Source organism: Chelonoidis abingdonii, chromosome 15 (genome assembly GCF_003597395.2).
Source record: "Chelonoidis abingdonii isolate Lonesome George chromosome 15, CheloAbing_2.0, whole genome shotgun sequence".
Classification (NCBI taxonomy): domain Eukaryota; kingdom Metazoa; phylum Chordata; order Testudines; family Testudinidae; genus Chelonoidis; species Chelonoidis abingdonii.
The window spans coordinates 54,785,237-54,896,963 of NC_133783.1; the positions used below are offsets into that span (position 1 = coordinate 54,785,237).

A 111,727-nucleotide genomic window follows, 5' to 3' on the forward strand; every position below is an offset into this window, starting at 1 on the left:
TCCACCCCCAGCCATGGTCCCAGCTCCCAGCCCTGCTCCCGCACCCGGCTGCTGGCCCTGACAATAGCCCCAGCTAGTGACTGTAGTTCTCAGAGGAAGGCAGCGAGTGAGGTGAGTGCAGACAGAGGTAAGGGGCTACAACATAAAAAGTTTGGGGACCACTGCTTTACGCTGGATCCATCTCAAACTCAGTCCAAACCAAGTCTGACAGGGATGGGGAAAGATGCTGTTTTTTAGGGGAGAAGGCTGCATCGGGGCTTGTGGTTACTCGGAGAAGCCACGGGGGTGTGTGTGTGTGGAATTATGGCATTAATATGTGGTATATTCTAATTTAATTTAACCTCTCACTTTTTTGTATACTGCATTCCTTTCCCATGTGTTCTATGTTGTCCGTTGAAATGTCTTTAGGAAAGAGACTTGCCTCATTCCATTTCTGTGAGATGTCTAGCACCTCACTGGTGGAGATGTTACATAAGTTTAATAATTTGAAAGCCGGAGCAAATAATTTTCATTTGACAAATCTCAGTAGATTATAATTCATACCTGTGGAATTTTTTGTAGATTTGAAAGCCATTCCGATGGCTTCAACCTGGAAAATCAAAACAAGCAGAGATTTAGGGCTAGAATCTTTCACCTTGATGCGAGCTGAGCAGTGCCTTTGTTGGCAAGGATCCCCACTGGCAGAATCTAGCACTTAATAAAGAAAACACTTCACAAACTTTCCCGAAAATGATCACAAGTATCTTTTTATATAGACCAACGAGATTCGCCTGCCCAAAGAGCTTAACTTTCTGTCCCTTTCACAAATAAACAGCAACTGTAACCATGAAACAACGTTTATTATGAGTATTTGTTTCCAGCAGCGTCCAGTGTGATTGGCATTGAAAAACAGAATGATTTTCAATGGGAATTAGGAAGATCTGGGCCCATGACACACAACAAAGGTAGATAGATATTTTATAGACGGGTATTTGAAGGAGAACATCTGTTCTCAGTTATCTTGGCATAGATTCAGAGTAACCCCTTTTCACTGGAATTACTCCACATTTTCATTGGTGTAATTGAGACAGCTAAGTGAGCCACCCAATGTTATATAACCAGTGAGTAACAGAAATGGAAAGAGAAGCTGTCTAATAGTAGGGTAGAATTTTGCAGAGGTGCTTTGATGTGTATTTCTAACAGCATTTAAAAAATAAGTTTTTAGTAAGGACCAGACCTACATCAAAATCCTAATGTGGAGCTGAACCTGGAAGAAGTTTGGTGGTAGGAAGTGATTTTAGATGAATACTCCATTTGCTGTATTTTTGTTGTTGCTTTAGGTATCTTACTTTTCAACACTTTTACTGCACTAAGAACTCCGTTTCTGCATCATCACAATCACAGCGTTGTCTTCTTGCTATATTTTGCCTTCCTATTTCTTTGAAGTTTGAGCTGAGAGCAATGAATTTGTGCCAACTGGTTACTTTGTTGTGTGTATGTCACCATCCTCCATGTGCTGGATGCCTTTGCATATGTTACAATTAATCATAGAATCACAGAATATCAGGGATGGAAGGGACCTCAAGAGGTCATCTAGTCCAACCCCCTGCTCAAAGCAGGACCAATCCCCAACTAAATCATCCCAGCCAGGGCTTTGTCAAGCCTGACCTCAAAAACCTCTATGGAAGGAGATTCCACCACCTTCTTAGGTAACCCATTCCAGTGCTTCACCACTCTCTGAGGGAAAAAGTTTTTCCTAATATCCAACCTAAACGTCCCCCACTGCAACTTGAGACCATTACTCCTTGTTCTGTCATCTGGTACCACTGAGAACAATCTAGATCCATCCTCTTTGGAACCCCCTTTCAGGTAGTTGAAAGCAGATATCAAATCCCGCCTCATTCTTCTCTCCTGAAGACTAAACAATCCCAGTTCCCTCAGCCTCTCCTCATAAGTCATTTGCTCCACTCCCCTAATCATTTTTGTTGCCCTCTGCTGGACTCTTTCCAATTTTTCCACTTCCTTCTTGTAGCGTGCGGCCTAAAACTGGACACAGTACTCCAGATGAGGTCTCACCAATGTTGAATAGAGGGGAATGATCACGTCCCTTGATCTGCTGGTAATGCCCCTACTTATACAGCCCATAATGCTGTAAGCCTTCTTGGCAACAAGGGCACACTGTTGACTCATATCCAGCTTCTCATCCACTGTATCCCCTAGGTCTTTTTCTGCAGAATTGCTGCCTAGCCACTCAGTCCCTAGTCTGTAGTACTGCATGGGAGTGCAAGTACTTCCACATTTATTGAAAAATAAATCTGGTCTCTTTCATTTGTTTATCTTTTGTATCTCAGTTAGATACCACTCTATTCTTTCACTTGGGAAGCAGTTATTTGTAAATTCAGATCTGCTTCTTATAACAACCTTGATTTGACATGGCTATCAGTTACAGCACCAATAACTAATTAATCTGCCACATGCAGTTGCAATCCCTCCCCTTGCTAGGAAAATCAGAAAGTGTTGCTATTTCCTCCTCTAATGCTCAGCCAGGTTCCCTTCCAGACTGAGGGATTCGGGTGGCTTCTTTTGCTCCATTTTTATCAGACACTATGTGTGTCAGAGACACGGGTGTTAAGAGATTGTTCTTTCTTTTCTGGCCTCAGTCTCCTGCCATTAACTTTTTGGGCAACCCCAACCATTCCCTTCTCCCAGGATAGAGATTGAAGTAGTTGACTCAGCTGGCTACTGTTTCAGATGGGCAGACAACCCACTGCAAACCTACTGTCAATACAGACCTCGATAGAGAATTTGTACCTTTTTTCTTTTCTTTTTGGAAATGCATGTGTTTTTGCCTTGTGAGAGGGGGCTTAAATACTATGGCAGAATATCTGTTGTCAAATTTACTGAATATGATTTTCATCCATTGCCCTTCAAAACTACAAATACAAATGTTGGAGCATTGGAAGAAAAAAAAAAGAATGTGTAGCCACTTGCGTTCTCTCTCTTAGTTTTAATATTACTCTGACACCCCTTTTGTTTCAATGGATGGCTCAGGAAAGCTCTTTAAAGCCTGATTAACAAAGTCTTCAGAACTCACAAATGTGAAAACATTCACAAAAGCAACATTCCATGAGTTTACAAAGGGAGCAGAAAAAAAAGACTCGTCTAAATTTGAGTAAAGGTCAAGATATGTGGGCAGAAAGACAAAAGAAACTAAATTACAATAGGGCTCTTAGTCATACACATTATCTCAATTGATATTTTGTAAATCACAGTTTAATCATTGAGTTTAATCATTTTCTTTAAATAGATGGGGGAGGGGGAGGACCTTTTGAAACAGAGATCTCATTCAGGATAGACAATGGCAATTTCATGATTCTACTTCCTCAGGCTTTTGTATTAAGAGATTTGATTTCTTTCAGCCTTTAAAAATGCAAATTAAGTCCTGCAAATAAATTAAGATGGAGGTTAATCTTAAACTTCAAACATAACACTGTGAAAGACAAACAAGCTGTATCAGTACTTACAGGCAACAGCTGTCTACTGTCTAGATGATCTTAGAAACGTGCACCTTTATGTTCACAGATCCACTGTATCGGTCTCCCAACCACACTGTTTGGTGCTGATGCCCTGCACTGCTACTACCTACTTATATCAGTCGGCTAAACACAAACAATGTGAAACATGACACACAAGGAAATTCCCAAGCTTCCACCGTATGGCACATTTTACCAGAGCAGGTTAGTTGAATGACAAATTGTTCAAAAAGGGGAAATCCAGGAGATTAATATACACTGATTAATTTAAAAAAAACACGCTTGATTTAGCCATAAATGTCTCCTAGATAGGAGAAAAACATTGACGATCTTGTTTCAGCTTTCCTGTTGGTCCGTATTTTAGCTTGGCACAAGCCTGACATTATGCTTACTCTATCATTCTTGGTACATGAAGCTATTTCACAATCTCGCAAACATTTAGAAGTCTGAAATTATAATTTAGAACTCAATGTACAGCTCTTGAAAGATGAGGCAGCCTTCCCCACACTACCCTGTCAATGCACTTCCAGCCTGGGATGGAGACATTGCCTTAGAGATGTCCCATGCCTGTTCATTGGCTTCCCTGCTGAGATATCCAACAGGGGTGCTAGTTGTAATGAGTTTAGTCACTCTGATACCTGGCCACTTAGAACCAGGTTGTCCAACAACCCATGTTGCATAGGTCACCAAAAAGCCTGTTAAATGGAATATCTCTACCAAAATGCTCTCTGGCTCGTTATGACTCAGCCATCTAGTCAAAGATATTGAGTCAGATTCTTTTCTCCTGATTGGCTACTTTGCACTGTTCAGACAGAGTGAAGGAGCTAAAATGTGAACATAGGTGGTCAGCTTACAATTCCCCTGGTGGGAGACTATTTGTGTTTGTAGAAAACATTCAAAATAGAATATTTGCAAAAATAATTTCAAGTAATACTCCATCTACACACAGAAATTGGTCCTTATACTTGGAACAGTTTTTTTCCTATAAGTCAAGAAGCCTCTCTCTCTTTCTTCAAATTCCTCGATAAAACCCTTTTCTTTTGGATAACTTTCCAAAGTTTACCTCCTCTCTGGCATTATCTGCACACACTATAGGTTTGATCTTGATCTGTATATTGTATTTGCTGGAATTGGACTGAAAGATGATTGGGGCTGAGCCTTTCTTTCTTTCTTGAGCAGCCCATACACTTGCTATGCTTGCTAATGCTACGGAGATGGGAGACACACAAGTACCTGAATATTGCAGAAAGGATAGTAACAAACCTCCCAAACAGTGAAGCATACATGCAGCCCCTGAAATATCACAATAAATATACATGAAGAGGTTTTCAGAGGAGTGTAACACAAATATTTTAATTCAGGAAATTGTCCCATCTCCTGCCCAAATAACTTGTCTCTGGGTTTCCTCTCAAACCTGGATTTCCCCTAGAGGAAGATATCAAGTTCTACAGAAAAATGTCCAGTCCTTCTTTAAAGGGGGTGGGGGAAATAAAGCTATGAATGTGTTTATATTATGGTTTGAAGCAAAGGCATTGACTTCAATGACCTTTGGATCAGGGCCTAAATGAGAAAGGAATTTGGTTACATCATCCTTTTCCAGCTCACACTTGGTTTAGAAGCAAAGTTGTCTCACTAATGTTGAGAGTGCCAGGTTAACAGTTCCCTGGAGAACAGAGGAGTGATTCAACCCCTCTCAGAATGGCACAGTAGGTCTCATAGACTCATAGGTCAGAAGGGACCAATATGATCATCTAGTCTGACCTCCTGCACAAGGCAGGCCACAGAACCCTACCCATCCACTAGTATAACAACCCCTAACCCATGACTGAGTTATTGAAGTCCTCAAAATTGTGGTTTGAAGACCTCAAGCTGCAGAGAATCCACCAGCAAGTGACCCATGCCCCACGCTGCAGAGGAAGGTGAAAAACCTCCAGGGCCTCTGCCAATCCGCCCTGGAGGAAAATTCCTTCCCGACCCCAAAAATTCCTTCCCGACCCCAAATATGGCGATCGTTTTCCTCCTTAGCTGGACAGCTGCCATTTCCTCTACTCACCAGGAATTCCCCAACTGTCCTCACTGGTGTCTAACTTCAGATCACTCTGTTGGCAAAGTATGGCTAGCAGCTTTAGGTACTCTTATATGGAACCAGCTGATGCAGAATCCTCACCCAACCTAACTCCAAACTGGCTTTCCTCACCAGCCCCACATGGGTTGGCTGAAGACCAATTCCACAGCATGTTGGGGATGCACAAAGGGTAGTAAAAACGGCCTTGCACATCCCTCCTCATCACAAGTTAATTTTACCCCTACTAACTAATATAGCTTGAAATAAGTTTGCCACCATTGTTCTCTTATTTAAATATAATTTTCTACCACTCTTAACCAAGAGCACGACTGGAGCAGAAGAGAGAAGAACTGCTGCTCAAAAGGATGTTAAGTAAAATTATTACAATTTAAAAAGCTTTAAATCCTCAAAGCTAGCTGTGTTTCTTGGTGCCTTTTTGTAGTTCTCAAGGGCATATGCAGAAGAATCCTTGTTCAGCAGAGTTGCTTGTAGAGGTTTCACAGCATTTTGTGGCTCTGCACCCATGGTTTATCCAATTCAGGAGCCTTTGAGACAGCAGAACACTTTTAGGTGAACTTCACTCTATAGGCAGGTGAAATCTCAGTAAACCAGCTACTAACAGGCCATGAAGAGCGTGAAAAACTCTGGAAAAATAAATACTGAAAATGTTGAGAGGAGGATGCGTTTCTCTTGATCAAAGAGAGGCAAGTCCCTAGTGTCAGGAAGCTAGGTAATGGGATTTAAATAGAAATGCTTGCCAATTAGTTCCACAAAATGATTAATTCAACTTTTAGCTGGATTAATCATCAGGTCATCAAACTGGTTTGTCTGCTGAGTAAAGGCCAGACCTTCAGTTGGTGTAAAAGAGCATAATTCCATAGAAGTAACTTGAGCTATGCTGTTTTATTCCAACTGAGGATCTGGCCCACGAAATCAAAACCACGGAGAGCAGCCAACTCTTCCAAAATACTTCCATGGCATGGCTGAAAAGGTCAGGTAGGCAAGGGCACAAAGGACTCATCATCTCTTCTAAAGAGAGCTTTTGGATGCATTTAGGCTGCATTCCGCATTACCACCTGAAATGACACTCAAGTAGACGTTTGCAGGAAATTCAAATTCTTTATTGATCCAGTTTTCCATAAAATATTTATTTATGAAATTCACAGACATGTAGATTTGATTTACGAAAAAGTGCCTCATTTTGTCACAACAGTAAGAAAATATATTTAAAACTTACAAATTTGGTAATTTGGCACTAATATGTATATTTTCAGAGGTTTTCAAGGAACCCTTCTGTACATTTTGATTAGGAAAAGAAAAAATACTTCACCCATTACCAGTTAATTGAACAACTGGTTAGCCTCATATTTTTGGGATAGCTACTGAATATTCATAAGAGATCATATTAAAGAGGAACTCAAGCATTTTTGCTAGCTCAGATCCAAAGGAAAAAAAGAAAAACAGCACAGTAGTTAAAGGCTGTTCTGCCACCTGATTAATGTTTACCTTGTTATGCAGCACTTTCAGTGTATGCATAATGGAACAAACAGACAAACGCAACCTAAATAATCACACTTATTACTAAAGAATGTCATTGTTTCTATTCAACAATAAAATTATGTGTCTTAAAATAAAACCTACTAATTGATTCTTTGTTGATTTTTAAAACTATTTTGGAACAAGACACTTTCTAATCTGAATAACTTGCAAGCAAAAATCAGTAATTCCACTGTTTCAGGTTGTTTTACATTTTATATGTAGTTTGCAAAGTAAAAATCTACTTGTGTGATAAGAAAATTAGATGAAAATCTTTGCCACATTAACATTACATTTCTGTTGAGTAAACTCTCTATAGATGTTCTCTTTATTTACCTGCCTTGTTTTTGACTTATAACTAAGTAAATTTTAGAGCACTGTAAACCAAGGATATCTGTCACTATTCTTTATTTTTCTTAGAGAAAGAGGTTTATGTATGAGATCAGAAACCCACCTTAACTATGGGTTAGATTTTTAAGGACACAAACCATAATAAGAAGTGATATATAATGGAGCTGCCCTAGGACGATTTCTGGGAAGGAGCTGTTGCTCCAGGAGAAGTAATTTAAGGGAAGATTCACAGAATTAATTTTCCTAGTATTTAATGTAGAAGTTTTACATACTGCTTTCTGGAATTGTTTAACTTCTCTAGAGTGACAAAACAATTTTTTTGGTATAACTGTTGAGTTACAATGCATCTTTGCTATCCAGTTATTTAGCTCTGAACAGAATGCAAGAAAGGTAACACCAAGTCAAGAGAAATAACTATTACTCAGTAAGAATCTGAATGTTGATACACTGCAGTTTTTCCATCTTGGAAAAAGATATATCTCAAGCACTTCCTAAGTTTTACAAAAACACTTTTTTTTAAAAGGAGGTAGAATTGGAAGATTTGCAAAAAGACACTTTTATATACAATCACAAGATTTCTAATGGAAGCAAGCTAGAAAGGGACACTGCCAACTTATTTAGATCCAACTCAGACTAATTTTGAGCTGCTAGAGGGAACTGTTCTCTGGATTTTAAATATCAATGTCTGTAAATCCACTATTTAATTAATGAGAAATTAAGCAGCAAAAATAAACAATCATCTACAAAATCTGCATTAGTCACACCCCAATGCAAGCTGTACTCTCCCTATGCTGCCTTCTAACTGCTAACTACTGGTTCCTAGAACGATGTATAATTGTACAGCTCTTCTTAAACATGAAGTAGTAAGTAGAAAGGCTTCCATCGTTTTAATGATGCAGTACTAGAAAATGTAAAGTAAAAAATATCAGCAATCAAACGGAAGGAACAAAATTAGACAGAAAAAAAGATTTATTTTCCAAAACTTCTGAGATGGGGGAAAAAAAAAAATCAAACTATAGAAAACAGAAACAAAAAATTGAAAAAAGTTACCAGAGAAGAGTCAACAGCATCCAGTTGAGTGTACAGAGCAAGTAATACGGAGGACAGCTTCCAGTCTTTCTCTGTTGCTAAGTATGGAGGATGAGACCCTCAGCTAGTGTAATCGGTATAGCTATATATATAAAAATGGAGTTGTGGACTTTACATCAGCTGAGGGTCTGGTCCAGAGTTGCTTTTTCATCATATAAAGCCTTGATTAGGGCTCAGCAATCGGATACATCACCTTTTCCAAATATAAGAAGCCAATACAAATCTGTATCTGCTATTACATGAGATATGCACCGAGTGTACAATCAAATCTCCCTGGCGAAAAAAAAGTGTTCCCTAACATCAACCTTTTGAATATGCTTTCAGAAGTAAAGTTCTTTAGTGAGCATGGAGACGACACAGGGTATCTGCTTCTTTTCGCTGTAGCGTGGGTCATCTGATTGTGATTCATAGTTTGTGGCCACCATGTAGTTGACCCTGGTGAGGATCTGCATTATCTCAAGTTGTTTCCCATGATCATTTAGTATGGAGCACAAAGACTGCACAAACCATGAGCCTCTTCCTGGGTTCCTCCAGGAAAAATAACCTACAAGGAGAGAGAGATAAGAAAGCACATGGATTATCTTTCCTCCCTTATTGGCACATAGAGAGGAATGGGACTCTGTATTCAAAAGAGAATTAGATGAGTTCATGGAGGATAGGTCCATCAATGGCTATTAGCCAAGATGATTAGAGATGCAACCTAATGCTCTGGCTGTCCCTAAAGCTCTAACTGGCAGAAGCTGGGACTGGACAGAGGATGGATCACTTGATAAACAGCCACTGTTGGAAGACAGGATACTGGGCTAGATGGACCACTGATCAGACCCACTATGGCCATTTTTATATTCTTATGTTATGACTCACTTTTGAAGCAATTTAGAAAAGAAGCTAATAATTCTTAGCCCTTATACAGCACATTCTGTATCATCAAGGTAGTGTCTATAATCAATTAAGCCTCACAATACCCATATGAGGTATCACTATTATAATTTCACCAATGGGGAAACTGATTTAAGGGGCGAAATTCTGTGCTGTGCATCTGAGGATATGCTGTGTACTGCAGCCTTACCAGCGCATGCCCATTATGCCAGGACTTGCAAAGGGTCCTCAGAACACAGCCTTTCAGCTGTCTTCCAGACTACAAGTGACAGAGAATTTCCTGCTGACTGGATCTGGAGCTTTCAGTGCCCCCTTTATGATACTCTAGTCTTCTGATCCAGTGTAAATGGGGCAGTTTATGACCTGAGGAGTTTATGATTTGCCCAATGTTGCACAGTATGTCATCAACAAAGCTTGGTCTAGAATTCAGGAGTTATTGATTCTGATGCCCATGTTCAGTCCACTATACTTCAGCATGTATTTTAAGGCAACTTATTTCTGTTCCTTTAAAGAAGTTTTCATTGCCAGAACTTCATTTTCAACTTTGTATTCTTTATTCTGTGTACTTTATATTTAACTCCTACCACCACGAAACATCATAGTTTGTATTCCCAGCGCACTATAGATATACAGAATATTTTTTCTTTAATAACACTTTTTGATAAAAAAGAAAAGTAGAACAATAGAGGTAAGTGAAGTACTGAGAGGCAAAGAAAGGTAGTCTGGCACTTCTATTTATTATCCTTTCCACAATAAAATGGATAAAATGTCACTAGTAAAATTACAAGAAAATACACTTAAAACCAGCAAATGATTTTGTCCCAAAATATTCAATTTCTTTTACATTTACTTATTCATACTTAGGGGCTGAATTTCTAAAGTTCAGGTGCAAAAATGCATACCTAATTGCCAGTGCATCCAATTGCATACGTGTGTTAGCCTGTCTTTCCCATTACTTACCTGACACTGTGGAATATGCAAGCAGAAAATCTGCTTCTACTGGAATCTTGTATCTGGGATTGGCATCTGTTACCTCTGTGTCATCTGCAAGTCCAGAATCTGTCTGTATCCCATCATCAAATGTAGTACCTCTACATGCCTGAAAACATGGTAAAGACAAGAAGAGTTTGTCTAAAATGGGAAAATTGGTCATGTTTTAAAAACTGTTGGTTAGGGTGATTTAACTGAAAATTTAAAACAGGACTTTGCACCTAGCATAGACAGGAAAAGTCTTGTTGGAAAATGTGTTAGTTGATCATACTGGACCTTAGGGGGAATTTAAGGTTGATCACAACTAATGATGTATTTTTAAACATGATATATCCTTATCTACACAAAGTACAAAATCCTGTTTAAAACTGGGTTAGTTAAAATGTGTTCACTAACATTTTAAACCATGACCAATTTTGCTAGTCTACTATCTATTAGTTTGAGTGGATGATCAATTATGTCCGTAAGTTACACTGCACAGTAACATTTAAATTTCTTGTAACAATGAAGTACAGAATTAGATGTTCTCCTTAATACCACAGTCATTCACTGCCATATCATTGTAGTTCAAGTACTTTACATGTTTAACATTTATACAATTACATATCCCAAATCCCTTCTTTTTCAATATTGTCCTCCATTCCCCTCCTTCAATCTTCACTTTCCCTCTAGCTATGTAGACAAGCATGTTTCACCTTTTGATGAAAGCTCAACTCTGACTAAAAGCTGTTACTATCTGACGGCTGTTTGGTGGGACTATGTGCGAGCAATTGGTTGTTTGCAATGGGAAACTGTACACATCACAAGTGTCACCCGGACACTCTTGCTGGCAATCTGCAGAGGCACAAGAGTCTGAAATCCTGTACTTCTCACCCTGCACAATACGGTTGAGGGCAGATGGTGGAATAGCATAGGGGAACTTTCACTCCTGCTGCCACTCAAAAATGTACATACTAAACAGATAAATAGGGGGCTTCAGTCCCCTGGGCTGTCAACTGGGCACCTTTCACCAACACAGCTGGTCACTGACAAGTGTCAGTAAAACGTTATTAATTGTATGTATAATGTAATAATACACTATAATAATTGCATGCACAGATTTCTCCTGAGAGAATGCAATAGTCTATAGGGACAGCCTGTGTTCACAGAAATTTGGACAGTAATGTTATCTATATTTGGGTACCATTTACAATGTGCTCAGCTCTGCCTATGCACCCAGAAAGATAATCCTTCCATCTGAAGAGCTTGTATTAGCATCTAGGAAGAGAAGCAACATACAAGAGGTGGGAGGAGAGCGTTACAATGAAAATATGTACGTTTTTACACATTTGTATTATATACATGTGATATATTGTCAAATGCACAACATCTATAGCCAGCTACCCTCCAATTTACGATTTGCTGGTCAAACATCTTTGTAAAATTCAGTAAGTTAACCTAAAGAGCCACTATATAGTAGGAAGCCACTGGTAACATTTTTCCTCCCAGCAGTATCTATTTTGTAAGGTTGTTACCTGGATGAAAAATAATTTGGGTTTGCCTATCAGAGTTCTACACTTGTCTCCTCTGAAGAATGTGGTCAGATCCTTGATTTCCATCATTCCATCCGTGCCATAAATGAAGCCATCTTCCCCATGGCTTAAAAAGATACAGGCAAAGCAAGCTGCATCACTGTGGTTCTCATCTGCAGCTGCAAATCAAATAACATTTTTCAGCACAAAGGAAATCACATTAAACTTAATATAAATGAAAGAACTATAAACAGCACCTCTTTGCAGCACTGGATGTACAGTGGGACTGTGACGGGGTCTGCTTACCCCACACTAGCTCAGACAGGGTTAAGCCCATGGTACTGACAGCAGAAGTCCTGCTTCCCTGGCAAGACTGGGCATGCTCCAAGTGCTCTAATAGTATAATGGGAGGGAGACCAGCTCATTCTGGGCTGGAGGCTGCAGGAGAAGGACCTGCCTGGGAAGCTCCCGTGGAGGGCCAGCCACAGCCTCTGACTGCACTGGGAATCGAAGCCGTCCACGGCCTGCCTGCACCCCGGCTACTGAAGGAACCCCTGGAGATGACTGGCGCTGCCAAACACAGAGGACCTGACATCTCACGGGAAACCCAACACAGACTCTGGTAGGAAGTGACCCACAGAGGGTCACGGAGTGGTACTTCCCCCCAGGGAAACTCAGCATGTTTCAGTAGGACCCCCCTGCTGAGTCAGTGGCAAGCTGCTACGTCACTGTTAGGGCCCTGGGTTGGGGCCTGGTGGAGTTGAGTGGGCCTGGGCCCCGCTACCAGGGCCACCTCCCCCCCCAAAGGGCACCCAAGGGTGGTGCTGTCGACTCCGGCCATTAGGCTGTGCAGCCCGACGTCCAAAGGCGGTGCTGTAGACTCTGGCTGCGAGGTCATGCTGTCCTGCACCTAAGGGCGGTGCTGTAGACTCTGGCCATTAGGCCACGCTGCCCGACACCCAACAGTGGCTCTGTAGACTCTGGCCATTAGGCCGCGCTGCTGTGCACTGAAAGGCTGCTTCATAGACTGTGACGGATAGGCCACGCGGCCCTGACCCTAGGGGCATGGACCGTCACAGGGATTCTTTATGCAACTCCAAAAGGGGAAGCCCAAGATTTGGTGGTGATGGGGGATTTCAACTATCCAGATATATGTTGGGAAAATAACATCGTGGAGCACAGACTATCCAATAAGTTCTTGGACTGCATTGCAGAAAATTTTTATTTCAGAAGGTTGAAAAAGCTACTGGGGGAAAGCTGTTCTAGACTTGATTTTAACAAACAGGGATGAACTTGTGGAGAATTTGAAAGTAGAAGGCAGCTTGGGTGAAAGTGATCATGAAATCATAGAGTTTGCAATTCTAAGGAAGGGTAGAAGGGAGTAGAGCAAAATAGAGACAATGGATTTCAGGAAGGCAGATTTTGGTAAGCTCAGAGAGCTGATAGGTATGGTCCTATGGGAATCAAGACTGAGGGGAAAAACAACAGAGGAGAGTTGGCAGTTTTTCAAAGGGACACTATTAAGGGCCCAAAAGCAAGCTATTCCGATGGGTAGGAAAGATAGAAAATGTGGCAAAAGACCGCCTTGGCTTAACCACGAGATCTTGCATGACCTACAAAATAAAAAGGAGTCATATAAAAAATGGAAACTAGGTCAGATTACAAAGGATGAATATAGGCAAATAACACAGGAATGCAGGGGCAAGATTAGAAAGGCAAAGGCACAAAATGAGCTCAAACTAGCTATGGGAATAAAGGGAAACAAGAAGACTTTTTATCAATACATTAGAAGCAAGAGGAAGACCAAGGACAGGGTAGGCCCACTGCTCAGTGAGGAGGGAGAAACAGTAACAGGAAACTTGGAAATGGCAGAGATGCTTAATGACTTCTTTGTTTCGGTCTTCACTGAGAAGTCTGAAGGAATGTCTAACATAGTGAATGCTTATGGGAAGGGGGTAGGTTTAGAAGATAAAATAAAAAAAGAGCAAGTTAAAAATCACTTAGAAAAGTTAGATGCCTGCAAGTCACCAGGGCCTGATGAAATGCATCCTAGAATACTCAAGGAGTTAATAGAGGAGGTATCTGAGCCTCTAGCTATTATCTTTGGAAAGTCATGGGAGACGGGAGAGATTCCAGAAGACTGGAAAAGGGCAAATATAATGCCCATCTATAAAAAGGGAAATAAAAACAACCCAGGAAACTACAGACCAGTTAGTTTAACTTCTGTGCCAGGGAAGATAATGGAGCAAGTAATTAAAGAAATCATCTGCAAACACTTGGAAGGTGGTAAGGTGATAGGGAATAGCCAGCATGGATTTGTAAAGAACAAATCGTGTCAAACCAATCTGATAGCTTTCTTTGATAGGATAACGAGCCTTGTGGATAAGGGAGAAGCGGTGGATGTGGTATACCTAGACTTTAGTAAGGCATTTGATATGGTCTCGCATGATATTCTTATCGATAAACTAGGCAAATACAATTTAGATGGGGCTACTATAAGGTGGGTGCATAACTGGCTGGATAACCGTACTCAGAGAGTAGTTATTAATGGCTCCCAATCCTGCTGGAAAGGTATAACAAGTGGGGTTCCGCAGGGGTCTGTTTTGGGACCGGCTCTGTTCAATATCTTCATCAACGACTTAGATGTTGGCATAGAAAGTACGCTTATTAAGTTTGCGGACGATACCAAACTGGGAGGGATTGCAACTGCTTTGGAGGACAGGGTCAAAATTCAAAATGATCTGGACAAATTGGAGAAATGGTCTGAGGTAAACCGGATGAAGTTCAATAAAGACAAATGCAAAGTGCTCCACTTAGGAAGGAACAATCAGTTTCACACATACAGAATGGGAAGAGACTGTCTAGGAAGGAGTATGGCAGAAAGAGATCTAGGGGTCATAGTGGACCACAAGCTAAATATGAGTCAACAGTGTGATACTGTTGCAAAAAAAGCAAATGTGATTCTGGGATGCATTAACAGGTGTGTTGTAAACAAGACACGAGAAGTCATTCTTCCGCTCTACTCTGCACTGGTTAGGCCTCAACTGGAGTATTGTGTCCAGTTCTGGGCACCACATTTCAAGAAAGATGTGGAGAAATTGGAGAGGGTCCAGAGAAGAGCAACAAGAATGATTAAAGGTCTTGAGAACATGACCTATGAAGGAAGGCTGAAAGAATTGGGTTTATTTAGTTTGGAAAAGAGAAGACTGAGAGGGGACATGATAGCAGTTTTCAGGTATCTAAAAGGGTGTCATCAGGAGGAGGGAGAAAACTTGTTCACCTTAGCCTCTAATGATAGAACAAGAAGCAATGGGCTTAAACTGCAGCAAGGGAGATTTAGGTTGGACATTAGGAAAAAGTTCCTAACTGTCAGGGTAGTTAAACACTGGAATAAATTGCCTAGGGAGGTTGTGGAATCTCCATCTCTGGAGATATTTAAGAGTAGGTTAGATAAATGTCTATCAGGGATGGTCTAGACAGTATTTGGTCCTGCCATGAGGGCAGGGAACTGGACTCGATGACCTCTTGAGGTCCCTTCCAGTCCTAGAGTCTATGAATCTATAAGGGACGTGGGGATTTTTCAGTGCTACAGATTGCAGATGAGGGAAGACATAAACCACTTTTGGATAATTGGGAGAGTATCCAGGGAGCAAGAACTGAGTTCTACCAGACCCAAGATCCGGGCAGGCAGAGCAATTGGGCACAGGTCACTTTCTCAGTTGAGTAAAACAAGAGAATAAAATAGCTCTGAATTAAGAGGAAAAACATGAAGCTTCAGTCTGTTCTGATACCATGTCTTTTATTATATGGAAAAGTACATCAACACAATGAATGTGAACTGTTACCTTGTTTGAGTAATTTCTTCATATCATCACAGCGTCGATCGTTGTATGTAACAACCTCAAATCCTAAGTTTTTAAAACATTTAAAAAGCTCTCCAGCGTCTTTATCGGTGCCATTGCGTGTACCCATACCTGACAGAAAATGAAGAAGAATACAGCTGGTTACACACAAAGCAAAACAAACAACTTGAATGTTCATAGGTGACTTTCTAGGTTTATAATTTACTGGCTATCTATCTTAGAAAATAATATGGTGATGTGATTTTGAAACAAACACTCACAAAGAACCCCACTACCTTCAGATCAACCTGCAAGATTTTTGGCTTTCATTTAAAATAATGCAAGGGTCAATGATAAGATGGGCCTGGGCCTGCAAAGTGCTTCATATCCTCAGCGTCTTGCAGAGTAGGGCCCTGTAGCCTCATCTATCTCTGTTGTGGCTGGGAAGGACGACTCATGTGTACAGCATTCCAAGATAAGAACAACGAGAGTGTGTTGAGAGTCTTAAAAAAACCCAACCTTGTTATATTTAAACACAAACAAAACCACAAACCAGAAAATGTTATGAAGTCAGAAAAATTGTAGCTAAGGTTTCAACCTTAATTTAGTCCCATGTCCTCAACCTCCCCCCCTTAAAGGCCAGAAATCCCCAACAACTCCCATACAAAGGAAAAGGACATAAGTTATTTGAGGCAGGCACTTCCATTTACTATGTTTGTACAGTGCTTAGGAAAAAGGAGTTCTGATCTGGAGGAGGCTGCTAAGCACTACCACAATACAAATGTTATATAATATCACCTGCCCTCACGTGCATTAATAAGGCAATTTGGTTTTGTTCTGTGAAGATATGACACTCACTCTGTAAGGGGGAGGGGAAATCTCCAGATTGTATTGGGAAGACCTACATACTGCTCAATTTGGATTTTCAGCCTATGACAGCATTGGCCCATATGACAACTTGGGAAAGTTATAATTCAGGCTGGAGGTCATGGAAAAAGTTCAAATTTTACCAACATAGCCTGGAAGCTGGGTGCACAGGATAACTTGGTAAAGCAAGCTGGTAAGTTCTTTGAGACATGAAGCACTTGGCTAGCAAAAGGGGCCTCTTGGCACTGCTGTAGTGGATAAATGTTAAACAGGCAGAGTGAGTAGGCAGAGAAATGTTTATAGCAATTTCCCAAGCAAGAAAAAATATTTACCAAAGTTCCATGTCTTAAAAAAACAAAAAAGCGGGGAGGGGTGGGGGAGGGCTTGTTGATCAACTGATGTTAAAGCCATTCTAAAGAACGTTAATGCAAGGGGTCGGGAACAAATTGAAGTATGAGCCAAACACAAGAAATACCTGTTTGGTGCTCAAAATTTTTGTTGTTTATAATAATACATTTGCCAACTTTTTTGTAGTCCATATTATACTTGAATGTTGTGTTAACAATTCGGCACTGGTTACTGACAGGGGCCTCTGGCTGCTGTTCTGGTCCATTCTTCTTTCTTCTGTGAGAACAAAACCAGAAGGGATGTTGAATGATAGAAATCACATGCTCTGTAGCCCCTTATTTTATTCCAGAATTGCTGCCACACCACCTTTTTTCCATCTTCTTTTACCTACAGAGTCCTCTATATTCTAGCTAGACCCGTAAAGATCATCCCATATTTCTGCATAAAAAATTCTGACCCCTAGCAATTCTGGGACCCTATGCAGCCCCCCTGCGGGGGTGTGTGTGTGGGGCCCCAGGCCTCTGTGGGCAGGGGAGGGGGCGGGGGGGCTGGCCGGCCCCAGGCCTCTGCAGGGGGTGGGGCTGGCTTAGAGGGTAGGGGGGAACCAGCCCCCAGCACTCACCAGTGGTGTGGCTGGGGCCAGGTCGCTGCACTTCCCAAACCTGGTGAGTGCAGTCCTGGCCTGCTGCACTCCTCGGGGGGCGGAAAGAAGCGGGGCTGGGGCAGGAAAGGGGTGGAGCAGGGCAGCGGCCCTGGGGAAGAGCTGGAGTAAGGGCTGGAGCGGCACACAGCTGCGCAGGGCACCAGAAAATTTGGTGCCCCAAATTTCCTGGTGCCCTACGCAGCTGCATACTCTGCGTATGGGTAAGGATGGCCCTACCTACATGTCACAATCACCATCCTTCAGTTTGGAAGTCCAGTCGGAACTACAATCCGGCAGCCTACGGTCCTGATCACAACCTACCAGCCTACTTCACTGCAAACAGTTCCAGGAAGAAATGATTGGGATTTCTTTGGAGCTATCCACTGCTGCTCCCCAAAATCAGCCAGAGGGTTTTGAGCTGACCTCATGACCAGGCAGAAGCCAGTGGACTGACCCAGCAGGCCCCTTTGCTCTACAAGCCCTGGGAGTAAGAACGCAGGCTGAAAATATTCCCACTCCTAAAAGTAACATACGACCTAGTGACATATGTAAACTTTGTCTGCCAATGAAGTAACAAATACCTATTATAGAAAGTGAATGTGACTTCATTTTTTGGTTTAAACACTGTTATCTTTAACCTGAGCTAGTGCACCACACCTGGGAACAGCACTCTTTTTATGATTTGTTTTTATAATACAACAAAATTTTAGAAAGATAAAAATACACTTCTTTCATGTAATTACATACTGTACTTCCTCCTGCGTAATGAGAGACTTCAATTGCATTAGAGTCAAAAGGACCTTTTCTAGAGAGAGATGACAGGAAGATTACTCACAGTTTTTACTGTAAGTGAAGTTTTAAAACAAACAAAACCATGTCAGTAATGTTGTTCCTCTAGCTAACTTTAGGTGAGGGAAGCGTACGGGAAGTTAGTTGCTAGTTCTGTTAGTTAGTTGCTATTTTACTACAGGTAGAGACAATGGGGCCTGATCAGTCTGCTGGCAGGGCCCTGGCAGTAGGCATCTGGTGCTGGCAAGGTCTCCTGCACAGGAACTGCAGCAATGAAAACTACCTATAGCTTCTGCTATGCTTATAAAACAAAACTCAGAAGATAACAGTCCACAAAGAGCCTGATTTTACCCCCTCTGAAGCCAATGGGAGTCTTTCCAGTGACTTCAATGAACTCTGGATCATATGCAACATCTGAGTTGATGGTCAGGGCGGGGTTTATCTCTTGGGTTTATCTAGTCCAGTATCCTGTCTGCAACAGTGTCTGTTCCCGGATGATCCAGAGGAAGGCATATCTCCTGTCCTCAACACAAGTAACAATAGAACCTTACATTACAGGGAGAAATTTCTTTTTAATACAAGTGGATGATGGGCCTATATCCTTGCAATTTTAGCCTAATTAACCTGACTACTATTCACTCACGAAAGCTCATGCTCCAAAACGTCTGTTAGTCTATAAGGTGCCACAGGACTCTTTGCTGCTCTACTATTGCTGTTCTTAATCCTGTATCTAAGCCATTGTAGAAAATTGCTAAGCTATTTGCCTCAACCATATCCTGCTGCAGTGAGAGCTCAAGCTGATTAACTGTCTATAAAAAATGAATTTTCTCCCCCTTCCCCCCAATTTAAAAATTGTTGCCTTTCAGCTTTGAGTACCCTCTTGCTTTACTACTAGGAACACGATAAGCAAGAGACCAGGTTGCTCTTCTCAATGCTATTTGTCATTTTTATAAGCAAAATCTTTTCCATTTTTAAATGGTTGTCTTTTAACTTCAAGTTTCTTCTTGTTCTGCTGAGAAGGGCCAAAGCAAATAGGTGCACGTAGGAGGTGCTCTCTGCACCATTCATTATGGTACTATACTTCCACCAAATTTCCTCTTACTCTTTCCTTAGATTACCAAGGCTCTTGAATAGTCTCTAGTTATGGAGACTCTCAAAAGCATTTAATATTAAACTTTCTGGTAGTCAGCCATTTACCTGCTTGATACTCACTGTTTGTGGGCTTTGGAAGCAATCAGAACACCCAAGGCAATTATTCAACTTTGCCCTAAGTGGAGGTTACAGAAAGAGTTATCCACATTTAGCTCCATAATACAGTACTATTAAATTTGTCTTTCAAGGAGGGCTTCAATTTTTATTTTATTCTGAAATTATCTTTCCCGTCTGTAATCTGATCCTGCAGTAATACATAAGATCTGGCAAAGATGCAAGGAAAGGGAATTTCAAAATAAGAACAGAGCAGTTAAAAATTAATATCCAGGTAAATGCACAGTATACAGCTTCCTCAACCCATAATGGTTTCAGGCTTATGCAGCTTTCGGTTTTGGCAGGAAAACTTTACTTTAACTGGTTTCCTACATAAGCAAGCATTGTTGCTACATGCAATACAACATCCTCAAGTGGCATCAGTACACAATTATTGTTCATTTACAGGATGCACCCATCCCGTGAACATTCCTCAACACACTTTCCCACAGCATCCAGTAACCCATTGTCTTCCCAACTGCATATAAAAACCTGTACTCTTCTGCAAACCCAGCTATATAGTCCCCATCAAATATTTTAGCTGATCCCTATCAGTGTGAGACCTTCTCCAGGCACGCAAGAATCTATTCTATTTCTCTATTGTTCCCGTGTGACATGTAAGGCACAGTTCTGAGAAGAACGCAGGACCTGCAAGTTCTGTTGACTTCAATGGAAACTGCAGGGACGAGACAGCCACTCAGTACTTCTCAGGATCAGACCCACAGTGCACTTACTGGCAGTCAACAAAGTAATTCCAGCAAATTTCTCCTGGTAATGGTCCAAGTCAATGTCTGACAAATCACTAAGGAAGCAAACTTGTGGTGTATGTACATATTGGATCTTCAACCCAGATAGCACGCAATCTGTTATTTGACTCCAACTTTTGGATCACCTTATGTCTCCACACGCCCAAATGGCAAATACAAATTGCCATACTGGACTAGATCAATGGTCTTTCTAGCAGCAGAAGATAAAAATCTACTGTCTGAAAGAGCCCAATACCAGATATATAAGAAAAAGGAGAAGGAAAATGCGCATAATGGACAATTATATAAGAATTTGCCCATAGGGGAAGTTCCTACCTAAAACTAGTAAGTAAGAAGTTGGTTTATGACTGGAAGCATGAAGCCTTATAAATGTGTAAACATTTTTATCCTTTAACTTGTTTCACTGAGGATGTTCTCATTAGCCATATGTCTTTTTTTGTTGTTTGTTTTACCTAACCTTCCTGGTCACAGTAATTTATTGCCTCAGGCATTTGGCAGGTTAATTATCAGTTGTGCAAATATGCATTTCTTTTTACTACTTTTATATAGTTTGCCTGTCAGTTTCAATGGATGTCTCCTCATTTTTCTATTGCAAAAAAAGATTGAATAAGAACACTCAGTTTCAGTTTCTATTTTTCATATTGCATCATTGAAATCCAAAATCTCCAATTTCCTCATTTTTTTTTTTAATTCAACTTGGTCTGGATTAAAAGATCAATGGTATTTTACGGTTGTGGTCTCTCAGCTTTTACATCTAAATTATGCCATAATTCTTCTGTGTTGCGCCACTATTGGTCACCCTCCATTGGTCAGTCAGCCCAGTCCCACACTTAGACAGCAATATTACTGTGACTCTGTCCTCTCAGGCACTGAGCTCCTCCTCCTCCTTTTGGTCAGATCAAGAGTCCAGCAAAATTGAATTCCCCTTTGGCAACATCAGTTTGTCCACAGAATGAAAACCAGAATGTGCACACTAAGTCCCGGCTTAGGCTCGACAGTAATATTGTGTCAGAGTCCTACCTTGCAAAGGCTGGACTTATTCTCTGTCTACCCTGGGATAATGATTACTATTTTTGAAATGAGCGCAACGTTGATAAAAAAAAATTAGTATTTCTGCTTGCCTGTCTCATCCTATTTACCACCCTGTTGCTGAACTTTGTGACGCTAGAGATTCACGGAGAGGACATAAAGTAATTTCCATCTTGCTTCACTGTGAATCAAATTCTTACTCCAGTGAGTAAAGACCTGAGGATCTGAGCCCATGGGTTTAAACCGTTAGAAAACATTTTTACCATTTAATAAACATGTTTAAAGACCGCTTTTAAGGGGAAAAAGCTCTTTTGCTGAGAATGGAGTCTCTCAGCATTACTGTCTTCTCTTCATGTTGGAGGGCTTCTTTCCTTGGGAGCTTACTTCCCCCTTCCCCCACTTTCACTGCACTACATTTACCATTCTCAGAATCCACAAGATGTGCAATAAGCTCAGTGCATGGACTGTTATCCCCCTTGAGTGCTCTAGTCTTTCCTTTTGTAACCTCAGCTCAGGTTCATCATACTGTAGGCTTGATTCAACAAGCCCTCTGTGCAATGAACTCCAGTTGACTTTGTGGGAGCTCCATGCGTGTAAGACATCAGATCAGACTCTGTAACTGTAGCCGTGTATATCTCCACAAAAGATATTGTCGTCTCAACATGATTATCAGACTGGACCCAATGAGTGGTGGACCTTATTAATAAGGATAGACATCCAGCACATTGCAAAAGGGATTTAACTCTGCAGCTTCCAGCAATGTTGAACATTGTGCCTGAGAGGCCAGAGTCTGTAATAGCACTTTGTTCAGGTAAGCAAGGCCACTTCTTGGAAAAGCAACATAAACCAGGAAATTCTGGAGCAAGAAGAAACGATTATTGCAGGAAGAAAATGTGATCTCACCTACACAACCTGTAGTTAAACCAATCCCATTACTGCTGCTGAAAGTTAGCAAGGATTAAAAAAAGTCTGACAATGATCCATTTCCATTTGGGATCTTTTGAAAACCATGCCCTTCTTTCCCTTGTGAGGAATAGACTCAATGGTGATTTATATATAAAGGAAACATCATCTCTGCCTGGAAGAAAATAGTCAGTCTGGCTATACAGAGAAATAGGAGAATAAAGACAAAATTACAAATAGCAAGGTTCTACTCTTGTGTGAAAGGGAATTTTTTTTAAAGAGGAAATTGGATGCCCTTAATCAAAAATGAATTGTAAAGTGACACTATGCAGTAAACTATACTTTGGTTTTGAGAGCAGGGAGGAGGCTTAGAAAGTCCCCTCCCCGCACAAGGTTAGGGGCTTTTGGGGATTTATTGATGGATGGAGAGGGAGGGAAGGAGTGCCACCCAGCTCTGCTCTGTCCCCAGCCCAGCCCCAGCCCAACTCTGCTCTCATTCTCTCTCCACTCCAGGAAAGTTCCTCTAGTCCCAGCTCCTCCCTCATCCCCAGTTCTGCCTCCAGTTCTGCTTTCAGCCACTGCTGAGACAACTGTGCAGTAATGAGGGGGTGGGGGGCGTGGACAGATTCCATTACTGGTAAGGGGGTGGGGGCATGACAGGAAAAGTTGGGCACCACTGCCTTAATATGCTTTGCAAGGACAGTCATTCATTTGTATGACTGATCATAAAATTCTATTGAAGAGAATTTATTGCCTGTTTTAGAAACTGAAGACTTCTATTTACAGAGTATAAACTATCCTATACTTCTGATCATAATTATCTCATGCTCCTAAGTGTCAGAAGCCAGTTCTGCTATGGACCATGCAGTCTTTGCCTTTCTACTAAGAGCCAGCAAGGGATGGATGAATAGTAGTGATGTGATGCTGACACCTATCTACCAACTACTAATCTGTGTTTAAGAATTGTGACGGTGCACTCCATATGATGTTATGAAAATACGCTAATGAGTGTGAAAATAATGTAACTGGAATATGCTTCATGCAAAAGGTCTCTTGTAAGGTATCATTAAAAAGCTTACAATCTACTGAGTGTGTTCATCCTATTTGTATAAATGTACCACTCTTGTATCTGAAATAAGGAATATGAAATATAACTCTGAGGTCCTATTGTAATTATGCAAAGTGTGGGCCATTAATGGTGGTTTGGAATCTTGATGGCTCCCATTAACTAGGACAATTGGTTGTAAATGGCTCTGTCTACTTGTAAGTCTTCCTGTATACCTGTGTGCTGGCAAGTGGGTAATGAAGTCCGACAGGGACATGTGATCATGTCACCTGAACTAGAATCCATTTTTAACCTGGTGCTTTTCCATTTAGAAGAAGGGGTGGGAACCCAGAGAGGGACAAAGGATTCCCACCTTGTGCAAAAGATATATAAGGGGGTGGAACAGAACAAAGGGGGCTGCAGTCCTGAGAAATCCCCTAGCTACCACCTGAGCTGGAACAAGGACTGTACCAGGAGAAAGGATTGGGCCCAGACTAGAAGACAGCTAGTCTGTCAAAGAAGCTTATTGGAACATCTGAGAGTGAAATTTACCTGATTTTAGTTTTCTACTGTATTAGGATTAGACTTGCATGTTTTATTTTATCTCTTTTGGTAATTTACTTTGTTCTGTCTTTTATTACTTGGAACCACTTAAATCTTACTCTGGGTTAATAAATAAGTGATTTTATTAAATACAGAAAGTAAGTATTAATACCGGGGGGGGGGGAAGTAAACAGCTATGCATCTCTCTATCAATGTTACAGAGGGTGAACAATTTATGAGTTTACCCTGTATAAGCTTTATATAGGGTAAAATGGATTTATTTGGCGTTTGGACCCTATTGGGAGCTGAGTATCTGAGTGTTGGAGACAGGAGCACTTCTTAAGCTGTTTTCAGTTAAGGCTGCAGCTTGTGGGGGATATGGTTCAGACTTGGATCTGTGTTTGCAGCAGGCAAAAGTGTCTGGCTCAAACAAGACAAGATACTGAAGCCCCAAGCTGGCAAGGAAAATGGGCTCAGAGGTAGTCCCAGCACATCAAGTGGCAGTCCCAAAGGGGGTTTCTGTCACCCAACCCATCACATCTTAGCCTTTCTACTAAGAGTCAGCAAGGGATGGATGAATAATAGTGATGTGATGCTGACATCTAACTACTAATCTGTGTTTGAGAATATTGCCCATTATGTCACAATATTGTAAGTTGGATGGGTGAGCCGGAAACAGTATTAGTTTAAAATCTCAACAGAATCTTGTAAGGACTTTGGAGCTTTCCTCAGCATGGAAAATGTGTTGCTCTATGCCTCTGAAGTGGTCTGGAGGAAATGTTCATTATCAAAGCACTGCTAAAAATAGCTGTCTCTGGCATCATATTTGTTTTTAAGCATCAACTTAAGTGATACAATTTTCGTGGTCAGTTTCTAGCTATTGTGTTCTTATGACCATGCTTTGGTTTGTTATTATAGGATTTTCATGACATTCCTACATTCTACTCAAGATTCACTCCTAACCGCACTCTTTTACTCCTTCCTCCTCTTCAGACTTCCTAATCTATTGAACACCCCCAGTTACCCTTCTCTCTCCTATTTCTGTACTGGAAGCCTATCTGCAATAAAAGGCACAAGCCACTCGTTTGTACCTGACTGGTACTTTTTAGGTTATAAATTCTTTAAAGAAAAGACTTTGTTCTTTGATACATCTACTTGAGTAAAGTGGCATGTACACTCAGAGCAGCCTACAAATAATAGATAATTATGCTGTCCCCTTTCCCCCTGAACTCTGTATTAGGTGGGCAGAGAAATACCTTTTTTGGGGTGGAAGGAACAAGCCAATGCTTGAATGTCCACATGCCCAGTATTTTATTTGTGCAAAGAATCTTTTGTGTTACTAATCTTTGAACAGAAAGGATATATTAGGTGGGTTAAGGAGTAGGCATGTTCGGTGAGTGCCTGCCCCAACTACACGGGTTGAAACAGACTTGAACACCAAGTTTTAAAATTGGCATTGGGATTGGCAATGAAGTTTATGCATAAAGTATTTAGGGTCAGGCTCTTCATATAAGAAATCAAGACAGTAGCATGTGGAACTGAAATCACTATAACTGCTAGTTATAGAAAGGCAGGATGGTACTGCGGACAAGACATTGGACTGGGAATTGGGAGCTTGGGGTTAATTCCCATCTCTGCTATTGAGTCACTATGTTCTTGACAATTCACCTCAGCTCTCCATTTCTCAGGTTTCTCATCTGTAAAACGGGGCTGAATCTTAACTTCCTCTCAAGTGCTTTGAAGAATGCTATGTAAGCCCTAAGTATTATTACTCTGCTGAAATGTACAACCGTAAACATTTATAAAATCTAATCATTGTTCCACCTTGTTTAACAGAGATCAGTCTTTACCATCATACCACTTTAGAAAATGGTTGAAAGAAAAACTGGCCAGTAGTTTAACCATTCAAATAACCAACCCCTGATGACAAAGAAACAATTAACCTTTAAAAACACAGGGAAGATAAATGGAATTCAAACAAATGTTTTACACTACCAATTTGCCTAGGGGGACCTGCTTATTTGCCTGAATTAACAGAAATTACTATCAGCTTTGAAGGATTTTCACTAACAGCATAATCAACCCTGGAAGACTTCTAAACCATGCTTTAGTAAAATTCTTTGAGAAAGTGAGGGGACTTTCAAATATTACCATAAGAACCTTTTCACCAGAACAGAGAAACCCTTCCTTCAGGAGAGAAAAGAAAGGGGAATGTAGGTCCTGATTGGAGCTGAATGAATAATTATTTGATTGGGTGGCTGAAGTGAAGAATCTGGAAAAAAAAAAAAAACCCAACAAACCCCACCCAAAAACCCCTTTACAGTTGAATCAAAACTGATTTTTTTTGTTTTTCCTCACTGAAATCAACAAAAAACTGTTTTAGGTCAAAGTAAACATTTTGTTCAATCTGAAATACTATTTTCCATTTAGTTTCATTATATCTTTGGGTGGTTTTACACTCTCTACATTTAAAAAAAAACAAATTAGCTTAATTTCTAAAAAATGTTTTGAAGGAAATTAAAAACATTTTGTTTCAAAAATTACAAACTGTTTAGATTTTTTCTTCTTTTTTTTTTTCATGTTTTATTTGGCCTAAATTATTAGCTGAATTAACACAAATTCTCAGATAGTTTAATTCAACCAAAAAATACAATTTTGGGGTGACTATACTAACTGCCAAAAAATCTCTCAGCTCTAGTCCTGACAACACTGTGCATCTGAATTCCTCTCCAAGCATCTGGCAACTATTAAGATTGACACAAACATTGCAAGGGGATGCTTTGTATAAGAGATTCTGAACTCAAGAACAGCAAGTCAGAGCAATACTGTACCACATAAAAGGAGTTCTGAATAAATTATTACTGATGATGAAGTGTATGTGTGTTTAAAAAAAATATTTAATGATGGTGAAAAGTCCCAAACTGATAATATCAGAGTTCAAAATGAACATTTATCAACAAAAAGTAAGGCACAGGCAGTGCCCCACTTCTTTGCAAGCTACTTCACCAGTGTGCCTTAATTTTGAGCGTCAACTTTGGGAAGGGGAGAGAGAAGAGGGCAAGTGTACTTCAGTCTTAAGCCCCAATACGGCAAACACTTACGCATGTGCTTAACTTTACTATTGTGGGGGACCCACTGATATCAAAGGGGCTATCTGTGACCGTAAAGTTAGGCTTGTGCATAAGAGTCTGCAGGATTAGCTATAGTGACCATTCAGTTCGCAGTTTCTTTGCTAAGACTGACAATCAGTTCCAGTGGCATTTTTTAGGAAAACTTTGGAACTATACCGTGACTAACTCACCGCACAAAGGCCACTTAAAAGTTTTCAAAGGAAGTTACTTTCTGCTACCCACCTAGACTGAATTAAAAGAGGGAGTTATGCAACAAAGGGCCTAGATGGCTTAGGCCCTGATCCTGCAAGCTGCTCCACAAAGGCTTCCCCCATATGCAAAGCCACTGAAGTCAATGGCTCTCTGTGGAATGGAAGGGTCTGCCAAGTGCAGCTGTTTCCAGGATCAGAAACTTCGTGTGTAACTTCTGGCACATTTTCCATCTTGTAGATGCACCTAGAGTTTATAAAATCTAAACAAAAAATACCTTATTCTTTTTTGTTTTTATAACTACATATTAGCTTAAGTCAAAAGTATTCAAAATTAATTGTTTTTTGAAGTTTTATTCACTATATAGGAAGCATAGTGGGGCTCATTCAGTTTCATGTTACTACACATGTTGGACATAACAAGCTATATCTGACAAGTATTGTGTAAACATTTAGCAACAGTTAAAAAATAAAAAAAAGTCAGGCAGCAGTCTCCTGTTCTTTTGTACACAGCATGCTGTCTTCTGCAAATCTCTATTCACACTCTTACATGATAGCACTGCAGTGTAATATTCACAATTAAATGGAGCCAATAAAGTGCAAGCTCTATTCTCTAACCCTTGGTTTACATTTCTGCTACTCTGCCCGACACTCTGTTGTGTGGTAACTCATGTATTTTTTGTGTGATATGATATGATTTATATACCACCTAAAAGTCACTAATGGCTTTACAAACAGAAAAGAATACAGATAACTTTTCAGGAGACAGTTCCGTTCTGCAAGTCCTGTATGTATGAACCTCCCATCGGAGTCGTGCAAACTGAGATCCCTCAGAATTGGAGTCAGGCTGCATAATATACACCGATAATTTCTAATTGTGCTATATAACACCACTACCACCAACACAGGTATTAATATAAACTAAAGAGACATTTTATATCAACATCATACTAATAAAAATAATAAAACTAAACTAAGCAAAGCAAAAAGTACACTTTTCCAGAATACCTTTGCATATGAAATGGTAAGAGTACTGTGCCATCAGAGTGACCTTTAGCTGGGGAGAACACTATGTCTGAATTATTTTAGGGAATTCATTCATGACACTTCCACAAAGGCAACAACAGAGGAGGGAGAGATATGACACGGTACAGTACCTTGGCTCATCATCAAATATCACTCCACTCTGCATCTGAAAATAGTTTCACCCTTGTGTCCAAGAGCAAGTTTAATCTTCTTTAGAAATGTTAGGAGCCCATCATGCTCAGGGTTATAATGGACAGTGAAGCAGGATGCTCTGCATTCAGGCCCAAAGGTTCGCCTGTGTCAGCAGTGGGTTACGCTGGACTTTTCTGTAGGGCTATTCAAACCCCCATGGCTATGGCCTCGCAAGCTGCTGAGGTCATGCAGGACTGATCCACCTTTGTTGACAGGCAGAAAACATCTCACCACTATGAGTCTATCAGTGCTCCGGTGCAGGAGCTTAGGAAAGGAAAGTGAGGTGGAATAGCACAACTTTACCTTTTAACAAACTCTTACCCACCACAGCAGGATAGAGAAAATTTCAAAAAACTTTTAACCCAAGTGAAAAGACAGTTAAAAAAGAACAACAAACCAGTAGTACTCTGTATCTTGGAAATAGTTCTCATATATTTACTCTTTATGTATTCTAATGCCTATTAATTTTGTCTGCATTTTTCTATTTCTTTGTTGTTGGCTGCTTATGTAAAAATGGAAAAAATAATAAATGACACATGTGATTTGCTTTCTCCTACACTTTGAATTATTTTTATTATCTTGGCTTCCTTGCAAAGAGACAGGTAAATTATACTATAATTAAAAGCAAACCTGATACTTGATCTGCTGCTAGGGTTGCCACCTATCCAGGTTTTCCTAGGATCGCTTTTTGGAAGTAGCTGTCCTGTAAGATATCTGTAAGGGTGCTCAGTACACATTGCCAAGTGCTCGATTTTATGGATGTCCTGATTGTTTGTTTGTTTGTTTTTTTTATCCTGGATGCCTGGTTTTTTGTACCTCAGAGGTGGAAATCCTAACTACTGCTGTGATTGCTAAAATACAGTTCCAAGATAGTTGAGCATTTACACCATGTACATATGCAAATGTCTCCAGGAGGAACGAACAAGTACTGATTGGGTTTAATGAACTTTATGCCAACACCAGCCTGGCTGCAGGCCTTCTCTAGTGATTGAGTTCTAGATTCTCATAAAAAAAAAAAAAGGAAAAAAAAAGACTAATTAGAAGTGAAAAATTCCTGGTGTATTATATTGGAAAAAATTGTCCAAAGTATACTGTTATTATTCACACCGGAAATGCCATCACCAGCAAAGACCACCTAGTCCAGTAATCCTCTCTCAAACTGATGAAATGCCAAATGCTTCAGACAGAAAGCACATATGATTTTTATCATTGTTACGTACTGTTTGTATTATAATAGCACCTGCAAGCCCCAAACCTGCAAGGCCCTCATCGTGCTTGGTACACTAGAAACACAAAGAAAGACAGCCCCTACCTGAGGGAGCATACAATTAAAATAGACAAGACAGAGAGGGAGAATGGGTGAAAAGGAAGGATCATTATCTTCATTTGACAGCTAGGGTACTAAGACACAGGGATAGTAAGTGACTTGCCAAAGGACAAAAAGGAAGCCTGAAGCAGAACTGGGAATTGAATCCAGATCTCCCAAGTTCCTAGTCCAATGCCATAATCTCAAGACCATCCTTCCTCTCAATACAATGCAGATAAAATATCTTCCTGATCTATCCATCCCAATGCCCACCTACCCACATTGTGTCCATCACCATTGTATCTGGACCCAATGAGTCTATGGTTCCAGATAGTGAGAGAACAATCAGCTATTAACTGTAGCAGGAAGCCTGACAGCCTGGCAATTTTTATCCTGGCTGTTGTGAGGACACAAGAAATACTTTTCATATAAATGTTTAATTTTTTTTTAAACAATCTGTAATATTCAGTGGCAGCAAAGCTCACAGTTTAACTACACATTGCAGTAAAAAAAATGTACAAAGGTGCTGCTGAAACAAATGAGGTGTCATTCAGCTCATTATTAGGATTTCAACATTAGGACAAGGCAGGAGCACTTAGACTTCATGAGTGACTAATTTCACAATTGCTTTGGAAGCAGATGCTGACAACCCTACTTGCTTTTCTGTGAATAAGGCAATGCAGTTCTGTAGTGAGGGGCCTCTTTTCCCAAAGTTCAGCATTTCAAGTGGCTTGCACAATACAGGGTGGGCAACTTATAAAAATGTATGCGGATGTGAGGGGAAACCAAACATGTGCGCACTTTGAGAAACAATTCATCCTGAAATCCTTACCTGTGATGCATCTTGTCAAACAAATAAAAGGAAACTGCTGGTAATCAAAGATGGGTGGAAAATAACTGCCAGGAAGATGAAAGAGAACAACAAAAGAGCGTCTCTTGTCAGCCTTAAATTCTCCATCCCCCTACATCTCCAAAGCTGTCATTGTAACAGGTTATTAATCCATGTACATGTATATTCTTCAAATGATTCAGGTCTCATTGAACAAAGTGCTCTACCAACCTACCATTCTAGTTCCAGCAAGAGAGTCACACAGCAGACTCTAGTTTTGTGCAAATGCATGAAGAAAAACAAATAGCAGCACTACCGCAACAATTCCCAACCCCCGCTTCCAAAAAGAAAAAAAGAAGGAATTTTTGATGACATTTTAATGTAGATCCTTAGCTGGTGTTTACTGGGGTACATTTACTTCAGTAAAGCTATGCAGACTTTACAATAGCTAAAGATTTGGCTCTTTGTTTTGAAAAAATTTGATACACAGAGACATGGGTAGTGAAAGATTACCTGTCAGGGATGTTCTAGATAATACTCAGTCCTGCCATGAGTGCAGGGGACTGGACTAGATGACCTCTTGAGGTCCCTTCCAGTCCTACAATTCTGTCGTTCTATGACTTCAGTCCATGGGTCTCAACCTGATGCTCTACAGTCCCGAGAGAAACAGGAAATATGAAAACGTTCTATACACTTGTAAGTCTTTATCATCTGAATTTCAGTTTGCAAAACAGAAAAAAGCTCATGTAAAATTTGAGTGTATATTCTATTTAACTGAAGATGTCATAGCTGCTGATGAGCTGAAGAGCAAAACACAGATGGATGGTGACTTTCTGGCAAAGCGACTTTCAAATTGATTAAAATAAGTGTTCTCAATTTAATTAAAATGAGAGCTCTCAAATTGTTATAGTTTTGTGCTTTGATTCCTTACTGAAGGCAAAATTAACTACTTTATAGAAATACTGCAGTAATATTACAGAGACCTAATCAGCTCAGCTAACTCCATCTCAAGAAAAACTTATGGTGTAAGTTAGGGACCTTTTATTGTTTTTACCCTTTGCACCTTTGAGGAATGAATAAATAATGCTTTGTTCCAAAGATGCTAATTGTACATCACAGCAAACGTACACTGTCACAGGTCCCCAAAGGGAAAAGCTTACAGGTGCCAAAATTGAATTGTGCATGTGTTGTTAACATGGTTGAGAAACAGGAGGCTGCAGCCTGGAGCTCCTGTCTAAGGCGGCAGAAGCGTGTGACTCCATACAGAGTTAATTGTATGAAGCTAGGCCTGTCACCTCAGGCAGGGGCAGGAAAACTTTTTGGCTTGAGGGCCTGTAGCAGGGTGGACACCTGCTTCTGCCCCGAAGGGGTGAAAACAGCCAGGAAGAGGGCTGTGGCAGGGAAAAGCTAAGCTGATTGGGGAAGTAGCCACAGCTGGGCCATGCCCCAATCAGGCCCAGCTGGTCCCTATACAAGGCTATGAGCCAGAGGCCCAGGGACAGTTTCTCTCTGCATTCAGAGAGAGAAAGGCCTGGCTGCAGGGAGCTATAGACAGAGTACCTGAGTGGAGCAGGGCTGGGGAGCTCCAGCCTGGAAAGCCCCAGGCTGTGGCCTAGCAGAAGGCCCAGGGGTACTAGGGGTTGTACAGGGAAGCCAAGGTGTAGGCCAAGGCAGCAGGTCCAAACCCTCCTTGCCTGTGATGAGTAGGCTGATACTGCAATCTGCCCCAGGGTGTGGGGGCTAGACAATGACTGGCAGTAGCCTTACACTGAGGCTAGGTGGGAACAGTGGGTGGGGGTTCCCCAGGGATGGGAGACCCTAAGACTGAGGGGTTCCTGCCAGGGGGTAGCACCCAGCGAAAAGGGCACTGGGGTCCTGGGAGGGACATGGGGCCAGAGGAAAGGTGGATCACTGGCCTGCAGAGGGTGCTCTGGAGCTGGAATGAGCTAATTCCTGGAAGTCACCAGCAGGAGGCACCGCAGGGGTGAGTCCACTCCTCTACAGGGCCACATCTGGGAATAGAAATTGTATGGCGGGCTACGACTGCTCACAAAGTTGGGGCTGGGGTGTGAAAGGGGGTGAGGGCTCTGCTTGGGGGTGTGGGCTCTAGGGTGGGGCCAAAAAAAGAGGAGTTCAGGGTGTGAGAGGGGGCTCTGGGCTAGGGCAGGGGACTAGGGTGCGGGGTGTGTGTGTATGAGGGCTCTTGCTGGGGGTGGGGGCTGCGGATCAGGAGTTTGGGATGTAGGAGGGTGCTCTGAACTGGGACTGAGGGGTTTGAAAGGTGGGAGAGGGATCAGGGCTGGGGTGTGGGAAGGGGTGCAGGGTCTGGCTAGGGGGGTGGTCTGAGATGGGGCTGGAGATGAGGGGTTGTGGGTGCAGGAAGGTACTCTGGGGTAGGATTGAGAGGTTCAGAGGGGGATCAGGGCTGGGGCAGAGGGCTGGGGTGCGGGGAGAGGCTCAGGAGTGCAGGCTCCAGGTGGCACTTACCTCAAGTGGGTCCCGGAAGCAGCAGCATATCCCTTCTCTGGCTCCTAGGCAGAGGAACAGCCAGGCAGCTCTGCATGCTGTCCTGTCCAAGGCACCACCCCTGCAGCTCCCATTGGCCACGGTTCCTGTGTAGGAGCTGGAGGGGGGCCATGCTACTGCTTCCAGGAGCTGCATGGAGCAGCTCCCAACCCTGCTCTCTGGCTGGAGCACTGGAGTGGGGCAAGCCCCAGACCCTGCTCCTCAGTGGGACCTCGAGGGCCAGATTAAAACAGCTAGTGAGCCGGATCCAGACCACGGGCCATAGTTTGCCCACCCTGACCTAAGGAGTGCACTTGACAGGGTCTAAGCCTGGAAGCTGTTACAGTAACTTAAGAGTTCTTAAACACACATTTCTATACTAGCTAATGCTTTCCAACCGAGGTCGATCTACACTGAAGTGTAAGATGCCTTAAATCGACCTAATTATGTCAGTGTACACACTACAGCTTTGCCCCTGCAAATGTATGTGCCCTGCTACACTGACATAATAACTCCACCACCACTAGAGGCATAGGGTTTATGTTGTAGTTAGGGCAACACAGTGTCCCTGCAGACACTGCCTTACTTACACCTACTGGCTGTTATTCTTGTCAATTTCATGGTTCCCCTGGAGCCAGCTCCAGCCTGGCTGCTGTCTGGTCTCTGCTCCAAGCCAGGCTGCTGCTCAGGCTCCCTGCTGGGCTGGCTCCCAGCTCAGATTTGGGCTGCCACCCCGGCTCTCAGCTCCCCACTGGGCATATGGCAGCTGACCAGACTCTGGATGCTGATGTCCCCACTGGAAGCCTGGCTGACCCATTGCTCTCAGCTTCCCGCTTCCCACCAGGAATGGGGCAGCTGCACTGGGCTTCTTGGCACCCCGCCAGGAACATGGCAGCCAACCAGACACCAGGCATGGATCTCCCCACCCGGAGCCCAGTTGCCATTCTGGGCTCAACTCACCACCAGGACCACGGTAGCCAACTGGATTCTGGGTGTGGATCTCCCTGCCTGGAACCCAGCTGACCCCCAACCCCCTCTGGGCTCTCCTCTCCCCAACAGGTCAACTTAAGTTTATAGTGTAGACATGCCCTGAGAAGGGGAATACTAAGTGTAGAAGAGAGAAAAGAGCAGTGGGCAAAAGGTAAAGTAACCTGAGGGGACACAGTTCTATACAATTCAATAATAGTTGCACTGGTATCCAAATTCTTACAGCTACTGCCAGCGGATGCTTCACTTTAGCCCAGTGCACTAGAAATACAACCATGGATGCTAAGAAAGCAAGCTCTACTCTGCCACACTGTAGGGCATTCAGTTGTTTTTAAGAATACATTGTGGATGAAATCCTAGCCCCATTGAAGTTAATGGTTAAACTCTCGCTTGACTTCAGTGGGGCCAGAATTTTACCTTTATGTTGAATTCTGGCCTCTGGATGGTTAAAAGAAATGATGGCTCCTGTGATTCTCTATATGACAGAGTGATCACTCTGATTTTTTTTTTTAAACCAACAAAATCGATATTAGCCTGCCATCTAGTGGTAATGAAACAAAACAAAAAAAAAGCAGGTGATTTTTAACAAATCAGCTTGCTTCCTAAAATGGTAATAAATCTAGAAAGTTTTTCAAAGAGATGAAACATACAGAATTAAATTTCCCTAACTGGAAGAAAAGAGAAATTGCCATGTTGAAATTCAATAGTTGACCCTGGACCACTTGGTCACATGTTTAAGGCAAAGGCCTATGACTGGATTCACAGCATCACAGATTTGCTGTGGAAAAGCCACAGAATGGAAATTATTTCTGATCAGATTGGCAACAATTTATGCTGTGGTCTGCATCATAAGTTTTAATGCACTGAGAGAAATACACCATACTGGCATAGATTTTCAACTACTTCTTTTCTCTGCTCTAGGGCTGCATGGAACTGAAGCCACAGAGGGGCTAACAGGAGTTGAAAAGTTCTTTTCCCTTCTGCATTGCTCGCAATTCACTTACTATAGCGTATCACAATTCTGTTCCCTTCTGCTTTAGAACAAAGAGGTGCCTTGTTAACAGCACCAAGTTAACTGTTTTCCTTTCATGCCCTTGTATGTACTTTAGCAATAATAAACTGAGTGCATAACAAATATTTCCTTGAAAGCACTGACCACTTGGTAGGAAAAGTTGATGGCAAGGACCACTAAATACAACCAAAATTAGCCACCAGGAAATATCTCATAGTGAGGTGTTACTGGGTTGTAATGTTAGCTTGTAGACTAGAGCATGGTCCTGGCAGACAAGACACTTGGATTCTATGCCCTGCTCTGACTTACTGTATGTAGCCTTTAACTTTGAGACCCTGGCTTTAAGGTACAACAAGTGTCCAGAAGTATTTTAAGAGTGATATAGTTTCAATTTGTAGAGTCAAGGTATTCCCAAAGAATGGATGCCTGGTACAGTAGCCAGTCGGACTGCTCAAATTTCTCAACACACAATGAATGCTCTTCATTAACAAGAGGTAAACTGTAAGCAGTTTAGCATAAGGATGGAAATAGACTATTTTCCCCTTATAACACACAAGCTATTATGCCGTTAAAACAAGTTAAATTAAGTTTAAATGAATAAGCCTTTTTAAAAAAAGTTTTGTCAGGTTCTGGAAGTGAAATGTTATATCTCCATTTTAGATCTGTAGAAAATGTGAGGTTGTGGTTATAATAGTACTAAAAAAATATTTAGGAACTTCATTATAATACTTTGCCTTTCTATTGTGTCTTCCATCAGAGAACCTCAAAGTACTTTATGCTGATTGAGCCTCACAAAACACTCATTTTAGAAATGGAGGCAGAGAAATTAAGGGACTTGTCTAAGATCACAATGTGTCTCGAGCAATAAGAAAACTCAGATCATCTGACTCCTAGGCTTATGCTTTAACCTTTTGATCAGACTCTCTGTTCAAGAAAGAAAGAAAGCCAGGCCACTTGTTTAGATGACTAAATATGGATTTAAAAACAACACTGTAAGCACCCATGTTTGAAAAATAACCATAAAGAATTATTAAAACTCGAAATTAAGCCAACTAGTAACTTTCAAAATTTTCATCTCTGAAATCATGAGAGTACAGTAAAAGTGAAGAACAATCATCATGTATATTGATCGTGCGCCATACAGTCATGCACTGTCTGGACAGACACATACTTTCCATGGACATGGAGTGTATAAATTCATAAGCAGCACTGACTGAATTTAATTTTCCAAATCCTGACTTAAGGTTTTTATGGCATATTTAACATTTTTTCTAACAGTGTTTGTTCACTTTTAGGGCATAGATGGTCTGTGATTCATTGCATTGCATATACACTGAAACAAAAATAAAATATACAATAAAACTAAGCTTACCTTCCAAAGAATGAGTATCTGTCACGTCTGTCTGGCCGTGCATCCACTGTATCACCTTGATCTCCATCTTGGTCTTCATCCTGTGCGGGTACAGGACTGGATTGATCTCCTTCCATCTATGCACACAGAATAAAACAGAACTAGAATATGTGTCCTTCAAGAAGTGCTATATTTTTTTAAACACTTCTGTAACTAAAAAAACCTAAAATCTCCCGGTCATTACACCAAATACATTTGGGGTTAATCATCAGACTGCTATATAATGTGATGTTTCATAGGCTAGGAGTAACCATAGTGTTTTTTGATCCTGCATTAATTTGATACTACATGTATTCAACCACCACTGTCACTTTTTTAACTGTAATTATTAAAAAGTGACTAAAATCTGTCCATAAATTGCAGCTAAGGTCGAAAATAAAAATACACTTCTAGTGAAAGGTCCTAATACCATGCTTTCACGATGTTTTGTAATCCTATCAATGTGGACCAAAACCAGTATATTGGAAAGGCAGCACTAAAAATCTGAAACCAAAATATTTGTTATTCCATTGAAGTTATAATCCAATTTGAAGATATCCTGAAAACTCAAAAATAATACTTTGGATTTTTCTAGAGACAAATTGGGTGAGGTAATATCTTTTATTGGACCGACTTCTGTTTGGTGAGAGAAACAAGCTTTCTAGCTTACATGGAGCTCTTCTTCAGACTTCAAACTAACTAGTTTCCCAGACCTGAAGAAGAGCTTTGTGTAAGCTCAAAAATTTCTCTCACCAAAAGAAGTCAGTCCAATAACAGATATTAACTCACTCACTTTGTCTCTCTAATATTCTGGAACCAACATGGCAACAACATACAATATTGGAAGATTTCAATTTTTCTCACATACATACATATATATCCAATTGTGAATGATGTGACTCATGGATGCAGTCTTAATTTTGAATTTCACTACTTCTCTCTACTTCATGTTATGTGTTTTATATTTTCCTAAGATTAGTGTGTTTTTTTTAAAAAAATGTAAAGAAATTTATGCTCAGAAATTAAAAAGCATATTACTCTTCTAAGATTTCATAGCAGCCCCTTAGGTAAATTATGGCACTTGGGACAAATTCTGCTTTCAATCACTCCAATATAAATTCAGAGTAACTTCACTAAAGTCAGTGGAGTTGTTTCAGAATTACATCAGTGTAACTGAAAGCAATCATTTCCCCTGTATAAGAAAAACCACACTATTTACCAGGTGAAAAGGTTTTTATTAATCACAGTATTCAATGGAGAGCAGAACAGTTGATGCTTGGTCCATTCCTGCAAACAAGTATGGATTAAAGCAGTCCTTACTCATGCATGTCCTACTGAACTCATCAAGTGATAGATCAGAAATATGGACTGTCAGGTTGTGTGGTTGTTGATCTGAATACTGTGCACCAACCCCAGTGCAGGCTGAAAGTAAAAGGGAAAGTTGTTTTCAGCCTCAGCAGATTTAATTTGATTTCATTGGGAATACTCACAATTCATAAAGGATTAGGGCTAAGTCTGATAATTAATATGTTTCTCGGTGATCTGGGAAAGGGCATGAACTTTGAGGTGCTGGAATTTGTAAATTACGCAAGATTATTCAGGGAAGACAAGGAATTTCAAAGGGACCTAATACAGATAGGTGAATGAATGCATGAAAGAAAACGAGTATTAATAAATGCAAAATAATGCACAAATGGAAGGAATAATTTGTACTACCTATGGGAATTGCGGGATTCTTAATGAACTGTTAGCCTCTCATAGGTGTGATTTTTTTTTTTAAACTAAAATAATTACACCAGTGCAATGCCTAGTGTGGTGGCAGTTATACCAGTATAAAGTTATCTTATAGCAATATAGCTTATTCCCTTTCCTGTACAGGAATAGACAGTGGCGTAAAGCACCTTTATATCAATAGAACTGCATCCCCACGGGACGGAAATGGAGTGTTGTTTCACTTTATCTACACCAGTATAGTTCACCTTTCTGGTGTAGACAAGGCCTAAGGCTGGGGGCGGGGGGGAAGGAAGGGAAGAATTTCTAGGGCTAAAAGAGGAAAAGAAAGGGAGAAAATACTGAAGACTGGTGGAAGACTCAGACACTGGAAGTGGAGGGTCAGATGCTAGGAAGAAGTAGGGGGGTTAGAAAGTGTGGCCAGAAAGGGGGGAAGGAGGGTTAAGCTCTGGGGTGCACAGGAAGGAGGACAGGATCAGGCTCTGGGGCCAGGGAGAAAAAGGAGCTTTGAGGGGGTTAGTTGTTAGCAGTCAGTAGGGAAAGAGGAGGACAGGGTCAGATTCCTGGGGACAGGGAAAAGAGACAGAAGATGTTGGAAGGTGGGATCCAGGAATGGGGTGACAGAAGGAGGGTTGGAAGTAGGGTTGCCACCTCTGAAGTACAAGATGATCCTGAGCCCATAAGACAGGACATCTGGCAGTGTGTACAGAGTCCCCTTACAGATCTGCCAGGAAAATATGTGGCAATCACAGTTACACGGTGGGGTTAAGTGCTGGGAAGAGAGGGGGTGGGGGTGGAAGGAGGTGTAGAGACTTAAAGGGTCAGGCATGGGGTGGAAAAAGTGAGGTTTGGGGTTAGAGCTGAGGTCTGAAGTCTGATATGGGAAGGAAGAGGAGAGAACTGGAGAGGAGGTTAGAGGGATTTGACAGATGGGAGAACATGGGGTTAAGTCAGTAGGTGCGATACTGGGGCAGGAGGGAACAGAATCAGGGAGGGGTGGGAGGACAGGGTTAGAGAGTATCAGGCATTGACTAGGGAGGGGGGTAGAGGATAGAGAGGAGGCCAGGAAGCGGGTAGACCAGCGGTTCTCAAACTATTGTACTGGTGACCCCTTTCACATGGCAAGCCTTTGAGTGAAAGCCCCTCCCCCTATAAATTAATAACACTTGTTTATATATTTAACACCATTACAAATGCTGGAGGCAAAGCGGGGTTTGGGGTGTAGGCTGACAGCTAGTGACCCCCTGAGGAGTCCCCACCCCCAGTTTGAGAACCCCTGGGGTAGACAGAATGGGTTGGCAGGTCAGGTGGGGGGAATTGGGGGTTGGAGCTGGGATCAGGTACTGGAGAGAGCATCAGGCCTGGGAACAGGGATGGCAGGAGGTTTTGGGGAGGGTGAGGTAAGGGGTGGAAAGAGGGGACGGGGGACAAGGGGGATGGAGCTGGGGTCAGGCCTGGGAACAGGGGTGGCAGGAGGTTTGCGGGGAGGGACCTGAGGTCAGTTACTGGGGAGCGGGTCAGGCCTGAGAACAGGGGTGGCAGCAGGTTTGGGGGAAGGGGGAGATAAGGGGGGGAAGGAAGGGAGGGAGAGGGGACAAGGGGGATGGAGCTGGGGTCAGGTACTGGGAACAGGGGTGGCAGGAGGTTTGCGGGGAGGGACCTGAGGTCAGTTACTGGGGAGCGGGTCAGGCCTGAGAACAGGGGTGGCAGCAGGTTTGGGGGAAGGGGGAGATAAGGGAGGGAAGGAAGGGAGGGAGAGGGGACAAGGGGGATGGAGCTGGGGTCAGGTACTGAGAACGGGGGTGGCAGGAGGTTTGCGGGGAGGGACCTGAGGTCAGTTACTGGGGAGCGGGTCAGGCCTGAGAACAGGGGTGGCAGCAGGTTTGGGGGAAGGGGGAGATAAGGGAGGGAAGGAAGGGAGGGAGAGGGGACAAGGGGGATGGAGCTGGGGTCAGGTACTGAGAACGGGGGTGGCAGGAGGTTTGCGGGGAGGGACCTGAGGTCAGTTACTGGGGAGCGGGTCAGGCCTGAGAACAGGGGTGGCAGCAGGTTTGGGGGAAGGGGGAGATAAGGGAGGGAAGGAAGGGAGGGAGAGGGGACAAGGGGGATGGAGCTGGGGTCAGGTACTGAGAACGGGGGTGGCAGGAGGTTTGCGGGGAGGGACCTGAGGTCAGTTACTGGGGAGCGGGTCAGGCCTGAGAACAGGGGTGGCAGCAGGTTTGGGGGAAGGGGGAGATAAGGGAGGGAAGGAAGGGAGGGAGAGGGGACAAGGGGGATGGAGCTGGGGTCAGGTACTGAGAACGGGGGTGGCAGGAGGTTTGCGGGGAGGGACCTGAGGTCAGTTACTGGGGAGCGGGTCAGGCCTGAGAACAGGGGTGGCAGCAGGTTTGGGGGAAGGGGGAGATAAGGGAGGGAAGGAAGGGAGGGAGAGGGGACAAGGGGGATGGAGCTGGGGTCAGGTACTGAGAACGGGGGAGGGGGTGGAAGGAAGGAAGGGAGGGGAAGAAGGGGGATGGAGCTGGGGGCAGGTACTGGGAACAGGGGTGGCAGCAGGTTTGGGGGCAGGGGGAGATAAGGAGTGTTAGGAAGGGAGGGAGAGGGGACAAGGGGGTGGATCTGGGGTCAGGTCCGGGGCAGAGGAGCGGCCCGGCTGGGAGCAGGGATCGGAGGGCCGGACACGGCCCCGAGGAGGAGGGTCAGCCGGGGATAGTTGGGAGGGGGGCGCTCGCCTAGCCAGGGCACTCACCTTGCGCCGGCCGCCCCCCGTGTGCAGCGGGCCCGATCCCCTCAGCGCTGTGCTCGGACCGTGCGGGGCAAACCGAAAGGAAAAGAGGCGGGACCCGGGGCCGCCCTCGGCCGCCCTGTCGGGGCGGGCAGCTCCAGCGGCTCTTCCGGCTCAGGGGCAGATACGAGCCCCATCTCCTGGCGGGAGGGGCAGCCCTGCTGCCTCACAGGCTGCTGCCCCCTCTTCCGCCCCTGAGGGGTGCGGGGGGCGCAAGCTCCCGATGGCCGCCGTGGAGCAAGAGGGGGCGAGGCGAAGCTCCCCAAACCTGCCCCCCATCACCCCTATGGGGAACCCTGGGCCCCACAGCCACTCTGGCCGGGGCCGCACCACGCCCTGGGCCGCAGCTTTGAGGGGAGGGTGAGGTGAGGGGTGAAAGAAGGAAGGGGACAAGGGAGATGGAGTTGGGGTCAGGTACTGGGTAGAGAGGGTGAGGCCTTGCAGGAGAGGCAGCTGCCCCCTATCCTGCCCCAAGGGGCACTGGGTGGGGGCCAAGCTACAGACAGCCCCCCCAGTGGAAGAGGGGGCGAGGCGAAGCTCCCCAAACCTGCCCCCCATCACCCTTATGGGGAGCCCTGCCCCCACAAACACCCCTCAGTGCCAAAATATGGTGCGGAAATTTGCCACTTTCTTGCTATTTTGCAGCAGTGGAGTCCTGAAAAGGGACTCTTCTACAAATCTCTTTCCCCTTTTGCCAACCCCCAGCCTTCAAAATCTGGTGTCCAGCCACCCAAAATCCTGAGTTGGGTTAACGATCATGGCGGGGTTGGGATTTGAAAAAAACAAACCCATAATCCCTTGGAGTTTCTTTTTCATTTTTCATTCTGGTTTCTTAACAATTAGGGGGTAAAAACAGTATTGCCAAGTCCAAATGTTCAGCATTCAGGAGTCTGCCCCTAAAAGTCCTGAGAGTGGCTTACAAATAATGAGGTGTCTTTCAAATAATAAGGGGGGGGGAGGGGTGTTATTCTCTTCTAGCTTTTGAATCTTTGAGCTGTGTTTGCTTCATATGTTCAAGTGTTTCTCTATATCATGAGGGTTAGAAACCTATTTCTTTTTTAAATGAAAGCTGAGAGTCTCATGGTTCTAGTAGCTGGGCCTTTAAGAAAAACTAAAAGTTTTGTAACAGACCAAATTAACTCCTTATGACTTCTGAGGTCTTAACAGGTCACTTCATCTTGAATGGTCCCTTGGTACTTGTGTTAACTACTTTTGCTAAACAATCGGTTCCACTGCGTGACAATGTTTCCCTTACTTGAAGAAGAGCTCTGTGTAAGCTCAAAAGCTTATTTCTCACCAACAGAAGGTCAAATAAAAGAGAATACCTCACTGACCTTGTCTTTCTAAAATTTGTGAGATCCCAATAAAATCAACGCTGCATTTAGGTCACATTTTTAAGGTTTTCTCCATACCTGAAAGGGCTGGAATATATATATATATTAAAAAACTCAGCTTCTCATATATTCGTATGACTTCATGAGTTAGGGTTTTAGAAAGACCTCATATACCACAAGACTTGTGATAAAATCACAAAACTTGGTAACACCTTCTTCTAAAAGCAAGGTCATTGTTGCTAGGAAACAGGTTTAATTTTACTTGGAACAGCTCAATTTTTGTTCCTAATAAGCATAGTTTTTGTTCAAATCCTTTTTCATTTGGTAAAATTCACATAGCTAAACAATTTTTTTCTACAGTAAAGGGCCCACTGCCAAATGATTGCAAAGTAAAATATGTACCCTGCAGAATAAATTACAGAGTTAGAATAATTTCAAACCCCTGTGACATGCATAGATCTGCAGTGCATCCCACATTGCAGAATCAAAGCCTTAAATGGTTAAAAATTGATTATCGAGGTAAAAAATCCTAGATGCACAGCATAATCTGCATCCCTGATTTTAACCTGCAGATGTGAAAACTTGGTGGCCTTGCACCAAAACAGAAGGGCAATGAAGTCAATGAATAGAGAGCAGCACCCCTCTAAGGAACTTCAACAAGAACTGGAAATGCCAGACTGGACTCAGTCCTGTTTCATTCTTCCAATTCTAGGCCACTGTTTAAAAGAAGTTAAAACATTTATTTTTATTTATTCTTATAATTTTTACTTCAACCTCATCCATGGCTTTGGCTCCTTTCACAGTAATTAAAAATGCATAATATGAATATAAGCAACACCATTGCAGCAATGGCCATTGTCATCTCCTTTTCTGGACAGAAGAACCTCAAGTGAGTTATTTAGTAATAGTATTATATTAGATTTTCTAGCTGTGATGTAACTAGGGCCATTATCTTGGCTCCAGCAGACTTTCTTCGTCATTCCAACATATTCAGCATGCAGCAGCTTAGGTGATTATGGCCTTTATCATCCTACTGCATTATACCCAGGAACCCAACAGAGCCAATCCCAAATGTACTGTCCTTCATAGTTTGTAGTTTAGAGGAAAGTACCTAGCAATGTCCCATTGTTGGAGATTCTGTAATTCAGGTGAGATGTAAAACTTAGGCCCTGACCACTTGCAGTTGTGAAAAATTCCATGGTATCTTTTGTAAGAGTAGAATTGGTAACCTCCAGTGTTAGGAGTGACAGTCTACCTATTCACATTCTTCCATAGTTTCATTTGGATAAGGCATTTTTCACTTTCTGACCTACACTGCTCTGCTGATGCGGTACATTATTAAATAGCTGCTCTATGACTGCTCTTTTGTGGTTGATAGGCCAAGTGTCCCATTTGTTGGAATTCTTTGAAATAAAAGGCTTCCCCCAACCTCACATGGGGCCTCCTTGAATCTCAACAGCAGAAACAATAGGAAGGGGAGAGGGGCAGAGAATGAGCTTGGTATTGGCTTTGCCTCCCCACAGCCTGCCAAGTGCAAGTAAGTTGGGGTAAGGGGAAGTAATTTGCTCTGGTCTGCAATGTAGCAGGAGCAGATGGGGAGCACAGAGGAAATTGTGTATCTCTGAGTTAAAGTTTCTTCCCTGAACTTCTGGGGTGGCACGGCTACCTTACACAGGGCTGTTCCTTAAGGGGCAGACTGTCCCTTAGTGAGCTCATATACCCCACATAGAGGTGACCAGCTACCTACTAATTTGATAATTGTACTGTTGATACCATTAGCTCCATCCTGGGGTTATGACAACTACTATTAAACTGCAAAGCCTAGAAACTGAATGACTAGTTTCTATCATTCACATGAACATGATTCTTTTCTATGAGTTCACTCTTCTATTTAGAGAAAGATGTCACTGAGAACTCCCCTTCTGTACGTACTTACCCAGTTGCCAAAATAACCCCTCTTAGTAAGTGGCAGCTTTAAAAGCCAGCCAGCAGCTGATTTCGAAGCAGAAGGTCAGCAAAAGGGAATGAGACACTTCGATTCAGAATTTTAATGTGATCCTTGACTGCGGAGCAAAAGGACTTGATTGGGCTGTCTGGAGTGTGTTACATACGGAGTGGAAAGTCATCTTCGTAGTCTTTGAGCCTTTTGTGTGTGTGTGTGTATATATATATATATATTCTTCACTCTGTTGATTTCAAGATGAATGTGCAGCCTTGTGCTAGATGCGGCTTTGGGGTTTACTCTGCTGAGAAGATTAACTGTATAGATCAGGTCAGTAGACATTCTCTATCTTGGTAATTTTGAACGTTAATAAATACATGCATTGGTACTTTACTTACTAATATTGGGCCTAATCCTGCTTCCACTGAAGACACTGCCAGAAATCACCAGACTCTACATTCTTTATTCATACTGGATTTCAGAACTGAGATGAACTTCATTGTAAAAGTTTGTTTGAACAAAATTCAAAACAACAAACAAATTTGAAATGACAGTAGATCTATTTAGTACATGTTCATCCACACAGTGGGAAATGTTTATTAATTATATGGATAGAAGGGATCAATATTGGCGTTTAAAATCGCAAGAATAGTACAATATAAAATACAAGTGTCTTTCACTATATTTTTGTCTTTTGCAATTCTAGACATGGCACAAAGCCTGTTTTCACTGTGAAGTCTGCAAGATGATGCTAACTGTAAATAACTTTATCAGCTATCAGAAAAAGCCTTACTGCCAAGTGTAAGTGTATTTCCTTAAAAAACAAATAGTCATGGTATAAAATTTAAATTGCCATAATTCATTAGAAGAGTACGCTTGGGGCAGATTCTGGTCTCACATATTGTGGTGTTAAGCCAGAATAACTCTACTGATTTAGTTGGTGTTGGTCTTGCTTTGAGCAGGGGATTGGACTAGAAGACCTCCTGAGGTCTCGTCCAATCCTAATAGTCTATGATTTCATGATACATAAGTGGAATTACTCTGGATTAATATGGGCAGCATTGGCAGATGAGATCAGAATCTGACCTCATATGTAACATTTCCACATTTGTCATGTTGTCTTGTAGCTTAAAAAACACCAAAATAAGTGTCATTTGAAGTATTTAGAAAAGTAAACTATTGTGACTATACTATGATTTCTGCATCGGCAATTAAGAGTTAACAAGATGTGAATTCACTTAGTAGCCAGAAAAATATGTAAAATGCAGATTTTAGAGGGAGGGTTTTCTTTTGAAAGTTTTTTATTTCATAATGATCAATTCCTTTCAAATCTGTCATTTGAAAGGAAGAGATGACAGTTTTTTTAATTCTGTTATTCTCTTTTGTTATTAGAAACACAGCATTGATATGATATGATCATTAAAATTAATTTAGTTGTAGGCACCTGCTCCATAAAACAATAAATTGTGTGTAATTCAATAGTCATGTTGGGGTGGGGGGCGGGTTCATTCAGTGTTTTTAAGAGATATCAAACTGAAAAGAAAACCTATCTTTCTGGTGGTCAATAACATATATTTCTGATTTCCCATTACATTTTCTTTTGTAGACATAACCCAAAAAACAACACATTCACAAGCATATATGAGACACCAGTAAATATAAATGTGAAGAAACAATCAGAAGCAGTAAGTGAGGTAAGAAGCTTTAGGAACAAGTGTGCTTTATATTCAGCTGTATTTTATGTTTAAAAAAGACACCATTGTAGTTATGTATTCTGTTCTAGAAATGTTCTAAAACACAAAGTCCAGACAGAAACTCCTTCTCCTCTCCCATGGTCTCTTTGAGAGTATTAAAAGTTTGTATGCAGGTTTGGATCAGAATGTTGCAAATGGGCTCATAACGGGCCACAACAATCAAATACACCCATACTTAAGGGGTTTGAAATCCAGATTTGGATTCAAATTTCCCGGTTTGATCCCATCTGTAGCTTGGTTATGCTGGTATATAGATTTGTTACAATTTTGCCTTAGAAATATATCAATTTTATGTAGAAGAAGACACATTTTGTAACATTTGTTATAACTATTTCAGTGAATGCTAGAGCTGGCTGGAAAATTTTGAAATTTAGACAAAATGAGGGAAAATGTCTCAAATTTTATATGCAGTGTTGCTGTAGCTATGTTGGTCCCAGGATATTAGAGAGAGAAGGTGGATGAGGCAATTTTGTGGAATATTTTTTCCTTTTTTCAACAAGAAAATTTTTTCTATCTCTTGTGAATTTGTATCTTACGTGTTCAGTATTCATTTTAAAAAGAGGAATACTGTATTGTGCCTGTTCAACTCTACACTGGAAAAACAAAGTGGGTGAGATAACATCTTTCATGGGACCAACTTCCGTTGGTGGGAGAGACAAGCTTTTGAGTTTACACAGAGCTCTTCTTCATGTCTGGGAAATGTATTCAGGGTGTGTCAACTAAATACAGGGTGGAACAGATTATTTAGTGTAAGTAGTTAACACATATTGCATGTATGCTAGACCTGAAGAAGAGTTCTGCGTAAGCTCTAAAGCTTGTCTCTCCCACCAACGGAAGTTGGTCCCATGAAAGATGTTACCTCACCCACTTTGTTTCTCCAATGTAGAGTTGAACAGGCACAATACATTATTCCTGTTTTTAAAATGAATACTGAACATGTAGGATACAAATTCACCAAAGTGACTGAGGTAACATCTTTCATGGGATCAACTTCTGTTGGTGGAAGAGACAAGCTTTTGAGCTTACGCAGAGCTCTTCTTCATGTCTGGGAAATGTGTTCAGGGTGTCACAACTAAATACAGGGTGGAACAGATTATTTAGTGTAAGTAGTTAACACATATTACATGTATTCTAGACCTGAAGAAGAGTTCTGCATAAGCTCAAAAGCTTGTCTCTCTCACCAACAGAAATTGGTCCAATAAAAGATATTACCTCATCTACGTTATCATGCTACATGGCTACAACACTGCATACAACTAACTCTACATTATAAGGCTGTTGAATTACATTGCAAAGAAAGAGAGCAAAACAATAGTTTTGTCAGTATCACTAGGAAACCCCAAGATAGAATTATAGCGTTATTTCTTATTCTTTTGGGACCTCACAGTCCTTACTCGGGCAACAAACTAATTAATATTATTGGGACTCTTCCTGATTAAGAAATGGAGGCTCAGTGTTTAAAGGGATACTTATCTAATATTCAAAGTGGCAGTGCTCACAGAAAATTGCTAGGAATGCTGAACAAAGCTGTGTAAACTTGATAGTGTCAGTCATGTGGGTTCATGAAGACATTTTCTTAAACTTTCTATCACTTGGTTTGAATTCTGAGTTCAAATGAATCTGAAAACACCAAGCAAAACTTGACTGAAATTCCCAAGTCTTTGATACCAAGCCACAAAGTAGCTTCAGTTTTATTGTAATCTGTACCCAGGAGGTTTTTCAAGCATCTGATGAACTTAGGCTGAGATTTATGAAAAATACAAAGTCAGGTTTTGCATGGTTTTGTTTTGAGAACATTTTTACTGAAATATTATGGGTTCATTGGATTTTCTTGTACCTGTGTCTGTATCAAAGGCTATTGTGCTCCTGAAAAACACTGGGGGAGCTCAAAGTCTTTTTGTTTTATGACATTCTTTCCTGTCTTGTGGTGTTTTCCTCCAAAGACATTTGTTTCAATTTTGTATTTCTGGTAACTTTAACATTAGAAAAATACATAGTAAGATTGCAAATAACCACTGTAACTGGCCAATTTCCATATGTAATGTTGTTTTATTGACTTTAGTTCCCTTTGATACTATAAAAACTACTACGATTATTGTAAATAGTAAGCATAAACAGTGTGTTCATACATAATTTCACATCCTACTAAAAATTTTCTGTAAAATAAGGGAAGGAAGTTGTATTATTTAAATTATTGCACACACTCTTCATATTTTCTCTGCTTTCTGGACAATGCTGGCATCATACATTTCGCAGCATTCATCATACATTGCACTTTTTCTCTCATTTTTCTTGCACACCATTTTTATGCATCAGGTTTTTGGAATAACTCAGACACTCTTATAACAACAACCAGTATATTTCCTTTAAATTGTGTGTGACAGAGCTGGTCTGGAATGAGTCTGGGATTACTGCAAGTTCTATTTCTGTTTGCAGACTGTGATATGAGACCCTCATTACTTCCAGTGTGTTTGTGTGTATATAAACATGCAAGGCAAATTATAGTTCAGAGACCACTGTCCCTTCCTTTCTCACCTAGAGCAGCTCCTGTCCCTTTCAATCACATAGGGAATTTTAAACTCCAAAGAGGGGGGGTGCTAAGTGTATTTAAGGGCCTGATCCTGCCGTCCTTACTCTCTGAAAGTCCCTATTCACTTATATGGCAGTTTTGGGTCTAGAACTACGTATGCTAAATGGATAAAAGAATTCTCACTTGAGAAAATGTTTTAGTTGAAATGTTAATGATCTCAAAGAAAAAGCATATTCAGTTGGTAAAACTGAATATGCTTTTACTTGAGAACATTACATTACATTAGAGAAGAAGGATGGTTTTGCTCTTAAGGCACTAAACTAGGACTCAAGTTATGAGGGCAATTCCTTGCTCTACCACTGACTTCCTTTGAAACATCATGCAAGTCACTTAACCTCTCTCTGCTGCTTCTCTTCACCTGTAAACTGGAGATATTGATACACATTTTCAGCATTCTTCTGTCTTGTCTATTTAGATTGTAAGCTCTTCAGGGCAGCAGGTGTTTCTTATGTGCAGGCACAATACATAGCACAGATAGTGCCCTGATCTCAGTTTGGGCCTCTAGGTGCTATTGCAAAACAAATACTAAATTGTAATAAAGTGAAGTCACGAAGCTCAATTTTGCTATTAATTTACATTTGTACAACCTCACTGACTTTACTGAGGTTGCACAGGATACAGGAGGTAGAATATTACCCACTGACTGATACACAGGACCAGTGTTTCATAGTAACACTTGAACTATATGTTCTGTGCAGATCTCTCTCTTGATTTCAGTTGTCATTATATTACTGGTGACTAAGAACCAAATTCTCTTCTCAGATTTTCATGGTAGGTTTCAACTGCAGTGTGCTGCTCCTCCTATATGTGTATAATCCTGCATCAGCAGACTATCTCAGTCAGAAGCCACTGTGTGGATCAGAGAACAGATGTTTGCACTAAGGGATAAATCTAACCTCCTTCTCCACTGATACCTTAGGCAGTGGTGGGAGGCATGCAAGAGGGAGGTCTGTGCTCCTTTCATGGCACAGAGTCTAGTGCTTGTGTGGCCTTCCAGTATGGCGGTTGGCAGGTGGAGGATGGTGATAAACTAAAGAATCGAAGTAGAGTTGGCTAAGTAAAGGGAACTCTGGTGAGGTGGAAAGGAAGAAGAGAGTGCAGTGAGCAATGGTTTCTCAAAGGCCGCAGAGTTTGGGTTGTCTAGGCCTGTGTTTGTTTTGTAGGTCCTAACATAAAATGATGTGTGTCTACGGTCTGGTCTACACTAGGGGGGGGCGGAATCGATTTAAGTTATGCAACTTCAGATATGTGAATAATGTAGCTGAAGTTGACGTACTTAGATCTACTCACCACAGTGTCTTCACTGCAGTGAGTCGACTGCTGATGCTCCCCTCGTCGACTCTGCCTGTGCCTCTTGCTCCGGTGGAGTACTAGAGTTGATGGGAAACTGCTCGGCTGTCGATTTATCGCGTCTAGACTAGACACGATAAATCGACCTCTGCTGGATCGATCACTGCCTGTCTATCCAGCGGGTAATGTAGACAAACGCTATATCTGTAGATCTTTAAAAATATATGGCTAGCTCCTCAGTTGATGAAAATTGGCATAGCTTTCAATGCCAGTATACACCAGTTGAGGTACATAGATACACACACAAAGTAGCAGAGGTGTGCATTTGTTCATAGCTTTGTTTTGTTAGGAAGCAAACAAAGTCTTGCACCGTTTTAAAACTATTCTCACTGCAGTTTGCACTTACTGTATAGTACTATGTACCCAGGCATGTTCAGCACTTTCTCACCTTAAAATGACAGACTCAGGCATCCATGATGCGAGAAAAACCTATACATAATGATACCATTATTTTTTGTAGATTAAATATCGAGAAGAGGGGGAACAATTCAAATCGTTTTTTCACTGGGATGTGAGATCCAGAGATATGGAAGCTGCCCATAGAGTTCAACAGCTGGCCAGACAGGTTAGAGACATTCTTCAAGTACACATGTTCATGTGAGCAGCTAGTCCAAGCATCGGCCTGGTGTGAGGTATTGTCCCATGCTAAATGGGATGATTATTGCTATGCTTTTATTTCACCATATTTCAGTTATGAGGGTCCATTTATTATTATTTCCTTAATAGCTTATTTAACTTTCACTTGCTTTTCCAGGTAGCATATTTTAGTCATTAAAAAGAGGAGAGTAAGAGTCAGGAGATTTGGATTCTATTCCTGACTCAGCCATAGAGTCATGCGTGAGCTTGGTCAAGTCACTTACCTTCTCTGTGCCTTTGTTTCCCCTTCTGTTAAATGGGTATAATCAGGCTTGCCCATCTCTGTAAAACTTTCAGAGATCCTCAGATGAAAGGTGCTATGTAAGTGCTAAGTATTATTATAATCCATCATTTGTCTTTCCATTTTTTATATTTACTGCAAATATTGAATGAAATTCTGGCCCCATTAACATCAATGATAAAACTCCCATTGACTTCACTGAGGCCAAGATTTCACCCATTGTGTTTTGCTAGTGGGTTTTTTCTGCCTACTCCAGTTTTTCCTCTGACTTGATTCTGAAGTAGAGCCATAATGCTGAATTTGTGACAGTATTAATTTTCATGATGAGTGTCGCAAACACAGTATCAGGGACAGGAAGAAATCGGGCAGGGAGTTAGGAACCCTGATTAAACTCATCTATATGAACGAGTAATAAAGGGAGGACAGAAAACGACTGCCCAAGATAACTATTTATTTAAAAAAAAGGTTTTTTGCTGGTGTTAAAATAAATAAATCTCCCTTAATGGAGAGACTGGAACAAAAATAGAAAATGTAAAGGGCTAGCTCAATGATTTATTGGGTTGTAGAACCATTCATCTTATTTTGGTGGATCAGACCCATCCCACGTCAGTAATAAGTAAAATATGCTGCTTTTGAAATGGTCTAAGCCCATTATCACTTTTCTTGGCAGTCTCAGCAGACAGCCCAAATACTCACGAGTCTATAAATAACTGGCATCTTGAGAAGATGTCCCTTTTGGCAGGGCAATCTGGATGCTGCCTCTGCAAGAAAATAGAGTACTTCACTTTTCAGAGTTTTCAATCTGGCACTTTTCATACTCTGAATTCTTATGAAATAAGTCTGACAAAAAAGAAAATATATCAATCTTCAATTGCTGAATTTTCAGTTTTCAGATTTGCCTACACATCTAGCACAGATTTAGCACTAATAGTAATGCTGGTCTGGCAAATTCATTGCTGTTTGCATGATGTTCGGCATTACTCAGCAAATGTTTTACTGGAGTTTTGGGAAATAGGCCCTAATTTCAAATCACTTAAGCAAATCTTATGGAATGTGCTCAGAAATATTCATTGATATGGAAAGGGTCAACACAAAATTCATATCACTTAAGATGCGCCTATGTTCTCAAAATGAAACTGAAGAGGAGCGTAGCCTCATGCTTTCCCTCTGCATAGGAGTATGTTTCTCCCAAAATGAATGATGGTTTTTTTTTCCCTGCCCAGCAGATTAACTGTTCAGGTTTAAAAATGAGTATGCACATTTCCGCTGACTTAATCTTTCCTTTTTTAGAAAGCCTACCAAGCTGCATATGAGGAAAACAAATCCTGGTATTCTGGAACCATCCCAGATCCTGAAACGGTCAGAATAGCTCAGGCATCGAAGACTCTCAGTGATGTATGTGGGCTGACATTTGCAATAACTTTATTTGTATGAGTTATAGTGTTCTGAGGACTTTCCAGTTTAGAATAGCCAAACTTTCAATAACAAATTACAAAAGGAGAAGGTGACATGCAGTTACTGCTATGTTGAGAAACAGTGCTGAGCCTTGTGAGTGCTATCTATATATACCATCAAGGTCACCTAACAGTGTTACTGCAAAGCTTAGAAATTATATTCAAGTGGAACTACCGTGAATTTCTGCAATTAAGATACACTTCAGCTACAGGAGAGTAACATCTTAAGTAAACTTTGATTGTAGATGGAATCCAACATATTCTACATCTTCCAGTGGTGCTACCACCTTTAGGCTGCACCAACAGTGGATTATGCATCTTATTTTTTGTAGAGTAGACAAGGATCTATTGCCTTTCCATCAACCTGAAGTGAATGGAAATCAAACTTGGTATGAGATCTGAAGATCTGTGCCTACGCAAGATGGTCTTTACTAAATTAGTGACTAATAGTAAATATTTTGTTTGCAAAAATATTGAAGGAAAAGATTATAAACAGATTTTTTCCACTTTACATAGGAAATGTTCATGAATTTTGAACTTATGAAATACATTTTCTTTTATAAAAGCAGCAAAGAATCCTGTGGCACCTTATAGACTGACAGACGTTTTGGAGCATGAGCTTTCGTGGGTGAATACCCACTTCGTCAGATGCATGCCACTCACAAAAGCTCATGCTCCAAAACGTCTGTTAGTCTATAAGGTGCCACAGGATTCTTTGCTGCTTTTACAGATCCAGACTAACACGGCTACCCCTCTGATACATTTTCTTTTATGCGTCAATTATTTTAAAACTCTTTAAACATGTGTAGCCAGACTGATGGGACCTGTGATTTCCACTTTGCTTAAGTCCATTATGATTTTTAAAAGTCATCAGGATAATATAACCCATAACAATTAGAATGTGTGCATTAAAAGAGGTGTCACATTAATGGTTTTTCTTTAACAAAATAAAAAATATATAATTTTCTAGTTGAAATACACAGAAGAATATGAACAACAGAAAGGCAAAGGCAGCTTTCCAGCCATGATGACTCCAGCTTACCAGATAGCTAAGAAAGTCACCCAGCTAAGCAGTGACTTAAGTCCCAATTTGTGTGTGTCAAACTTATTGAAGTTCAGCCAAACTTGGATTTCAAACCGTTCACATTAAAAGATGCTTTCCGTAGCTAACAGTAATTGTAAAATAACTCCTGTAAAAGTGAAAAAACCTTGAATATGATACATTGACAGAGGAATCGCTAGCAAATTAGCTAGCTTTGGAAGAATGTCACATATAACAAGCGAATCTTGAAACTTGTCTCTTTCACCAACATAAGTTGGTCCAATAAAAGATGTTGCCTCACCCACCTTGTTTTTCATGTATAACAAGTGACAGTATGGGCATTTTCTAAGATATATGGGACACTTATGACATAATGGTCATCTCAAATTTAAAAAAAATGAATTGCTGTACCATTCTATGCCATCTCACATTTAAAATCAATGAATTGCTGTACCATTCTAGATCCTGTGAATTATTTACTCTTATTTTCCTTTTTTATTTTTATTCATTTATTTATCCACTTATTCTAACTTTTTCATTTCTCTTTCCCTTTTAGTATGTAAAATTATATGCCAGTACACTAGTAAATTAATTTACCTAGAATTTACTTTAACTTATCCATGCACGTAATGTACCATGTTATAAAAATAATCCAATCCAAAGAAATCCAGTGAAAATAAGAATCATACAAAACATTTGAAAAATACTGACGTGGTTTCCATATATAGCATCAACCATTGCAATAATACAATTGTAAGCTATAGGGGTTTGTGTCATTACTGAAGAATCTTGTGATTTTATTGAAGAATATTGTCACCCAAAACAAACACTTTGGACCATATCCAGCTGCTCCCACCAAGTTTGGAGTCTTTCCATTGACTTTAATAGACATTGCACTGGGGCCTTAATAGGAAGACAGCTTACTATGTTGTAGATATCAGCATAACCTGCTTTTATTTTTTTCTCTGTTTACCTGTATTAGTAAAGAGAGAACGCTGTATGAAGTACCAGAAAAAACAGGTTTTTTTCCCCATAGTGCAGTTTTCTTTCATTGCCAAAAAATGAAAACCTTTGGCACTTGATAGATCCAGACAGGCTGAGTGAAATAATAGAACAATTAAACTAATGCACATAGTTTGATGAGTAAAATCAGAACACACTGTAGTGACATCCACTTTTAGTCAGTAGTAGATACACCTGCCTTTGTATTTACAGCTGAGGGACTTATATTAAAGACAGAAAACTGGGAATAATTTATTAGCTGAAACAAAGGTCAGTTCTTCTGTTACCTTTTCAAGCCTTATGGAAGGAAATACCCAGATATTTGCTAGTAAATAGTTTTAAAATGCACTTTATATCTTCTGCCTCCCAGGTGGCATATAAACGAGGACATGAAGACAGAGTTTCCAGCTATACCACTGTCATAGACACTCCAGATCTACTGCATGCAAAGACTGGAGGGAAGCTTGTGAGTGATGTAAGTGTAACAGGAGAGAACAGGCAACCTGTTTCAATCCTGAATAATCCGTAGAGCAGGCCTGTCCTGAGTACAGAACGAGGCTGGGGTCTTTTGGGAAAAATAGTATTTGATCATGTAATTAATGACTATACATACAAGGCTGTGAGGGGGTGAGGGATGATGGTGAATGAAGGTTGCACAGGCAACCTTTATTCTGACATTTCCTGACCTTTGAGTGGTTGACTTTGCAACCTCAGTAGTGTTCTTTTAATGTAGCTTTTTTGTGTGTAGCAGATATAAATGCGTGCGATTTACTTGTTCCTACATTATCTTGGTTTTTTTACAGCTGAAATACACAGAAGAATATGAACAGCAGAGAGGGAAAGGCAGCTTTCCTGCTATGATCACTCCGGCTTATCAGATAGCCAAGAAAGCTAATGAACTTGCCAGTGATGTAAGTATCAAAAGCAATATCTCTTTTGAGGGAAAAATCCAACAGATTTAGGGCCAAATTTTTTTCTGGCAAAATCCTATCAGTGCCAGTGGAGTTACATCAGCAGAGAATGTGGCCTGTAGGATTTCAGGTAATTATTTTTGCACGGGTAGGTCCTGTGTTATACACGAGGGAAAATAAGGCCATAATATTTTGAAAGCAATACTGTTAATCTCTGGGGGCAGAAGGCCCTCCCAAGCTGCACTTGGACACAGAAGAATGAGGGGAGTGGCCATAAGGAGCCACTTGTGGCTCTCTGAGCCCACTCTGCTCAGCCTTGGCATACGTTAGAGGAGCAGCTCTAATTTATACCGCAGACACAAGGAGAACTGGTTACAGGAGGACTGGTTTTATCAGAGCTCTGCCCCTGCCCTTGCTCACCCCCGATTCCCTCTCCTTCCCTTTATGTTGGTGCAGGAGTGAGCTTTGACTGATAGGCACAAAGTGAACTAGAGAAACCAGTCTTGAGTATTAAGTATATATGTATAAATAAAATTAAATATGGAAAGCATATCAAATGTTTGTTGGCTCTGGACTGACATTATTTCAGAATCACCCCCCTCTCTTTCCATTCTCTTGGAGTATTATCGTGCATGGTGCTGAGCACTCTTGTGAGGGGCTGGATGCCCTGCATTCCTACTGAAGTCATTTGGAGCTGAACTCACGTAGCAGCTCTCAGGAGCACTAAGCACCTTACAGGATTGACCCTCCATGGAGCAGTGAAAGCCTGGGATCTTTAGTGAATATAATTTGTCTGCCTTTGCCTCAGTGCCACAATTACAATGTTTGTTAAATGTGTACTAACCCCACCGCCAGAAGCTGTGATGATTTAAAAAAGCAGTTTCAAGGGAAGATAACATTACCAGCCTCCTAGAGGCTAAATTAAATCATGTGTGTTCAAACTGACTCATTAGTATCAATTTTTACACAGGCAGTGAAAGGAAATACATATAGCATATTGTGTTAGCTACATGGAAATGACTTTAAAACCAGAATGGAGAATTTTCTGGTTATTAATTCATCAGTGCAAGTCAAGAAGGACCCTTAGTCTTAAAGTCAAATGCAGATGAGTTCTAAACATTGAAACATTATACACTGCCCTTGATCTGTGGAGGAACTCTTATTGGTGTAAAAATCACCTGTGCAGGATAAAGAGCAAGCTTGTAGGCATTATTTTGACTTCAATAGAGATATTGTAAATCTTGGGCCTGAACTTGAAAGCTGCTCACCTAAAGCTACCACTGGGTCTAGTGGACATGCTAGTGATCAGCGCCTCTCAGAATCAGACTCTTATTATTAAAAATAATTATTGGTGGGCAAAGGATCCTGCTATAGAGTGTACAAAGCACATTGAGATCAGGTAGGATGAAAGGCACTATATAGTGACTCTGCACTTACGTGACTTATGTGTTTATTTTTAACCTTCTGGCACATCAGATGCTAGCCACTGCCAGATGTGGAATGCTATACTTAGCAAAATATTTATCTGAACTGATATAGCAAGTCCTATGTTCTTAAAATTTTATTAAATACAAGTAGAAAACTTGGCTTCTGAAGACTGGTTGCAGTGGAAATTTTTTGGCAAATCTTGATTATTAACGTGCATGTGATTTATTATGCGGCACATATGTAACAGGCTGAACTCGTCTGGCTTGATCTTCTTTTCTTTCTGTTAGGTGAGGTATCATCAAAGATATGAAAAAGAGATGAAAGGAAAAGCCAGCCATGCAACTGGAACAGATGATGCTTTCACAAAAGAAAATATAGATCACTTTAGCCAGGTAGGCAACAGCTAAGAGATACCCATGTACCCATGCTACAGCTGGTTGTTAATACTGCCGAATGCTTAGAGTTTACTAATGGCAATGAGATTTGCTGTCCCCTGTTGTAAACTTTGTTTTCCCATATGACAAATCAAGACCTCAAGGAGAAAGAAGCATGATAATACCATAGTCTGTGTATATAAATGAGTGTGTACCATTGGCAGGGGAACAAACAAGCTTTCTTTCAACCCTGGTCTTTATGGCTTCATCTTTGTGGTTTTTCCATTTTTCAGGAAATATAATTATTGTGGGCAATGCTTAAAAATCCTAATATTCATTAACATTTCATATCATAATATTAATTAACATTTCAGTTAAATTATGTCTGTAACAGGGAAGTAATACAACTCAGGGGTCCCAATCTCAGGAATTTATATTTCAGAGGATAATTTTTATTTTCACATACTGTTCTTGTAGATAGACTTTGCTTTTTAATCAAAGACTTTAGGTGAAAAGAGGTGCACGGACTTACTGATATAAGATCTTCGTAACATTAAACTTTCTCACTTCTTTTACCCAAAACTGGCTCATTTCACAGATCCCCTACAAGTGTGAACAACAAGCCACATTTGAAAAAAAAAATCAGTTTAGCATGTACAGAAATTTAAAATCACCATATATCTTCTAAACTAACAAAAGTTTCATTCAAAAAATAAATGAATAAACAGGACATTCCTAATAATTCCTATACAAAGGTGGCTAATTTAAATGCTTGTGACTTTAAAAGTAACTTACGTATTTTCTTTGAGTGTGGCGTTGAACCTTGTATCACAAACGTCAAATCTGGCTTGATTTTTTTTTTATCTCATTTGGCCAGATTCTGATTGATTTAATCTTATTCCACGTATAGTCCATAGAAATGAACAGACTATGTTTGCTTTAAGATACCACGTAATCTGAGCAAACAGTCCTGTGGCACCTTATAGACTAACAGAGGTATTGGAGGATGAGCTTTCGTTGGTGAATATGCACTTTGTCAGATGCATGGCTCATGCTCCAATACCTCTGTTAGTCTATAAGGTGCCACAGGACTCTTTGCTGCTTTTACAGATCCAGACTCACACGGTTACCCCTCTGATACTTGACACATAATATGAATAATATTGGTTTCAGACTTGGAACAAGCACAGAAAATTCAAGAAATTTGCTTGAGGAAGTTATGAAAACAAACTTCACTGTAGCGTGACCCAACTTATCATGTGGCATGTGACGTGACATAGCATGACCTACAGTGAACCCCTTTGCTGTGAGAAGTCATAGGAGAAATACCATGAATATTTGTAGCATTTACACTACTCCTGCCATAGCAGGCATCCTCATTTCAGCTGATCTGGCACATTGCTAAGATTTATGTGCCAGAGCTATACAAAGATACGTGATAAGCACATGCATGATATGGTTTCTAATGAGGGGAAATTGTTTTTTCTTTTGCTACGATTGTTTAAAATAAAATATTTAACCATTTCTTTTTCACAAACCCTTAATATGTTTATGAAAAAGTTAAAAATAATCTTTTGTCTAAATGATTTTAAAGTTCAAAACAACCTTTTTTCTGTAAACCTGGCATTAGTCCAAAAATGCTTCAAGTATGCATTTTTTGCATAATTATGCATCCCTGACATAGGGATAACATCCTGGATAGTCTCATGCAATCTGAAAGCTAAGGAGATTTACTCATATGCTTTTGAGGGCAAAATCTGGACTAAAGACACATTCTGCTTCATAGTACTAATTCTAGAATAATATAATAATAATAATAATTAATAAAAGAGTGGGCCCTTTTTTGTTTTTTAAGGTATTTGCCACCATAATACCTGAGCACGTCTCATTAATTAATTAATTCATCCTCAAAAAAACCCTGTGAAGTTGAGAAGTATTACTGTACCCATGAGGACTATGGTCACAGAGACATTGAGACTTGCACAGCATCACAGAGGGCATGTGATGCAGAGCCTGACTTGAACCAGATCTCCTAAGTGTCTTAACCATGAGACCCATTCTTCTTTTCTTCTAGTTTTTGGCCTGGGGGAGTTGGGATGAGATTTGGAGGTTATATTCATCTTCTCTGTACTGGAAGACTACCATCTTGAAAGTAGCTAAGTTACCTGTGCTTCCATTGCAACATACATAAAGAGGCCATAGAGAAAGTTTACATTGTGGGTGATTAAATATATATATTCTAGTATAAAATGAACAAACTTTACAGATAAATGGAAGTCATGAACTGTACATGCAAATTACAAGACTGGGGAGCTCAGAAAAGTCATTAATAATCCACTTGCTCATATGTAATGAATAAACACTCTGAATTTTCTGCAGGATTATATGGATGAATATGAAGAGCACAGAGGGAAAGGAAGCTTTCCTGCTATGATCACTCCAGCTTATCAACATGCCAAGAAAGCAAATGAACTGGCAAGTGACGTAAGTATAAAACATGAATAATCAATACAATACATAAACAATTAAAAGCAGCAGTTTGTCGAAGTAGTGCTTGGAAGCAGAATGCTAAAATTAAACTAGAAAAACAAACAACGACATTGCAGAGGGCTCGGTGGATTGATGATATCCGTTATCACCAATGCAAATTACGTACTTAGTAGTTACAGTTGTGAGATTTGCTACAGTTACTCCCATATTGAGTAAATATAGCGTGAATGATCTGAACAGTTTCTAGTTTTTTAATTATGTTGTACAAAGCAATTGATACTGAGACAAGAGAACATAGGATGTGACATTGGCAGATCATGAGGATTGAATTCCTTATCTGCAGTACAGTGTTGTTTTTTCTTCAGTTGTAATCTACAGAACAGGTACAGACTGAGATGTGGCAGCATAAGGTTTTTCCATACAGCCCACCAACCAGAGAACCTCAGCTCAGTTCTGAAGAGACCACCTCTAGTACTCACAAAATGTGTCTATCTGCATTCCCATTCTGTCATTCCGCATTCTGTCTGGCATGACAGCCCAAAAGGATGCCTCTTGGTGGCAGTTTTTGTCATGTGGACACCTGTCCACTAGGGAGTAGACTGAGCCCATCAACTCATGCAGACCATTAAAAAGCCAATAGATTGCAAAATCTTTCTGTCAGCCCAAGACAGGCACAAGCAGCAACCTAGAGGTGAAAGATTCCATAGTATCCCATTACTTGAACTAATGACTGGGAGAATATAAAGAAACTAAGACCTCCTTTGCAGTGTAGTTATAGCTGTGTCGGTCTCAGGATATTAGAGAGCCACACAGAGTTCTTTCCTTTCCCACATCTGAAGAAGAGCTCTATGTGGCTCAAAAGTTGTGTCTCTCACCTACAGAAGTGGTCCAGTAAAAGATATTACCTCACCCACCTTGTCTCTCTAATACCTCCTGGCCTATTTCAATGACAAATTCAGTAATGACCAATTTAAGAATGAATATTTAACCTTCCCTGATTAAAGATGCCTTTGTAAACAGGTTTCCAACAAGCTAAAAATCAAAATTATATTTCCTAATTGTCAGTTGTTATGGGGGCTAGTTTTATGGTTTTCTTTTTGCTGTACAAGGGGGATGAACATATCATAATATAAGGCAATTTAATTTTTTTTAAAGTCTGAGAAACTGAACGCAGACTCCAAAATCAAATATGAATAATCATAACATTTCATCACACTCTAAAATATCTTTTGTTTCATAACTTACGGGGTAGAATTTCAAAGTTAGGGATTTGCAGTTGCATGAGGTGAGGAGCCTGACTCTGTACATGTGAAAAATAATTGATTTGTTTGCAGAAGTTAGGCAAAACACACATATAAACATCCAGATCCAGGGGTAGAATCCTGATCATATTTAAGTCAATGGTAGAACTCTGAATCCAAATTGGCACCTCCTTTACCTCCTTCCTTTTTAAAATGGGGGAGAAGGGGTGAGGGCACGGCAGGCTCAGGGGAGGGAGCAGGAGTAGGGGCAGGGTGTGTAGCACAGCCAGGCGTTGAGCAATGAATACCTCCCAGCGCACTGGAAAATTGGTGCCTGGAGCTCCAGCTCTGGAGTTCGTAGAACACCAACGTTGGAAGGGATCTTAGGAGGCCATCTAGTCCAACCTCCTGCTCAAAGCAGGCCCAATCCCCAACTAAATCCCCAAATGACCCCCCTCAAGGATTGAGCTCACAATCCTGGGGTTTAGCAGGCCAGTGCTCAAACCACTGAGCTATCCCTCCCCGCATCCCCTATGAGTTGGTGCCTCTACAAGTATCCACATATTAACTTCTGAAGATCCGCATGTGGTTCTGGAGCCACAGGTTGGGCACTCTTGCTCTAGTCGATACTTAGTAACCATCTATAATTCTCTGACTGGCATCTTAACATTAGACTACTGAGAACTGAATTCTTTAGTAGAGTAGAGTACAAGCCTCAATCAGTTGCTAGCCAAGAATCTGATAGTGATTATTAATATGAAGATATCTGTTCAAATAATTAAGAACCAGTGCTGTCCAAACAATGGGAAAACTTTTCAAGAAAAATACTAAATTGTAAAGTGGTTTCATATGAAACAGTCAGATTACATGACTGGTGATTTTCTATGGAGATGATTTTAAGAAGTAACAGCCTGCAATTAATTTACCTTTCCAACTTATTTACCCTTTTGTTCAAGCATATTAGTTCTAATAGAAATTAAAGAAAAGTCTTACTCTGTCTCTTCAAGTGAATGGAAATGACAATAGTGACAAAAATATCTTTGTTTTGATTATTTTTCCCTTTTTTAGATAAAATACAAAAAGGATCATTCAAAGATGAAAGGGGCAGCCCACTTTCATTCTCTTTCAGCCGAAGACAACTTAGTTCTTAAACAAGCCCAGAATGTCAACAAGCTTGTCAGTGAGGTAAGAAGTCAAATAGAATTATGAACTGATAGGAGAGCAGCCCATACTAGATACAGCTATATCTATTTATCTCTGGCAGGTAAATTCTGATTTCTCAGGCTAGGAAAGTAAAAAGCTGTTGTCCTTAATGACTAGCACACATGAAAACAATCAATGTGTAGTATAGTTTTAAAATATGGCCATTCCTTAGGAGAAACATTCAGGGACAGATCCTCAGCTGATGAAAATTGTCATAGCTTCTTTAATTTCATTAGAGCTTTGAGAAGTTACACAAGCTGAGGATCTTCTCCTCACCTTTCTGTGTTTTTTAAAATGAAAGCATCTCCAGATGAACTAAAATAGCTTTTCTGTTTCTTGAATGACACTGTTAATTGCATGTGTTTTTTCATGTAATTCCTTTCTGCAGGGGTGCAAGTAATATTGAACACTTACCAGTACGGGGGCCAGCCTCAGCTCATCCGTGCTGCCTTCCCTGTGCTGCCCGAGGCTCCAGTGGCAATTTAAAAGGGCCCAGGGCTCTGGCCCTTTTAAATTGCCGGCCACAGGGCAGCTGCTCCTTTTGCCCCTCCACTGTCGGTTGCCCGGGAGGGGAGGGGAGTGAGGGAGGAGGGGCAATGACACTAAAGTGCTGCCATGGCAGTACTTTAAGCAGAGTCCTTTGCCATGGCAGTGTATGGGCCGATACTGGTGGCCACTTTATACCGGCCCGTACTGGCCCACTTTCACCCCTCACTTTCTCCAAGATACATCTTCTCTTCCTTTTCCTTCTTCTTTTTTTTTTTTTTTTAAGGAAAAGAAACCAAGAGTATACGTATTGTAGACAGAGGAGATCAAGAGATAAAGTTTTCCAAAATGTTGTCAATGTGATTTAGTGAATAGATTGTTGGACTGGTAGTCAGGAGACCTGAGTTCTATTTCTAGCTCTGCCACTGATATGCTGTGTCACCTTAGGAATCTGTTTACCTCAGTTCTCCCACCTGTAAAATGGGGGTAATGATACTTGCCTTCTATTGTAAAGTGCTTCAAGCTCTAAATAGGAAAAGTGCTACATAAATGCTGAGTATTATTATTTTATTTTTCTGAATTTAAAATATATCTGAAATGTATGTATGTCTTTAGATGAGGCTTAAATACAAGTTCTACACTTAAGAACTTGCAAATTTTTTGGGAAAGATTTGCTTACCTATTTTGAATAGGAAATCCAATATACAGCTGAGCTCTAATCCTGTACCGTTCTGCCTCTACTTGTACATATGAAGTAATCAATGGGAAATTTGCATGTGAATTAAAGAGAAGAATTAGACCCGCAGTATCAACACTGCATGTACTAATTAATATTTTTATACAAGGAATTTCAATTTGACTTATAAAGTGACATCACTGTTATAGAGAAAGAGAAAGCAGCATATTTCTGTAGATAACTAGAAAAATTAACCTTTTAAAAATATATGCAAAATGGGCTAAAATCCAATTTCCATAATACCTGTGCACCTCTATTAATGTATCAAGAACAGAATCCAGCATCCTGTAAAAGACTGTTGCTTACAAATAATGCAAAAAAGACAAATCTGCTTGTAGGAGAACAGTGTACAGGAATTCTCAAACTGTTTTGAGTTGTTAGGGAATGTCCACTATTATCTGATTAATGGATGCAGTGCGTCAGGAGTATTCTCCAATTACCAGGAACAATTCAGTGTCAGCTGAAGTACTAGGATACAACCTCCCACATTCGGGTACTCTTGAGATATCCAGAGTGAATCTTCGTAGAAGAAACTTTCCAAATCTGTTTTGTAGCAGCATAACTGAAATAATGTGTCCATCCTTTGGGCGTGCAACTACGTAGTCTATTTGTCAGGAACATTAGCATGTATTAATTTGTTCATAGAATTGTACTGTAATAGCTTTAGAGAATAAGAATAACTTTTTCAAAATTGATACGTGATTCTGGATGCTTCTGTTTTGGGGTCCCCACTTAAGAAGTCTTTAAGGGATGTCTACATTGCAGCTGGGAGTGAGCCTCCCACCCTAGATAGATGACTCACATTAGTGGAGCTCAAACTAACTTGGTAAAAATAGCAGTAGGCTTGATCTTCTCTGCTCAAGCCTAGGTGGGTTTGTGAACCTAAGCCTCAACATCCACGCTGCTTGATGTTTGAGCACGCTAGCTTGAGCTTTGCTAGTGCGTGTCTATCTGCCTGAACTGGGAAACTCACTCCAGATGCAATGTAGGCATACCCCAGGGAGCTTCATATGTAGGTTCTGAGCAGTCAGCACTTTCTGAAAAACGTCTCATACTAGAGACTCAAAGCTGAGACATCTAAAATCACTATTCACTTTTTGAAAACGTAGGCCCCAAAATCATCATCAAGGCTATAGGACTCACTATTGGACAGAGTAAAATCAGAAGTGTGGAACTTACGTTTTACTGTATGCCATATAATCAAATCCTTATGTTAACTTATCTGGATTTAAGGTATGGCTTACGTTCATAGATATTTTATGCAGTGAATTCAGATTTTGCTGCATCTCACCCTTGTATTTTTTGGCTTTTAAGGTGAAGTACAAGAAGGATCTGGAAAACAGTAAAGGCCACAGTATTAACTACTGTGAGACTCCCCAGTTCAAGAATGTGAGCAAGATCTCAAAATACACCAGTGATGTAAGTCCTCAGTATCTTGCATGCAGTGCAGTGGAAGTTTAATTTAGCAGCTGCTGCAATCACAGTTCATCTGTGAGTGTTCCATATAAGCCTTGAGTAAAAGCTGCATTGGGAGTTTGAATGGAACAGTTATGTTTTTGTGTTTGTATAATGCTTAGCATAATAGGGCCCTAGTCCGTGACTGCAGCTCCTAGGCACTACAATAATACAAATAATAATAATAATAATAATAATTAATGTAGGAAAAAGAGATGACTTACTACAAAGCATTGCTAATCCAATCAAAAATGACTATTCACATTCTTTGTCAGACTTTCATTTAGTTCATCACTTATGTCCATGTGTTAATTGAAATGAAATATATGCAGATAATCTCAGGAGCCATTTTTGAGATGTAAATTATTGAGCAGAACATAATTAAATATCTGTAAAACTAATGTTTATTATTATTAGTGTAGCAATAACTCATTTTAAAAACATCTTTAACTAAAATATGTTAGTAGGATGATCTCCATCAGCACAAAAGATAGGGCAGAACGGGTGACTATCCTAAATGAGGACACAAAAGAGTATTCATGCAAGAATCTTAAAATACCATGGGATTAATTCCTGTGTTATAAATAACTCTTTCTCAGTTTAATGATCCATTATTTCTGAGGTAAATAATTTTCAGCAATGAAGTGAGAAGGCACCAAATTTGTGTGGCACGTAGGTAATTTTGGGAATACAATTGACATCTGTTGAAAGGAAGGTCTCTTGGGAGGTGTGCCAATAGTTTTTTTCTTTTAAGGCGTCAAAGTTGTTGTATAATCACAATGAGTTTTCACATGATAGCAACACTAGTAGATCATTTGAACCGGCTGTATTTTCCTATGCTCAGTACCTGTCTCTTTGCTGTAACAGATAGTGAAATGAAATACATTTTCTGAGACAATGTTTGCTTTTGTGTTTAGCTTAAATACAGAGAAAAATACCAGAATCAAATGAAAGGTCATTATGAAGGCATTGGCATGGACAGGCGCACTCTGCATGCAATGAAGGTTGGCAGCTTGGCAAGCAATGTAAGTCATTTATGCTCATATTATAGTAGGTACTGCGGTAGTATTCAGTTATGTAGAGGTATTCTCTCTTTTTTTAGTCTTTAATATTAGCAGCCTTCAATTGATGAGAAACTTAGATCGAATTATGTTGGGAGGTGCTAGGGATGGATGTGCTGAGGAGATTATATATCTTGGAAACCCTTCTGCACTAGTTTACACATATTTTATTATGCAGGAGAAGTTAAAATAATTCATTCAGGTATCCAATCCTGCAAAATACTGAGCTCCCTCAATTCCCTTGGACATCAATGGGAGTTGAGGTTGGTCAACACCCTGTAGGGTCAGGTGAAAAAGCAATCTTTAATGAAGGTTTCTGAACCCGGTAATTTACTGGATTAGTCACAAAGCCATTTTGTTATATACCATTCCTTCAAGTATATTATTTACAAATCTGTAAGAAACTCAAGAACTAAGCTGAAAGATAAAAGAGATATGTCATAGGTGGAAGTTAAGTTAATGCTTCCACTGTTGGCATTGGATTAATTGTGTAGTTGAAAAAGAATCAATTAGTGGCTAAACTACGCAAATAATTTCATTTTCTTAGTCGTTGATGACATTGAACTTACTTTGTTTCTTGTGTTTAATATTAATATTATTGTTTCTCCTTTCCTCTTGACTAATAATTATTCAAACAAATGACAGCTTTAAAAAAAGACTGATTTTTTTTGTTCTTCCTGTGTTTCAGATAGCCTATAAATCTGATTACAAGCATGACAATGTTGACTACAATTACCCAGCTACACTCACTCCTTCATATCAAACAACACGGAAGTTGGCTCCTTTGAAAGATGTAAATATTTGCATGGATTTTCATCCCGTTTTTTGCACTGCTCATCATCTCTCTGGAGGAAAAAATCTGAAGCCTAGTGTGTGATTTTATCCTGGTGGCAAACAGCTGATAACACAAGGCTCAGTGGGGTCAGGAAGACTGTGAGGATTAGGAATGGGAAACAGAGGTTGCCCGCCCAAATCACTGGTTTCAGTTCAGACCAGATTGTTGGTAACCTAAAGATGAATTGGTGTGGGGAAGTTTACACTACTATTGCCCATACTGTACCTGCTGTATGGATAAATTGAGGACTTCAGTTTACAGTTTGTCATTCTGGTACTTTTCCAAGCACTAAATCTCCCCCTGAAAATATTAGCTGAATAGGTATAGCTGATCTCTTTTGTGGGTTCTTCCATATGTAATATTCTAACTGCTAATCGGTATTGTATTGCTTCTTCTCCAGCAATAGTTCCATTTTGTCTGTGGAAAGGGCTAGGGAGACAAGGAAGGGAGAAGGAGAATTTGAATTAACTATTCTCTTCCTCTTGCCATGTTGAAGACTTACATCCCCCTAGAGGTGAAGCAAGAATGTCAAGGGCAGGGACTATGGACACCAACGTTTCACTTACCCAAGAGCAGACTGGGCTTGGAGCATTTTAGTCTAGTACATGCTTCCTATGACTTGTGCATGACTGGCATTGTGGCAAAGTGATTTATATGCGCCAAAGAAAGTACCTGCAATCAAATACAGCATTAGGCCAAACCTGTCCAGAGGCTAGAGCTCACTTGAGCAATTTGGATGTGGGTTCTGTGGATTACCACACAGCCAACATTCCCAGATCATCATCCGCAATAAGTACATGTGGTTAAGTTTAAAGAAAAAAGGAGACTTAAAAGAAGAAAAGAAAGAAACCGTCTGCTGCAGAGAGCCTTAGATATCTACATAGAAAGAGTGAATGAACTCTTTTAAGTACACCGATCACTTTTGGCTTTGTGAGATAAGTCATGCAATTCTTCTAATGTGAGTTAAAATGGTGGGTAGCAGAAGTGCGTATATGTGCAGGTGTTTCAGATAAAGAGGATCCTATTAAAATGGATTTATAGCTTTAAATGCCTTTGAATTACACTCCATGGCAAAAAAAATGTTCTTAAAGAACTCGTTTTAAGCAACATACAATTTGCAATGTTCGATTATTAACTACAATTTATATTAAGGCCTACAGAGAATAGTAATTGTGTCCTGCAATGTAACCCTGAGGCCTTTGGCAGGAATAGGTTTAAGAGAAAATTTCTCCATGACGTTTTATCTTGCATAGTTTGGGGATTTAATATATTTATCTTTATAGATTATTATTGGTGCAACTATATTCATATACTAGGAATTTAGTGCACTCTAATGCACTCCTACTGATGGCTGACATTGAAATGCTTTTTTCCCTGCACCATATATATTTTCCCTTCCATATCAAATTCTTACCATACAAGAAACTTCTATTATCAGTTATTACATTTTAAAAACTAGTTAAAGACAAGTAGTAATAGAGCCCATTGGAATACAATTTTTTCTGTGTAACTCTATGGCAGGGCAGACCACTACTGGAGTAAGTTCCTTATTACAAAGATAAAAGGGAATCTAAGGCTATGTTTACACTATGCGGGATTGATGCTCTGGTGATCGATACACTGGGGATCGATTAAGCGGGTCTAGTGAAGACCAGCTAAATCGACAACACAGTGAATCCCGTTGACACAGCGTGGTTTAGACACCGCAGTAAATCAACCTAAGCTATGTTAACTCCAGTTACACTGTTCACATATCTGGAGTTGCGTAATTTAGGTCAATTTACTGTGGTAGTGTAGACATAGCCTAAGAGATGATGCAGGATATTAATTCTATAGGAATGCTTTATAGGAATCAATTGAAACTGCATCTCGTTAATAAAATCCACACATTGTGTTTGAGGGAAGTTAGTTTTCAAGTAATATAGAAGTAATAATCTCAGCAGAGGGAATTTTCTGGAGATTAATTACTGGCTGTGTGTAATCTCACCCACCAGAATTGTTCTACACCTCAGTTTTTATGACTCAAGTGGTGGGTTTACCCCCAAATTTCAGCTAAACGAAACTTCTCTACCATACCCTTCACATGCCAATCTGAGCATTTCCTTTTTTGTTTCTCATTTTAACTTAGGTAAACTATAGACAAAGCATAGACAAGCTGAAGTACAGCTCTGTTACCAGCACTCCACAAATTATTCAAGCCAAAATAAACTCTCAGCAGCTCAGTGATGTAAGTCCTGCTGCCATTGACCATCTCTGTTTATTAGCGATAAGAAAATATTTTATTTCCTAATGTCCTCACTGCATATGTGTTTTCTTTCATGTTGATAAGTAGGTTTACAACTAAAACAAACTGTAGAAAATGAATGAAATTGCTTTCAAGTTCAGGTGGCCACATTAGTAGATCAAGAAATATGAAATGCTTTCTTGAACTTTGAGAAGTTATATAACTTCAGTTTCTGACTGTTTGATTTGTTAATACTTGTTTTTACTGGACTTCTCCTACAGGCCTATTTACATTATACCATTTACTGGGAATTTTCTTTGAATAACTAGGGGAAAGTTATATTTGCCTTTTCTTATTATTCCCAGTTTTGTTTAGTTATTACAGACTTATATTATGGTCCTTAACGCATTAAAACAAACAATAATCACTTAAAGTTAGATGGAATTGCATTTGGTGTATTTATGGTAATTTGTTTCAATGTTTGTGGCAGTTGACTTACCGAGCCCAGTATGAGAAAACCAAAATGAATTACACTCTACCACAGGACATTCCTCAGCTAGTCAAGGCGAAAGCCAACGCTGAGCTATACAGTGAGGTAAGCAAAGTGACTTGCAAATGTAGATCTAGAGATTGTCCTCAAATATGAGCAATAATGAACACACGGATGCTGAGACTGTTCAGGAAGAACTAGGCATCTCTGTTCTGCCTTTGTTCAACAGTCTGAGACAAAGTTATCCAAATTAATAGGGATAAAATGTGAAGCACAACCTTGGAATTTGTTCTGAGATCTCATGAAATGACTTGAATTTGTCTAGCAGATTAAATGTCCACACCACAAAACTGACTATCCAAATTAGTGCTCATTGGATGTATTACTCTTCTGGCAGGGCTAGTGCAAAGACCAAGGATTTCGATCTTGATCCAAAGCCCACTGAAGTCAGGGGAAAGGCTTTCATTGATTGCAGCGGGCTTTGGATCAAGTGCCACTGTTGCCAGCTCTCATGATTTATCACAATATGTGGTGCTTTACTTAAAGCTGCAACTCTTGGAATCAGACAGAAGACAATTACCTCCTCACCCTGTACATTTATTATTTGCTACAAATCTGATTACTTTTAAGCCAATCTCGTGGCAATACTGCAAGTCCTTAATGGGGATTTCATACTCCATTGTGCTTCCTCCAATTCAAGGCGGAGGCGTATTGGTGGAACAACGTGGGAAGATGCACCATGCCTGTGATGTACAGTTATTATTGCTATTGTTGTAATGGTCATGCCTAAAGGTCCCAACCAGAATTAGTCCTATTATGGTAGGTGGTGTACATACACAGAGCTAAAGATGGCCTCTGTTCCAAAGAATTTCGGATGGAATTTTCAAAAGTAGCTGAGTGAATTGGGCACCTAACTTCCATTGGCTCTCAATCGAAGTTAGGCCCCTGGCTCTTTTAGGCACTTAAAAAATCCCACCCTTACAATCTAAGAACTCCTGCCACCTGCTGTGTGCATAACTGGGGACCGCAAGCTCCAGGAATGTTAAATCTGGCCTCATCTAGAATCAATTATTTAACATCAAATAATAGTAAATATATTATATTTAACTGAATATATTATATTTTTGTTTAGTTCCTCACAATTTTCCATGGTTGCTTTAGCTGTTTAGGCAGGTATATTCATGTTAGTGACATGCTGTTGTATTTCCATTCTCAGATTAAGTACAAAGAAGGTTGGGAGAAGACTAAAGGTCGGGGCTTTGAAATGAATCTGGATTCCATGTCTTTGCTTGCTGCCAAAGCCTCAAGGGATCTTGCCAGTGATGTAGGTTGTATTTAATTAACTAGCAATTATTCCTAACAGAAGTCAGCAATAGCATAGGGAAATAAATACATTGTTTCACCTGGGTTTTTAAGCCCTGAATTTTACTGTTGTGCATTCATCTTTCTCGACAATTGATGAACTCTAGGGAAATTTGTTTAGAATAATTTCTATAGGCAACCAGCCCCACTTTCCGAAAAATTGCTTATTTTTTTGTGTATATAAAGAAATAAAATTAGAAAAAGAGCAGTAGCTCCATGTCCATGTTGTAAAATTCAGCATTTTGAATTAATTAGACCAACATAAACCTCACTACCTCCAATGCCAGTACAAGGCGTGTTTCTTTGATTTTCCTTCTTTAACATAAACACATAGCAGCTTTTATGTTTTTTAAAAAAATCCTAAAAACAAAACCCTACCAAAACAAACTGCTATACCGCGTGCATCATTCTCTCCCCCGTGGAGAGGTTGCGGGAGAGAATAATCATGTATGAGAGCTGTTAGTCAAGGGGCTTAATGAATTAGTGGAAGGCACTCAGATATTACACTGCTGAGGGCAATATAACAACTGACAGAATAGAATAGAAGCTGTTTATGTTAAAATGAGTCAACCCCTGAAGACCTTGCTCAGTTTTTGCTTAGAACTCCATTACATATTTGGCTCAATAAGAACATGAGGGTTCAATCCAACACATTTTTCATAAAAACAAAAGAACGATTTAGCAGTTTCAAAGGTTGTATATCTAGAAAAATATCCATGCGAGGAAAGATTGAACCTTTCTAATAGGTTAAAGAAGACACGACTAAGGCCAACCTGATTGCCCTTCAGAATTCATAAGCATATTTGAGAGCTCTGAATTGGCTGCCAGGCCCTGCACTCAAATGGCCAGTCCCTAAACATACTGCATAACTTTGTGGCAATTGGAAAATGGCTTGTTGTTTACAGTAAATTATTTTCCTCTTCAAAGATTAAATACAAAGAAGAATATGAAAAGACAAAAGGCAAAGCAATTGGAAACAAAGATTCAAGACTTCTGCACTCTTTGCAAGTGGCCAAGATGAGTAGTGAGGTAAATGATTGATTTCTCTTACTTAAAAGATGTTTTTCATCATTATACTATTTTGCTAGTGTAGGGTTGGAGCTCTTGAATACTGCATTGTAGGTATTGATCTTATTTTCAGAAGAGGAAAGCACACTGAACCCTGTCTTAAAACACAAACTAAACATAAACAAAAAAACCCAAACCCACAGACTTTGCAAAGAGGTGCAAGATAAAAGAACAGAGTGAAGTGAGCTTGACTGTGTTCCGGATCCGTGAGAGGAATTACCAGTGGAATATGCAAATCCATGGTCCCGTTTTGGGGCTACCATGTGGCCCCTTTTGAAACCTCTGTCTTACAAGTCTTTGCCTAATATGCAGCAGGGTAGGCAAGTTTATTTCACTCTATCGCAAATGATGATGGAGGCTAAGTATAGATTTTGTGGATAAATAATGCCTGATTATACAGTGATATGAAATAAAGTACTTATAAGCCATTGCTTGCTTTCTTGTTTCTCTTAAAGTAATGATGAAAGTATTGTTCCTTTATATCCTAGATTGCTTATAAAAAAGGTTTTGAGGAGAGTAAGAGACATTTCCATTTGCCCATGGACATGGTAAACCTGAAGCATGCCAAGAAAGCCCAGGCATTGGCTAGTGACCTTGAATATAGGAAGAAACTCCACGAGTATTCAGTGGTTCCAGAAGACATGAAGACAAAGTGGGCGAAGAAGGCCTATGGACTTCAGAGTGAGGTAAGGCCAGACACCCCCTTTTTAAATGTTGCTGCAGGTTGAGTGTTGAAGAGTATCTGGATATATTAGGTGATCAAAATGACTTAATAATATTCCTTGGCACTTATATGTCTGTTTTCATCTTCAAAATGTCTCTTCACAAATGCAGAACTGGTAAGTATGCATACTTTAATTGTCAGACTTGTGTCTCAGTCTAAAACATTTTTTTCCCTCTGTAGCTGCAGTACAGGGCAGATCTGACATGGATGAAAGGAGTTGGATGGATGACAGAAGGGAGTGTTAATATAGAACAAGCTAAAAAAGCAGGAGATCTTGTTAGCGAGGTGAGCTGCACTTTCTGGCTGTTTTTTTGACTGGAAGGTTGAAGCCTGGTTGGCCAGGAGTATAGATGCTGTATGTGGAATGGATTGGGAGACTCAAGTATATTGGAAATTTGAGATATGTCTGAGCTAATGGGGATGGTGCATGTGTGTGGCAAGTGGTTTGGGAGATTTTGGGTTGCAGTTTGGGAAATATTTGCCCATCATGCAACTATACTCTTCTTCCCTGGAATTCAGTATTCGCATTACAGGGCTCTCAGACAGATCTTTGTGTAATCATAATTATTCCCTCCTACCCTTCTTCATCTGCCTGCACCTTTAGCACTGGGAAAAAATGGGATTTGCTGTTTTATTTTGTTTAGGCCATTTTTCAAATCCTAGTAACGCGAGGAGCTAAAACAGGGCACTCAGACTTTTAAGTGACATAAATGAAAAATTAGATGTTTCACAACCTTGTTTGAAACTTCCTTGCTCTATGGCCAGTCAGGGCTGAACTTGCTCTGAGTCTTTGCTGGCTGCACTAGCTTGCCGCGCTCTTCATTCTTTTTCTTTGGTTCATTCCTGGCCTACCATTGCCATTAACCTCATGGGAATACACTTTCTCAACCTTCTAGTTCCAGTCTAGTGGTAGCGTTGGTGACAGGAAAGCAGGAGGATAGAGAGAAGAAACAATTAGGAGAATTTTGACTTAGAGGAAAAGGAAGGAAAAGAAGCCTGTTAGGGTTACTGGAAATCACATACTCTGATACTGTTGGCCTTTGACATCCAACTCTTTACTCCCAAAAATGAAAAATAAATATCAGAACCAAGGGAAGAAGCAATAGCGCTCAGATCCAATATCTTGCTAGAGATGGACTGACATTTACTGCTGTGGCTTGCAATAGTAATGATCACTGCCACAAATATTTAATTTGTGGTGATCTGTCTGACACTAACCTCCTAAGACGAAAGCCAGTGTATATTATTTTAAATATTTCTGTTTCCAACCAGAAGCTGGCATTTTGTCATTTACTTGCAGAATGTCATTGTTATGTTGCATAAAATTGTGACAAAGACACACTGTTCTTAATCTGCCTATGTCCCCTCTAAATTCTAAATACAAAGCAATGAGCACCTCTTTGAAGCAGAGCATGCTTTTTTAACTTCTGTTTTTTGTGCAGCCGGGAAAGTCCCAGTGTGAACTGATCTGTTCACCTATCAGTTCAAACAGTGGCTTCCACTGCCAAAATGTGATGTAATAGAAACACTTTCACATGTACCCCTGCAATACAGAATGATTGGTTTGATTGCTGAATCATTAGATTAATAAACAGTCAATTAAAGTACATGAGAAGAGTTTGCCTGGTCTCCCCATTATATGCTGTCTTGAAAGAGTTATGATGTATTTTCTTATACTATCTCAAAAGCAGACAGAATTTTATTTGCTCTAAAAGGAACACTACACCAGACTCGATTGTTGCGATGAATTCAGTCTAGGCTTGATCCAAAGTTCAATAGGTATCTTTCTAATGGCTTCAGTGGACTTTGGATCAGGCCATTAAGGAATATTATAGTGTATTAATCAGAAGGACAGTCTTACTCATGCAAGGTGAAACTTTGGTTCCTTGCACAAAATCTCTGCAAAAGGGCTAACTGTCAGATATTAATGCACAGGGCTGGGCAGAATGGAATGCTCCTTCTGACACCCAAACCTAGAGCCTGGGTCTGGGGCACCTACAGCTGCCATTACAGACAAGCCTCTATAGTTAGCATCCAGTTGATATTGGAGAAAAGTGCTAGAGTAATATCTTGAATTGTCATAAGGTTCAATATGATATATAGGGAAAAGTTTGTATCAAGAGGGCTAAAATATGTCCTCTGTGCTCTTTGTTAAATGTACAGCAGCATTAAGCTCTTTCATAATCTAACAAAGTAAAAAAGGAACAACAGAAACTTGTGTTTGAAAAGGTTTATATCGTAAAATGTGGTGGTAACATGCACTGGGGGACTCAGGCAATGAGTAATGGCATACAGAGCCTTTAAACTTCTCTGTTACTGGTTCAAATCCAGACCAGGAAGGTTGGTCATTGCTCAGTGTGAAACAAGAAAGGGATCTAGGTCATACAGTCGGTATATCTGGCATTAATTAGTATGCATGTTTTCAGTCTCAGCAGAGAGAACATTGATTGGGCATGCATATGGCATTGCTCTCAGCACTAGCAGACATCTTCCCAGTTCAGGTTCAGAGATGATAGAATGTGGAAGCTTACAGTGCTGATACCTGTGCTCTAAACAGAAGACATCAGTTTCCAGAACTCTGTCTTCCCCTTTTGAAAAGCACTGAATTCACTTGGAAAAATAAATGTGATAACAATTTCTGAATGCTTTTTTTTAAATCAGAAAAAGTACAGACAGAAAGCCGATGCTCTAAAGTTCACCAGTGTGGCCGACAGTTCCCAGATCAAACACGCGAAGAAAAGCCAGGAACTGCATAGTGATGTGAGTCCTCACTGATGCTTTATCATTAACTTGGTAATTCTTGGGGACAGATGAGAACCACTGAAAAAGAAATTGGCTTCAGTTCTCAATCTTGCCATGGCTTTAAATAACTTTGAGCTTTACTTCTTAAACCCCCTTTTTTTTTTTAACTTTCCCCTGCTTCACAGCTAGAAACCTTTAAACCTGATAGGGAACAGATATATGCAAAGCCTCAGATTTTAGATACGGTGGTGATAAGGACCATATAGGCATCTGGACAGACGGATAGAGACTAAACCGGATCCTTTACAACTTCTGCATTCTGCTGTTTTTCTTTTCTCAGTGAGACTATTTTGCCTGTCTCACTCAGATCCTTAACTATACCTAGTGCACTTAAGACTGCATCTTTTTGAGCACAAATGCTTAAGCTATTTTTAGGCAAATAAAGCTTTTCTCAAGGTGACTTTTTTCCCCCCCAATCCTCTTTCCTTCCTTAGATGTGAGAAATAGAGCAATGACCCTGTCAGCTGGTATCTGTGAACTCCTGGCTGTGGTGAAGGCCCAGCTGGACCACAACCAGTTTTTAATTTTTCAAAACAAGGGGCACCTGTTGTTAAATGTACTGATCACCTAATTTAGCGAGAGTGGTAACTGCTGAGAGTGAGATATGTTGCATGTTGTGGCTTGAACTGAGGACACTGGCAGCTGTCCAGATATTGCGTGAGCAACACTTCATCCTCAGTTGGTTGGTCTTTCCTAGACAGCTGCCTTCTTTCCTTTTTTGTTCATCTGTGTTTTAAGATGTAACCCTTCTGCCAGTGGAGCTGGCAGCAACCAGGGCTGGGTTCAATATCTAGGGGTTCCTTTTCAACAGTACAACACAGAACCAGCTTGAGCCCCCGCACAGTAACCTGGGAAAATTACACACCACCGCTGGGCGCCTCTGAGAAGCAATACTTCCCCACTTGTAAGCACAGAGTCTGAGTATAGACAAGATACTTTTAATGAAAGGCGGGCAGTTTCTGGACATTAATTGGGGAAAATTGCTACAAGCAGGATTCATAAGCATAAAACTGTGAGCAGGATGCCCATCCTAGAGTGTGTGGAGCAGAGCCTTCTGCCTCATGTTCTTCAGTTGTACAACCAAAAGTTCCTTTTCTGTGCCCCTCTCTGCTTCCTCACCATACCCCACCCACAGCGGTTGTCCTTGGTCAGTGAGGATCCAGGGTTGAGAGGTGCATCTGTGTGAGTTCACTTCCCACCTGGGGAAGAAAGTATCTTGCTTGCTCTGCCATCTGAGCACTTACTTTGGCTGGCTACCCTGCCAGCCATGGTTCCTCTCTGTTGGCCACCTACAAGATGCTCGTTCCACTCCCGCCAACCACTCCCATTGGCCGACTGTCAGTTACCTTCTGCTGTCACCTGCCTCTCTGCTATGACCTCTGCAGGTCAGCCTCTTAGTGATTTTCAGTTTTTAGCAGGCAGAAATGCGGTCCCACCACAAGTGATTTCAGCTCTCATTTAAGCACTTAAAATTCCAAAGGCTCCTAATGGAGCCTATTTAGCTCTATCTTTGAACAGTGGGGAGGAACAGGTTAAACCAGACTGGGGGATCCTTAGGGAGAGTCCACACCTACTGGCTGGGACACCAAACCTCTCCCTCTCCCCTCTTACTTTTCATTCCCCCTGCTTTCATTACTAAAGTGATTTACATGAGAACAGCAATATTGAGTCACACCAAAAGTCCATCTAGCCCAGTATCTTGTCTTCCAACAGTGGCCAATGCCAGGTGCCCCAGAGGAAAGGAACAGAACAGGTAATCATCAAGTGATCCATTCCCTGTCACTCTTTTCAGCTTCTGGCAAACAGAAGTTAAGGACGCTGTCCCAAAACCAGCCAAAGTTGATCACTTTGAGCAATACAGCTCTATCGTCTGGATATCTTGGCAGAGTAGGTATGTTCATGTAAATACAGTTTGCTCTTGAAGCCTCTGCCCCTCCCAGCTAGCTGTCAGGGGAGAACTCATTCAGACCCTGCTTACAAATACTTGGCACTTCCATTTTTTCATCCATATAGCTCAAACCTCTTTAAAAAGTTGGTTTTAAAAGTGAATCAGAAAAGCACATAGGTCTCCTGAGTCTCTTCTCTTTTGTCTTATCCACTAGATTATTCTGCCTCCCTATAGCTATAAAGAATGTATCTTGAGGCAAGTTTCTTAGCTCTGGAGTTAGAGTTCTGTGCCACTTTGTGGGAGACACAACATTTCCCCCCCCCCCCCTCAATCTCTATGAGATGCAGGATGTTGAGCCTTTAAGTGAAACGTAGCTCTGAATGCAGCAACCTTCTAATCAATCTACTAGCAACTTCAATGGGCTCTGAAGCAGAGTGTCTCATCCTGGAATGTATGCGCTGTTAGAAATGCACTGAGATGTAAAATGGAGGTGGTTGCTGTTTCAGACCATTAAAGATCCTCGGCACTTTCATTTAAAGCAGGAGTGTTAGGCATGGCCAAATTATAATGTGGTTAATTATATCCAGCTCACATAAATATCCCCTGCAAATTTAATAGCATTCTGTATTCTTCTTCATTTCCTGCCCAAAAATGTAACATTTCTGTGTGCTATTAAACAACTTAACTCATTCTATGAAAGAGGCAGCTACATTTCCATGATAGGTGAAGTAATGCCTTGTGTAAACTTTGTACAAAACATTAGTTTGTATCAGCTTTTATGTCTATTGAAATAAAGTACTTTGGGATGATTAACTCTGTATAAATATATCATTATCCCTCCCTCTTTGGCTAAGGAAGAGGAATGAGGCACATGGAATTGAGGAAAGGTAGTAAAATAGAGAATCCCAATAAAAGGGTGTTTATTGTTTTATCAAGTGTTTGTATTTTATATAATATCACTGACAATTAATAACAAATGAAATGGCTAACCTGGAATTGACTTAGGCTTTATAGGAGAGCATCTCAATTCAGGTTTTGGAAAAAGGACCCTGATTTTAAAGATGAAATCATCAAGTACATTTCCCTTTAAATATGCTTGCCTGTTTCTTCCCATAAACTCAATTGTCATTTGAAATTGAACATAACCTGATGCTGCTGACTTTGTTTGCTTTGTTTTCTATGGACAGATTGCATACAAGTCGGGAAAAGAGCAGTTTCTTCATCATTACAGCATCAGCAAAGACGAACCTCTCTTCATACAGGCCAGAGCAAATGCTGCAAATATTAGTGAGGTGCTGTATGGTTGGGGCTGGCACCCACCGCTTTAACTTATCAAATGGTATTAATGGTATTGAAATAATTGCTCTGTAGTTAATAGAAGGACATTTCCCTTAAGCTGATCTGAATGTTTAAATTCAAAAATTACAGAATCAAATTATTTGCTTTTGCTTGAATAGCTGGCCAATCCCAGTACTGCTCTGAAGGCTCTGATTCTTCAAAGTCTTTAGCCCATTCTCAATTTACTCATGTGAGTAGTCTAGTTTTAGTGGCACATTAATAGTTCCTTTCAAATCAATGGGGCGATTTGTGGAGGAAGCATTACTCAGTGTGAGTAAAGGTATCCGAATCAGGCCCTTAAACTGTAAGTTGTTTGGAACAGGGGCCGTCTCTGACTATGTGCACCTACCCTAATGGAGTTCCAATCTTATATGGATCTCTTTGTGCTACTGTAATGCAAATTATTTGTGTTATTGATAATTAAGTAGTGTTGTTATTGATATCTCTTTAGAAATTGTACAAGAGTAGCTGGGAGAAGCAGAAGGAAAAAGGATTTGAACTTCGTCTTGATGCACTGTCTTTCTTGACAGCTAAGGCAAAGAGGGATCTGGCAAGCGATGTGAGTATAGATTCTAATTAGATGGTATTCCATAATTAACCTGATGGTTTGTTGTAGAAAAATATAAACCTTCTCAACAAACCTGACCATGCAACCTCTTCCCCAGCCCCTTCTAGCCCTTAGGGTGAATGTTCAGATTCAGAACCAGAAACTGACCAAAAATTTGCAAGTGGCACTGCAGAATAATGCATCTAAGTCACTGGTCTGGGCAATAAGCCAGAAAATTTCTGGGAGAGAGAGGCTGGTTTTCAAAGAAATAAAGATTATTTTGGCTGATTTTTTTATCTTTTAGATTATGACATGTAATATTGAAGAACAGCTTCCTTTTTTAGATAAGCCCTAAAGCCACTCTGATTCCCTTTTGGAAACAGACATGTTGATTACTTGCATTGAAAGCTCACAAGCCTTAGAGACTTGATCTTGCTCCATTTTTTTTCCTGTTCTACTGTGAAATCATAGGCATTGGGAATCATCATTCATAGAATATCAGGATTGGAAAGGACCTCAGGAGGTCATCTAGTCCAACCCCCTGCTCAAAGCAGGACCAATCCCCANAGACCATTACCCTTGTTCTGTCATCTGGTACCACAGAGAACAGTCTAGATCCATCCTCTTTGGAACCCCCCTTTCAGGAAGTTGAAAGCTGCTATCAAATCCCCCTCATTCTTCTCTTCTGAAGACTAAACAATCCCAGTTCCCTCAGCCTCTCCTCATAAGTCATGTGCTCCAGCCCCCTAATCATTTTTGTTGCTCTCCGCTGAACTCTTTCCGATTTTTCCACATCCTTCTTGTAGTGTGCGGCCTAAAATTGGACACAGTACTCCAGATGAGGCCTCACCAATGCCGAATAGAGGGAAATGATCACATCTCTCGATCTGCTGGCAATGTCCCTACTTATACAGGCCAAAATGCCATTAGCCTTGTTGGCAACAAGGGCACACTGTTAACTCATATCTAGCTTCTCGTCTACTGTAACCCCTAGGTCCTTTTCTGCAGAACTGCTGCCTAGCCATTTGGTCCCTAGTCGTCACTGATCTGTTGTGTTTCTAGTGGGATCCTGCAGGAATTGGTTCCTGGTGCTTTGCCATTTAATGTTTTTGTCAATGATCTGGAAGAAAATATACAGTCATTGCTGATATAGTTAGTATATGAAACAAAAATTGGGGTAGTAGTAAATAATGAAGGGGACAGGTCACTCATACAGAGCGATCTAAATGGGTGAGACACTCCAACAATATGTGTTTTATTACCACTAAATGTAAATGTATACAAATAGGAACAAAGAATGTAGGCCATATTTACAGGATGGGCGACTCTATCCTGGGAAACTGTGACTCTGAAAAAGAGTTGGGGGTCATCAGCTCCCAGTTCAACATTATGGCCGAAAGGGCTAACCCAATCCTTGGATGCAAAAACGGGGATCTCAAGTAGGTGTGGAGAGGTTATTTTTACCTCTGTCTTTGGCACTGGTGCAATCACTGCTGGAATATTGTGTCCAGTTCTGGTTTCCATAAGTCAAGAAGGATATTGACAAATTGGGGAGGGTTCAAAGAAGAGCCTCAAAAATGATTAAAAGATTAGAAATCATGCCTTATAAAGATCTATTGTGCTCTTTCAGTCTATTTACCTTAACCCAGGGAAGGTTAAGAGATGACAAGTACAGTCTGTAGGTATCTACATGGGAAACAAATATTTAATAAAGGTCTCTTCAGTCTAGCAGAGAAAGGTGTAAAGTGATCCAATGACTGGAAGTTGAAACTAGACAAATTCAAACTGGAAACAAGGCATGAATTTTTAACAGCGAGAGTAGTTAACCATTGGAAAAACTTCCCAGTGATCATGGTGGATTCTCCATCACTGGTAATTTTTAAGTCAAAGCTGCATGCTTTTCTAAAAGATCTGTAGGAATTATTTTGGAGAAGTTCTATGGTCCTTTATGGCCTGGGAATCTATGAATCTTTGAGGAGATTTCAGTTTCCAAATGTGGATCTCACTACTGTAGTGTTTCTATCAGAGACCAAAAGGCAAATGCATTTTGGGAGAACCTGAATAATGGCAAAAATGAAATGCTGTCTTTACTTTAAGTGGCTAAGTTACCACTTGATTGTTAATAAATGGCTACAGCTCCACTGCATCTCTTTGTATCTATGATCCATTTCTTCTTTTTTACAGATAAAGTATAAGGAAAGTTATGAGAAGACCAAGGGTAAATTGATTGGAGTGAAAGATGTGAAAGCAGATTCACAGATAGCGCATTCTCTCCAAATGTCCAAGTTACAGAGTGATCTGGAGTATAAGAAGGCATCTGAGGACACAAAGTCTCAGTTTCATGTTTCCATGGATATGATAAACCTTGTCCATGCCAAAAAGGCTCAGAGTTTGATCACAGACAGAGGATATAAGACAACCCTGCATTGTTATACTGCTCTGCCTACTGACATGAAAGTGGAATGGGCCAAGAAGGCCTATGGTTTGCAAAGTGATGTAAGTTCACAATCTCATACATTGCATAACTGTTTTATTCGTCTCTTTCAGATGGTTAGGACTTAAATGAATTTCTATAGCTCATGAATTAAAATCTAGGTTTATACATTTAGGACCAAAAAATATATATATTATACATTGACAAAATCCATTTAGCTCATAAGAACATTTGAATAAATGAAACTTTTTATCATGGACAAATATTTTTTTGGATCTGAAAATGGAGTCCTTAGAATCAGCATGTATTTGCCAGGTTCAGTATGTCAAGTCTTTGTCCTTGCATAGCATGTTGCAGACATTAATTAATCCCCAGGACTCTCCCATGAGGTTTATTATTCACTTTTGCAAACAGGTAAACTGAGGTAGAAAGAGGCTAAATAATTTGACCAAGATGATGACAGAATCAGTTACAGAACCCAAGAGTCCAGAGTCTGGTCTCTTGCTTTAAACACTAGAGACACTGCCTCCTTTATGTGAAAGTGATGTGTGTTTTCTGTAAGACAGACTTTCCTTTTTAATGAGTGAGGCTGGGATTTTTCAAAGGCATCTAAGGGAATTAGGTGCCCAAATCTCTTGGCAATTTCATGTGATTTGTGGGCCTAACTCCCTTAGGCTCATTTGAAAATTGCAGCTTTGATGACTGGTTATTTTGTTGCTTGGGGGCGGGATAGAGAGAAGCGAGGCTTGGTCTCATAATTGCTGAATAGAAAAATGTCACCACTGTTAGGGGAAAGTGTTCATTTAAACACCCTTCACCGTTCAGGGTCCTTGGACGGTATCAGCTGAGACCATTTCCCCTGATTGTGACATTTTAAGAATGTTACAAGAAATCCTCTGAAACAGATCTATACCCTCAGAATCCTCATTGTCTCTGCAGTGTCCTTTTAATCAAAGAATATCCAGGAAGATACTGCATACGATGAAACAAGCCTACTTTTTGTATTCAGAACAAGAACTGAAGATGACAGTGAGGGAACAGGCCAACCTTTTTAAAAGATTGCTTTGCAAAGCATACAGCAGAACTGATAATAGATGGTTATACTGCCGTCTCTCTGTATTTTTTTGTTTTACTTGCAATTGCGCAGCCGTGGATAAAACAAAAGCAGGCACTGATTTGACTCAGTTGGTGTTCCCGATATGTCTGAATCCTCTAATGGCACTTTAAATGTATGAGCACCAACAATGGGGCATTTTTTCCCTTTGTCAGAACCAATACAGAGCAGATTTGAACTGGATGAAAGGAGTTGGATGGATAGCTATTGGGTCATTAAATGTGGAGCAGGCTAAGAAGGCAGGAGAACTCATTAGTGAGGTGAGATTTCATGACAGCATGTAACAGAACTTTCTGCATAATGTGTGCAAAATGTCTGTATAAAATTAAAATAATTTCCACTCAAAGGGGAAAGAAAAAGGCATACCACATGAAAGCCCTCAAAACCAGGAATAGGACTGGTAATTAGAGGGAAACCAGATACCAAACACACACCAGTAGGAGTCCATCTAGTCTTTGCAAAAACAAAGCAGGTGACAAATGATATTATGAATAATAATGGCAATCAAACAGTGCTCAATTGCTACCTACTAGCCTACCTTTTTAATGAAGCAAAACAGGAGAGATGATGAAAAGATGCACTTATTGCACCCAGAGCCTCCTTTTGTACATGTTCTTTCTTTCTGTCTTTTCGTATATATTCACATTGGACATGGATGTCCATGTGGATTTCTCTCGATCCAGCTGTCTCTGTGGATTCTGATCATTATCCCCATGACTCCCACATTACCCACTCAAAAAGAATGCTCTTTAGATGAGCTCGAGAATCCTTTGTGCCTGTTTCTGCAGTCCTTCAAAGGAGCCCCCGGCAGAATCAGTTCAATAGTTTGCAGATTTCTGAAGGAGGGCCTGTTGACCAAATCTTCATCAGTAGAAAACTGAAAGACTTACAACACGTTAGATAGCCAGTGGTAAAACCTAGAGAGATCACCTGTCCACACACTGAGTATAAAGATGCACCAAATAATTTAGCTTTTCAGTTATCCTTTAGCATGGCCAACTGCTGGCATTATTGACATATTTCCATATAATCTTCAGCAGTAAGAGAAAACAGACTTTTAAAAGAAAGTGGACCACGTATTTGGCCAGATCCACTAAAGCCAATGGAACTCTGCCTGTTTATACAAGCTGGGAATCTGGCCCACAAACTTTTAAATTATGCAGATGTCACAAAAATCTGCATTTCATTGTCACTAACTGGACACCACTGTCAGTAGAGAGGCCAGTGTTTCAGTAGGCTATGAAGGCTGAACCCCTTGAAGTGGTCCCTGTAGGTGAGGTTTGGCCCACGTTGACAGGATAGTATAGCAAAGTTGCATTGCTAGTGCCTATATTGTGTCTGTTCTGTCTTCGAATACAGAACTTCAGACTCCAAGACTGTTAATCTGGCCTATTTTATGAACACTAAATAATAATATTTGTTTATTTAAAAGTCAGGCAAGATGGGGTTAAAAAGCATCTCCAAGAGCAGTATCTCTCAGCACTTAATTAAATGAATTTCTAGTAAATTATTCTACAGTTCTGTTTTCAGTTTGGGACATATTCTGAGAGGTCCAAAACCACCTTCATCTCCATAAAGTCTTTAGGTTTTACAGGTTGTTCATCCCTTAAGGATTTGGCCCTGTAGCCTAAAAATTGTGTTAAGGGATGTAACAGGGATAGGGATTTAGACTTGGTCATTGAAATCTGAGCAGTTTCTAAAAGAGCCACAAACACCCCACTCAGGCAGCAGGACTCTGTGTGGAGTGGAGATAAGACTGAAGATGGAAGTAGTACAGCCTGATGCAGGAAGAGTGGTTGCTGATTTGACTGCTACATGTGTATGGCCTTCAAGGATTGGGCCATATGGACAAAGTGTAAGCTTGACAATATGGAGCCTTCATTTTAATTATTTATATTTCAAGACTTCTCAGAAGATACTATGAGCCCTTTCAAATAGGTGGAATTAATCTCAGCACCTGTAAAATATGCAGCAATAATTAAACACAGTATTAGTGATCTCAGTGCAGTTTGCCATGTTCAGATGTTAGCAGGAAGTATAAAACTTCCAACGAGTGTAATCACAGCCATTTTTAGCGCAGTTTGAGTGGGTACCATTTCTTGCTTAAAGGAACTATAAATAAAAAACGTAATCAATTGTACTGTGTTTGAAGCCACTTAAAAATGCTTTCTTACCATGGGTCCCAGAGTATTCTAGTAGGCATAATCTGATTTTGAAATGTTTCCTTTCAATTTAGGTAGAAATGCTCAATATTAATCTGTAAATGGCTATTGTTAAATTGAAACAAATATTAATCTGAAAGTACCTAGGACATAAAGATGAGGAAAGAGGAATTCTAATTATGTTCACAAATTCACTCTAATCTTGAGCAACCTATGATTTTTCCCTTTCAAATAGCATGAAAGAGCAGCACAAAATTCACAGCTTTGATCTTTTCTGCTCAACAGAAGAAGTACCGTCAGCATCCATGTGCTTTGAAGTTTACCAGTATTAAAGACACTCCTGAGATGATCCAGGCTAGAATTAGTTATAACCAGGCTGTGGATGTAAGTTATAATGTATATGCATTATGATTATAAGAGTGGTATCCTCTTTGAACGACCTGACTGAAGAACTGGATTTCTCTTTCTCTCTCTAAGATTATTCTTGGGAACCATGAAGCTTCTATGTTCTAGTTAGGTGCACCTTACAAAGGGCATGATTTTTACTTAGTATGGAAGTCTTCTACCCACAGAGCTCCCATTGAAGTCAATGGGACTGCCACACACAGAAGGCTTTCTATACAAAAATATTTTGCAGGAATATGATTTGGGAGTGGGACTGACCTGCTTTCCTTATTTAGAAAATTTTGACCTTTTGAGGTCTAGCAAAGAAAAAAAAAACATTTGCGTGGTTACTATTTTCAAACCCAGATGTTTTAAATTTTAGTTTCTGTTAAGACTTTAGAAACAGAATGTGAAGTGACGAGACAAGACAGAAAAAATAAATTAATAATTTTAGGCTGTCATCCTGCTGAGAGAGAAATCCAGGAGGAGGAACCTAAAAGGGAAGAATAGAAACTGTTTGGTCTTTATTTTTAATAGAAGGACTATTTGAAACTGTTGTAGGCTTAACTGAGATAATGTGGAAGTGAATTGTAAAGTCACCCAACAAAGGCAAGTTTCAGCCAAGAGAGAATGTTTCATTGAGGAGAAAAAACACTTGTGAAAATAGATATTTTTAAAATTGAGAAAAAGATGACAGACCTTTGTGTAATGCAAATGCTAATGTGATATTCTAGTACCTTTGCCTTTGGTAGACTTAATAAGAATCAAATTCCTTAATACTAAAGCAGGGTAAATATGAGTTAGTGCTCAGTGTCTGCCCAGTATTTAAGTTACTCCATGTTTGGAGCAGTCACTGGCTTTCCACTCGGGAGCATCTACAGAATTGGGCCCCTCTAATCAGTGAACAGTGGGCAGAGTAGAGTATTTGAGACACATAAGGGCACAGTCTAATGGGTCTCAAGCTGTGGACTCCCTAAACACTAGACCAGACAGAAAATCTGTAGGGGAGGCAAGCACATTGAAAAAGAAGATGGTCCATGAGAGGATCTTGCATTTATGAAATGATAAAAAGCAGTCAAAATGTTGGACAACTGTACCAGTCCTCCCAGTAGGTACATTGCTAAAGCTAAATGCAAGGGGAAACTGAGAGGTAACTGAGAGGTAAAGTGAAAAAATCTTTCAGAAGGTGTATCTCCACACAAAAGGTTTAGATATAGTAAAACATTTATTGTATGCCAAGTACCGGTTTGTTATTTAGAATATGCGTATTGGTAGCACATGTAGTAACAACTGCAGTGTTAACCTACAGGATTGACTACCCAAACTTTCAATAGTCCGTAATTGTCCCATTTTGTTCTATAAAACAGGAGATGGTTAGATGACTGTCTCTGTGTGTATTTATTCAGGGTTGACAATCATTTTAAAGAGGTGTGCCAATGGATCCACAACTCCCAGTGATTTCAATGGGAATTGTAGGTGTCTCAGCCACTCTCAAAATCAGGCCCTTCATAGTTGCAAGTCCTTAATGAATAGCCTGTTAATAATTAGCTATCTCTTTAGTCACATATGAAATTGATAATAGTTTTTTAATATTCAGAAATCTAGGGTCTTACATTGATTTTATACCCACGTGACTTCAGTTGAGTTACTCCCAGTTTACCCTGCTTGAGAGAAATATCAGGCCTCAGCTCTTTTCAAGACCTTTCGATGAATACAGCTGCCTGCATTATTAATACTGCTGTTGCTTTTCTGCATTCTTTGCTTTTCATAAACTTAAACTCAGACCTTATTATTTTTATCTGAACCTGTGATCAGATGTGTAGTGTGTTCTGTTTGAAATTCTTCTGCATTTCAGAGGCTGTACAAGGAGCATGGAGAGAACATAAAGCATCATTACACACAAACAGAAGATCTTCCTGAAATCCTTCAGGCTAAATTAAATGCTTTGAATATCAGTGAGGTGAGGATATCAGAATCTGGCCTTTAATGTTTCAGAGGAAGAGTGAAAAAGATCCCTAGAGTATCTTGCCAATTTTACAGTACTGTATGTACTTCCTGTCCCTCATATATGATCATTCTGTGGCCCGATTAGCCTCTTGGTAAAATAAGAAATCAAATGTGATTGGATATTTCTATAAAATACATGCTGTAGGAATTACTTTGGGAAAATTCTCTGTCCTGTGTTATATATGAGAGCAGACTAAATGATCACAATAGTCCTTTCTGGCCTTGGAATCTATAAATCTATAAGTCAGACCACTAGACAAATTAGAAATGAACAATCGAGAAAGTGAGGTACAGCCCCATTACTGAGACTTGTGTTCTGTTGTACATCTGTCTTGTATTGATAACTTTATTTATACCAGTCCCATCTATTTGAATAAAATGAAGCAAACACAATGATGCTTCTGTTATAACAACAAAGGTGCAATGTCAATCTGCTGTGTAGTAAATGAATTTAAATGCTGTTCAATATTTCCAAACAGACTCACTACAAAGAATCATGGAGTAAGTTAAGAGATGGTGGATATAAACTGAAATTGGATGCCATTCCCTTCCAGGCAGCAAAGGCTTCAAGTGAAATCATAAGTGATGTAAGTGAAATTACTGCTAATTTTGTCCAATATAAAATACTAGCTACTCCAGACTGTTTCTGTTATGGTGTGTCAGTGTTCATGGAAACAGTATTTCCATCCTACATGCTGAAAGGGATCTGCCCTATGCTCCTTTCAACTCTTGGCCGCCCTTCTGAGACTAAAGACCCAATGAGGTGTCATTGGTGGCTGAGGGCTTTTACATATGGAGTTCTGAGATGGCCAACTCATTGCAGATACACACTGAACAGCCATAAGGGTTTTTGACAGCTTTCAGTCATTATCAACCTAGACTACATTTGAAGCAGAAATCTATAGGTAAGAGAGATTTCAGAATCAAACTTTAATTTCTTAAAACACATAGTCCTCTGGAACTGAATTTTTACTGAAAAAATAGGTATAGCAGGTTTATGTATATAAAAGACTATGCCAGTGTATTCATATACAGAGAAATGCATTAGGAAAGAATGTCATATCCATCATATGATAGCATGTGGTGGGACCCACATTGCTTCTAAATATCTGCATTTGTATATTCTTCTAAATAAGTCAAGATACTGAAAGATGTGTACTTACCAGGCTCTCTCAACATTCACTTAAGATTTATTCAGTGTTCATCTCTTAACACTTGGCAAAACATAATACATCTTAGCAAGTGTAACTAAAATTTATAGTGCAAAGATTTACAACTGCTTCATTAGAGAATTCTTTACACCATCTATGACTTGTGTCGAAAAGAGGAATAGACTTCTTGACTGCTTCAACAGTTCTTGTTCATTCAGTTCATTTGCTCAATTACTGTTCCAAAAAAAAAAAAAAAGCAAGACTCAATTTTGGGTCAAAAACTCACCTCTCTTGCTATTTGGCCCTTATCAAACTTCTGTTGTTTTTTCCACTTCAGTACAAATATAAGGAGGCATTTGAGAAAATGAAAGGACAGATGGTTGGCTCACAGGGCTTGGAAGATGATCTTAACATTGCTCACTCAGTGCATGCAGCTTTGCTACAAAGTGATGTAAGTACAAGGACCTGGGAATGAACATGTAGAAACAATTTTCTAATGACTATAGAAAACAGACCTTGCTGTGGATAGGTTCTTTGGCATATTACATAAGACTCAAGTCTTCCTTTACACTGGCTAAATACTTTATATTAATTGCATTATTCTTTTACATTAAATACATTATTATTAATCTGAGTGTAAAATAGCCCTACACTGTATTATCTCTACAGGCCTCTTACTCCATGCAACTGTTTCCAGATATACAGTATGTTGTTCTGTGTGTATATATATCACCAAGGGACAATTATAAATGGTTAAGAAGAATTACCAATTTTCATGTAAGGATTTAAACTATATAATTTGGAGATCTAACTTTTACATTGAGTATTTTCTACTTATTGTACTCTATAGAGCCTATATGTTGACTGCACATATGGAATTTCAGGTTGCTTCTTTTGTCATACATTCAGTATATTGTCCTGATCTTGAAAGGTGCTGAGCACCACAATTTTCATTGACTTCTTATGGGAATTGTGACTACCCAGTGCCACTCAGAATCAGACCCTATGACCCTGATCCAGCAAAGCGCTTAAGCACTTGTATGAGTTTAAGACATGAATAGTCTTACTGAAGTCAATAGGCCTGATCACATGCTTAAAAGTTTTATTCATGAGGGGCACTCAGTGCAACCAGCACTCATTGAAGTAGATAGGAATGTTTCCATAACTCCAACAACTGTTAGATTGGGTTTATACTGGAATGCTTGGTTATATCAAGGTGAAAACATCATATTTTTTGTTGTAAGCCCAACAATGGATATTAGTTCTAGTGATCTGAAAACCTTAAAAAAAGGTCAGTTTGGAGCAGATTTTAATAAAATAATAAAGAACCATCTGCACCACTCATCAAGTTTATTAAATCATTTTGATTAGCACCAAAAACTCTGAATGTTTATCTGAACCTCCTGAGTCAGCATAAGTCATTTGAAATTTCATGAGAATAAGATTTCTCTGAATTTTTCTACTAATTCATCATTTTTTTCTGGCCAGAACTAACTAGTGCAAAGACTTCTGTGAAAATAATTTTAAAAATTTATAAAAGGTTACGCAAGTGTGTTAGAATTTTAAAACTATTTTGCGTGAAGGTCTGGGCTAATTCTGGTTTTACCAAAAAAGGTTCAGATATTGCTCTATAGGTTTATTATCATGAAATATCTTTAAGAGTTTGTTAGTGCTTTGTAAAAATATAATTAGTTTTTCAGAATCAACTGTGAGATTTGCAGTTTTACCAATAACTTATTTATTTAGCTTTAATTATATTCAGCCTTAAAAGGACTCCAAATATAGATAACATTGCAGTTATTTTAAAATAATGTCGATGACTACTCTTTTTTGGCCAAAAATTGACTGCCATATAGTCTAATTTCATGTATACTTAAATAGGCTGGGAAATTTATTAAAATAAGAGAATGATTTGTATAGGAAATTGGAGGAATGTGGAAACTATCCCTTTAATCAGAGCTTGAATTTTAAGCCATACCTCTGTCTATAAAGTGATCCATTTATTTTTATAACAGGTAAAATACAAAAAAGGTTTTGAGCATATGAAGACCCAGTTCCATCTGCCACTGGATATGGTAAACTTAGTGCATGCCCGGCAAGCCCAGTCATTAGTCAGCGATCAGGGATACAGAAAATTACTTCACCAGTACACCTCTGTGACGGATGATGTGAGATTGCAGTGTGCTAAGAAAGCTTATAAACTCCAGAGTGAGGTAAATGAAAGTCATCCCAGTGATTATCCTTGGTTCTGACACATGATAGTTATATTCCAGACCATCACATCCACAGATACATATATCTGGGCAGCAATTGTGGAGTAAACAGGGACTGTTCTCCCTTGATTACATTGATGAATGAGACATGTATCTGTCTGGGACTTGGGCAGTAAAAGAGCTACAATAGAAGGAATTCTCCAATGAGTGAGATGGCCTTCTAAAGGGCCTGTTAATTGTGTAAACTGTTTGCCCTGTGGCCTTCGACCTGCTATGAATCTGAATGTAATTGGTGCATATATCCAGAAGAAGGCTGCATACAATTTTAAAAAATCTGATTCGTAAGAGACCTATAAACTGTAGTTTAAGACTAAATCTACTCGATCGGTGGAGTTCTAATAAGGACGAATTTGGCCTACTATGTAATCTTGAACTACACAATTCTTTACAAATCTAGGGCCTGTACCACCACAGGCAGTGTTGTGCTTTAGAAAGATGCCTCTGTATACCCCTATCGATCAGTTTTACACCTTTATGATAATTTGAGCTGTCTTTTAATAGCCTAGGCTTCTAACTCAGAGATGCTGTAAAATGTAAGATTGTGTCTACCTGGGTGCTGAGGGGGCATCTTAAATACAAACTTGTAAATTACTTTTCCTGGGTTTCCCCATAGAATTTGTACAGGTCTGACATGAACTTTATGAAAGGAGTTGGCTGTATTACTCCAGGGGCCCTAGAACTTGAAGGAAAGAAGAAAGCTTCTGAACTCATCAGTGAGGTAACAATAGAGGGATTTGATTTCTCCACTACAAACAAGAATTTGCCAGATGTGTGTTTATTAAACTGGGTTGGCAAAGTGACTCATTGTATTAATGGTAGACTCCCTCCCCCTTTATGTGATCACACCATTAATGTTCTGATTTCAGGTGGGTGAACCTGCTGGAGTTCGAGGTTTTGCAGACCTCGTTAACTATTTTCACAATCTTTTCCTCCTGTGTTCTGAATGCATGTGGTTAGTATTTTTAAGATGCATTATTTTATATAAAAAAGTATATTTCCAGCTAAGAGGAAACCTGTGCCCTCTATTACACATAGTAACATTCCCCAAAAGCTAGGCTGGCACATTGGAGTGACCTGAACATTGAATTGTTCCCTGCCCTCACTCTGCTCCTTTTTGCAGAGTTTCTCTGTGTTTTGCATTCTGCCTACTCAGAATTCTGTTTTCCACCCTATTTTCCAATTTGATTTTTCCTTCTCCACTCTCTCCTTGCTGTTCACCTTGCTAGTTTCTCCAAAGCAAAAGCTGAATCCAGTGACCATATTCAAATAGGTTTGGAACTAGGCAAAATGAGTTTGCACATCTCTAGCCCTACTTTGATCAGGTGCTTTGATCCCTGTGATGAACTCTGGTTTTTGTTCATAATTCTCACTTACCTCCTCAAAGTAAGTGAAACCTCAACTTTTCCAAAGACTTGAAAGTGGAAAGTTCAACTGCAGCAACTAGGGATTGAGCCTTTGACAAGGAAACTCTGATTTCAGTAGTCAGGACCAGTGACATGAAGAGGTAAAATAATAAAATTTCTACATCAAGTTTGGCAGCACACTGATTTAAACCATACAGTATTCCCTATCTGTTCTTCATTGTTACTAATGAGACATGAATGCACCAGATTAATGGGAGCAATTGATAAACTGGCCTAATGGTTAATAGATGAACATTCTTTACAAAGCACCATTTTAAGCACAAGAAGTAAAACCAAAGCACTAGTATTAGGGAGACAGGTCCCTTATCTGACAAGACAGTTTAGTGCTTCTGTTCATTTTTCTTTGTGTGTGAACTCAGAGTAAATATCGTCAGCAGCCACATTCCTTCAAGTACACATCGGTGACAGACTCTCCTGGCCTCCTTCATGCAAAATTCAGCAACATGATTGCTAATGAGGTAAGCTCTAGTAACATGGATCAGAAAATGTGCTTTTTAAAATGAAATGAGCTGGGGAAGGAGGAGTGGGAGGGAGAGAACCTCATTCTGAGAAACATAATACATCAAAAGGAAAGAAGGCATCATTGATTTGTGCTTTGGCACAGTTAGATCATATTTTATTATTTCCGGACAAACATTTAGTATCATTTTGTCAATCAGATCTCTCCTTTAAAACTTCATAGATAGCCTCCATTTGAGATGAAGTCCTGTAATCAGGTTTTTCTACTTGAAAACAAACAAAATGCAAATGAACCGCCTCAAAAATGTACTAGAATCTACCTTCTTTGCATAGTACTGAATAAGCAATGTTAGAGCCCACCTAATGCTATCTGAGAACAAGAACCTCTTTCTCATTTTTGAAAAATTCACCGTGACCTGTCAAACATGCCAATTTCAGGGAAAATCCAACCATCCCACAGTTCACCCCTCATTGAGACCCTCTTACCTAATATCTGCTCCTGGTATTTCTGATAGAACTAACAGTTCTGAAATATTTTCCTTAATATTTGGAACAATCCCTCCCCTCAAAAAAAATAAAAAAAATAAACCCAACCCAAATCTCTTTCTAAAACCACAAACCCTGCCAACAAACCTATATAGGTGCAGTAAGCTTTGGAATATTTCTTTTGTACTTTCGTTCTAGCAAAATATTTAAGGCCATGCACTGTTGTTATATTATTTAAACATTATAGAAAATGAGTGGCAATTATATTCTCAAATCTCTTTCCTAGCGCCTGTATAAAGCAGCTGGAGAAGACATTCTGCATCACTGCACACTAACCCTAGGTCTGCCTGAGTTTTCGCGGGCAAGAATAAATGCAGCTAATCTCAGTGATGTAAGTGTTTGTTTTTTTCCTTACGCATATTTGGATTTACCTTGAGGAACAATTCTGTACTGGCAGGGGTTTAGGACTAGATGACCTATTGGATCTATTCCATTTCTATTTTCTCTGATTTGGATGTATGTACACCTGTGGCCATTAGCATGTATACATATGTGAGTAAAATAAATCTACATAAAGAATAAGCTACACGTGTGTGTTTGAGATAATAAGATATTCTATAGATAATAAAAAAACCTTTGGTAGTAAGAAATTGACTCGCTAATTGTACAAAAAATGTAAGAGGGTTTCTTTGTTCATTCTTTCATGCATTTAAAAATGAAACAGAGAAATCTACATGTGCCTTTCCCACTTTAGGCAAAGTACAGAAAATCTTGGCATAATCTATGTGCTCAAGGCTACAAGCTGACAATGGAAGCGATCCCTTTCCAGACTGCCAAAGCCTCCAGAGAAATTGCTAGTGATGTGAGTTGAATGATTCAACCTTCCATCTTGCCTAATTTCTGTTAACTTCATGTGAAACTATGTCTAAGGCAAATTTTACTGAATTAAAGCAACCCTATAACCATGTGAGACGAGTGTGAGACAGACTATATTACTTATGAATGAGATTCTTTGATTTTTTTTTTTTCAAATAAAAAGAGTCACAGCTAATCAGAAACCAAACCCAGTCAAAGATCTGGGGAAAATCCAATGATTTTAAATATAGCGCAAGGTAGGGAAATTCTTCCCCTCTCTAATCTATCTAGATCAGGGGTAGACAACCTATGGCACGAGTGCCGAAGGCGGCACACCAGCTGATTTTCAGTGGCACTCACACTGCCCAGGTCCTGGCCACTGGTCCGGGGGGCTCTACATTTTAATTTAGTTTTAAATGAAGCTTCTTAAACATTTTAAAAACCTTATTTACTTTACATACAACAATAGTTTAGTTATATATTATAGACTTATGGAAGAGACCTTCTAAAAATGTTAAAATTATTATTGGCATGTGAACCTTAAATTGGAGTGACTAAATGAAGACTCGGCACCACTTTGAAAGGTTGTCGACCGCCTGATCTAGATCTTCAGCTCCAAACTTTCAACGTATCACTAATTATGGGTGTTCTGCCTGTTTTTTGGACACCGCCTTGGGCTGATTTTCAGAAGTACAGAGCACTTACAACTTATCCTGAAGTCAAAGAAGCTGTGAGTTCAGATCCTCCAGAAATCAGGTCACAGACATCTCAAGTTGGGCACTGAAAATTGGACTTCTGCAAATGTATATCTCAATAACTTCCCAGCAAGGAATACATAGTTCCTCATCTTTAGAATTTTCTCTGATTTGGATTATCATTTCAGAACAACATTAGGAACATGGTGCTATTTATCTGTAGCTAGTTTTAAGTCCTTTCCTTTCCCACGAGGATTTCGTAAACAACTTATAAGAGTCACAAATAATTATAAACGAAATAAAAATAACTTAATTTGCATAGCATTGAGCTACATATTTTATTATGTCCAGGGGAATAAAATCTGAATGCTTTAACATGTATTGTGATGGGGCCAAGGCCAGATGGCTACAGTAAAGTACTGAGAACAGGTATGTTAGCCCCAGCTAAACAAATCCGTACCCCTGGTAACAACTGGCAGTTGCCTCAGTAATCAAGGCACTGGAGCTATTAAGATCTTTTCTTAGAAGGCAGTAGAGATCACCTGCAGTGACTTTAAACTCCTAGCTGCACTGCAACGGAGGACTATCAGGGCACCTGGGTTACAAAAGGAGCTCGCTCCAGTCAGGCAGGGAGGAGCCAGAGGAGGAGGAGGTGAGGACTGGGAGCAAGAAGGCAAGGAGCTGAGAGTGAGAGACTGTACTGCTGGAGGATTGAGGAGGACAAGCATTATCAGACACCAGGAGGAAGGTCCTGTGGTGAGGATAAAAGAAGTGTGTTGGAGGAGGCCATGGGAACTAGCTCAGGGAGTTGTAGCTGTCATGCAGCTGTTGACAGGAGGCACTACAGACAGCCGCGATCCATCAGGGCCCTGGGCTGGAACCAGAGTAAGAGGCGGCCTGGGTTCCCCCCAAACCTCCCAACTCCTGATCAGACACAGGAGGAGCTGACCCAGACTGTGGGTTCCACAAGAGGGGAAGATCACTGAGGTGAACAAATCCGCCAATAAGCGCAGGACCCACCAAAGTAGAGAAGGAACTTTGTCACAGTATATACATTTCACGAAGTAGCTATACTTAGCGATTATATAGTGCTTGTGGCTGCAGCCTCAGATCTGCAATTCTGTAATAAAATTACGTCCACTTACAGGAGGTCTGAATTTGCCCCTTCATCTTCAAAGCACTTTATAAACATTAGCTACTGTAATTTAATCCCCTCAATTCCCCTGCATGGTAGATAAGTATTATTATTCCATTTAGACTACATTATAACCTCTTCAGGCCAGGCCTGGACCTTCTCTTTCAAGTTCCCTGCACACTGTTTATGCTATATAAGTAATAACAACAACAACAATAATCCTTGCCATTTCGCAGAGAGGATAAATGCACAGTCACAGAGGGAATCAGAGTCAGAGCTACAATGAGAATTCACTCATTCCTGGTGCTTATTCCTATGCTTAGACCTGTAGCCTACGCTTCTCTCTCAAATCAGTTTATGGTCCAGGAACAGTTGGTTAAAAAAACCTGGATACAGTGTGCACAGTGTTTCTTTTTGGGGTAGATTTTGCATTCTCTTTTGGCCTCTTACAACTAGTATCTAAAAAGGGAATTTCATGGGAGTTAAAATTACAATGCACAATCTGAAGTTAAGCATGCTTGTTAAGCACCTTATCCTTTTATTTTCAGTGTCAATACAAGCACAACTTTGTGATGGAAAGAGGAAAGCACATCGGTGCCAGAAGCATTGTGGATGACACCAGGTTGCTACACTGCTTCCATGCTGGGAAGTTGCAAAGCGAACAGGAGTATAAGAAAGGGTCCCAGGAGATCTGGTCTCAGTACCATCTGCCCATGGACATGATGAATCTAGTCCATGCTAGGAAAGCCCAGGCCTTAGTGAGCGAGCAAGATTATAGGAAAAGATTTCATGTGTATACAGCACTCCCTGAAGACTTGAAGATGCAGTGGGCAAAGAGAGCCCACATGCTACAGAGTGAGGTAAAGACAGAACCCTCTTGTTAATTGCAAACAGGTTTAGAAACAGCAAAACTTACCACTGACAAAAACCACAAATTGATGCCAACACTCTGAAAATGCGCCTGCAAACTCCTGCATGTGCATCTACAAAATGTTTGATCACATGCACAGCTAGATCCACGTCTTCTGCAGGCACAAATGTGCACTGGGAAGTAGGTTTTATATTCAGAGATTAATTTGCAAGTGTCAATTGTGGAGGCTCTTTTGCAAATGGAGACGGTAATATCAATGGCCACATTTTCAAAGAGGAGTCAGTTCAGCTTCTAATTACGTATGTACAAATTTACACATGTAAATGGCTTGTTTCATGCAGATTTTGCACACCATTATGTTATGGAAATGATAAACTATACACAGGGCAAACCTGTGCTCCATTTGCACTTGCACACACTATTGTTCGCATATGCCACTGAAAATACTCAAAAATTGTGTGCACAAGTGACTGCATATATAGAGTTGCTTGCATGCAAATAGCTACATTTTGACAGTTTGACCACAAAGCTTTTCTTTAAATGATAACTAATTACACATCATAAAGCTCCTTTGGCTGCCTTTTTGTTGCATGGGAAAAGCGAGGTTGAATGATACAGTGTAAGAATGTACCTTGTGATGTTGATCTAATTCTTAACACATCTTTAGAGAACTGATTGTTTGCTGAACTCCAGATTTTATTGAGGTCAGATGATAGGATATTTGTTAGAGTCAATTGATCTGGATGAAGAAATAGTAGTAGAGAGTCCATTTATGAGAGTGTCTGAACAGCAATCAAAGCTCTGGAGAGCTTACATCTTGCTTTCTTACTTACTGTACCTACAGTGTAACATCCCAACCATACTCTTCTTTGCAACAAAAGGCACCTTGAAAGAGTCTTATGCACTTCATCTCTTCAGATGAAAGCCAACGATCCGTTTGAAGGATCCCTGTTGGATTTGCCTCTCTGTGTTATAAATGTATCCGATTGTCTTTGTTCTTTGTTAGAGTGGAAAGAAAGCAAAAGATTTGCCAGTGGAAACTGGAGGATTCCAGTGTAAAAAGAGAGCCATTAGCAGGGGGCTTAGTTTTGTGTTGAGGGAGGAGCCTTAGATTTCTTTCCTCTCTGCTTTGACAGTTGCACAGAGTTTGCACACAGATATTAACCACTAGAGAATACATTGGGTGAAAAACAGGCATTGCCAACTTCTTTTGGGTCAGGATTGTATTGCAGAAAGTTTCACCAAGTCCCTCAAAATGTTCCCCTGCAGTCAGCAACATATCATATTTCTTGCATAAAATACTCTTTGGTTTCTGCTCAACCTGCCCATCAATTCCATAAGCCTCTCACTTCTACCTCCCAAAAAACCTCACTCAGTTCCATGTGCTGCCTTCCCAAATCCATCAGTCCTTCCACTCCTGCCTTCCAGCCCTGACCCTGTGACTCCCCTTGCTTACCAACCCCCTCAGCATATCACAGAGACTCCTGTTGGTGGCTCCCTCTATCTGACAGCTGGTCCTCACATCTGCAGTGATGATGGTGAGTGGGTTGTCCCGCAGCCTCTTGCTATATTTGGTTAGGTTGGGAATGGACCCTGTCTGGTGAGGGGCTGGATGGTCAGTTGGGGAATACGTCCATTTCAGTTCTTGAGGTGTAGAGGAGGTCTGTAGTGCTGCAGAGGTATACAATGGTTTTGAGAGTCTGGCTGGAGTACCCTTGTGCTCTGATGCTTCCCTGCCATTGGCATGGCATTTGGGGGGCTGTTGCAGGCTGCCTGCCTTACACCAGTCCTTTGCCAGCTTTCCATCCAATCCCCTCTTGTCGCCTGAAATCACATCACGGACCAAATGGCACGCACAGCCCTGATATAGAGGAACTATGATAATCTGTGCATTACATTACACGAAAGTAACATTTCCATGGTCTAAACCCTTCAGTCTTTACCACTGGAGTTCATAAGAGTTTCTCTGGTAGGGACTGAGTAAAGAATTGATAAGGACCTCGAGATTTGGGTCCATGTGTTTTGAAATGTTCCGAGTAAGCCAGAAAAACAATCAAGATGATTTGACGAGGGATGTCACTCAAATAATCTAGGATCTTATCAGATGAGACAACAGATTTTACTTTTCCATCTACCTCCCAGTAAGAATAAATGTTCTGCACTTATACAGCACCTGTCACCTGAGGAGCCAAGAGATGTTTGATAGCTTTGCAGCCCCCTTTGAAATAAGTAATTGCTATTGTCTCCATTTTAAATATGGAGAGCTGGAGGCATGGAACTGTTCAATGATTTGGTCAAAGTCACACCATTGCAGAGTCACTTGCAGAGTCTGGAGGAGAACCTCAAGGTTTTTTGTTCATCTTCCACTTGCTTTAACAATTGGTCCTATTCATTTTGTTAGCCCATTCTCTTTGTAGATGGGGCTCTAAGCCATATAGTGCAGAGAACTGCTGTCCTCTTACAAAGTCTGGCTAATTAGAAAACATGCACTGGATAAAATAATTAGTATTGCTGAGTTGAACCTACTTCAGATAATTATTTTAAAAAGGGATCTTTTACATCCATACAAACAGGTTATTTCTGCTTTGAATCATGCTAATTCACTTGTGAGGCCTCCTCTTGTGACTTGCATATGGTTCATTATTTAATTCCTGGTGGAATGAACAAATGCAATCAGTTTGGTTTTATGACATGATATATGCATGGAGAATGAAAAAGTCAAAAAGTTTAATATGAATTGGTCAGTCTTTTTTTTTTAAAAACCAAATAGCTGAGGATGCAAAACTGAGAAAAACTAACCATTTTCATTTTTAACAGTCTTGCTATAAAGCAGACCTGAACTCCATGAAAGGAGTTGGTTGGCTGGCTTTAAGATCTCCACAGATAGAAAATGTAAAGAAGGCTGGAGAGCTCATCAGTGAGGTACTGATAAATTTTTCATGGGCTGGCACCTCTGTAGGAATTGTTTACCATCAAGGCTCCTTGTTACATGACACTTACGAATGTAGCTTATCATTTCCTTTTGATGTGGGAGCCTGTTTATACAAAGTGTAAGTTACCAAAGAGCAGTATGGGAGATGAGCGTCCACTTGTGACACTCATGGCATATTTTCTATTCCAGCGGACATGCTTGTCTAAAAACAAAATATGTATACAAGTAAATGCAGTAAATACCAGTATGAAATGCTAAGCAGATGAGCTACAGTTTTTAAAATTGCATGCTATTGTGCTATTGTGCATAACATCGACAGAAGGGTGATTTAGCCTAATCAGCATCATTTATTACTGCAAAAACTCTGTGTACCATTCCTAACCAGAGTTTATGAGATCTGTATATAAGAAGTGAATTTGTTAGAGAAAACTCCTGTTTGCAAAAAGAAAAGAAACTTTTATTTGTGCACGCTGCAGTGGCACAATGGGACGACATTTGCCAGCATTAAAATAAGGGTTGGCACTAAAGGAAAAACACTTTGTTTTTAACACCATGATTTGAGGATAGTGGGTTTTTTTCCATTTTGTTCCTGTTGTCACATATGCAAAATTCTCCTTGATCACTATTTAATAGAATCCTCTTGTTTTTTTCACTTGCAGGCAAAGTATCGTCAGAAACCAGGGAGTATGAAGTTCACCACAGTGGTTGACTCTCCGGACCTGATACACGCTAAGCATAGCTACATCCAGTGCAGTGATGTATGTTTCTTTTTTTTGTAATGGACCTTAAACTTTTTGTTATATTGTAGTGCATCAATTGGTTTTCCTCTACACTGCTGCCAGCACCAGAGTCGTCATTCTGAATACTTTTTGATTTCACAGAGGCTGTACAGATCTGGAGACTCTGATGCAATGCACAGATACACCCTACCTCCAGACCACCCAGATTTTGTCAGAGCCCGCCTGAATGCGCTTCATATCAGTGATGTAAGTGACAGATCATTTCATTTCAGGCAGTAGACTTCGTAATAAACTGGACTGCTTCATTAAGGAAAACAGGCTTTAGGAAGTTTTCCTCTAGATACAGAAAGACAATAGAGACATACCTGAGTCCAGACGGGATTGGAAGGCTGTATAGTTTTATTGACCAGAGAAATAAAACTCTTCTCCTTTGAGAAACAATTCTATTTGGTAGAGTCGAAAGCTATCAGGAATTTGTATCTTTCAATCCAGTTGTAATTATTGGGCAAATTAAACAGCTGGCCTCTTGGGGGCTACATTTCAGTGATGGGCAGTGAGATCCTTGGATCTACATTAGTTCACTATGCTTTGGTTCCTTCTGTGTATAAAATACATGTAAGGTTTTATTGTATAATTTGAGCCTTAATCTGGCTGAAAGGCCAGTTATGGAGGTGCAAGTGAGGCCTAAAAATATATTTCTTGTTATCCTCTCTAATATGGGGAGGAAAATTTGTTGGTTTACAAACCTTCTCACTCATGTCTGAGGAAAAGAGTAAAGAAGATCTGCTGCTCATGCAGCTAAAGCAGTTTTGCCAAGTCTAGACAAATCTCATAATTGTCAGATCTGCATGTAATGTTTCTTCTCAGGATACCAACGTATTTGAACTAGAATTACCAGAGGAGCGGTGGGGATATGGAGATCTTTGTAGCCTTTCATTAAACATCAAATTGTTTGTGGTATTTACAGAATTGGATCATGTGCTGCACATGGAAGGCTGTTGAGGGAGAATGACCTTACAGTACACAAAAAGCCATTGATATTTTAAAGCTGTGGAGATAACTATGAATCAAATGGATGTAATGTGTGAGGATGAGGACAAAACTCTGCACACTGTGATAAAGAAAATGACTCGTGGGGTTCCAGATCAAAGGACCCATGTAATATTAAGACTCACAGTGGCAACTCAAAAGCTTTGAGAGATTACATTAAAAAAAAAAAAAAAAAGCCAGACAGGAAATGACTGCGATGTAGCATACAGCCTGTACCCAGCAGTTACTAAATGTAGAGGGGAATTGTGGGTACAAGTTGAGAATCTGGGCAAATACCATTGTTGGGGAGAGACTAAGGATCATCGGATTCACATTTCAGCACATTGCAGCAGATAGTTTTATAAAGCCCACACAAATAATGACCAAAAGTTGCATGCCATCTGGAGGCTACAGAGTGGCCTCAGTCCATTCGTAGGTGTCTGCATGTGAAAAACAACAGTCCCAGTTTCCACTTCCTGGTTGGAAGCAAGGGGCAGATTGGGTCTGGAGACTGAACCAGTACTAGGGCAGATTAGTGGGCCTTGCACTGGCACCTCCCATCCTGTAACTGTTCAGAACGTCCGCTGGCTCAGCCTGCTGTCTTGCACAAACACCACCTTCACTTGCAAAACATAAGAAATAGGTTAATGTATTTTAGAACTTGAAATGTATATTGGTGATGTGCTCAGATGTAAAACATACACCAGAAAAACTAGACTGCAGTCTTAGACAGGGCCGCCTAGAGGATTCTGGCAGTGGAGGGCCCCTGCCTCGGCAGTAATTCGGTGGCAGGGGCCCCTTCCGTTCTGGGACCTGCAGCCAAAGTGCCCCAAGGGGCCTCCCGCCGCCGAAGCGGGACCCGCCGCCGAAGTGCAGCCGGGCCTTCGGCGGTAATTCGATGGCGGGGGGCCCCCGCCGCGGGTCTTTGGGGCACTTTGGCGGCGGGTCCCGGACCGGAAGGGTCCCCCGCAGCTGAATTACCGCCGAAGACCCGGCTGCATTTCGGCGGCAGGTCCCACTTCGGTGGTAATTCACCAGTGGGGAGTCCTTCCGCCCTGGAGCGGAAGGACCCCCCGCTGGTGAAGACCGGGAGCGGAAGAAGCTCCGGGGGCCCAGGCCCCACAAGAGTTTTCCGGGCCCCCAGAGTGAGTGAAGGACTCCACTCCAGGGGCCCCAAAAAACTCTCGTGGGGGCCCCGGCGGGACCCGGGGCCTGGGGCAAATTGCCCCCTTGCCCCCCACCCCCACCCCGGGCAGCCCTGGTCTCAGAGGGTGCAGGTGAATAAAATTAGAAAGGGAAAAAATAGAAGTGTCCGCTGAGACTTAAAAAAAATCAGATACAGCAATTTATGTAGCCAGCACATAGGATTTGACACTGCATCCTATCCACTCTGAAAGCTATTGTATAAATACCACTACTTGGAAAAGAACCAGAACTAGAGCACTTTCACTTTGAGAATGCATTTCACAGCCTCAAAGTCATATCCAATGTGTTACGGGCAGATGTTGTTCCAGATGAGTTAATGAAACCACATATAACATGGGACTGAAACAGAGCACATTAGAAAAGCTTGAAATGACTGGTTACTGAAACTCTGGTCGTGAAATTCTGAAGACACAAAACCCAAGGCACTAGAAGTGGATGCATCAAAAGACAGAATAAGGGCAATATTGATGCAATATTGATGTGGCTGATGCATCAAAGTCGCTAATAGAAATTCAATAAAAGCAAAACCAATCCATGTGAAAATGTAAAAAGAAATCCTGATGGTTGTATTTAGACATGAGAGATTTCATCATTATGTTTAATAGGAAAGAAACTGAAGTGCTATAGAATCTGATCCCAAATCTCTGGAGATTGCTGTCCAGATTCATCATTACAATGAATCCTTTAGAATAAAACATTTATTACTGCAGCCACAAAAATTGATTTAATAAACTGACAGTTTTCTCCTCTTCTTTTTAACACAGAAAATGTATAAAACAGCTTGGGAACAGACAAGGGCGGCTGGCTATGGTTTTAGGTTGGAGGCCATCCCATTCCAGACAGCTAAAGCTTCAAGAGAAATTGCCAGTGATGTAAGAAGTGTTCAGTTTACAAAATACACTCCTACAAAGCCATTAAACCCTGACATAAAAAGTGGGTCTTGGAGGCCAGTTTGAATGAGGTGGTTATGTAGTCAAACCAGATGTTTGTGCAGAATTAAGTTAGAAGGTTTCCACTAGGAATGCCATTTCATAATATACAGTACTTGACAGGGGTATTTTTGAAGGACCTAGTCATGGGGGGTAGGTTTCTGATGATATAGTACTGTAAATTGGGTACAAGATTTTGATTAGTCAAAATAGTGGGCTTATCTAGGCCACTTATTAGACTGAGTGTGAACGCACACGATATTGGGTCAGGCTGTGAACACATAGGCAAAGAAATTGCAGTGACAGAAACTGCATTGCTTGAGTCATTTATAAACGGACTAGCCAGCTCAAGGCAAAAACTAGACAGCTCTCCAAGAAATGCTCCTACATTGGCAGGTGTGGTGGTTTCATACATTTTTTCCTGTTTCTTTAACAATTACCAACGAGTTTATTCTACTGTGGTTACATAGTTGTACTATAAATAATGGCTTTTTTACAAAAAAAATATAGACACACACGGCTCAGACTCCTCTTGGTTTAAGTGCACAGAAGGGATCCTGTGCCTGCTGAAGAGAGAGCTATTGATGGGAGGGGTGGGAATTCAGTTAATAAGGCAGTTGTATGATAATGTACAAATGAGATTTCCTTCTCCAATGCCCTGCAGTTCAGGTACAAAGAGGCCTTCCTGAGAGATAAAGGCCAACAGATCGGATTCCGTAATGTGAATGACGATCCCCAAATGAGGCACTTCATCAGGGTGGGAAAACTCCAGAGCAACAACCAATACAAGAAGGAGTTTGCCCAAAACAGGACACAGTTCACGAGTCACATTAATCAGCCCAGATTCATCCATGCTAAGAAGAGCCAGCAGCTAGTCAGCAATGTAAACTACAAACAGCCCCTGCCCCAGTACACTTGTGATCCTGAGCAGCTGAATCTGAAGCATGCAAAACAGGCCTACAAACTCCAGAGTGATGTAAGTATATTTGCTCTATCGGCTGTGTCTGCAGCACTCACTCTAGGTGCTATCAGCTACTCTTGGTGATCCTTGTAGGCCCTTCCTTGCTTACTAGTCTTGATTATTATAAAAATCCTATTGTAAAAAAAAAAAAGGAGCATCCGTTTTCTAAGAATAAATAGCTGTTTGAGTCTCGATCCTGTAGGACCTGGCATGTGTCCTGTCTAACGTTTAATGTGTGTGGTCTAACTAGAGCCACACCTGATAATACCCAGTCGTGTCTATTGCATTTTTCCAGGTCAAATACAAGTCTGACTTGAACTGGATCAAAGGCATTGGCTGGACTCCTCCAGGCTCTTATAAAGTGGAAATGGCAAGAAGAGCTGCGGAGTTGGCATATGCTCAGGGAATGGCACCTGGGGGTACTTATGGTCAATATGAACACGGAGTGGTAAGTGGAATAAACCGCACTTCTCACAAAAGCTCTGACACAACACAGCCCCCTAGACAGGATCTGAGCAGTCATCCCATTGAGCACTTTTGAAAGTGACCAGATGGAGACCCTGGAGACTGCGGTCTCCCTGTTATTTAACCACAGAACAAGGGCAGTGTCTGTTCATGCTTTCCCCACACAACCCTACCATTGTGCCTCAACCCTAATCTAGGGTCACTCTCCATGAAGGTCAGCCTCCAGGGAGGGGCTAGGAAACTCCATAGGGTGGACAGGATTTGGCTCCCCTGTGGAACGCACAGAGGGTTTTGTCCTATGGATTGCTTTCGGTCCACAGGGATCTTGGAACTTATGGAGAGCAGGGGCCTCTAAGTCCCTGCATGGCTCCCCTGGTCTTCCCTTTCCCTAATTTCAGTAAGGTGCCTTTAGGAACAATTCTGCCATTGAATCCCCTCTGACAGCCATGTTGAAAGCCCCTTTGGGTGGGCTTGCGGCAGTGTTATGGCAGTAACTGCAGGATGATTTCTGTTTAGAGATCTACTTGGATGTGGGGGGAGCATGCAGCACTCTGCAGCTCTAAGGGGAGCAGGGGATTAAAGCCCCTAACGCATGGAGTGGGAGAGTAGAGATTCTCCAGCATTTCCTCTCTCCCCATTCTCAGATTTCACCCCGAATTTGTTACTTCCCTCACACCGCTGCATGGCAGAGGAGCATATGATCCTGGTAGTGTTCCAGATACTGTTAAATATTATGCTCCAATAAAATAGCAGCATTACCTTTTCATTTTTTGTTTCTTTTAAAGTTTATTTTTCTAAACAAGACCAGCCCAAGAGAAATATAAGACACACATTGTATACTCCCCATCTGCAAAGTGATGAGGGGGAATAATTATAAGTCTATTACTTGAATAAGACAGCTTGAGTCCCACACACAGGACTCAGCTGCCCTTCACAGAGACACTTCCTCATTGCTCTCGACTGCTTGCTCCTTATTTAGGGTGTAAATTAGAAATGGGGACCCAGTAGCAAACGTCTGCCCTCAGCTACACAACTGTGTTAGCTATTTTCACATAGCTAAGGACAGGAGTTTGGCCTAAGTGCAGTAATAATCCTTATTTTGCTCATTTTTGTGCCAGATGGATTTTTTTAAATTCAGCTGTGACCAGATAATAAAACACTCCTTTTATGTTGGTTCTTCCCCACAACTTAGTTGGTTTGGTTTTGCAGGAGCGGGCAGAGGCAGGAGGATCCCAGCAGGTCAGCGTCAACCCTGATGCTTCAGAAATTCTGCAAGTCAAGCGCAGGAAAATGCAGCTGTTTAAGAAATGAATAGACAGATGAGGCAGCACCGCAGCTTACATGAAAACATTTAGCTTTTTGAGCTTGTCCTGTAGCTTTCCTGACAAGGAGCACAGTAGATGGCATCTAAGAACTGTTTTGGTATATTTCAGTTTCTTTTAAAAAAAAAAAAACTACCACCACACAGACCCTGCAATTTAATATTGATCTTTATATTTTTGTTTGGATACTTTAAGAGAAGTGGTTTATAATTGTAGGTAATACAAAGTATGGTATTTATTTATGACTGTCAATGAAATTTGTACTAGATGACTGGCAGGTTCAGCTTTGTAATAAAGATGAATAGGTCCTGATTTGTATTGAATAAATCCGATGCACTTGTTTCCATAAATGATGCCTTTAGATATTTTAGAATTGGTTCCTGGTTTATTGGCACGTTGACGTTAAAGGACACAAGATAAGGCTTTAAATCTCTTGGCAGGTGAATATGCACAAGGCAAGGGCTGATGGAAGCTAAATTAGCATTGATTAATTGGGTCATATTCTTTAAGGGACTTCAGAGGAGTTATCCCTGATTGACAGAGATCAGGAGAAGACTCATGTACTAATTGTGAAGAGGGTGGTTAGAAATTATTGCAATGGGAATAGTTTTTGATGGATTATGGGGGCTGTTTATAAAACATCCCAATGGCATGAGGTTTAAAATGGAGGTTCTCAAACTGGGGGCTGGGACCCCTCAGGGGGTCACGAGGTTATTACATGGGGGGGGGTGAGCTGTCAGCTTCCAGCATTTATAATGGTGTTAAATATGTTAAAGTGTTTTAAATTTATAAGGGGGAGGAGGGGTCACACACACAGGCTTGCTATGTGAAAGGGGTCACCAGTACAAAAGTTTGAGAACCACTGGTTTATAATCAACCATAAAAGCCAAAAATACCCAAATGAGAGAGACATTGTTACACTTTGTAGACCAACTCTTCACATAAACCAGTGGGCATGCTTCCATCTCAAAATTAACATCAATCCCATGTTTTCCAAATTTTCCTCAAAGACTGCAGAATAACTGAACAAAAATATACAATTCTATCTGTAAAATGAAATTCCAGTTTTATGTCTAACAATTAAGACATTATAATCTAGGTTTAGTAAATAATTCAGCTATCATCAGATACAAAGAAAAGTGGGGCAAAAACACAAAAAAAATGAACATTTTCAAAATTATTTTGAAATAATTTAGATTCTTCTTTGAGTGATTGCTCATATCCATTCCAGTAGGTGTGTGTGCGTGCCGCGTGCACAGCCGTCGTAGAAAACTTTTACCCTAGCAACACTCAGCGGGTCGGCTGGGCGCCCCCTGGAGTGGCGCCACCATGGCGCCGCATAAATACCCCAGCCGACCCGGCCACCCTTCAGTTCCTTCTTACCGCCCGTGTCGGTCGTTGGAACAGTGGAGTGCGGTTTACCTGACCTCCACATTTTCCCTAGCTAATCTCGTTCGTTCTGTACTACTTAATAGTTATTTGTTTTACATATAGTTAATTAGATTTAGTTATAGTTTAGAGTTATAGTTTTAGTTATAGTTTTGGCGGGTCTGGGGTTACCCCTACCCCGCGCCCAGTACCTAGCCATGCCTGGCTCGCCGGGCTTTTAGCAATGTGCGGCCTGCCATAGGCCAATGCCGACAGGAGATCCCCACGACTCCTGTCTTAAGTGCCTCGGGGAATCGCACTTATTGTCTAAGTGCCCCATTTGCAAGGCTTTTAAGCCGCGCACAAAAAAGAGGAGCGGACATTAGGCTGCGACAGCTCCTCATGGAAGCGGCCGTTAGCACCCTCGCCTTCAGCACCGAGTGCAAGCAGCAGGTGAGCAAGGCCGCCCCTAACGGCACCGAGCGCGGTCGGCACGCCTAAGCTTCCGGCACCGCCGCAGACGGCACCGAAGGCAACTCCGCGCCGCTCCCTCTCCCCGAGGTCGAAGTCGGCTAAACATCAGACGGGCTCCACACGCCCGCATCGCAGACAGAGACTGCGCTAAGGCAGACCGCCCGCACGACTCCGCTGCGGCACCGCCTAAACCGGCTCCGTTGACTCAGCCCCGCCGTGGGCGTCGAGTCCGCGCCTGGAAGCTCCCGGCACCGGCCGTGGTAGAGCTGACCTCGCCGTCAACCCGGAGACGTTCGGCGGCTAGAGACCTAATTGCCATGACAGACCCGGCACCGCCCATCACCCCGCACCGCCGGTGCGTGACGCCCTCCATGGGCAAGCCGATCTTACCCAGGCCGTCGTCTGCACCGTGCACGGACAGCCACCGCATGAGGTCTCGCTCTCCGTCTCCGTTCAAGATCGCAGCGTCGCTCCCGCTCCTGACACAGCTCGACTCTTTCGCGGCACCGCTCACCCAGCACCAGTCGCGCTCGCGGCACCGCTCTCAATCCGGCACCCGCTCCACACTCTCAATCACGGCACCGCTTCCCACGGCACCGGTCGAGCTCCCGGCACTGGTCCACCTCAAGGCACCGGTCCGTCTCTCGTTCCCCGTCCCGCTACTCGCGGGCACCGGTCAAGCTCCACGCACCGTCACAGGCACCGTTCCTCCCGGAGCAGATCTCGCCATAGGGGCTCGAGATCCCGGTCGACCTCCGGCACCGGCTGGTCGCAGGTCCCGGTCTGGCTCGCGGTATCGCTCTGCGTACCGACACCGGTCCCCACGGCCCCGAGGTGCGAGATCGATTGGCACTCAGCGCCGACGTTTGCTGCTCCTCCATGGCCGTCCCGACAGCGTCTGTCTGGCTCCTCGCAGGCGGACAGCTACTATGACCGGACCGTGATACCGAGATGCCCACGGACTTTTCCAGGACGCACCCTCAGGACGCAGGGGCTCAACAGTGGTCCTTTTGGACACCCTGGGCATACCATCAAGCCCAGGGTGCTCCCCCGGTCCCGGCCCCACGCTGCTGCTTCAGAGCGCAGGGCACCGGAAGCCACCATATCCCGCCCCCTCCAGACGAGTCAGAGGAATATGTCACCCATCCTCCGACTCCCCTGGGCATTTGGAGCAGGACCCACCGCAGGAGCAGGGTGCCATCCAGGACCCCTCTCATTCCAGGGATATCTTCCTCTCTTCCCCGGATGAGGCTGTGGCAGGGACCTCTTCTTCGGGACCTCCACCAATAGACTTAAGGCCCACCAGGACCTTCTTCGCAGGGTGGCCCTTAATATCAACCTCCCGGTGGAGGAAGTCCCGGAGGTGGAGGACCGGTAGTGAGCATCCTAGCCGCAGATACCCCGACGCGTTGCACTGCCGTTCATCCGGACCATCCAGGCTACTGCCGACACTCTCTGGCAGTCCCCAGCCTCCATTCCGCCGACGGCAAAGGGGGTCGAGAGAGAAGTACATGGTACCCTCCCGGGGGTACGAGTACTTGTATGTCCACCCTCCCCCCCTCCTCTTTAGTTGTCCAGTCGGTCAACGAGAGGGAGCGCCATGGTCAGCAGGCGCCTGCCCCAAAGTCCAAGGAGGCGAGGCGGATGGACCTTCTGGGGCGCAAGGTGTATTCGGCAGGTGCCTGCAGCTCCGAGTGGCCAACCAGCAGGCTCTCTTGAGCCGGTACAATTACAATACCTGGGCGGAGGTTGGCCGCTTTACTGAACTGCTGCCCCCTGACTCTCGCCAGGAGTTTGCGGCTTTCGTAGAGGAGGGCAAGAAAGTCGGCAGGACCTCTCTCCAAGCCTCCCTTGATGCGGCCGATTCGGCTGCCAGGACTGTGGCCTCAGGCATCACGATGAGGCGTATCTCCTGGCTCCAGGTCTCCAACCTACCACCGGAGCTACAGTACACCATCCAGGACTTACCCTTTGAGGGCAAGGGTTTGTTCTCAGACAAAACTGATCCTCGGCTACAAAGCCTAAAGGACAACAGGGTCATCATGAGGTCACTCGGGATGCATACCCCCGTGACCAGCGTAGACCCTTTAGGCCCCAACCCCGCCGCCCGTATTTCCCCCGAAACAGGCAGGACCTCAACAGGAGGCGAGGGCGGGGTGGGCGAAGGCGCCAGTCCGGCCCCCACACGGGGCAAAATCAAGGGCCCTCTAAGGCCCCACCAGGGCCTAAGGGCAGCCAACTTTTGAAGGTGCGCCCGGGGACGGCTTACCAGCCTCGGCACAGGATCCTTTTCCCCCTTCTCCAACCGCCTTCCTACTTCCTCCCAGCGTGGTCACAACTTACTTCCGACCTGTGGGTGCTACGCACGGTGAAGCAAGGATACCACCTCCAATTTGCTTCATCCCCGCCTTTCCACCCCCCTTCCCGGCCCCTCTTCAGGGACCCCTCTCACGAGCAAATCCTCTTGCACGAGGTGCAGTCTCTCCTCGCCGCAGGAGCCATAGAGGAGGTTCCGGTACCCGAGAGGGGGAAGGGGTTTTACTCCCGCTATTTTTTAATTCCCAAGTCCAAGGGAGGCCTCCGGCCGATTCTGGACCTGCGGGGACTCAACAAGTGGCTGCTCAAGTTGAAATTCCGCATGTCTCCCTGGAAACTATTATCCCGTCTTTGGATCCTGGAGACTGGTACGCCGCCCTCGACATGAAGGACGCGTACTTCCACATTGCGATCTTTCCCCCGCACAGGAAGTACCTTCGGTTTCACAATCAACCAGCAGCACTTCCAATTCGCTGTCCTCCCTTTGGCCTGTCTACGGCCCCGAGGGTATTTACAAAGTGCATGGCAGTCGTCGCCGCACACCTCCGCAGGCAGCAGATACATGTGTTCCCGTATCTGGACGACTGGCTCATCAAAGGCGCCTCTCAAGCCCAGGTCCGTCAGCACGTTTCTGTGATCATCACGGACCTCTTCGCCCGCTTGGGCCTCCTACTCAACGTGGAGAAGTCCACGCTGGTTCCAACACAGAGGCTGGACTTCATAGGGGCGACCCTGGACTCCTCCCTCGCCAGGGCCTACTTGCCCCAGGCCCGCTTCCAAGCGATCACCTCGATTGTCCGGGCTTGCAGGCCTCTCCTTTCACCTCGGCTCGCACCTGCCTCGGTCTGCTGGGGCATATGGCCGCATGCACCCACGTCACCAAGTACGCCAGGCTCCGCATGCGGCCCTTTCAAACACGTGGCTCCACTCGGTCTTCCGCCCGAGCAGGGACCCATGGACGTGCTGGTCACGATTCCTCCGGGTCCCCTACGCTCCCTCGACTGGTGGCTGGACCCGTCCCTGGTTTGTGCGGGGATGCCCTTTCATCCACAGCAGCCGTCACTGACCTTGACGACGGACGCGTCATCCCTCGCTGGGGGGCCCATCTAGGTCGCTTGCGGACCCAGGGCCGTTGGTCAGCCCAAGAGCTCAACCTCCATATAAATGTCCGGGAGTTGAGCCGTCCGTCTAGCCTGTCCAGACATTCCAACAGCATCTTCGTGGCCGTTGTGTTTCGGTGTTCACGGACAACACAACGGCCATGTACTACATCAACAGGCAAGGAGGGACCCGCTCGTCTCCCCTGTGTCAGGAGGCCATTCAACTGTGGGACTTCTGTGTAGCCCACCAGGTGGACCTAGTAGCATCCTTTCTCCGGGGTCCGGAACACCCTGGCGGATCGGCTGAGCAGGTCCTTCCTCTGCCACGAGTGGTCAATACGGCCGGACGTCATTTATTCCATCTTCCAGAGGTGGGGGTTTCCCCTCGTAGACC

The 111,727-nt window shown here is 41.2% G+C and overlaps 3 protein-coding genes across 10 annotated transcripts in view; 1 reads left to right on the forward strand and 2 right to left on the reverse strand.

Annotated features, from left to right (window-relative positions):
- PLEKHS1 (pleckstrin homology domain containing S1) overlaps positions 1-680 on the reverse strand; it is a 24,627-nt gene extending 23,947 nt beyond the window's left edge. For all 3 annotated transcript variants that reach the window (XM_075072553.1, XM_032775150.2, XM_032775149.2), the window contains exon 1: positions 544-680. The gene's annotated coding sequence lies outside the window, so the exon portion shown is untranslated. The remainder of the gene's footprint in view (positions 1-543) is intronic.
- A 5,996-nt stretch (positions 681-6,676) lies between these two features.
- Positions 6,677-41,175, reverse strand: CASP7 (caspase 7). 3 transcript variants are annotated; one of them, XM_032775152.2, is made up of 7 exons: positions 40,998-41,175; positions 36,503-36,618; positions 17,118-17,266; positions 15,779-15,907; positions 11,937-12,112; positions 10,393-10,531; positions 6,677-9,097 (listed from the first exon to the last, which is right to left on the reverse strand). In XM_032775152.2, the coding sequence occupies exons 2-7, from the start codon at positions 36,616-36,618 to the stop codon at positions 8,874-8,876; spliced, it is 933 nt and encodes a 310-aa protein (XP_032631043.1). In that variant the 5' UTR covers positions 40,998-41,175; the 3' UTR covers positions 6,677-8,873. The 3 variants fall into 3 exon arrangements, with proteins under 3 accessions (XP_032631043.1, XP_032631044.1, XP_074928655.1); XM_032775153.2 differs by having other exon boundaries at positions 17,118-17,263; positions 40,998-41,174; XM_075072554.1 differs by lacking the exons at positions 36,503-36,618; positions 40,998-41,175 and adding an exon at positions 18,381-18,680 and having other exon boundaries at positions 17,118-17,263.
- Positions 41,176-44,363: 3,188 nt separating this feature from the next.
- NRAP (nebulin related anchoring protein) lies at positions 44,364-106,425 on the forward strand. 4 transcript variants are annotated; one of them, XM_032775144.2, is made up of 42 exons: positions 44,364-44,639; positions 45,016-45,110; positions 45,916-46,003; positions 50,464-50,568; positions 52,171-52,275; positions 53,305-53,412; positions 54,749-54,853; positions 55,182-55,289; positions 57,005-57,109; positions 59,471-59,575; positions 61,891-62,007; positions 64,562-64,666; positions 65,620-65,727; positions 66,452-66,556; positions 68,727-68,825; positions 69,313-69,417; positions 70,529-70,636; positions 71,602-71,703; positions 72,231-72,428; positions 72,647-72,751; positions 75,128-75,226; positions 78,344-78,448; positions 78,946-79,053; positions 81,226-81,537; positions 82,745-82,849; positions 85,037-85,135; positions 86,991-87,095; positions 87,622-87,729; positions 88,631-88,744; positions 90,309-90,506; positions 91,180-91,284; positions 92,350-92,448; positions 93,222-93,326; positions 93,690-93,797; positions 96,169-96,480; positions 99,309-99,413; positions 100,083-100,181; positions 100,305-100,409; positions 103,163-103,270; positions 103,992-104,303; positions 104,584-104,736; positions 105,963-106,425. In XM_032775144.2, the coding sequence occupies exons 1-42, from the start codon at positions 44,568-44,570 to the stop codon at positions 106,062-106,064; spliced, it is 5,214 nt and encodes a 1,737-aa protein (XP_032631035.1). In that variant the 5' UTR covers positions 44,364-44,567; the 3' UTR covers positions 106,065-106,425. The 4 variants fall into 4 exon arrangements, with proteins under 4 accessions (XP_032631035.1, XP_032631038.1, XP_032631037.1 ...); XM_032775147.2 differs by lacking the exon at positions 82,745-82,849; XM_032775146.2 differs by lacking the exon at positions 72,647-72,751.
- The last annotated feature ends 5,302 nt before the right edge of the window (positions 106,426-111,727 follow it).

Excerpts from the sequence above, each read along its gene's own strand:
- CASP7 (XM_032775152.2), bottom strand. The coding sequence starts at position 36,618 with ATGGAAGGAGATCAATCCAGTCCTGTACCCGCACAGGATGAAGACCAA. Across the intron at positions 15,908-17,117 it reads AAATTTTGAGCACCAAACAG|GTATGGGTACACGCAATGGC; the intron begins GTATTTCTTGTG and ends ATTTTCTGTCAG. Across the intron at positions 10,532-11,936 it reads CCAAATTATTTTTCATCCAG|GCATGTAGAGGTACTACATT; the intron begins GTAACAACCTTA and ends CCATGTTTTCAG.
- NRAP (XM_032775144.2), top strand. The coding sequence starts at position 44,568 with ATGAATGTGCAGCCTTGTGCTAGATGCGGCTTTGGGGTTTACTCTGCT. Across the intron at positions 64,667-65,619 it reads TCTCAAAATACACCAGTGAT|CTTAAATACAGAGAAAAATA; the intron begins GTAAGTCCTCAG and ends TTTTGTGTTTAG. Across the intron at positions 70,637-71,601 it reads CAAGGGATCTTGCCAGTGAT|ATTAAATACAAAGAAGAATA; the intron begins GTAGGTTGTATT and ends TCCTCTTCAAAG.